The 141,796-nt window shown below is 40.1% G+C and overlaps 7 protein-coding genes across 15 annotated transcripts in view; 3 read left to right on the plus strand and 4 right to left on the minus strand.

Annotated features, from left to right (window-relative positions):
- Positions 1-33,111, minus strand: part of gpr158b (G protein-coupled receptor 158b) — a 71,940-nt gene extending 38,829 nt beyond the window's left edge. The window contains exons 1-3 of the mRNA XM_086098506.1: positions 31,912-33,111; positions 26,745-26,850; positions 4,298-4,400 (exon numbers count right to left, since the gene is read on the minus strand). Of these exons, the coding sequence (XP_085954632.1) occupies positions 4,298-4,400; positions 26,745-26,850; positions 31,912-32,741 (1,039 nt within the window). The 5' untranslated portion in view covers positions 32,742-33,111. The remainder of the gene's footprint in view (positions 1-4,297; positions 4,401-26,744; positions 26,851-31,911) is intronic.
- Positions 33,112-35,761: 2,650 nt separating this feature from the next.
- Positions 35,762-50,631, plus strand: dis3l2 (DIS3 like 3'-5' exoribonuclease 2). Of its 5 annotated transcripts, none has more exons than XM_086098526.1 (21): positions 35,762-35,833; positions 36,737-37,489; positions 37,573-37,703; positions 38,003-38,056; positions 38,172-38,273; positions 38,414-38,564; positions 39,712-39,773; positions 39,881-40,110; positions 40,186-40,359; positions 41,380-41,459; positions 41,532-41,644; positions 41,757-41,864; positions 42,003-42,236; positions 42,324-42,403; positions 42,569-42,752; positions 42,878-42,964; positions 43,721-43,868; positions 43,958-44,088; positions 44,346-44,450; positions 44,834-44,938; positions 45,150-46,298. In XM_086098526.1, exons 2-21 carry the CDS (start codon positions 36,754-36,756, stop codon positions 45,249-45,251), a joined length of 3,117 nt encoding a protein of 1,038 aa, XP_085954652.1. In that variant the 5' UTR covers positions 35,762-35,833; positions 36,737-36,753; the 3' UTR covers positions 45,252-46,298. The 5 variants fall into 5 exon arrangements, with proteins under 5 accessions (XP_085954652.1, XP_085954661.1, XP_085954667.1 ...); XM_086098535.1 differs by having other exon boundaries at positions 35,830-35,846; XM_086098541.1 differs by lacking the exon at positions 35,762-35,833 and adding an exon at positions 48,198-50,631 and having other exon boundaries at positions 35,853-37,489; positions 45,150-45,267.
- A 1,185-nt stretch (positions 50,632-51,816) lies between these two features.
- LOC147182020 (unconventional myosin-VIIa-like) lies at positions 51,817-76,858 on the plus strand. The gene is made up of 50 exons (XM_086098558.1): positions 51,817-51,950; positions 52,147-52,183; positions 52,309-52,410; positions 52,516-52,668; positions 53,436-53,504; positions 53,592-53,707; positions 53,797-53,924; positions 54,079-54,221; positions 55,759-55,872; positions 56,095-56,248; positions 56,623-56,699; positions 56,818-56,937; positions 57,817-57,959; positions 58,053-58,263; positions 58,356-58,491; positions 59,534-59,700; positions 59,795-59,935; positions 60,234-60,392; positions 60,756-60,848; positions 61,373-61,467; positions 61,743-61,827; positions 61,927-62,028; positions 62,576-62,692; positions 62,767-63,177; positions 63,271-63,489; positions 63,573-63,728; positions 64,431-64,493; positions 64,567-64,691; positions 64,875-65,001; positions 66,272-66,391; positions 66,519-66,692; positions 66,813-67,040; positions 67,319-67,486; positions 67,599-67,716; positions 69,092-69,218; positions 69,304-69,455; positions 69,526-69,698; positions 69,815-69,915; positions 71,553-71,668; positions 71,814-71,967; positions 72,034-72,189; positions 73,325-73,430; positions 73,604-73,717; positions 73,815-73,902; positions 73,985-74,082; positions 74,174-74,359; positions 74,457-74,573; positions 74,679-74,762; positions 76,347-76,466; positions 76,576-76,858. The coding sequence occupies exons 2-50, from the start codon at positions 52,172-52,174 to the stop codon at positions 76,666-76,668; spliced, it is 6,531 nt and encodes a 2,176-aa protein (XP_085954684.1). The 5' UTR covers positions 51,817-51,950; positions 52,147-52,171; the 3' UTR covers positions 76,669-76,858.
- A 2,386-nt stretch (positions 76,859-79,244) lies between these two features.
- On the plus strand, positions 79,245-90,649 carry LOC147182021 (serine/threonine-protein kinase tousled-like 1-B). 4 transcript variants are annotated; one of them, XM_086098580.1, is made up of 22 exons: positions 79,245-79,745; positions 81,071-81,192; positions 81,675-81,743; positions 82,539-82,577; positions 82,684-82,759; positions 82,832-82,875; positions 82,965-83,048; positions 83,138-83,212; positions 83,316-83,408; positions 83,529-83,639; positions 85,919-86,055; positions 86,137-86,328; positions 86,409-86,475; positions 86,590-86,687; positions 86,784-86,865; positions 86,954-87,045; positions 87,131-87,220; positions 87,732-87,901; positions 88,341-88,476; positions 88,578-88,689; positions 88,816-88,923; positions 89,191-90,649. In XM_086098580.1, the coding sequence occupies exons 1-22, from the start codon at positions 79,619-79,621 to the stop codon at positions 89,338-89,340; spliced, it is 2,274 nt and encodes a 757-aa protein (XP_085954706.1). In that variant the 5' UTR covers positions 79,245-79,618; the 3' UTR covers positions 89,341-90,649. The 4 variants fall into 4 exon arrangements, with proteins under 4 accessions (XP_085954706.1, XP_085954697.1, XP_085954715.1 ...); XM_086098571.1 differs by having other exon boundaries at positions 79,246-79,745; positions 82,959-83,048; XM_086098589.1 differs by lacking the exon at positions 82,539-82,577 and having other exon boundaries at positions 79,246-79,745; positions 82,959-83,048.
- Positions 90,650-91,140: 491 nt separating this feature from the next.
- gorasp2 (golgi reassembly stacking protein 2) lies at positions 91,141-101,357 on the minus strand. Its single transcript, XM_086098633.1, has 10 exons — positions 101,188-101,357; positions 100,503-100,583; positions 100,132-100,335; positions 99,975-100,061; positions 99,777-99,907; positions 96,470-96,602; positions 96,268-96,373; positions 96,081-96,185; positions 95,819-95,938; positions 91,141-92,421 (listed from the first exon to the last, which is right to left on the minus strand). Exons 1-10 carry the CDS (start codon positions 101,248-101,250, stop codon positions 92,186-92,188), a joined length of 1,266 nt encoding a protein of 421 aa, XP_085954759.1. The 5' UTR covers positions 101,251-101,357; the 3' UTR covers positions 91,141-92,185.
- A 2,748-nt stretch (positions 101,358-104,105) lies between these two features.
- Positions 104,106-121,796, minus strand: LOC147182023 (glutamate decarboxylase 1-like). Of its 2 annotated transcripts, XM_086098611.1 has the most exons (17): positions 121,593-121,796; positions 120,808-120,926; positions 119,594-119,650; positions 117,905-118,039; positions 117,046-117,288; positions 114,832-114,922; positions 111,040-111,152; positions 110,395-110,510; positions 109,413-109,492; positions 109,168-109,222; positions 108,980-109,096; positions 108,833-108,897; positions 108,684-108,762; positions 108,388-108,537; positions 107,231-107,338; positions 107,068-107,157; positions 104,106-105,631 (listed from the first exon to the last, which is right to left on the minus strand). In XM_086098611.1, the coding sequence occupies exons 2-17, from the start codon at positions 120,881-120,883 to the stop codon at positions 105,458-105,460; spliced, it is 1,749 nt and encodes a 582-aa protein (XP_085954737.1). In that variant the 5' UTR covers positions 120,884-120,926; positions 121,593-121,796; the 3' UTR covers positions 104,106-105,457. The 2 variants fall into 2 exon arrangements, with proteins under 2 accessions (XP_085954737.1, XP_085954746.1); XM_086098620.1 differs by lacking the exon at positions 119,594-119,650.
- A 6,584-nt stretch (positions 121,797-128,380) lies between these two features.
- erich2 (glutamate-rich 2) lies at positions 128,381-134,591 on the minus strand. Its single transcript, XM_086080371.1, has 6 exons — positions 134,451-134,591; positions 131,020-131,113; positions 130,832-130,941; positions 130,704-130,761; positions 130,567-130,638; positions 128,381-130,495 (listed from the first exon to the last, which is right to left on the minus strand). Exons 1-6 carry the CDS (start codon positions 134,565-134,567, stop codon positions 130,347-130,349), a joined length of 600 nt encoding a protein of 199 aa, XP_085936497.1. The 5' UTR covers positions 134,568-134,591; the 3' UTR covers positions 128,381-130,346.
- Between the last annotated feature and the right edge of the window lie 7,205 nt (positions 134,592-141,796).

Genomic DNA, 141,796 nt, shown 5'->3' on the forward strand with positions numbered 1-141,796 from the left:
GACACCCGAGCAGCAACGTTTTCCCACGCCGCCTTCCTCTAAAGCACAGGTGGGCATCGAGGGCCGCAGTCCTGCAGGTTTTGCATGTTGCCCTTCTTCAACACAGCTGATATATGATCAGCTCATCAGCAAGCTCTGTATAAGCCTGATAACGATCCTGTTGATTGGAATCAGCTTGTGTTGGAAGTGAGAAACCTCCAAAACCTGCAGGACTCCGGCCCTCGAGGACCGAGATTGCCCACCTCTGCTCTAAAGGGACCCGCTGCTGTGTTTTTTCTAAAGACATGTTCAAATTCGCCATATGATCGCATTAAGATTTCCAGTTGAGAGGGGTAAAAAACGCGGAAGCAGAGGGCGGTGCCGCGCTCTGCTTCCCTGTTGCCATGGTGACTCCACGAATCGGGGCTCCATTGATGTGGTCTTTTTAGTGTAGCGGTAATTCCAGGTGAAACTACTCTGCGTTGGTATAATTACCTCAAATCAGCTGTTCTGGAACAGAAAATGCAGAGTTTCCTCTCTCAGTGTATGTCAACTCGCTGTTCAGGGTTAGTCTGGTTGTATGTTGAACATGCTTTGTGAAATGGACCCCTGATGAAGCCTGCTAGGATGAGAGGCAAAACTTCTTGTAAGACATCCAGAATGAATCCTTTGTGGTATGTGCCCTTTTGGCCTGTTGCTATGGAGCAATGCATAATCACTTACCTGCTCAATCTTGTCTGTCTGAACTTAAGGTGTGTACAAACTAGAATATGGCAGAGAGTCTCCAGGATCTGTGAGCCAGACTGAACCACTGTGATCCTCTTCATAGCACGCTGCATTACAATAAAGCTGCGGCTTAGCATATCATGGCCTCGGGGACACGGTATTGCTGGTGTCAGGAATGAGAACCCCTTGATTATTTCACTCATCAGAGCCAAGCTTCTTGCCTGAGGACACTGCGGCGCTCTCAGTCAAAAGTGTCAAACTGGATGCACTCATTTGAATCCAGCCCATGATCAGGAAAGTTAATGATACATTGTCCGTTCATCTATTTGCTTATTCTGTTCAGGGAGTGTTGGCTAACATCAGGGGAAAGGAAGACAACCTTACATTCGCACCATCACTGAGTGGAAATTGAATCCCAGCTAGACGGAAGTCCGGCGAATAAACCATTACACCATGATACATTACAAAATTGTGTGATGAAGATCGGTTGTCAATTTTGATTTTGTGTTTAAATTGTAGTCCAAACAATTCATAACATCGGTAACCTAACCTAAGCTTATGAAGCAGATGGGCGTATTCTTTTTGAGGAGTAACCAGTATGAAAATGATAGAATGCACGTGGCAGTTTTTGTGAATTATGACTGCTGAAGCAACATGCCTATTATTCAGATGCCACCTGTGGCATATTTTTGTGAACAAAGAATTCTGCATTGATTTTATATATTTAAAATTGGGTAAATTGGGTTCGTTTTGGCAGTGAGATGTCACAATCAAATATGTTTAATATAGTCTTTATGTTGTGTTTCTGCAAAGGGCTTTGTGACAGCTAAGGCTATTTGAAAGCACTATTTAAATAAAGATGACTTGACTTTTGATTTTAGGATTTGAATCAATATTTAGAAATGTCACACCGCGGTGAGGTTGTCTCGTCTGGGGTTGAAGATCCTGACTCTCCTTTCATTACAGGTCTCTTGCCCTTCCTCATGTGGCGTCAATAAATCCTGATTTCTGATTGTGTCTACCTGTTTCCCATTATCCTCATGTGTTAAATAGTCTGCGTTTCCCCTGTCTTGTGCCAAAGTGTTTTGTTGTGATCACTCAAGCCCATTCTCTGTCTCGGTCCATTGCCTTGCTATCATTTGTCTCGTGAGAACATAGCCACCGTTTAGGAGTGCCTTTTGTTGTTTTGTTTATAGCTTAGATATCCTCCCTTTTGGAGCGTCTTTAGTTTTACATTTTCATAGCCTTTGTTTTGTTTCCCCTCAGAGCGAGGAGCTTTTTGTTGAATAAACATCTGCCTTGACGCCCAACACTTCTTTGCACCTGAGTCCTGAATTGCCACAGAGTGTAAAGACCATATAAACATGCCTTATGTCTTGCCCTCCATGTTGCACAATAGATATCTTCACCACACACAGCAACTGTACTGCAGTCATGGCATTTGAAAAGCTAAAGTTTACAGTGGATAACCAAAAACGACCTAACATTTCATTAATAACCCACAAAGAATTTGAGATTTAATATAAAACTAAAAACATTAATTTTACCAAGGAAAACTTCTGCCCGGACTGGACTACATGGCAACGGCTCTGGGTTAGGATGGCTCGCAAAACACAGACATTCTTTCGTCTTCTGTACTTTCGGCTTTTATTGGTTGCTATGCGCATTTATTACTTGTGGATTTGAGGTGAAGAATCTCGGGTTATTTTTAAACCGAGTCAGCTAGTTCCTCGACTGCGCTATCTACTAGTGCTAGCATGTTACAACAAAAACAACATTGTCATCATTTTCGTACACTTTAACAACAATTTCAACTTTTGGGCTGCTGGGAAGGAAAATAAGAGACCTTAAGGAGGGTATTATTTTCAAAATAAAACATCTTGACCATCAGATCTAGCCACGGCTAGCGGCTCACATTTAGCCTATAATGATCACATTATGGTAAAAGCATTTTTACCATCTTACAGTGACACTTACCTTAATCAAAATAGTAAGACTCAGAACACACTTTGGTAGACAATTAAGAAAATTGATATCCAAGAGCACATTATGAGGGCACAAAGTGACAAATTAGTTGTGAATGGAAGTCAAATTTGTCTTTTCATGATGTGATGTCAAGGACGTTTACAACAAAGTTCAGTGGGTGCTAGAGATGGATGTGCTGTGGTTAAACAGTTTTCAGTAGGGGTGCACCGAAATAAATTTTTTGGGCTGAAACCGAAAACTGAAAATGAGAAACGCTTGGCCGAAAACCGAAACGCCGGAAATTATTATTTTTTTATTATCATTGCATTTATTATAATTAATTAAAATTATACTATTATTATAAAATATTTAGGCCTATTTAGCAAGGGCATTTTAACAAAGCACAATATAAATTGAAATGCGTCCACACCACAGACATCAGAGACATGTTGGCGAATGGTACATTAAACAGCAAACGCGGGGTGAGCAACTGAGCATTTTCTGGCGGTGAAATTGCACATTATAGTCAATGTACAGTACTTCGGTGCGGTGCAGATGGCGCATTCACATATTCACCAACGTTTAAAAATTAAAAAAAATCTTCGCACCAGCCAATCGGCTTTGGGAAGTCCCACACGCCGTCCTGTACAGATCTGTAGTCAACCGGAGAGATAGTGGTAAGTGTTTACTTGTTTAAAACTGTTGATAGCAATAGTGCTAACATTAACTAAGGTATTTAGCACGGCCAGGGCTCCAGGTGGCGGAGTGGAACGGTCACTCACCTACGATGCAGGTTGGCGTGGGTTTGCTTCCCTGCCTGGGAGACCATGTTTGTATGTGTGCATGTTTGTGTGAGTGAGTGCAAAAAAATAAAAACTTTTTTTTTTAGCACGGCCACCAGAATGCAAGTGAAAAAGTGCAAGCGCTCGAGGGGCTCTCATCAAAGAAAAAAAGGAAGGCCCTGCAGGAGAAAGCGTGGCCTGTAGTGCAGTACTCAGCAGCGCTCTTTTTTTCAACAGCTCTTTTACCAAGCGACCCTCTCCTTCTCCAGTGTGCACAATGAAGCTGCCGGTACTCAAAAAACGGCAGTGAGCAACAAGGCGGATACTCACTCCCGTTTTAATTCAGACGCTTGCAGCGTTTTGTTTTTTTGCTTGCGTCACCACAACATCTTCTTTCGGCCATATTCTTTCGGCTTGATTTTTACTTCGTCCGAATGCCGAAAATGCAAATTTTTGCCATTTTCGGCCGAAAATTTTCGGTGGCCGAATATTCGGTTCATCACTAGTGTTCAGCGTCATTCCATTGATAGTTATTTCAGCTGTTTGCAATGCCCTCACCAATTCTGCAATTAATATTTATATTCCTTCAGGTTCCTATACAGGTGTGGCTGGGGATACTGCACACCAAGCTTAACATTTCCGCAGCAGCAAAAAAATGAATAAATACATCCTGAATTTTGCAAATTCACAACCACCAGGTTTTCCCTTCGAAGTCAGAACAAAAATGCATGACTGACAACCATTAAAAGAGCTGTTTTGCCATGCATAAAGCATGTATTAGAATATAAACGTTGTGATGTGACATTGAGCTGCAATATGTATTGAAAAAAGGATTTGTAACCTACTTTTAAATCCATTGAGTGCCACACGGCTTGGATGGTAAAATCCTCTCTTGCATTGGCACTTGTATTTGTCCAACACAAATCCGTGACCAGCGATGGGCATGCACTGCAAGAAAAGAAAACAGGTACAAATGATCACACTTTCAAGCAAAATTCTCCTCTTTAGTTAAGTTAAGAAACACATGAAGATGCTGTTGTGTTATATATAAGGGCAATAAAGGCAATTATGATTCTGAAGAACAAGAAGGAGCTTGTGGCTTTCTCGGGTACACAACATGGAGAGTTGTGTACAATGTGTTGTAATAGGCTCCATTTAAATGAGTTTGAGAAACTATACACTTGTATCTGCGTTCAGCATAACCTGTGCTCATACAATTCTTCTCTTTGGCTTTCCCAGTGCGGTTTGTTTAACGAACTTGTTAAAGTTGTGTTATTGAGTCTTCAATATTATCCACATGCTCCTCTGCAGAAGGAGACAGCAGCAGGCCCAGCTAAAAACACGCCTGGTGTCAAGGGAAATCACAGAGCTTTGCCAAGTAACAAGGACACTAATTCATATCTAAATTAAGAATTAAGGGTTGTTTGCAGAATTCAAGCTTCTGCATAATTGCAGCTCAGTTTATACCTCTGCAAGTTTACACACCATCTGGAGCTGAAACACTCACATTGGTTTGAATACACATGTGGATGCAAGCTGCAAACATGCACGAAAATTAAAGACGCAATAAATTTGGCATGAATGCTCATAAATACTGCAATACGTCTCCGCGGGGAGGATGATGCGGGCAGCTAAATTTATAGGTGAAGTCTTGGCCACAAAACAGCTCAACATATCACTTCGTTGTGTGTCCAGATTTGTCCTTTGCTGATTCTTGTTTTGCTGGACAATTTGAAAAGGTTCAGTGGTTGTGTGCTTGGGTGAACACTACACATATTGCAATACCCGCACTGATTCCATCCAAAGGATCAATTGGATTGACGTTAAACAGTTGCAGTTGGCTTGCAAGGTGCTATACAAATAAAGATTTGATTGATTGATTGATTGATTGATTGATTGATTGATTGATAAATGATGGATGGAAGGATGTTAAATACATCAACAGTTATTCATAGTGTTAAAATGGAGGATAACTTTATGCATATCAAGAGTCAATGGAAGAAAGATGTTAGAGCCTTACTGTGAATAATTGAAATAAGGCCTGGTGTCGGCCCTATACGATGCTTGGTATCGGTACTAGCCCATCCCATCCTTTTTTTTTTTTTTTTTTTTTTTTTAAAGAGAGCTCAGTATTGTTCATTCGGTAATATTACCGATTCAACATGTCAGCATCATTGCTCTCTCTCTTTGTGTGTGTGCGTGTGCGCGTGTGTGTGTGCGCGTGTGTGGGTGTGTGTGTGTGCGTGTGTGATGCTTTTACAGCCTGATAACAGCAAAATTGTTGTGTAGTGTTTGTACAAAGATATTAAATATTTTTTAAACACAATGCGAAAAGATGACATGTTTTGAGGCTTAATGAAACAAAAACATTATACACAGTGGGGCCCGACCAATATGGATTTAAAGCTGCTGCTGATATTTGGCAGAATAAAATTCCCAAATCTAATTAATCGGACAATTAATTTAAAACATAATGAACAACAAATTATTTTTTGGTACCTTTACACTATAAAGATAAAAATTACAGGTGGAACATTTGACTGGTTTATGTTGTCCTTGTGCTTATTGAACTTTACAAATGTTTCAATGTATGTTAATGTTTAAAAAAAACAACAATCACTTTTAAAATAATTATAATTAGCCAATTAAATCAGCCGGACGATTAATCGGTCTAGCGGGCCCTAATAGACCGCTGCATAGCTTCACATCACTGTTATGCTGCTGGTCTTTAGACAACAAACTAGCTGGTTACAGTCAAAACTGTGCACTCTATTTTGCCTCAATTGTGACGTAATTAATCAATTCCACACAATTCAACAGAATTTTTCACAAGCAATTTGTTGTTTTAGCGATTATTACATTGCATTACAAATTCAGCACATTCAGTCTGTCACCACATTTAATAAAACGTGTTTCACATCACCATGCTTTTGCACCATTTGTGTATACAATACAGCCTTAGACCGTGCGTGCTAAGAGTGCTAGAGTTAATGATTAAACACCCCTCTGCATCCAAAGTGCAATGATTAAATAACGTCTCACTTTCAGAGTGCGACCTGATTAAGGGGATCCATCAAATGGAACCACCTAAAACGACCGTTTTATAGCTTTTTCATTGCGCCTGAAGAAAAATGAGGCGAGCTTTGCTAAACTTACATGCTTGCCTTCAGATGTTTGTATGTGTGCATTGTGCATAGTTTTGAAAGGAAGAGTGACTTGCCTGGTAAAAAAAATAATTTTAACGGCACTTTAAAAGCTTTGTAACATTAATATTAGTTCAAACAAGGCCTCTTATCTGCCTCCCCCAAGAACTGTCCTGACTTACTGTATTTGTGGAGTATCTGATGATGTTTTACTTTGTCAGAGCGTATTGTTTTTTGTTCTTTTTTTTTTGCTGCTTTTTAAGTTTCTGGGATCCCTTGAAAGGTACTGCAAAAAGCTGTGTGGTTATTATCATTCTTATTTTTATTATACTGCATTCTGTTTGTCAATTTTGAAGAGAACATTTCTAAATATGGGCCGGGGGGCTGCGGGGGGTGGCGGGTGTGGGTGGGACGCGGGGGGTCATGGAGGGAGCGGGGGCTGTGGGCCGGTGGGGTGCCTGGTGAGCCTGCCGTGCCCCGTTCTGCTCCGTTGGGCTTGGGGCGCGGGCCGTGTTGGGGTGGGGGTCGCTCTGGGCTCCTGGGTTTGCTCACCCTGGGGGGTTGTGCTTGCCCTGTGCTGGCCAGGGTCAACGGCTCCCTTCTTTGGTGGAGGTTTTTATGCATGTCGGATCCACCACACCAGCATCTACCGAAATTCAAACACAATCTGATTCTTGCTCTTGTCGCTGAATCGGTGGAGGCTGATCTGTGAATCTCACTCTGCTTCATCTACCCTTCCTTCCTTTCTTCAGTCTTTCCTTTGGTCTCTTTAGGTCTCCCGAATTTGTTGGAATTTAGATGTTTCTGGGGTTGGTGAAAGATTCTGGTTTGTAACCCTGTGGGTAGTAGGTGGTGTCTGGTCGGTGCTGGATTTCACTTTTCTTTTCTTTTTCATCCTTCCTCGGGCCACCTGACAACTTCACAACTCTAGCGGTCTTCGACTCGGAAGTCTTCGGTTTAGGTGAAGGGTATGGGATTTTTAATAGGTTTCAGGTGAATTAATGAGCACAAACTCACAGGCACCCAAAAAATTTTTACCGCCCAGTAATGTGAACACGATGCCAAGATGGGAGCTAGCAAGAGAATGAGACAGCAATGAGTCCCTCGGAAATCTATAAATACACTTAAAGCATTAAACCCTAGAAGCATTACAATCGCTGCGTCCCTTGGGTAAAACAACCTTCCCGCTGCTGTTTCGCAAGAAAACCAACCATTGGAACAGAGCATCTTTGAGAGACAATGGCGTGTTTTCATATGAAAAGGTTTGATGGGGGACTGACTTTTAGGTAGCCTACACACCAGGAAATATAAATAACCACAAGGACATTAAACACAATAAAATAATGATATTGTAGACAGCAATAATTTGTGCAGACATAAGGAAATGGCTACAAAATCATAATCAGTTTATTCATTCTTGCATTTTGCACTTTTAATCAGTGGTCCCCAACCACCGGGCCACAGACCGGACCCGGGCCGTGGGCCATTTTGGACCGGGCCGCACAGTTGAAAGAATAAAAAAACTTACTGTACTTCCGGTTAATTGGTTAGCCGAGGCTTAAAAAAAAAATTATTTTGAAAAGTGACCGGATTCTCTCTGTTTAAGTTGGTTGGTTGAGAAGGTTACTTTTAAAATGTATTCCGTTACAGTTACAAGTTACCTGCAAATGTTTTTTGTTAGTAACGTAATCCAAGTACCAGACTATTAAAAGTAATGTAACTATTACTTTGGATTACTCCAATACCAAGCATTCTCATGAAGTCAAAATAAAACAAAAATATCACCACAATTTATATTTCTATACAGTGCGCCCCTGCTATTTGCAGGTGATAAGGACCCGGGCAGCCTACTAATAGCAAAAATCCTTGTATAATTGACAACCATTTAAATGCATGTACAGTATAGATATATTGATTGATGGATTAATTGATTGATGGCCACAGACAGATAGATAGGGAGAAAGGGGACAAATTATGCTTTTAAAAGCACATTTCCATGGTCATTTCACCCACACGCACGCATGCACTAATCATGCTATGAAGATGACCATGCGAGACATTAACTGCAAAATGAACTTTTATCCTAGTCGCGAGTTTAGCCATATTGTGTATGGTGAATTGGTGGGAGGGATATCTGTTCGGAAGATGTAACTCACATTATGTTGTAGCGGCACCTAGCAAGAAGTTCAGCGTAGCATGCCGCAGGATCGACACTCAGCTGCAACTTTTTCTTTGTTAAAGATACATCGGACCTTCAGCAAGCCAAGTATGTTCCAAACCTTAAATACCGGTCGCCACTTACTTCCTCCTTTCGTTCGTAAACCCTTTTAAACAGGCCGCGTGCCCGACACGACGTCAACAAGTCTTGTCTGCTCTCTCTCAGTCTCTCTCAGTCTCTCGCTCTTAAATGTACCTGTAATTTGATTACATGTTTTTTCCTGTAACTGTAACGGAATACAGTTTAAAATTGTTTTTAATATGATTACGTAACGGCGGTACATGTATTTCGTTACTCACCAAGTCTACACATGTCCACGTATCAAAATTCACCAAAGTCATGTAAAACGAGCTGTCTACCCTGTGCTAGCACTTAGGCGTGGTCTGAGCAGGTGTATCATTTGATTGACTTTCTCCCACCAAATTGTCCCTCCGCCAAGCGCATCTCGAACGGCACTCCTGTGATGTGTTGGCTTGACCGGTCTGCCAAATTGGCACATACACTCAATGAGCCTTGTGCTTGCACAGAATTCAGGATCTACAAAAATAGAGCTCAGTGAGTCACTCACTTCTCTGCTATCTGGAAGTATCCTGGCACCTATTGTTTACAAACATCATGAAATGGTTCGTTTATCATGTAGTTATGAAATGTCGCACATGGGCAGCAAGACTGGTTAGCACATCTCGTTCATAGTTTGGAGGTCGTAGGTCCAAACGCGGCCTTTCTGTGTGGAGGGAGGTTGCATGTTGTACATGTGACTGCGTAGGTTTCCATGCATGGAAGATTAAGTTGAAGACTTCAAATGGCTTGTAGGTGTGACTGTGAGTGCCAACAGTTGTTTGCTCTTATGTGACCTTGGCTGGTGACCAGTTCAAGGTGTACCCTGCCTCTCACCCAAAGTCATCAAGTACTGTATGGCAAATGCTACCTTTGGTTGACTACTCAACTTTAGGGATCATTAATGATGTTCTTATTTGAGATTTATTTTTGTCTGGACTTTTCCGCCTTAAACTGCTACATTTGTGCTTTTTTCTGGTCTTTTTTTGCCTCCAGCGATTTTAATAATAGTAATAAAAACGTGTCTGTCTTTTGTTGCCATTTTTGTTAACCTTCCTCTGCCTCCAAAAATGGAATGTAGAACCCGATCAAATAGAGTAAATGTAGACAGACTAATGATGTAGAAAGGCATAGCAGGAAGGTCATGAGCGGATAGAAGGAGCTGATTAGATGAAACACTAGGAGCATGACAGACAGGGGTGAATTAGCAACAGGTACAACTAATGGATACATGAGTGGCACCAAAAGAAAGGCTATAAATGGGCATGTTATAGAAAATTGGCTTTTGTCTTCCTGTAATGACCTTAACTTGAGGTTATGAAAGTGTTCTCTAGAATTGGGTTGGCGGTCCCAAGTCCTCCTCTTGGACTCGAGCGGGTCCCCACTCGATTATGAACGCGAACGCGTCGCAGTTTCGACACATTTTGCCGCAGCAATCTTGAGCTGCAGGGGAACAGATTAGCGAGTGATTGGTGGCTCCCGATGGAGAATGAATCCTTGACGATTGGCCCTCTCTGCTGTCACGTCTTATCTCTCCTTGTCTCGTCTTCTATACATCCTCACCCTTGCATACTTTGTGCTATAATGCATGAGTCATCAGCAGAATTAAAGATTAAAGAACGGATATGTACATCCTGCAAGCTTGGCAGTAATTCTTTGATGGGTACTACAGTACCTTCTTGGTTGGGATTTTGTAGTTTGTCACCAGAATTAATGGAGTGCAGCATCTCGGAAACACCTGATTAGTTCTTAATTGTACACTTAACAGAAAGTATTAGAACGCTTGTCATGAAGGAGTGGGCGCTCTTAATTTCAGTGAGTGTTCAACGTTTTATGTTCATTTTGAACAGTAATGAGGAATTTCCAACTGAATTCCCCTTTTCATACCCAAATTTGAGGCTCATTGTGCTTTCATGAGAATTAAGCATGACTATCCAGGTAGCTCATCAAGAAATAATGTGATTTACTATTTTTCTCCTTGTACAACAATTCCTTTTAAATTTCATACAACAATAAATATGTTTTAGGATTAAGAAATATAATTTTGGTGAATAATCATTTACATATTGCTGCTGTAGCATAAAACTTGCATTGGATGGTACATTACATTTGTCAAGCAATGTAGATGATACCTGTAATTTCTTCTAACATTGCAACATGCTGCTTTTGATTGATGGCACATTCAGCAGAAGTCCAGTAGGTGCAGCACACTCAGTAGGAGGTGTTGAATGACTCCGTAGATATTTTTTAGCCAGGCTCTGGGACAAAATGTATTTTTTATGCAACATAAAAATATCTATCAACCATTTCTTGACACAAGTAACAGCGATTCTCGTGTCACTTGAACAATTCCACTGGATATCTACAGTATCAACATTTTAAAGAACTCTCCAAACTTGAACAGTTTGGTGGGCATGACAATAGGATCCTTTGTGTTTACTTTGTGTTGAGGGAAGTTTGTTTCTCAGCTGGACCCTTGTCACACTCAGGAAATGCGAAGCAGTTGACGTTGCCATAAAAACCTCATGCAGTTGAAAAGTACAGTGATTCACACCAATGCTTTTCTGACGTCTGTGGCAGTTCCTATCGCTTGAGTGATATTTTTCATTTCTCATCAGAAAAGCATAGTGAGAAAAACACCTTCTATAAAACACTTTATAAGTATTGCTTACTTAGGTCTTCTTGGATTCATCTCAAAGCAGATTTACCCTAAGAACACAATGGGAACATTTATCTATAGACATAAAACTGATGTGGTAGTGATAGATTGTGCTGTACTATGTACGTAAATGTGTCACTGACTCACTGTTCAAGGCATTGAATAATATGTTGCCTTCCATACAATGCATTTAATAGTATAAGACCTGATCTTATACCGTTTTTTTGTTTTTGTTTTAATTATTTTAGGTAACTACTCTTATTTCTTTAAATGTTACTTCATTTTATATAGCACCACCTTACATTCGACTACACACAATGGCATGGGATCAAACCCACAACCTCTGGGTTGTGAGACGACGCGCCGCCCCATTTACTCTGAAATGTTTTTAAGGTTTTCTGTGAATGCATTTTAATGTATGCAATTTTTTTTTCTTTGCTTTGCTTCTGTTTGTAGGTTTTGTGTCAAGCACATTGAGTTGCTTTGTGTATGAAATGTACTATAGAAATAAAACTGCCTTACAAAATGTGGGTTTGGGTGATGTATTTGACAAGTAAGTTTGCACTGTGTTTTGTATGCTTCTTGGAATAAATGTGTATATTAAATACAGTAAGTATAGACATACAACTACAGAGAAATTTTCCAGAAGGTTCACAGCTCTGTGCATTAAACTGAGGTCTTATTAACCTTGAATCAAACTCTTAGAAAAAAATTGCCGCTTAAAGAGCATAATAAATGATCTCTTTGATGATGAAAAAGATGCACACACATTCAGTATAGGCTGCTAGGAAATATACTCTAAAGCCATTTTTTTCACGTTAAATATAATGAATAGATATACTGTATGTACAATATGGTCTTCATCTGAAGACATGTTTCCCAGTTTTCCATCACAGCAGCTTTTGAGTCACCTTGCTGCTATTCAGATTCAACTATAACTTGATTAACCAGTGAATGGCGTCTTATTTGAGCCTGAAAAGTCAGCCTTAGACTTGCTAAACTTTAAGCTCCAAAAATAATCCTCATTAGGGTTGTGGGTGAGCTAGTGCCTATCCCAGGTGATTTTAAGTAAGAGGCAGGATATAATATGGACTGGTCACCAGTCAATTGCAAGGCAACTATATTCATAAGAAATAAAACACACACACATATTCATATTCATATTCATTAATGAGATCATTTGTCAACTGCCCTAAACTAAACATGTTTTTGGAATGCCGAATGAAGTCAGAGTACCTAGATCATAGGTGTTAAACTCGGGTCCTTGAGGGCCGCACTCCTGCATGTTTTAGAGATTGCCCTCCTCCAACACACCTGAATCCAATTATCAGGATCATTAGCAGCTTGCTGATAAGCTGATCCATTGAATCAGGTGTATTGGAGTTAAAGTACCACTAATTGTTATACCTATCTAAGTGGGGTGAAATTCGTTCTCCACATTTGACCCATCCCCCAAGGGAACGGTGAGCAGCAGCAGGGGCCACGCTCGCGGATCTAACCCCCCAATTCCAACCCAGAATGCTGAGTGACAGGAAGGCAAATGGGTCCCATTTTTAATAGTCTTTGGTATGACCCAACCAGGGATTGAACTCACGACCTCCCAGTCTTAGGGTGGACACTACCACTAGGCCACTGAGAAATCTCTAAAACATGCAGGAATGTGGTCCTCGAAGACTGTAATTTGAGACCTATGACCTAGAGAAAACCCACACAAAACCGGGCCGACACTCCAACCCAGACCCTCTGAACTGTGAGGCTATAAACTCCAGCATGCAAACATTTAATAGACTAATTCTAAATTTTAAAAAAAAATGTCTACAATTAAGCAAGGTTCTGCCAAAGATAAATAAATAAAAAACATTCCTGATTCCAATTAAACTTTATGTGTCAGTGGCTAAGCAAGAATTAATTCCATTTCGGTAGACATCAGAATAAAAATATGGATAGAGGAATTCTTGCTTGTCTTATTTGCTCTCAATGGAACCGCCAAGCCCCGCAAGCTAATTGGTACTTGTTGGTGGTTGGTCTTGTTTACAGTCTACTAATCTATACAACAAATGAAATGAGTGTGGGGAATATTTTATTATTATTGAATTTTTGTGAGAATCCTTATGAAGGTGAGGATTGGCTACATTACTGTACTTTGCACAATTTCATTTACAATAGAAAGCCAACAATAATGTCACATCAGTTCTTTCCTTCGCGCTTGTGAATATTGTTTGCTTATTTCGTAAGCCTCATTGACACATCCAGAACACATCATATCATTATTTTAGGCTTTTATTTTTTTTATACATGATGTAACAATGTGACTATAACATCTGTTCTGAACTGCTCTTTCCCATAAATCCTTTGTGTTGATATGCAGAACAGGATCTTTCAACCATGATGCAGTGTTGCATTCTATTTTTTCTTTTCGTGTTCACCTGTTCAAGCAGGTTAACAGTAAATAGATAATGTGTCAGATGTTGTTAAATAATTGCTTCTTATTTTCTCTCCTTTACCTTTATACTTTTCATTCCAGTGACTGATCATTGTTTTATATAGATTACTGCAATTCTTCTCGCACTCTTTTTCTAAATGGGATCCAGAGGAGCAATTCAAGGTTCTTGCAGCAGTGCAGGAAACAGCCATATATGTACAGGTGATACATTTTTTCAGATGCAAGCAACTCGCATCACTAAAAATACCTGCTGAGCTATTGCCAGAATTAATAGCGTTGCAGTCCGCAACAGCGTTGCGGGTCTTTATTGGAAATAGGTGTGCTAAGAAGGGAAGAAGTTATTGGAGGGATATTGATATTAGCTATTACTTTCAGCATTAGACATTTGAAGGAGAAGTCAATTATTGACAATAATATGTTCTATGCAGCCCCACTAGTCTAAATATGGTTTTCTGGTTAATATTGTGTTAGTGGAGTATGAGTTAAGCAGCAAAATCCAGCAGTTTTTAATAATATCAAATGGCCATTTGCCACTTGCTGTCGAGTGAAAATGACATCACTGTTGTTCAGGACTGTGGTATCAACCAATCACAGCTCAGCTTCAGAAAACAGGTGAGATGTAATTGGTTGTTGCTTGAGCCCTGAGCAACTGTGATGTCATCTTCAGTCGACATCAAGTGGCAAAATGGCCACCTCCTCAGATGGATAAAAACAGCTGGATTTTGCTACATTACTAATATTCTACAAATATAATATTAATCAGAATGTCATGTTTACTAGTGAGGTCACATATAACATATTATTGTCAAGAAATGTTTAAGGTCTATCTTCTCTTTTCTAAGGAGTTAATTGGCTTCAAGAAAATGGAGTTGGACTATTGACGAAAGGCCACATGGAAAGCAAGAGTGTGATAACAAGAGACAAAAACAAGCCAAGGAAATTGGTGCATAAATAGTCATGGAAACACAAAATGAGGCAGAGAGCAGGAAAAGGAGGTAGTGTAAGGTTTAGAGTGGGTAACCCTCTTTGGCTGTCAGTGCAATTTACAGTCATTAGCGGAGCTCCGCTTGTGAAGCCCTTTATCTCCAACGACACATTTCCTAGAATGAGACAACAAATGCACACACATGCATATGCAAACATACTCAGCACCTTTTGAAGTTTACTACGCTTACACACTATAGAAACCTCATATTCATATACTCATATGCATCCTATCCTAATCACCATAACGAATCATGTAGAAGCTCTTGTATAATTATGCGAGTAATCATGTAAGAGACCACCCTTATGACTGCTCATCCATAAATGCATGAATGCGTGTTTAGATCATGGTGACAGATCCCATTTTCTCCGCCACCTTTGCAGGAACATACTGTATAAGACGAGAAAAAAAAAGAAGATGTGGATCCATGGAAGCATATTGCATTCACGTGAAAACTAAACTAAACTTTTGTTTTTTCCCTTTGTTTTTTATTTCTGTTTTTCTGAATATTTGTTTCCCTGTTTTACTGCATATTTGTTTCAGTCATAAAAAAAAATAAAAATAAAAAGGGGGAGGAAGGGGGATTATTCCAAAAAAATAGGAGGAAAAATTACTCAGAAAAACAGGGGAAAATATTCAGAAAAACAGGGGGAAAAGTTATTTTTCAAAAAAAGACAAATATATTCAGAAAAAAAGAGCACCAGCTTCTGTTTTTCTGAGTTTTTTTTTTTTAAACCTCTGAACTCCAAGTGACAAGTGCTAATGGCGGACACTTTCCCGCATGCAATACGCTTCCATAGAAACTTAACTGTTAGCTTACTAAAATCATGTCGATCGATTGACATGTTTGTATACTTACCAGTAAGTGATAGAGTTGAAGGTACGTTGGAGGCATGCAGAAAAGTGTCCACCATTAGGGAGTTTGCAGCAAGTCACTTGGAGTTCAGAGGTATAAAAACAAAACAAAACAAAAACTCAGAAAAACAAAGCACCATCTTCTGATTTTTGAGTCATTTATTTCTCTGTTTTTTTTTTTTTCCGTTTTTTTATTCTGTGTTTTTCTGAATATTTATTTTCTGTTTTTTGAGTCATTTTACCTCCTCAATATTCAGAAAAACTGAAAATTTTAAAAACAAAAAACAAAGCTCCCACCAAAAAAGCTTCTTTTTTTTTCAAGTGAACAGGAAAACTAAATCACATATGCTGCAAAGATCCAACTATATGTCAATCAATAGCAACATCGCAATGTGATGGCAACTGCAGGTCATTTCATATAGTTCTGATATTGGTGGAACAGCTTGTCCTGCATGTTTTTGGTATCTCCTGCCTCCAACCCAGGTGTTCAAATCATCAGCTCATAATTACGTTCTGCAGAACCCTCTCAGCTGTGTTCAAGGAGGGAGACATCAAAAACATGCAGGACTGCGGCTCTCTAGGACCGAACTTGGCTACCCCTGCACTAGTGTCAGTGTTACTCTGCAAAGTTGTATATCAATGCTTCCAGCCTTTAATGAGCAAAGGCACCCATTTTACATTAGAAAGATCTCATGGTGCGTGATAGGGATGTAACGATAACGGCAATATCGTGATATCGCGATATTAAAACTGCCACAATATCGTTGTTGTCATGTCACGACATTAAAGCTGCACATCTGTTTAGTCAAGTTGATTTCCATTTGTGCAGTTCTAGCACCCTCTGGTGGTGATTTTTTTGTGTGCACTTTAGTTATCATACAGCATGTTTTGGCCCTTTTATGTTTAAAATGGTCAAGTCAATATGTGGAGGAACTCAATGTGTGCCTGCATTAGCACAGTGTTCCTCAGCCTTTTTTGAGCCACGGCACACTTTTTTCATTGACAAAATCTCGAGGCACAACACCCATAGAAAAAAAAAAAAACCTGACTAAACTAAAAAGGCTGTAGTGTTTCATTTTTAACGCTTATATTATATTTATTGTATATCATTGAGCAACAAGTTCACATAACTTGGAAAAGCGCAAATAATATCTTGAAATCAAAAGAGCAAATATTATTACAGGTGCATTTTGCACATTATAGTCAAAACTATATAAAAGAAATTGCCAATGCTAAGAAATATGCAGTGCTTAATTCTATTATGGCCAACATTGCTATAACTACTACTCCATTTACTCCTCAAAATCATCAGCTTCCACTTGATCTCTCTGAAAAACATACTTTTGTACACTTTCAATATGGTGATATATCTTGAGTTTATAATTCTACACATTTAAAGACATGTTTAATGATTGATTTGCATCAGAAAATTGCCTAACTCTCGGCTTAAAATGTATCATTCACATACAAATGTTATGTAACTGCACATCGTTTCTCACCTTAATTAGTCACCTTAATCGACTCCATCTCCTCCGTGAGTGTGATTTGCCGAGACTGCATATTTCTTTCAACACTTTTCACGTGGTTAGCACTCGTGAAACGCTTGTCGAAGGACGACTTATAGTTCACCACCGCTTTTGAGCAGAAGGTCCAAATATTGGTTTGCACATTCATTTAATTTGCCGTGATTCCATCCATCCATTTTCCAAACCGTTTATCCTCACGAGGGTCCCAGCTTTTAGGTGGTAAACCAGCACATCCTTTTAATAAGGACAGCCTAAAAAGGATGCTGCATGGAACGTCATAGCGAAAGCTATGGGAGTGGACGGTGAGTTCAATCAGAGGAAGTCCACCTCTCTTTCTGCTTCTCTGTTGAGCACAGACTTTCTGTATGTTTTATCACTGTTTATAATGCCACATTATCGCGCACGATCATGCGAGACACGGCGGGAATTTGTCGGCGACGGAGCTGCCGGTGTCGGTACCAGATGTGATCGGGCTGCCAGATTAAGGGGTACGGGTCGCCTACTGATGACGTCACGATACAGGATTGGCTGGAAATTATCGGTTTACAATTGTTCAATAAAATTATTTAGAAAAAAATTTCGGTTGACGTCAAAACATTGGAAAGAAAATATTAAAGATGTCATTTAAATAACAAAATTGTAAATTGTCAAAACGTAAACAAACCTAAAAATATAAAAGCAGGATACTTTAAGATTAAAGAAATAAAAAAAATTAAGATTGACGTGCTGTCGAGCTTGTCGATGACGGCAACGAAATGCGCGTGTTCACTTTGGCTTGGTTTCTTTTTTAGCTGTTCACAAATCACAATACATCACAAAAAGTGATGATCATAGGAACACATTAGCAATCTAAACTGACTATTTGTCACATCTCAGGGAATTAATTTGTTTATTTGTCATTTATTCAGTCTATTTTATTATTTATTCAATATATCTTTCTTTTATATTATTAAGTTTATTTACGTTTTAACAATTTCAGTCCGTACATTTTGTTATTTAAATTGCATTTTTTATATTTTCTTTCCAATGTTTGACGTCAACTGGATAATTTCGAGCCAATCCTGTAGCGTGAAGTGCTCGTTAGGTGACCCCGATACAATCTGGTAGCCCGATCATATCTGGTACCGACACCAGACCGCAGCTGCGCGCAGCCGGTGAGTTTTGTCCATAAAATTGACGTGTCCGGAGCACGCAGTCAAGATGGAGCGGATCGGATCTGCAACGCACATGCTTACGATTACGTCTATCGCCCGCGGAGTCATTTCTAGTGAAATAACCCAAAACTGAAGTGAAACGTGCATTTTAAAAATGTATTTGTTGCGGGAAAATTTAGCTACTTGACAGCAACACACTATTTGCGGAAAATAATTGATTTGTTGTTACAAATGAGGTGGAATTGGACAATTTCCCACGGCACACCAGACAGTATCTCGCGCGGCACGCACAGTGGTTGAGAAATAATGCATTAACAAGTAAGTGCCTAAATAGTGAGTGTTATTAGAGATTGTATGTTGTTCACGTGCATTGCTGTTATGTACAAAAGCACAATATTATACTTTTTTAAGTATGAGCTTCTTCTTTTTTTTGTACAATATCATGACCTTTTTTTAATATTGCCATCCTCCCCACAATATTTTGATAATTATCGTATCCTGAGGTTCATATCGTGATAATATTGTATCGTGATGTTTGGATATCGTTACATCCCTACTGCGTGACCAAAAAAAAGTATGAGTAGTGAACGAATGATGATCATGTCTGACAAATACCCTTTGCGCAAAATGTCACCGATGGTCACGAGCTGTAGTTCTGAAAGAGCAAGATACCGAATACAAGGGGGCTCAGACGAGAGCCGCTAGTCCTACGCATCGAGAGGAGCCAGATGAGATGGCTCAGGCATCTGGTTAGCATACCTCCTGGACTCTTCCCTTGTGAGGTGTTCCGGCCACTTCCCACCAGAAGGGAGCCCCGGGGATGACCGAGGACCAAGGCCGCTTTAATGCACGGGCTTACCTGGCCTGCAGCCCAGGGGCCTAAAGTTGTCAGGGGCTTTTCAGAATAATTATTTAAAAAAAAAATTTTTAAAAGACAATTTGTTGATTTTTCTGTCAATCATGCATGAGATGACCAACCTGCGGCCGCAGATGATTCTCTGCATCGCTGTGGTCGTAATAGGGTGTGTCCCAAGAGAGGGCCTATCAGAGGTCTTAACAGTTCCATATACTATTGTGCCACTTGTTCAACTTCCTGTCAGTCACTTCGCCGCTGTACCAATTTACAAACCACGCCCACTCCGCCAGGAGGGGATATCAATACAGTTAATGGCGAGCAAAGACAGACAGCTATGTCACCGGAAAAAAAAGTTTTAGAGTAGTGCTCAAAAAAAGGATAAAAAGGAAAAAGAGCGCCGTGACAAAGAGCTAATGGGCCAAATCCCCAAGCTCACTGGGTTTTTAAGACGCAAAAACGCAGACTTTGGCGAAGAAGGAGCAGGGGAAGTGGGAGGTGAGATGGGACTAATCGGCAAACGGGTCGCCACGACTACACCTGAGGCCGCCGCCGTCGCCATGGCCACCACCACCACCACCAGCTGCAGCGACAGCGCCCAGCCAGTCCGGGGGAGGAGAGCCCAGGGCATTTGACGGAGGAACAAAGATGAAGCCACTCCTCAAGAGGATCCGGTTCGTCCTGCTGCTGCTGTAGGAGGGGACACGGACTCGGACGACCCTTATGACACACATCCTGCTCGATGGGGACACCCTTTAGTTGTTGAAGACAAGGTGCGTGCATACTTGGCTAGAATTTTAAACACCAGAGATGTTTTTTCTCCAGAACGCACTTTACACGAACACTTCTTGTGGGGTTGATATTGCAAATTGCAGAAGTGCTATGATAATGCCAGCAATATGTTTGGAGGCTACAAAGGGGTACAAGCACGCTTGAGGAAAATCAACCCCCAAACTGAGTGGGTGCCATGTGCAGCCCACACACTTAATATGTGCGCTGATTTGTTTGTCACTGGTGGAAAAATAAGCATCGCATCTCGGTTAGGGTTTGGGAGGGGGGCCTACATTTGATGGTTAGGTGATAAGAAGGTAAAGGCGGCCCTGCCAAGGACACGCTGGAGAGACCATTTCTACATTCACCTGGCTGGCATGGAAATATGCCAGGGGCGACACATTGACATTTATTATTTGCATCTTCTCTTTAACTTATCAGAAGTGTGGTAATTGATCATGTTTTCAAAAAGATTATGTACTAAGATCTGTTCTCTTTAAGCGTATACCCTCATCGTGCTGAAAGCGCAATGAAATGCCTACGATGCAGTCTTCAAGTTGAAGCTGATCGATCTGGCCATTGAAAAAGGTAATTGAAGTTGCACATGAACTTGCCGCAAACTAATAAATGATACAACATTGGCGGAAGTAGCTTTGAGAAGTAGCTTGCTGCTTTTAAAGCTTGTGTGTACTTTGCAAAAAAAATGAAAAAAAACTACGCCTTTAGGAGACATTCCTTTTACACTCCAGGGTAACACTCACTCGTTTTTAATTACCTGTTCAAGAGGTGTTTTTTGATCATTCCTCAAATTTCACAGTCTTGTTGCCCTTGTCTCAGCTTTTTTGGAACGTATTGCAGGCATCATATTCAAAATGGGACAATACAGCATTTGCAAAACAAACAATAACGTGCATCGGTTTGAACATTACATATTTTGTCTTTTGTCTTTCATATATTTTGCAAATATATTTTAAACATTGCCATGGTCCCAAAAAGATTTATGTTTTTTATGGGGGGGGGGGGTTGTACAGAAGACTTTGATGCAGCCTCTGACTTGAAGAGGTCACTTAAAGCAATGGTAATTATTACACACACACAAAAACGGCCAGAAGGTGGCAGCAGAGCAAAAGAGATCAACCATGGCCATGTTGAAAAAAAGCTAATTTACTCACAGTTCTAAATAGATTTTTGAATGATGAAACTTAGCTATATTTTAATGCAAAGTGACTTTCATCTTTCTTTTGGTAAGTGCCATGTTTTTATAGCAATAGAACACAATATTCTGTGGGCCTTGCAAAATCTGTCAAAATCCAGTAAAACAGCCAGGAGCGAAGGGGGTCGCTTCAGTGAAAATGGCTGGGAGTGAATTAATTAATTGGATTTGGCGTTTGTAAACAGCATGCTGTATTTGTGTGCAGTACACTGGTTGTGCAATAAGCGAAGTGCGCATCTCGGCAGCACGGTGCATTATGGGTAGGCCGGCTGGTAGCCTGCTACCAACTTGTCATTGAAAACTAATGGAATCTAACGGGGGAAGCGCTGATTTGGACCATTTCAACCGTTGGAAAGTTGATGTTTGTTATTGAATCTATTTTAAACATATGTCGTTACTGACTATCCTCTGCCGGGACACGACAGTTAAGCCGATTTAAGTGCTTATTATTTGATTGAATGTGTGCTCTTTGCCGGGAGTTGGACCCAGGACACAACACCGGGAGGCGTTCAAGAGATGGGTAAGAGCTTTCTTCCCTTAAGGGGTCAATTGGGGCTAAAAGCAGGTTCTTAAATAACTGTCACTCCATTAGCTTGGTTACACGTACGTCCACTAGCAAGCTTTGTGATGCTTCCGTCTGTTCCCTCGCTTTCAGGATATTGACAAAATTAATGTATTAAAGAAATGTTCTATTTTAGCCTCTTTTACATCCGTTTGGATCTTTCTTTTCTGTCTGGAAATTGGGAAGAGTGAACGGAGGTTTACAAGCGTACACTTCTGTATTCTCGAGCATTGCAATGGTGTTCTTTTGCCGATAAACTCCGTTAGGACAGTTAAGAATGGTACCAAGTGCACCTGTCGTTTTGTCACTTAAGGCTGAAAGTCGTTTAAACAATGCTTGCAAGCTTTAAGGTGTGCAGTTACGCAAATACTTTCAGCACTCCATTCGCCGGCATTCAAATGACGGCTTTGTTTGGTAGCAAGGCTTTTTTGTCTACTTGATTTTCACGCATGCGCAAACGTAATGCGCACTTCTCTTATTTGTGATACACATCCTATATCGAACAATGAGACTGGTAAAATGCCCTACCCCTAAAAAAACAAAGAAGAAAGGCAGGAATACACCTAGGCTATTTCACAAGTGCCAAATTTAGAGCAGTGCGAGGGCTGGTAGAAAAGGTCAGGTAACGCTTCTGTGATCTTCTTCTCAAATGCCCAACCCTAACGACTCATACAACCCTTGTTCAAGGTTGCTATGGAAAAGAAGAAAAGGAAGCTTTGGGATCCACAACACACCATATGACCAAATAGAATGTCACCCTGGAAGCTTGTTGGGTCAAACTGTTTTATAGGGCATAATGGTGCGTTTATGGCTTGTTATGTTGCCCTAACATTGCCATGCAGAACAATTCCCACAGCTCTCAGTTCAATGAGACATAAAGTTTGATGGATGAGGCAAAATCACAGCACCTCTGCTGCATCCTCTGAACACATCCATGAGGTGTTAATGTTGTTGAGCTGCACTGCAGCGACACGTCACAAATACAACTTGAGTGAGAACTGCACTCTGCAGAGCACATGATGCTCCATCACATTAAGAAAGACTTCCTTGTTATGGGAGCCTGAACTTCAGGGTTTGTTTGAAGAAATGAGCATTGAATTGACTTCCCGCAAGCCATTTTTTCAAACATTGTATTTTCTGAAAAATATCGTTTTTTGTTATTTTGCTTGGCTCAAGAAGCTGCTTCAACCAACTGAAGTTTGACCTGCATGTTTCCCTGTTCACTCGGGTGAGCAACGTGTCTCCTCTATGCCTCACTTTCGTTCCAGACTTTAAACATCATCCACTTTCTGGGTAGCCAGCAGGCTGTTGAACTGTAAAGATCATTTGACCGTATCACGGAACAAGCGGTGAAGTGAAAAGCAAGAGAGACCAGAACCCACAAGATATTGAGCTAATCCACACGTTAGGAACAGCACTGTACAGCTGATCTGAAGTCTGAAACTGAACATGCATTGGGGCTTTATGATGAGGATTAATTATTTTTAGTAGTTCGCCTAGGGTGACCATTTCACAGTGTCTTTGCATTTATAACTGGTAAAGAAAAATAATCACGGCTTTGAAACAGGGAGGCTCATGTCTCATTTGTTTTCAATACCACCTTCCACTTGTACTTCCACTTTCCACTTATCATTCTGAACATGACAAACTGTTTGTTTTTGTCTATTCCTTTCATGTGATATTCCAATTGAGACACTTCTTTATTTCATTCCCATCTCCTCTCCTTATATAATTGACAGATATTAGAAGACAGTCACAGCACAGTCCGCAATAATGAAAATATGATCTGATCTGTTTTCAGAGCCTAACCTCTTTTGGGCTGCCCTGAGTGATGAGACTCCAGATGCAGTGGACAGTTGCGATACATCTTAGTTAACCCCGTCTGAAAAGAAAAATCTGCCTGTTTGGATTACATTACATTATTAAATGATCCCTGGCAAAGTAGAATTGAATGATTTTGTCAATACAAGTCTACTCTAACAAAACATCTTTGGCTATGCATAGTATTTGAATCAAGCACTGCGTGGTAAAGTCTTGGATCTCGCCTCCCACACATCTACTCAAAAAAGATTAACAACAGTGATGACTAAGTTGCCAATGAATCACCGCCTCACTGCGAAATGTGGTGTGTGTTAGGAGAATCATCATCAGAGGAGAGCAAGAGGTGTTAAAATGTTGTCATCAGTTCTTCCGAATCCACTCACGCCCCCAAGAACCCAACAAACACAAACATTACAAAACCATCAGCTATATACCATGGGCAAATTCACCAGGATATATTTTAGATTTAAGAGTTGTTTTTCCATTTGCGTGACATACTGTCCCTGACATCAAGCAGACTCCAATTTGCCTCTTGTCCCAATCACAATCGAGAGGACACCCCTTTCAATGAGTCTTTAAACGGTGGGTACTTTTTGAGCTGCTGTTTGGTGTGTTAAAACTAACAATAGTCAGACGCAGATTAATCACACTATTAATTTTGACTGCAGATGATCCTTTAGCTTGTCAGTGGATGGTTACGTTACATAGCACAGATAGTGTTTGACAAAGAACATAAATACATGCATTAAAGTAAAGCATTTAACAAATGTTTGCGTATGACATTCAGAATATTTATTAATGTCAAACTGTCTGGGTCATTTTTTTTTCATTTTAAATTATGCAAGTAATTAACTGATTTGAAAAAAAGGAGGATGAGATTGTGCAGTGGATAAATTTTTTTTTGAACATGTCCTCATAACATTAAATGTAGAAAGAATTAACACATAACTGGTGCTCTCCAAATTTGGCAAGCAAAAATTAATGATGATTAATCAAAATTCTAAGATGTGACTGTACTGTACTATATATATATATATATATATATATATATATATATATATATATATATATATATATATATATATATATATATATATAAACACAGGGTTGGGAGTTACAAGTTACCTGCTAAAAAATGTAGTTAGTAATGTAATCCAAGTACCATAATATTAAAGTAATGTAACTGGATTACTTTTGGATTACTCCATTATTGAGTATGTTAATGAAGACAAAATAAAAATAAATATCACCACAATATATATTCTATACAATGTGCCCCTGCTATTTGCGGGTGATAGGGACCCTGGCAGCCTACAAATAGCAAAAATCCTTGTGTGATTAAAAAGCATGTAGGCTATTGATTGATTGATTGATTGATTGATTGATTGATTGATTGAGTGAGTGGTTGATTGATTGATTGATTGGTTGATTGATTGATTGATTGATTGATTGATTGATTGAGTGATTGATTGATTGATTGATTGATTGATTGATTGATTGATTGATTGATTGATTGATTGATTGATTGATTGATTGATTGATTGATTGATTGAAGGCCATATGATGTTTTCAAACTGTCACTGAAAGCAACCACACCTCACAGATAGATAGATAGATAGATAGATAGATAGATAGATAGATAGATAGATAGATAGATAGATAGATAGATAGATAGATAGATAGATAGATAGATAGATAGATAGATAGATAGATAGATAGATAGATAGATAGATAGATAGATAGATAGATAGATAGATAGATAGATAGATAGATAGATAGATAGATAGATAGATAGATAGATTATTCATTCGATACAGTCAAACGATGAGGATGACGATGCATGACATCAACTTTTATCCCAGTCACAAGTTTAGCGGTTTATATGTTGTGTATGATGTTTAAATAGTGAATTGGTGGGAGGAAGATTTGTTTACAAGGTGCAACTCACATTATGGTTGTAAGCTAGCGGGCTAGCTAGCAAGAAGCTACAGCACGTAGCATGCTGCTGGACTCTCAGCTCAAACTTTCGCTCCGAGTAAGTTTAAGTGAATACCGGTCGCCATTTCCTCCTCCCGTCCGTGAAGCTTTTTCAAACTGCCCGCGTGTGGAGGACACGACATCAGTTCGTTCGTTCCCGCCTCCCCCGATATGTAGCAACGGTCCCACTCGCGCGGGCGTGCACGCGCTCTCTCACGCTCTGTCCTTCTCTCTCTCTCTCTCTCTCTCTCTCTCTCTCTCTCTCTCTCTCTCTCTCTCTCTCTCTCTCTCTCTCCCTCCCTCCCTCTCTCTCTCTCTCTCGCATTCTAATTGTAGAAATTGTAATCCCCATTTTTAATAAATAATGTGCCTGTAATCTTTTGTTTCAAGCACATACGAACAAAGTTATCACATATGCAATGAAGACAGCAGAGCAAATCAAAACATAAACCCCACAACCCGAATGTTGAGACCAATAAAAAAGAACGAAAGGTGGGCCCACAGACAAAGAGCATGGTCAATTATTCAAACCATCTTGATACAATCCATTACACTGCATTTATTATACATCATATGACCAGCGACATGCCATGCACACATGAACAGCTATACAGTCCTCCTCCCTGCTGGGGTCAAAGATGTTTCCCACAATACATCACATGAAACTCATTGGGACTGACATGAAAGTGGAAGTTAACCCGCAAGAGCCCTTCCACACTGACACAAGTAGACAGTACAGGGATCATCGCTGTCTCTTCATCCAGCTGAAACACGATAAAACATGATGTATGACAGTGGTCCCCAACCAACGACCCGCGCCGTTTGCATTAAAAAAGAAGAAGAACATTTTTTAAAGTTTTGTTTTTTTATTGTAGCAGAGCTCACAACTATAAGCCCATATCAGAAATGTACGTCATCGAAGAAATGTTCCACACATCCTCCCATCGACAAATGAGTTGGTTTACACGTATAAACCAGGTGACTTTTGTAAACACACTCTTCTTCATCGGGGCAAAAAAGCATGAAACAGGGTCTTTAAAGTGAACAGCACTTACTTCCATACTGGTTGGATCGCAGCGATGTGTCCTAGCAAACCAGCCACTGTCGGAACACTGGTCAATATCCACATCCTGCAAGTTCACATCCACACGAACAACACCCCTGTGTCAGGGAAATAGAGCAATAAACAGATTAGGAAAAGAAAATGGATAATGCTAGAATAATTGATGGCACCAACCCCGTGTAAGTGACTCAATGCAGAGAATTCAAGTGTGACATACATTGTAGTAAAATTAGTGTGACGAATGAAGTCTGTGGAAAAAAATCATTAGAAAATAGAAAAAGAAAAAGAGTGTGAGACGAAAGTAAAGGAAGCATAGAAATTAAGACCGAGGGAGGCAACAAAGGGAACAATAGAAGCACTTGTGCAGGCTGAAATCTTTTTTAGAATTAAAATCCATCTTCCCACACATGGGGGCTGGGCTGTCTTGTCAGTAACAGACTACAGTAGTATAAAGACTTCATTTAATTGAATAATGGTATCATATGGGTGTGACACTTTTGACACTGTCAGCGGTGACAGTTTCTAATATGTGAAAGGTTATAGTTGTCAATAAACTATGACATATTTGTTGTCCCAATAACTCTGTGTTTGTGGGAGGAGCTAATGTCAAGCTACAACTAGAATGTGACAAACTGACAAAGTTCCAAGCGTCGTATATGTTCTTGCTTTGCTGAGTGTCATCATTGCTTGACAGGTGATGACTGCAAGTGGTTATTCTTTACTTTTTTTTGTTTCAACAAAGTAAGAATGAGCTACTGTATTCTTAGATAATTGGTATGTGGGTCAACGGAAATTTTAACTGTAAAAGTATTTAATGTGCATTTAAATGTGTCTTTGCTTTAGTATTAGTTGGTACTACTGTATTCCTGCATTGATAGATTAACTAAATTAATATAACATATTAATTTACATGTTCTATCCATGTGTGTGTTATGCCCAAATTATATTGTATTTGTATGCAACATCAGGACTACTGCAGTTAACAGTTTCGAATGAGAGTCAAAATAATAGCAACAGCTGTCAATATGATGCCACAATTATAATCATACTGTTAAATTCATTACTGTGACAGGGTCACTAAAAACAGCATTATTATTATTATTATTATTATTATTATTATTATTAATGTATTTTTTATCTAGCTCTTGCATTATGACATGATGGTGTAGCAGTATATAAAGTTGTAGTCAGTGTATGACATTTTAATTTTTTTTATTGAATTATTGACAATAGTAATATGTTCTATGCAGCCCCATTAGTCTAAACAAGGTATTTTGGTTAATACTGCATTAGTGGAATATGAGTTAAGACACAAAATCCAGCAGTTATTATCAATATCAGAAGGCGGCCATTTTGCAACTTGCTGTCGAGTGAAAATGACATCACAGTTGCTCAGCTCCTAGGTAACAACCAATCACAGCTCAGCTTCAGAAAACAGGTGAGCTGTGATTAGTCGTTGCCTGAGCCCTGAGCAACGGTGATGTCATCTTCAGTCGACCTCAAGAAGCAAAATGGCCTCCCCCTGAGTTGGATAAAAACATCAGGATTTTGCTGCATAACTCATATTCCACGAATGTAATATTAATCAGAATGTTGTGTTTAGGCTAGTGAGGTCACATATAACATATTATTGTCAAGAAATATTTAAGGTTGACTTCCACTTTTAAAAAAAAGCCATTAAAGGACAAACAATACAGATAAAACATAAATCATTTATGCCATACTGTAGATATCTATGATGACCTTGAAATTCTGTTGAATGCGCAGCAGCAGTAACATAAGATAGAAACACTTGCCTTAAACACTTACTGTATCTAATGGTCACATTGCAATTTTGTCCATACCATAAACCAAATTATTGCAGGCAATGACTGCAGTACTTTTTTTTTTTTAGGAAAAAGTTTTAAAATATCTAGTGAATCACAAAATAAATATAAGCATGGTCCTGAACCTAAACTATGAAACTTAAGTCTTAACCATTGCACCATTCAAAATAACTCCCTAGTGTCACACTTTGAAATGTCCCCTTCTCCTTTTCTCTTTTGTGTTTCTGTGGATCATCGTGACACCCGCCGTCTCCATCTGCCTGCAGGGAAGTGGAACAAACAACCATGGAGAGAGGATTTCACCACCACCTCTCCTCCATACTACACAACCAGACAGAATGAGAGAGGGAAATAGTCTGTGTGTGCGTGAGACAGTCAAAGCTTCAGTGAGACAGAAAGCAGTGAGATGTGACAGCTACTTCGACATCTCTCACTCTCACAAGGTCTTAATGTATTTTGAATTTTTGAATTAAAAATGGGATGTGCAGACAGTAAAAAAAAAAAAAAAACGGAAATTTCACAAGAATATGAAGAAAGGCTGAGGCTTTCTGTCCAGACGTTCTATTTTTAGAAACATCATCACAGCACAGAGATAACTGGAGGAAGCAGCTAAACATTTCCGGCTCACATGAAAATGAGAATGAAATTTTATATTAACCAACACTTCTCCACAATAATTTACAAATAAGGGTTTGATATACATGCTGTATTAAAGCACCATTTTAATTGTCTAACCATTAGACAATTAAAATGGTGCTTCTAACGGGTCGGCAACCCGCAGCTTCAGAGCCACATGAGCCTCTTTGATCCATTTGCCGTGGCTCTCAGCAACTTTAGAAAATAAATAGTCGCCATCGCACACTAAACAATGCGGCGGAACTCACAGAACACTCATGCAGTGTGTGAGGTTCTGCTACAAGATTTCACAAGTGGCTAAGTCACAATTACTGGTTTTGCTGTGCTTCAAAATTTTGAATCACAGTTGCATGATGATGTGGTAATAGCCCATCAAAATGCACAATGATATGCTGTCACAAAGTGGAAATTATTAGTGGATGTCAACCCCATTTTTTTTTTTTACAATAATATGTTCAATGCAACCCCCACTAGTTTAAACACGGTATGCTGATTAATATTGCTTTTAGTGGAGTATGAGTTTAAGCAGCAAAATCCACCCCTTTTTATCCATCAGCTGTTGACTGAAATTGACATCACAGTTGTTGTTTGTTTTTTGTTTTTTGTTTTGTTTGTTTTGTGTGTTTTCTTTTTTTCTTGTGTCTTGTTTGACAGCACCGTTCTGGTTTGTGTGCTCAGTTTGAATTGGATGCTGGAGTTTGAATTAATACAGAAAGCAAAAATATATATATTTGACATCACAGTTGCTCACTGCTCAAACAACCACTCTTGAGTCACTTGTTTTCTGAAGCAGAGCCATGATTTATTGTTACCTGAGCCCAGAGCAACTATGATGTCATTTTCATTCGACAGCATGTGGCAAAATGGCCGCCCCTGAGACAGATAAAAACGAATGGATTTTACTTAGGCTAACTCATATTCCACAAACACAACATTAATTATTAATAATTAATTATATTGTTTAGACTAGTAGAAGGACATACAACATATTGTGAAAAATTTGGGGGGTTGACTTCCGCTTTAACAAGGTAAAGATTTTGTTTGGCTATTGTTTTGCAAATATCTTGTCATTGTTCAATGCAATAGTCCTTTCTAATTGAAATTGGCAAAAAAAATCACTATAAATTTTTAATTTTAGGATTTTTTTTTTTAAACTGAAATCAAAGTCCAACTTGCATAAGTGACAGCTGAATGACTATATGCCACATAGGGGCATAAATAATCACAAGTATCAAGAAATAACCTACTGCCTTTCCTCCAGGCTTTCTTTAGGATCAGACGAAACCTGCTGTTTGAGACGCCTTAATTCATCTTGGCAACAGTGTCCAAATGCCACTCTTTATACATCCATTATTGTTTACTCATAGTAATATTGATTGTTGCGCCTCTCTTTGCCATACGAGAACCCTGGGTGTTTAAACGTGCATAATTGCAGCCCACTCACACTAACGGCACACTGGAGAGATGCATATAAGCCTTTAGTGCTCCTCAGAAAGTAAACACATGAAGAAGACATGCCCAGCTGTGCTTTGACAGGAGAGCATTTTAAATTGGAAAGGTCTACTGCTTCTACACCATCTGTTTTCTTACATCAATGAGTATTTGCACTCAGCTCACATAATAATCTTCATGCAATGTAAAAAGTGACACAGTATATTTTTATAACTGAATATTAATTTTGAAGGCACCCTTAACACAACTAAATTCTCAACTTTAACCCCATACTGTTATTGTACTACATTATAAGACTTAACTTAAGCGACTTTTTCAAATCGTGATATACCAAGAGGCACCGTGATGTATGTAGTTGACACGTGCCCAGAGGTTTGAATGTTGAGTGTAAATGCTTGTTTATCTATATGCCTTGTGATTGATTGTTGACCAAACCTTGCCTCTCATCCAATGTCAGCGCTGATATGCTCTATCTAATTCATGACCCAGAACACAATTAGGGGATGGTGACGGTACTGCCGTTGTGCCAAGTGTGTGTGTGTGTGTGGAGGGGATTATAGTGTTGGTTTGTTTTTCAGGAACATGGGTTTGGGCCCTTTAGTTCTAGTGAAAGTAACTCTGACTCCCATGCTCCCAACTTTTGTGTGAACAGTTTGGAACTGGCCATTTCCTCTTGCAACAGTACACCAAGAAAAGTCCCTAAAGACATGGATGACAGTCTGGTGTGGATAAACTTGACTGGCCTGCGCAGAGTCCGTCAGTGTGTGACCTCACAAATGTGGAAAGATGTGAAAGGATGGTCAAAAATTCCCATAATCACACTGAAGATTTGAAGCTGTTATAACTGTTATAGAAGTGTGGACCTATTGAATCATATGGATTAAGAGTGGGATGTCATTTAATGAATTATATTTTTTGTCTAAGTCCAAGGTCCATTTGTTTTTATTTTTAGAAGGTTACTCACTGTTTTTCTCCAGAAGATAATTTATATTGTTTGTGTGTATAAAGGTGCTACTAAATCAAAATGAGTTATCTCCATAAATATTATTACAACATGGTTGTTTGAAAATCCAATCCATTCCTCTTTTGCCGTGGCTCAACATTAAAATAACTTTTATCAGATTTGACAGTTTACACATACTTATCCAAAAAGTGTTATGCTTCTCCTAAAAAGTTTGTTAAAGTTTAAGTTGGTTAGCTCTAACTAGCTCTCTGTTGCCTGATCCCACAACAATTTTCTCTCACCTGAACTCAAGTGCAGAGTCTCTCTTGAGTCCATAGAAGCCGGCTGACAAGGTAAGACGCCAATAGGGCACGAAAGCCCCGTGTTCGCATTCCAGATAAGGTGCAGACCACTTGATCTGATTCTTGTCCAGAAGGTAAACTCCAGTCTTGGGATCCGACCCCCTTCTGTGCGTATGTGATCTCTTTCCGTCCCTGAACTCGTTCAACCACTCGGACTCGGGACTCCTGCTCCTCAGCAGCCTATCCTGCAGCACCACCTCCTTCTGGCTCCTGGTCGCCTCCAGAAAGACGTGCGGGCTCGGCGCAGGTGCGTCCCTGTGGAAGCTTACCACGGCTCTGTGGATTTTAGGGTCCCCTTCGAGCATGCTTCGAACCAGTGCGTGATACCAGTGAAGGTCCCGCTGCAAGGTGTCCTCTCGGGACTTGTTGGCCTGCAGGATCATGTTCAAAAAGTTGGTGGCGTGCGCCATGGTATCCAGGATGCCGTGCAGCGAGTAGTGGGAGGCGACGTGCAGGCCGCCTCGCAGACTGCTCAGCTCGTACCTCCGTGAGCAGCTGACCTGGCTCAGCGCCGATGAGTTGCCACTGTGGAGGAAAGCGGTCACCACCCTCGGCAGGTCCTCTTCGATTTTGTGCGCCACTATCGTGCGCTCGGTAGCCGGCGGCGAGTGATAATAGGTCGGGTGGTGGCGGGGCGGCTCTCTGTTGATGCCTTGGGTGCTGAACACCGAAGGGTTCTCGTCTCTGTCGTTTTCCGACCACTCCACATAGCCGTAGTTCGAACCCAAAACAAGCCCCGTCTGCAGAAGCACGACCACGAGGAGAGCCATCCTCCTTCGTCTTCTTCTTCAGGGACAGCGAGGAGAAAGCGCTTGGAAAAGTATTGCGGGCATAACAAACAGCCGCTCAGATTTAAGCAGCACTGTCAAGTGGACGTGTTCTGCGCAGTGAAGATAAAGCCGACAGTAATTGCCCACTGATCATTAAACACAGGATCTCCTCAAACCTCGCATGCAAAACAAGCTTCGTAACTCAATGGAAATCAACGTGATTCCTCCCTAAACTGGAAGCGGCCACTCCATGTGAAAAGTGGAGGACGAAAAGAGGGAAGGAACTAATTATTCTTGAAGTTCCCCTCTACAAGAAGAAGAAAAAACGAAACGACCACCTGAGGTGTCGTCGCCCAAACCCACGACTGTGTGTGGTCTTTTCTCACCGCCAGTCTGCCGGAGGTGGGCGGGGCGTGGGAACTGACTGGAGCTGTCCGGTTCTGAAAGTAGCGCCCGTGGGAAGAAAAATGAAGGTTCTATATGCATAACAATACGATGCATTGTGGTGTATGAATTGTATTGCTCAGGCTGACGTTGTAAACCCTGATGTTATGATGAAATATTGGATATTTCTGGTGCTACATTGAAGTATGTTTAGAGAGCACACTCAGAATTCATCACTGTGTTTAATATTATTTTTTATAATACTTTACTTATATAGCACCTTTAGAAGTATAGTTACAAGGGTTTTCACATTAAAACGTTTTTTTTTAACACAATAAAAATTGCATCATTGTTTTTCCCAACTGACTTTGAGCGAGAGTATAGGTGAGGACAGCCTGGATTGTAACCAGCCAATGGTAGGGCACTTAAAAAAAAAAAAGCTATAAAAACATTTACAGTCAACTATGGACAGTTTAAACTAGTCTTCACTAGTCTCCATCTATTTGGAATGAAGGGAGAGTGCCCCCAAAAAAACCATACGGAAGTACAGAGAGAACATTCAAAAGGGAAGCTCAGATCAGATATTGCAGCCATGAAGCTTTTTTTGCGGAAGTAAGATAAAGCATTAATTTTAAGTGCAATGAACCTTTTACGATTTATTTCCTGCAAACATTGCTTACAGATAAATCAGATATTTTCTCATTTTATTTCTGCCAAGTGCTTGTGTGACTCTTCTTTGCTGAGTTATGTCATCTGTTGACAAGAACACTATGGGGGCATTGCTTGCAGTGTTGTATGAAAGCATGTATGGTCTTCTCTAGCACTTTGCAGCAATGGTCACGACTGAAGATGGGCGTTGCACTGGACCGGGGTGACTCAGAGGCCGTTGTCATGGCAGTAGAAAGTGCAGATTGCAGAGCCCTCCTTTACAAGTTGCCCAATACAACCGATAATGAAGACGGCAACCTGTTTGGCCCAGCAGCACTGACAATGGCTCTAGAGCTCAATTTTATGATGACATAAAACCAAGGTAAAGATGCATGGTGAGTACATGCGCGCAAAAAGCAGAGAGGTGTTTATCAAGATGATGCATAAGAGGGAGAAAGATGACACTCTGCGTGAGATGAGTGCTCCTGACCCTTCTATTTCATCCTCTTTTACAAGCTGCACTGCCTCTCCTAACTCAATGAATATTTCATAGTCATTTGCTTCTTCATCTGCATGCTTTACAACTTGGGTTTGTGCAACCGCAATCATGGCAGAGATGGCACCAGCCTTCTTCTCTTTCTTTCTTTTTTTGTTTAACATACTCTGCTCTCTCAGGGGTTTCTTAGGGTTTGATGAAGGGAATTGAGTTTGACGAGCAAAATGTTTTACAAGCAGGCTGCATATATTTTAAATACACATATATTAGAAAATATGACGTTGAAAGATTAACTAAATATTTGACTAATTAGTTTTGACTTGTGTTTTGGAGTGTTGTTTGTCTGTGTATAACAATCATGACTCACAAGCATGATAGTCTATCTTTTCTGGATCAGCTATATATTATGCTGGGAATTATGTATACTCTATCGTCAAATACAACTAAAGCTATATAGCATATTCATATCCATTGCTTTCGGTAGAATAATTTCGCATACATTATATGCACATGCAGTCACTGATGGTAATTCACTTGCCCGTTTTTGTGTGTGCAGGTAGTGTGTTCAGTCAGTTCCCAATGAATGTGAAGTGTGTCTCTGTCTCTGTATGTGTCTGTCTGGTGATTGAGTGACAATCCATCCAGGGTTTAGTTTGCATTTTGCTCCAAAACAGCTTAATGGATGGATTAGATCCACATCTTGATGTCTTACATGGAACATGTGCAAGCAATTATAAAGGAAAGTATGATATTAGTCTGCAGATCTTTAATTTGGTACTGCTCTTGCTTAAAAATCTATTGTTTTACTATGAGTTGAAAGACGATAAGTGAGGCAAGATGCAAAATCAGAATACAGCCTACAATGCTTTCTCATTTTCCATCACCGAGTTTGCTCATCACTCACTAAGTACGTATACTGTACATTTAAATATTTGCTGCCCTCTAGAGGTATTTTCTTGTTAAAAATGTAAGCGTGTTCATTTGAAATCAGATGCAGTTAATCTTTGGCATTTTTAAATAAAGCATGATTTTTTTGTAATATAGATAAATATAGGTGAATATTATACTTTGATTTGCAGTGTGGGACATTTTGTGGATTGAAAAAACCGATTTCAATATTTCCCACAGCCGAAAGGCATCATGAATTCAATTACTGTACTTTTTTACGACACCGGAAGTGATAAAGTGGGAGTTTGCGTCCATGTGAACAACAACAAATAGTGGAGTATAATAATAATAATAATAATAATAATAATAATAATAATAATAATAATAATAATAATAATAATAATAATAATAATAATAATAATAATAATGCTCAGACGAGCTTTGACAGAGAAAGAAGACAGCTCATTTGAGACAGTGGTAGATAAAATAATTGTTTTATTATTGTAGAGAAAAACAGAAAGACTATAGTGTTTATTTTATTTATTTTCATTCATTTAATACATGTTGTTAGCGCTTCTGTTCTAAACTCCTAACCAGTAGATGGCGGAAATGTAGCATTACGTTGTTTGCCAATGCCAACCGCGAAAATTTCTCAAGAGAAGAAGATCACTGCCTGGTACGTAATCGATGTAAGGTAGTGAGTTAGTTATTGTTCACGTTTCGTTGATACTGTATAATGTTCTTGATTAAATTGGTATAGAGCAGAAGTTGTACAAATGTACATGTGCGTTAAAACCAGTCCTTGCCGTCTCAAAATAACGCTAGCACTCAATTTTAGCGGCTAAGGTTAGCTGGTAACGTTCACTTCTAACTGTCACGTTTAGTTTACTGGCACAGTAAATTCCTGCTTGTCTGAAACAGAATTATCCCGATCGGTTTAACTTATAACCGGAGTTTAGTGCTGTGTGTATGTGACGTTTATTTAACAAATACGTTCAAAAGAGAACTGCTGGATGGCGATTCATCGTTTACGAAGTGGACAATTTACCGTGACGCTATTTTGCCGTGAATCGCGCGAGAACTACAAGTACAGGACACATCCGACGCTAGAGAATATGTACTAGCACGTAGCAGAATGGTTAGGGCGGCCACCCAGAAATTGGAGGGGCACGGGTTCCTATCACGCTATGTACATAAAAAATCAATGCTACAATTTTTGACAACGGCCTATATGCTCGGAGGTCCATTATTATGTTAGAGTTAAGATGGTAATGTTGACAACAGCCTGAGGGTTATGGTTAGGGGCGGGCTAAGCTTGGGAATGCTCTGACGATTAGGGTTAGGCTGGTAATGCCGATATCAGCCTATCTTTAGTGGCAAAACGAAATGAAAATTTAGTGAAAAGACACATAAGGGGATGAAGCAGGCAGGAACCATACCCAGTGTATGACTGAGTCCGGCGATTGACCAATCAGAGCAGTTCATGGCAAAATAACACTAGTAGGAGAGTTGCCGGTTACTACAAAAATATCTGCTGCCCATCGTTTATTTGTCACATCACTTTCTCATTTACCCTCAGAGTGTTTTATATTGCACATGGATTCTTCTCTGCAACCTAAGAGAGCCAACCCCAAACGAGAGGCGCAAGGCAGTCAAAGTGAGTCTAAAGCTCCCTGTCGCAAAGATGCCTATGCCAAACTTCTGAGCCAGCACCGCAGCAGCACCTTCACGAAGTTTCTGGAGCAATATGCCAAGGAGTCATCTCTTCCTAGGGAAGACAATGGGCCGAGCACAGTGCTTCAAGCTCAGAGTGACAAGATGAGCATACCCCAAGAAAAAAAAGACCCGATGCCAAATAATCTCTCTGATTCAAGTGACAAAGACAAAGGAGACGAGAGCTCTCTGTCATTGTATGTGATGAAATTGAGCATTCAAAATGCACAGCATGACAATGAGAGAAAGCCAGGTGTGACTGAAAAGCATAGGAAGGCACAGAGAAGGGATACTGCCACTAGCCAAGATGGGGACATTGAGTCAGGAGAGGAGCTTAGTTCTTCATCGCCAAATGACTCCAAGAAGCACCATCGTCAGCGGAAGAAAACTAAAGACACCAGCAAGGAAATGTCTAAGGACGGCAGCCGGATTGTTGACAGTGTCCAACAGAAAGACAGTTTAAACAAACTGGAACAAGAGAGCACAAAGATGACAAAGAAAAAGAATCCGCCCATGCAGCTGGAGGAGTGCAAGCCAAAAGCTGCAAGCGCTAAATGTTCAGGTGACAGTCCCAGTTCCAAGTCCCCTCATGATTTTAGCAAACTACAAAAACCCACAGGTACATTTAGTAAATTCTGATTATGCTAATGAATGTATTAGGAATATTTTGACTGCTATAAATTGCATTTAAATTTGTTTCAGCTTCCAGTGCTAACTCGCCCGCAGACAAGAATAAGAACAAAGGAGGCAGAGGGTCAAGGAAACAAGTGTTTGAACCCTATATGACATTTGAGGATGTTTCTCATGGCCTTAAAAGAGGAGATCTTATTCAGGTACACTGGTTCAGAGGTGCAACTTGGATTGTGACAAATTTGTGAGCAGGGATAAAACTGAAAGTATATTGTATGCACATAAATATGAGTTGCTTACATAAAAATATATTTGCTTTTATTAAAAACAACATTTTTGAGGTAGTCATTTTAATTTGTACAAAACCATTTGACCCTGTGTGTGTAGTGTGTACTACTGTTTTCTTTTACGTATGCGTACGTAGTGCTACAATGGGAGTAACTGAACCATGTAGCTTCTACTGCAAGACTATTGCATGATCCAAATTTGTTTTTTTCCTCAGGGACAATTGCGAATAAACCCCAAGAAGTACCATGACGCTTTCATTCCATCTCCTGTGAGTGAATCTTGCTGTGATAATGTCATCTTAAAAATAATTTGATACATTTTTTTGTAATAATATAATCTCATTACTGGTTGAAATGTACAAAGAAACTTTTTTTTATTTACAGGATAATACAAGAGATATATTTTTGGATGGCATAATTGCTCGTAACAGGGCATTAAATGGAGACATAGTCGTGGTGCAAATCTTACCACGGGAACAATGGAAGGTATTCTTATATTGATCCATCCATGTAATGGTTTCAATCCCCCTACACACTACAGTATAAACCACAAAAAGTAATTCTCAAAAGCTGATTTAAGTGACATTGCCATTGATTCAACTGATCTAAACGTTTTCCCCATGTAGGTTGTGAGGTCTGACGCTGACTGTGAGGGAGTCAGTGAGTCAGAAACCCCTAAGGGAAACCTGGTCCAAACTACCCGCAAGAAGATGGTGCAAGTGCAACACGTTTCTGTGAAAGGTCAGCGTAGTGACCAGGGTGAGCTCGCAAGCAAAGGTCAGAACACGCCCCCGTTGGTCACTTGATTAGGTACACCTGCGCGATATAATGAAGTGAATGACGAGAGCTTAGTCCAAAAAATGCTAGTAGTATTGCTCAGGTTGCATGATCGGGGTTTGTCTCTATAAAACGGTAATATTTGACAATATCAGTATTATAGTATTTAGGCTGCACCAAACACATGCTCTAATATTTTGCTTAATTTGTTTTGCCACCTAAGAGAGACTCCGTACAACATATTTGGATATTATACCCCACTTCAAACTACAACCACAATATTACATGTATTCTTAAATTAATATCTCTGATGGTGTCAAAACTAGGCATAATCTCTTTATAAAAGCATAACTGTTGATATTGCCCTCATTCTGGATAATATTAAATATCATTGTGCATATGTATCCAATGGAGTTGATTGTGAGTGCACATTGCAGATACAGAAAGGACTGCGCAAACTTGCACTCCCCCAAAATGTTTATAATTGCCTATATAAATAGTATAACATTTAAATATACCACAAACTGTGATCCCAAAACAGGCAATTATCATTCCAAACTCATCTTACAATATAACTCTTAAAAATACATTTCTTCCAAGGCCCAGTTGTTCAATTCTCGGTTATTTTAACCACTGTTTAACCCCTAACCTGCGGTTATTAACCCGCCGTTAAGTAACCGGCCTTTAAATGTAATGTAAAAGTTAACGGAGTTCTGAACAACAAGGTAACAGTGCCGTTAAAGTTAACCTTTGGTTAAATCTACTTAACCAGTGGTTAAAGATATAACTGAGTTTTGAACAACTAGACACAGATTGTTTTTATTTTTGAAAAATGCACTAAAAGTGTGCACGTACATGCATTCTCGCGCATATACAACTCAGGCTATTACTTGCTCATCCCTTATATACAAATAAGCTTAACTCTCAGATATCTTACATGCTCTCTTGATGCTAATTATTGCACTACTTCCCGATTTAGATATAGCTTTGGCAGCAGCTTGTTCGGGCATTTCAGAAATGGCACCCCCAAAAAATGTGAAAAGAAGTATTCATGACGAACCTCAAATACGCAGGAGATTCCTGTACTGTGATTTAGTTAGAATCCACCACTTAAATGAAGTAAAGCAGCTGTTTTTTTCCTTTCTAGACCCTCTGGATAACACCTATACAACAAAGTCCAATGGCGAAGTACTTCAAATGACTGCTAAAGTGAGCTTTCTACTTCTATAATTATGATTTATTTTTAAGCAGATATCAGCTCTGGCCTTAATTCGTCCCAATTTCTTATGACAACTTTCTCATCATCCATGTACCAGGTGGTGTACATTGTTGAAAAGCAGCACTCAAGGGCTGTGACTGGTTTCCTAAAATTTCTACCTGACAAGCCTTTTGCCATGTTCTCCCCTGTGGACCACCGCGTGCCAAGGATTAATGTTCCTCTATCAGATTGTCCAGAAGATTTTATCTTCCGCCCTGATGATTACGCCAACACACTTTTCATCTGCCGCATCACCAACTGTCCGGCTGACAGCAACTTTGCAGAAGGGTGAATATTGAATATTGTCTGGACTGCTAGTTGATTAGTATGTTAATGACTCTCGCTTGCTTTGTGTTCCATCAGTCGATTAGCGAAGACGCTGGGCCAGGCTGGGGAAATCGAGCCAGAAACGGAGGGCGTTCTGATAGAGTATGATGTCGATTTTTCTGAGTTCTCAGATGAAGTGATTGATTGCTTACCCAGGAATGTGCCTTGGAACATCCCACCTGAGGAAATGGCCAAGAGAAAAGACTTAAGGTGGGATTTGTGCAGTCGGCTTATGTTTATTGAGGGTTCTCTTCACAACAGTTACCTGAATTTGCAAGTTTGAACACACGTAATCAGTCACTATGTTAACACAGTCGCAAAGTCATATTTGCAGTAAATGTTTGTATGAAAAACACACTAGGCAATAAACATACATTGGTGCCCTCCTGCATGTTCACAATTGCCTACTAGCCGATTTACCTATTTGCTGATGCGTTTTTCTCCGTTATTCACTGAAAAATTCACCTACTCACTGTTTATGTGCTCAAGCCAAAGCAATTCAGGTATTTCTTTGGTGCAATCTTGTGGCATCTTGGTGCCAAGGAACTATGTTGATGTGAGTTGAGGAGCCTTACTTAGACAAAAAGTAATAATAATGTATCGTATTTATATAGCACTTTTCTAGACACTCAAAGATGCTTTACAATGGAATGGATACATTATTCGTGCACTCACTCATTCAAACCGTGGTGGCGGTAAGCTACTTAATTTACTTAACTTAGCTGACGGAAGCTTGGCCACCAGTGTGTGCCTACGGCCCCCTCCGACCACCACCAAACATTCAGGCAGTAGTGTTTTGCCACCATATTGTTGTGCCTATAGGCAGTTGGGGTGCCTCAATTACTTGCAGATTTTCCCTATGCATGGCAGGTCTCAAATCGTATCCGCCACGAATAATGGGAACACTGTAAAAAAAGAAAGAAAAAGGATCCATTAACTTTACTCCTGTGGATGATTGCGCACTGGCAGGGGCACAAACTAGTTGATTTTCTGCTGAAGCTCAAAATCGTCAGAAATTCCCATGCAAATATCTATTGTAAAGGCAGCGTGGCATTGGTGTTTGGGTTTACGGCGTTTTCCTCTAACATCGTCTTTTGGATGTTAGAGGAAGTGAATGTGTTGTCTTAAGCGTATGTGCTCTGCGATTGACTGGCAGTCACTCAAAGGGTGCATTTAGTTAGTTGATACATTTGTTTACCTCATGAGGAATTATTGTACATTCATGTTTAGGAAGGAGTGCATCTTCACAATTGACCCAGCGACCGCCAGGGATCTGGATGATGCCTTGTCATGTAAAAAGCTTCCAGATGGTAATTTATACACTTGAACTGTAATACCTGGAAAATGATGGCTACTCATAAGTATGTTTGCATTTAATACAGGCAACTATGAGCTGGGGGTCCACATTGCTGATGTCAGTTATTTTGTGGAGGAGGGCAATGCTTTGGATAAGATTGCCAGCCGGCGAGCCACAAGTGTGTATCTTGTACAAAAAGTGAGTAACCTTATATTATTGTTCACTTAAATGGTCTAGATAATTCTCATAGTTTGATAGTTGATGGATGCAACTGTTACTTGATCACCGTGATGTTGTTCCTTGTTACTAGGTCATCCCTATGTTGCCAAGGCTGCTTTGCGAGGAGCTATGTAGTTTGAACCCTCTCGCTGACAGGCTTACCTTCTCTGTCATTTGGAAAATCACACCTGAGGGAAAGGTATTTTCATAGGAGAATTTTTGTAGCGCTGATGAGGTGCATGGAAACATATGGTCAATAACTCAAATGAAAATCCAAACTATTTGTCCGTAGTCTTGCAATCAGTATTGTATTTCTTGTTCCTCTTTCTGTGGACAGATTCTGAGTGAGTGGTTTGGCCGCTCCGTGATCCGCTCGTGTGTCAAGTTGAGTTATGAGCATGCTCAGAGTATGATTGAGGCCCCTGAGAAGACATTTTCTGCTGAAGAGCTGCCTCCTGTGGACCCAGACCACCACATTAACGTGATCCACCAGGCGGTGCTGAACCTGCATTCCATTGCAAAGAATCTCAGAGCTCAGCGCTTCTCTGGAGGAGCGGTCCGACTGGACCAGGTATGTGAAGATCAGGGATATAGACTGTTGGACTGTGTGTTTCCCTCATTTAACTTAAGCACTTACATTTTGTTGTCCTTGTTTCAGCTGAAACTCTCTTTCATGTTGGACAAAGAGACCATGATGCCCCAAGGCTGCTACATTTACCAGTACAGAGATAGTAACAAGTTGGTATTTGTGCTACTATACTGTTATCTCTGAATCTCAAAGCGTAATTTCTATATTGATGAATATTTATTATATCACATATTTACATTATACTCTAAGACCGTATATATATTTGATCTACATGGGACCTATTGTTAGCTGCCTTTTTTTCCTTTGTTTTCTAGGTTGGTTGAAGAATTCATGTTACTAGCTAACATTGCCACAGCCCACCATATTTACAAACACTTCCCTGAGTTAGCATTGCTCAGACGCCACCCTCCACCCAAGATTAAGATGGTGGATGAGCTACAAGAGCTGTGTGACCAGCTGGGCATTGACATTGACCTTTCCTCTGCTGGCGCTTTGCATGTTGGTATTCAGTACAACAATACAGATTTAACCATTTGATGATTACCATTCAGTCTCTATCAACTGTTACGGTAAAATTAGGTAATTGAATCATTTTTGCTTTTTTTTTTTTTTTAAACATTTAGAAGAGTCTACTTTCCACTCTTGGTAATGATGAATATTCCATTGCCCGGAAAGAAGTTCTCACCCACATGTGCTCCAGAACAATGCAGGTTAGCTTGATTGTTTCACTCTATGGTTGCTGTTTGTCGAAGTGAAAAAAAAAAAGCACGCACACGAGCACCCCCCACATCCACACTGAACTGTCTTTGTGGGGCCATCTCATTGACATAATGCATTTCCTAGCCCCTTCCCTTAACCCCAACCATCAAAAATGATTGCCTACCCCTATTCCTTATCCTTACCTCAACCATAACCCATTTCAAACCTAAACTCTAAAACCAAGTCTTGACCCTCAAGAAGAGGTCTAAACTTGTTGGGCCCAGTAAAATGGCCCCACAAGGATGAGTGGGCCCCACAACTCTGTGAAATCCTGCTATATTGGCCCCACCATGTAACAAAAGGTACCTACACACACATCTTTTGAGTTTTTTTTTTTTTTTACCTATTGGGTAATCCTGCTTCCGTCTGCTCCTTTGAACTTTTTATCTTGTACCGTCCCAATTCCCTTGATTAACGGTAAAGTTAACTTTCATCTTGAGGGAATCCTGCGAGATTCATGAAAAACAAAAAAACTAAACATCAGCCTCTAATCAAAATTCATTTCAGAGCTTAGTATCAGTAACTACTCAAAAGTTGCATACTCATACTGGTATCAGTCTGATCAAATGTAGTATCGAACATCCTTAATATTGACGTCACGTAACAAAAACATGTTATTTGCTGTAATGCACCAGCCAAGTATCTACTGTATCTGTATATGAAGTTAATAATTCCGATCTTTTTCTCTGGACTATTGTGTTTTCTAGATGGCATTATACTTCTGTACAGGTGTACTCCAAGAGGAAACGCTTTTTAAGCATTACGCCTTGAATGTTCCTCTTTACACTCACTTCACGTCACCCATCAGGCGCTATGCTGACATCATTGTGCACAGATTGCTGGCATCTTCACTGAGTATGGGTTCTAAACATAATGCAAGTGCAGATTTCATGAAAACTTTTTTCTTTAAAAAAAAAAAAATTCTGCTCTATATTTTCCTTCAGACCGTGGCCCCAAGTTAGGACTGTCAACAGAGGAAGTCCATAAACAGACTTCACGCTGCAATGAGAAAAAGACTGCATCCAAAAGAGTACAAGAACTGAGCTCCGAGCTCTTCTTTGGAGTTTTTGTAAAGGTTGGTAACAATATTTTACCAGTCATTTAACAATATGTTTATTATTGTGGTTGTAGTTTGCTGCACATATACTGAGTGTATGTATCTAATACAGTATTTTGGGTCCCTTATTTGGCTACATGTGAAAGGCAAATGGTTAATTCATGGAATTATTGTCCCATGCTGTCTAATATAAAGGATAATCCGTGCATGTGAAGGAAGGCGTTTTTCATTATTGTTTGCAAGCATCACATTCATTTTAAGTCTTTGTTCAACAGGACTGTGGTCCCCTGGATTCTGAGGCCATGGTGATGGCCGTGTTGGATCAGTCCTTCGATGTTCTGGTTCTGCGTTACGGAGTGCAGAAGCGCATCTACTGCAAGGTTGTCCATTGTGTACTTTCTAATGTAAAAATGATTCAGCATTTACATTCTGTGCATCTATCTTAAAGCCAATTAACAAGCGCCATCTTTCACCTTTAATGAGGGAAAGCATTGTCAATCAATGTACTGCCAGCTGCTCACAGCAACTACTCTGACTAACAACCAAATGTTCTGTGACCTTGTAAGTGTTGATAAATGGAGCAGATCTGACAGTTCTTATCCACCTGGAGGCCACACTTTCAGAAAGCAGGGATATGACAGCTTAGCTGAACATTGACTACCAGAATATTGTGGGCATTTGATAAAAAGAGGAGAGAGCAGTGCACAGCAGCTTGGAGCTTGATTGATTTCAACAAAGCATTTTGTTTTTCTGTGACCATCAGTCTGTCGCCGGACTGGTCACATTCCACCATCACAAGGTGGGGAAGAAATCTGAGATGACTCTCTTGTGGACAGCAGAGGACCCACAGAAACCTCCATTTGAGCAGGTGAATCTCTTTCGTTAATGATAGTCTTCCACTGGGATATTGACAACACATTTGTTCTTTTAATCTTTATTTTTTTAGAGCAGTAGCAAATACAAAAGTATCCTTATGCACATGATACTAAGTACAGCATTAAGATGTGGACAGGACAATAATATTTGGTTGTAGTGTAGTGCGTTTATTAAGGTTTTGTGAATTGTTGATTTCTTCACAGGTCATTTCCATCTTCACACTAGTGGAGGTGCAGCTCAAAGCAGACGGCATGCCCATGAAATGCAACGCATCACTGAAGAGGCCCAATGCGATTTCACCATAAATACTTGACACGTAATGTAAGCAAGCAGTATTTATTTTTTTTTTAACACATGGACACTACCATTAGCTGCAAAACACTCGGAGATGCAGTCTGACATTGTGACTTGAAGAAAGAAAATTGTAACACGCTGTGAACTCGCCAATTAATCATGCTTTGTATTAAAAATGTAGCACAGTATACCGGTAGTCCATAAAGTAGACAAGATTGATTATAGGTCATTGTATTTATTCGGATAGATTTTACAGAGTCTTAAGATACACAAGTTCTTTAGGTAAAATATCAACAATTGTTTGAGTTTGTAAAGTGGAAGTTTTGATGGCTTTGTTTTGGTACATGGGAATACGAACTTGAGTTTCTTTTACTCATTTAGATCAGTAGTAAGTACCGCAGATAGCAATTCCACACATCGAGTGTTATTTCTTAATTTTCATTATTTATTTAAATTCTTCATTTTACATGGTGAAACCTGTATTTTTCACACAGGGCAATTTATGTTCTCACATTTGAATATATATTATTTTCTGAAAAGGTGTTCCACAACTGAAACTAAGCACTTGTTTGCTTGTCAGACTTGGCTTAAGATGAATAATTTATTCACTCTTTGTTTTTATTTTAAGGTTTGGGATAGACTTGAATTTAAATCGCTGATGAACATAATTATTGGCTAATGTAACTGAAAGCTGTTTTTTTTATTGAGTCTCTTAAAAAAATGTTTAGATTTTACTTTTGAACAAGCCTCTGTTATGTTTTATATGTACCGTACCTCAATATAGTACCTGTGCATGTTGAATATAATTTAACTGTGCCATCTTATTTTAAACCGTAAGTCTTGTTTCTTCTCAGTTAAAGATGTATGCATTCTTTTTGTTTTGCTGCAGCCTGAGCTTTAAATGTATTTTAAAGGTCCCATGCCACCCAAATTATAATTTTTCCCATTGATTTATATATAATATAGGTTAGAGTGAGTTTGTGACATAAGTGTGACATCAATGCAGTTTGAAGATTGTTTGCAATAGACGATAAAAGGTGAAAGGCTTTCAAAACGAACGGTTCAGGTTTTTTTATTGCTACTCATTATTCAAGCACATATATGGTTCCTACGCTGCCACTCAACAAGGAAAATGCCTGAACAGCTCCGCATCTGTTGAAACCTTGCATCACCTGCTAAACTCGGCGAAGTTAAGGAACGTTCACCGAAATTCGTTCTCTGCATTTGACCCATCCCCTGTGGGAGCGGTGAGCAGCAGCTGGGTCCACGCTCGGGAATCATTTGGTGATCTAATCCCCCAATTCCAACCCTTAATGCTGAGTGACAAGCAGGGTGGCAGTTGGTCCCATTTTTTTATAGTCTTTGGTATGACCCAACAACCTTACAATCTTGGGCGGACACTCTACCACTAGGCCACTGAGCTGGTATTTGATTGAATGCCCAACATGGCTACCAAAGATGCAGAGTTATCGGCAACTACCAAGAGGATAGTTGATTCCCATATACAGTTTGAGGAAAACTGTGACCCAATCACAGTAAAATTTACAGTATTTACCAATTGAAAATAATGAGAAATTGGCCCATTGTTAGCTAGTTAGTTTATTTGGTCAAAACAATCAGTGGTCAAGAACAAAAATATACTTAAAAAAAAAAAGACCAAAAGGTGTCGACTACCCTTTTCACGTACTACATCAAAGTAACAAAATTGTCTCGATTTCATATAACTACAGTTATTTCTATATGTTATTATTTCTGACACACACATAAAGCCTGTGTCCAAATTCACAAAGCTGGGTCCTCCGAAGGCTGAATTTGTCGGCTGCATGACGTCACTCTCGGCGCGACTCGACAGCACACATGGACACTGTCGGTCAATGCGCTACCGACAAGCAGCATTGACAATCCATTCATATGTAAGTCCGTGCGTGCTGTCGAGTCGCGCCGGGAGTGACGTCATGCAGCCGACAAATTCGACCTTTGGAGAGGACCCAGCCTTGTGGACACGGGGATAGAAAAATACCTTCCATCCACATTTTTGCAATAATTGTAAACTACACTGCCATTTCATAAGCATTTATAACCTTGCATTTATTTTGTGCTTGAAAATGGCATCCTGGGTGTTTCCAACCCAAATTAACTTGCAAATGTGAAAAAAAAGGCATAAAATATTATTTCAAAACAAAACTAGGGATGCAATGAGCTATAAAGGGCCCTCAGACATCCAGGACAAACTTTTGAAGAGTGTGCTAAATTCACCAACAGGTGGTGCTATGACTACAAGTAAGTAATTGTAGACGTCTTCAGGCCTAGACTCTCATCAATTGTGTGACATTTTGAAAACATATGAGCATCTGATAACGTTTAAACAGCTTTTGTTGTCATGACAAAACATCCAAGTTCGCCATATAGCCATGGCAAAAACAATGGACAAAATAAAAAGCCAACGGGATCAAATAATGAGTTATTTTAAAATATGTCTCTATGAAAGTGCATAAATGGGGCAAAAATTCAAAAGACTTTTGCAGGTTTTGGGCTGTTACCTGTGTCTTCCAATTTTTGGAGATGTAGTTAAATGTACAACCGGGCCTACTTTGTCAAAAATTTGTAGGGGGTGCTACTGAGCCATTTATTGAAAATGGCACAATAAACCTTTAAAACAGGAGTTCTTAACCTTTTTTACCTTGAAGCCCTGGGCCCATTCAGAAATTATGATTTATGTTGACGTATTATTGTTTGTATTTAATAACTAAATTAAATCTGGTTTAGGTTTATAAAATCATTATAAAATAACATGATACAATGTGGTCATCATTGACATTTATTTATGTGTAAAGACTGACACCCAATAGATTTGCCCAACTTCTCAGTTTCTGTGTGCGTTTATGTGGATTAAAAATAATAATAATTAAACAAACGAGGCAGTGTAACCTGATTGATAATTGTGATTCACTCCACAGAGTTCTTCACATTATCAATCTCTGGGACTGCTCCGTGGTGATTTACTCGGGAAAGGCGGGACATACTGTACAATACTTCGAGCTGATTGGACGATGTGGCATCTTGTGCACTTTTGTTTTGACCAATCACGCCAACGGATGAAAATGTTGTCTTCGGTCTAGTCTTAGAGGAAACGAAAAAGCACGAACATCTTAACCAGCTAAAAATGCACGAAGCGCCTCTCGCTGTTCAACATTCAACAAGGAAACGGTGAGTAATTCTTCGAGAACAGAATTAACTGCAGTGTGGGTGTATGTATTCAGACCAGAAAAGTCCTCTTGTTTGGTCCAGACCAAAAGCTGACTTTTTTCCCGCGTGACGATCTGTGCTCCCATTGGACAACAATGACGAGAGGCTGAACGTATAATGAAACCCTGAAATAGAAGAAAACATGAAATTTCGACAGGCTGCATTTCTATCCTGCATATTTTTGCCGTTATTAGATGCAAGATATTTGTAATTTTGGAACAGTGTCGTTGATTGCGTTGCCATTGCATTCTGTGCACCCAGACCCACTACATGCTGACAGCAGCGTGGCTAAACAGACTATTTAGGATTATGAATGAATTTAGCACAAAACTACCGGGCAATATTACAGATTGTTTTTTCTAGGAGGGGGAGAAATATTCGGTTTTAAAAAATACCCTGCTCCATTTGTCAATTGAAAGCTGCCTGCGGCTGTCGCGGCCCAAAATGACAAAACTGAAATTAGTTTGCGGCCCAAGGTTAGGCCACAGCACAGCGGTTACAAATCACTGCTCTAAAATACAGTTTGTTTGGTTTTTTTGCTAGGCCGAATGTGTGTTTGCAAAGATTCATGTGTTTTCATGAATGTTTAGACTCTCAAAAACAGTATTGTTTTCCTAGCAGAAAGTATTTGTCCTAAACTCACAGCCATGCAGATCAATTTGATGCAGTGTATGACGGGCTCACCCTTTGCAAAAATGCATGAGTTTTCAAGCATGTTTAAGCTCTCAAAAATGCAATTAGTTTGGTGAACTAATAATTATTGAAAAGATGAATGCCACAGTGTGTAAATTTTAGCAGTGAATTTGCTGTTATCTTCCTGCTACGGATACCCAAAGGACAACTTGTTAGACCTGATGGTGCTTGCATCTATTCAGACCCAATGGGTTGACCACCGCTTACCTCTCACAGCAGGGGCTTGCAGGTGCTTCTCACTGAGTCCCGTGATTCGGGTTCCCGTCGCTCGTCACCTTTCTGCTTTGCTCTCGCAAGCTTTTACTAGCTTTTTATTTTTATTTTTTATTACTAGCTTTTCCCATTAGCCGCACTTGTTAGTAGAGGTGTGTCAAAAAAATCGAGTCTCATAAGAATCGTGATTCTCATTTACTACGATTCAGAATCAATTTTAAATGTCCCAAAATCGATTTTATTTGCCTTGTCTGTGTGTGCCTTTATTTGGAGCGCTGTTCATGTTGTACCCGGTTTGGCCACTGAGGGGCAGTGTGGTTCCACACGGTCTAATACACTGTTAAATTGTAGCCACATTAGAGAGTAGAAGGAAAAAGTCACGATCAAGTTATTCCACTAAAAAAAAAAATTGCAGTGTGGAGCCGTTCTTTTGAGTGATAAAAGTGCCACGAGTAGCGTGCTAATTAGCATTAGCGAGTCAGACTGGAGTAGATCATTAAAAATTCCTTGCACATCTATAGATTGAAGCAAAAATCATTGTCAATCAAATCATTTTGAATCAAAAATCTTTCTTAATCGAAAATCGATTCTGAATGGAATCGCAAACCAAAAAATCGGAATTGATTCGAATCGTGAGATATTCAAAGATTCCCACCCTTACTTGTTAGCTGCTGCGGCTAAATCCAGCTCACTCTGTATTTCGGTGTTGCTCGCCGGGCTTTACTCCGGCTGCCAAGTCGCCGTGGCTCGCCGAGATGCTCGTTTGCTCACACATAAAGAATTGGTGGAGTGGTTGCTCTGAGCCACCGTAGTGCGGTGCTTCTAACTCCATTCTATGCTATAACAACATCTAGTGGTCACTTATCACACAATGTGCCTTTAATTCCATGCAGAAGAATAGGGTCCTAGCAGCGGTAGTAATGTGGCATGGGGCCTTAAAAAAAACTGTTTACTTAACAAATAACTGGACTCGGTTTATTTTTTATGATTTTTGTCATACCACGCAAATGAAGTACTTAGTTGTGTCACTGTCATGTGTAACTTTGTCCTTGCCAGTATTCAAAGTGCATCTGTGTTCCTCTGCCATCATACTGTTTGGCTCTTTTCACAGCAGCCATTTTTACATGCATATTTGAATCATCATTGAATGTGTCATGACAAAAGTAGCAATAAAGAGAGTGGTAGAGAAACAGGCTGATATTTTATCTCTGGAGAAATAAACATGAATGTACTTGGAAATGCATTGCCCGTATGTTTTTACAAAGAGAAAACTTTGTCATTTTTATAAATGAGTGTCTGTAGTGCAGATGTGGTATTCAACAGTGATACTGATATACTCATACCTTAATAAATGTACTGTATACCCTGTTATAATCAAAGGGTGTGTTCAAGTAGTTTAATTACCTTTCATTTTGTGGTTTCTTTCCGCATTATTGTTTTTTGTTTTAAAGAAACACATCTGTGTTGCGTAGACATTTTATACCACGTGAACCTCAGAAACATTATGAAAGATATATTCTGGCATGATAAAGGTGAGTGAGCAAAACATTAATCCAACGTCATAGTGATTCAACAAGGCATGTTATTGTTACCACACCTATGCACCACAAGCAATAAATCCATCAATCTTTGGTTTGCCAACTACCATTGCCCAGTATCACAAGTAACAGGACGACTTTTATTTTATGATTATCTTGGGTCACAAGCAGTTGTGTCGCATTCCTATGTAGGGCTCATCGGAGTTGTGACGTCCACACTTGAAAGGTAAACCCCAAAGACAGATACATTGTGTTGATTCGTATTGTATTGTAAATTAGCAACATGTACTTGAGGGTGTGAAGTATATGAAGTACATTCAACTGTCTTGCTTCTGGAAATTGACAGTAACCGTAAACAAACAAAATAAATTCAATCTCTAGTGGTTACCAAACAGATATGACCTCGCTGAAAACCACCACCAGGATGCTCCCAGAAAAGAGCAGCTATTCCCTTACTGTTGATTAGTTTTATCTCACGTTTACATCTTTATTGCCTAGACAAGCTGGAAGATGCCTGACGGTCACACCTCATCTTTGCCGATGCCCGTCAGGGTCCAAAGTCTGCATATAAATTCACTACAACACTCAGTTTGAACCCACTAAATACACAATGCCACAAGATTGTTGAAATAAGCTACTGTATTATTACAAATGGCATGTGTTGATGCCACTGCTTTTGTCCAATTATATCAAACGTTTTAGCTGATCAGATAAGTAGTTTTTTGAATATTGAAGGACATCAGTGCAATACAGTAATAATCAGATAACTGTATTAAGAGCACCAAATGCTGTAAGCCACCTCCTTATTATAAAATGCATGATCATTCCTGTGTAATGTATCTACCCACCTTCTACCCTATTTCCTTCTTGGCCTGTCAGTACAAAGTCAAAGTGCCATAAAGTCTATCTGCCCGAGTGTTTCCTCCCTTTCCACAGTGTGACAGCGTTAACATAGAGAGCCACTCTACAGGAGGCGAAAATAAGGGATTTCATGAAGAAAACTTAGACAAGAATCGAAAGGTACGTATCTGGTTACATTCTAATTTAATTTGGGAGTGTGAACAGACAGAACGGAACTCAGTTGATGATCATTTCATCTTGTATCGATTCCAATGTGAACTGTGAACTGCCGGCTTCATTGTGTTATGTATACGGTTTGTGTTAAAGCTTTACTCTTAAAATGAAACAAGTTAATTATGTTTGTTCTATGTTTCAGATACGAGGAACATTGCGAATTGGTGATGCTGAGAAAGGTGAGATTGGAAAACCAGAAGTTATGGTTATCTTTTATTCCAATATATGCTGTTAAAAAAAAAAAGTAGTCCATTCTTAAATGATGTTGCGATATATTGTGTGAATCTTTGCTTGCTGATTTCAGGGGGAGTGGGTTTGGCTGGACTCGGATTCTGCAGTGCCAATCGGAGCTAAGGTGAAAGTAACACCAAGCGGTCAGCGTTTACTGGTGGACGATGTGGGAAAGGTGAACCATTTTCAAGCAACTTGAAACTCTCTGGTGACGTTTGGTTGACGTTTGAACAGCTGTGCCACTGATTTCCTTACTTTTGGTTCTGTTTCTTTTGTTCAGGAGCACAGTCTGTCCCCGGAGCAGGAAGCCTCCCTTAAGGTCATGCACCCGACATCAGTGGAGGGGGTGGACGACATGATCAAACTGGGTGACATGACAGAGGCTGGCCTACTGCGGAACCTGCTGCTGCGCCACAAACATGGAATCATTTATGTAAGTTACAAAAACTTAGAGAACTGCTTAGGAGAATGAAACCAAGTTTCTTTTTGTTGGGATGTTTTACAAGTGTTAATATTTTTGATTAACATTTTGATATGCTTGCTATATTTTCCCCTTTTCTCTGGTGTACAACCCTTCACTGTCTTGACTGGAATGATCTTAAATCTGAGATAGATCATATTCACCAACATTGCTCCAGGAAAAAAACAAACATTCTTGTGTATTGTATTCAAAAAGTCCTCATAACAGCCAAAATTTTAAATTGAGTAGGGGTGTGAATTGCCTAGTACCTTGTGATTCAATCGGTATCACAATTTGATTCAATACCGATTCATCTTCAATAGTCAATTATTGCGATTTTTTTTTTTAAACAAAAGTTTAGAAAATACTAATCAGTAAACTTGTACATGTACACTGTAAGATTTGTATGAAAATGTTCTTCAGGCTTATAACTGTGAGCCACTATTTCACGTTTGAACAGCATTGAAATCAAATATTAAGGCTTAATGTTCCATTAATATAATATTCTTCCATGCTTAAAGTGTGAAACCTAACCCTAAGTAAGACATTTTGTTGAATATTTCCATCAAAAATTGATCTTTAAAAATCGATTCGGCTGCATATGAATCGATACGAGAATTGTGTGCTGTAATATCGCGATATATTGCCGAATCGATCATTTTTAACAACACCCCTAAAATTGAGTACATAGTATTGTAACACGTTTATTTCTGCCATACTTAAGATCACTTATTCCCCAGACTTACACAGGCTCCGTTCTGGTGGCAGTGAACCCATACCAAGTTTTCCCCATATACTCAAATGAGAAGGTGAGCTGTCAGTACCTTAATATTTATGTTGGTTGTGATTGAATTTTATTGCTACATATTTAATCTCTTCATCATGTTGTCCTTCAGGTAAAACTTTACCGTGGTAAAAAGCTTGGGGAACTCCCTCCACATATCTTTGCCATTGCTGAATCCTGCCACTTCAACATGAAACGCCATCTTAGGAACCAGTGCTGCATCATCAGGTCGGATTATTTCACCTTTAAAGAAGCCTGATGGGCAGGATCGCTGAAAACAGGCAATGAGAATTTCAAGTGTCGTTTCTCTCTCAAAGTGGAGAATCTGGAGCGGGCAAAACTGAAAGCTCCAAGTTGATCTTGCAGTACTTGGCAGCAATCAGCGGTGAGCTCTCCGAACAGCAGATTGAAAAACAGATCTTGGAGTCTAACCCAATATTGGAAGGTACTGCAATACTCATTAAGTCCAATGTCCTTCTCAAGAATCTTGCTTTTTACGTTAAATCCTGCAGAGATGTTCCAATTACATCACCATGAAAAGTTGATAAATGATCAACAGTTGCCTGTGCTGAAACCTGTTTTAATCTCAACTTTGCAAGCTTTTGGAAATGCTAAGACCATCCGGAATGACAACTCCAGTCGTTTTGGAAAATATCTGGAGATCTTCTTCAATGAGGGTGGAGTGATTGAGGGCGCTCGCGTGGTGCAATACCTGTTGGAGAAATCTCGCGTCTGTCATCAGGTGAGGCAACTATCTTAACAAAGCCACATACACACAAACTCTCACTGGTACAAGAGAAAACACATTGCTGAAGAGAATGTTGATAGCGGACAGATAATGTCACCTGTAAATGGGCAATCATAAACCCTCCATATGTATCAGCTGACATCAGGCCAAAATCTCTTGGTTTCTTATTTATATTGTTGGTCCATCTTCACGTCGGTATGTTTTTATTTATTTGCAAATAATTGACAAATATTGTTTTTTTAATGCCTTGTTTTCTTTGATGATGCAGTGTTAATGGGTGAACAAACATGCCATTTATTTTTTCTTGTAAAAGTGATGGCCAGCAAAATATCTCACAAAAGTGGGTACACTTTGCTACAATGTAAAGTAGTCACTGTACAGCTTGTATATACCTGTGAATGTACTGCCACCCTCAAAATGAGCATGTCCAAATTGAACCCTATTAGCCATTTCCCTCCCCGGTTTTATCAAACTTGTTAGGGAACATGTGTGTTAAATTTGGTGTTTGCGCTAAGTTTAACTCATTCACTGCCATTGACGGCTATAGACGTGAAAAAATCCTTTAAACTATTCATATTAGCTTAAAACTTTTTCCCACTTTTGTTAACAAAGAGTATGAAAACCTAGAAAAAAAATGTATAGTACATTTAGAACAGATATAAAATTTGTGATTAATCGTGAGTTAACTATTGAAGTCATGTAATTAATTACAATTGAAAATTTTAATCACCTGACGACCCTAATTTTTTATCTTTTCTTTTCTTAAAAAAAAAGAAAATATTATTAAAAAAATGTCTAGGTTTTCATACTCTTGTTAACAAAAGTGGGAAAAAAATATATAGAAATAGTTTAACAGAATTTTTTACGTTTATAGGCGTCAATGGCAGTGAATGAGTTAATTCGGCAAGCCATGGCAATGAACTCCGAGGATCTGAAAAAAAAATTTGTTACTCTACAAAAGATGATTTATCATAACTGCACTATTGAGCAAATTGTTAGCATCCTCAAACAGGAGGTGTAGGTGCACAACGTCTCTTAAAACATCCACCAACACCATGATGTCATAATTGTGGAGTTGAGGAGGATTCTGGTGGCAATGTGTGTGACTTACCGGTAGGTGAACTCCAAACCTGAGAGTGTTAAGGAAGTGCTACACATTAATGGTGGCCCTACAAAAAAAACGGACACTTTTGGGCACAATTTGGACTTTCCACTTACAGGTGTACTCACTTTTACAAATGTTTACTGCTATACCAGCTCTAAAGACACTATTTTACAGTTGTAGCAAAATCTCCTTTCAGTGTTATAAAAATACAAATAGAATACAATATTTACAAAAATATGAGTATTTGACTCAATTTCTTTAAAAAAATAAAATAAAATAAATCCACATTTGTCTAAAAGCAATATCGAATCAAATACATTTTGTTCTTGGGGGCCGAAACATGCCCAGAGACTCAGGACACTTAGCACACATATAAAGCCTAGCAAAAAAAAAATATATATACTGTATATATTTTCTTCACCTCAGGCCCAGGAAGAGCGAAACTATCATATCTTCTACTGCATGCTGGCAGGAATCACAGCAGAGGAGAGGAAGAATCTGCATCTAAAAAACGCACAAGACTACATATTCCTAACCAAGGTATGATCATGTCAACAGACAACTTATTTTATTTTTTTTTTTAAATACTTTTGCCTTCTAAGGTGCATATTTTTTCCATGTGCAGTCATTGGCAATTTCCTCATGAAATAATTTTTTCCCATTGAGATTCATAATATTTGGAATCATTTATTACACAGTCAGAACTTTCACCACGTGCTGACCATTAGTAACTTAGTTAACTGCCATACTACTATATTACAGGGGGACTGTATCACATGTGAAGGAAGGGAAGATGCAGAGGACTTCAGGCGTATTCGATCAGCTATGAAAATTCTGATGTTCTCCGATCAGCAGTGTTTTGAAATTCTCAAGCTGCTTGCAGCTATATTACACATGGGAAACGTCTACTTTGAAGGCAAGTGCCATTTTACATATGTTGTTGTCATAATTATCAAACGGGGACAAAATAAATTCATGAACCTGTCATTAGTGTGTAACCTATTACAGCTGCTGAAACTTATAAATGGATGAAAATAAGTGCACAAAATTTATTTAGCAAGGTAAATGTAAAAAAAAAAAAAAAAAAGCAATATTTTAAAGCATTCCATTAAAAAAATGTCTGTGCCATTTTAATCCAAAATACTTAGGCCTCTAAATTTGACCCAACAGTGCTCATAGTAATGAACATACGCTACGACCACCTTGGTAGGATTTTGGAAAAGGCCACCGATGACCCATTGTAAAAGTTGAACTAACATTGATGCCATCGTGTTCTGTAATTTTCTGCAGCAAACACGCAAAATAACTTGGAAACCAGTGATGTCAGCAAATCGGACCATTTTAGCATTGCAGCGTCACTGCTAGAGGTTTGTCTTGTCTTATCACCATCCAGAGCTGGGGCCACATAAGTGCTGCATCAACAAAGATTTATCTTTTTTTTTTCCTTTTTTTTATTCCTTATTTTCTTGTGCATGTTTCCTACAGGTCCAGAATTCTATGCTGGCGAACAGCTTGACCCATCGTTCCTTTATGACCAACAGAGAGAGGGTGACCAAACCTCTTGACTGTGAGCAGGCCTCTGCATCTAGGGACGCATTTGTCAAGGTCTGATTTGCTAACTTAGAGTCACATCTTTTTTTTTTTCTTCCCCATTTTCTTCAACTGAGTTGATGAGCTCCATTAAATAGTGCTTTGTCACCCTCTTGTGTTATCTACATGCAATTGTAAACCTTTTGGTCAAGGCTTCATTTACTAGTAAAATAATTATATTAATTTATAATCAATAAAAAAAATTATAGTGAGAAACACAATGTGAGTTTGGACCCATTCTAGACTCCAACTTTGTGCGACCAGTTTGAGAAGGCAAGTTTCAGTTGCAGCATGCCCATGCCCCAGTACGCAGAATAGGAGGTGTGTTAGAAAATATATATTTCAAACGCAAAACATATTTCAAACGCAAAACATATTTCAAACATCTACAAGCTTTCCCCTTCAACACGGGTTGGCTTATCGACCAGCACATCTAACGAGAGAATCATGTGGCATTTGCTTCGTTCAGTGCACGAGACGAGGCAAGAGTTGTGAGATGATAACTTGTGGTTACTTCACCATGACAATATGCCTGCGGAAGTGGGTTAGACTACATGGGGATTACTTGGAAAAGGAAAATCTTATATTTATTTTGGTGACGCCTGCCCTGGAACTTTTCTGATATGTCTCTTATGGACTCTAGAGGCATGGTTGGACAAGTTTGGCTTGGCAGAACTTGAGATCCTATAGACCTCAACAACACAATCACATTTGTGACAGTGTAGAACATAAAGAATGAGCCAGATCTTCTCATCCTACATCTTAGTCCTCAGACATGCAGTAAATGTTCTTGCAGACGAGAAAATTCCCTTTTAGCATGTGTGAACAGGTGTCATAATTGTACATTACTGATGACTGACTAATTGAATGTGATGTGTGTGTCTCATCTCTCAGGCAATCTACAATAAACTCTTCATCTGGATTGTTGGGAAAATCAATGGTGTCATCCACAAACGTATCGCTGACAAGCCCAAATCATTCTATTTGTCAATCGGCCTGCTTGACATATTTGGCTTTGAGAACTTCCAGATCAACAGGTCTTAAGACTTTACACCACTACTTTGCATGCACAATAATATCATTTCATAAAATTCACCTCCAGAACTGAACAAAAGTCACTTTCTCTCCAGTTTTGAACAGTTGTGCATAAACTTTGCAAATGAGAAGCTGCAGCAGTTCTTTGTGGGTCACATCTTCAAGCTGGAGCAGAAAGAATATCTGAAAGAAAATATTGTGTGGAATCACATCAACTTTGGTGACAATCAGAAGATCCTGGATCTTCTGGCCGGGAAACCCTGTAACCTGCTTGCTCTGATCGATGAAGAGAGCCATTTTCCAAAGGTGATGTTGTCCCGTATCAGCAGGATGATTCCACTGTAATATTTTCGGTCATGTTAAACATTTGTGCCTGTTATTATTGTGCTATATGGCAGGGTTCAGATCTGACGATGGTTGGCAAAATGAATCAGCAGCATCACGGCGACAAGACCTTTATCCCTTCTAAGAGGGAACATGACACTGACTTTGGGATTCACCATTTTGCAGGCGTTGTTTATTATGACTCCAAAGGTAGGCAAACATATTTCCAGTCTAAATCCAACGAATAAATGAAGGCTGTGTCTTGTGCCAGCAGTGAGTACAAATACTGTACTCATTCGTAAAGGTTTTTGTGAAACATTAGATTTAAAAATTAATAGATCTCCATAGTAATTATGTTTTAGCTTTGGAAAATACTGCGATTGGCTAGCAACCAGTTCAGGGTGTACCCCGCCTACTGCCCGAAGCCAGCTTGGATAGGCTCCAGCGCCCCCCGCAGCCCTTGTGAGGATAAGCGGTTAAGAAAATGGATGGATGGATGGATGGATGGATGGATGGATGGATGGATGGATGGATAGCATTGAAAATAGTTTCCCTGTTAGACCTTCTACATACGGGGATTTTAACCATTTTAGAAATACACAAAAAGATTTTGATGACTGCCTCTGTTAATTTAAATATAACAGTCTTTTAGTCATTGTGTTGAGTTTTTCCCAACCAGCCAAGGCACATATGTTAAATTACAAAAATAGCACGGCACACAATCTCACAAATGTCATAAAAGCATTTATAGTATTTTGAAATGATAATGATCTTTAATCAATTTTTCATAAATATACTGAGAAATCTGGATCTGTTTAGTTGTACAATGACACTGACAAGAAGACTGGGCGAGTACTGATACCAGGTATTGGTATTGGGCCGATACCAGGCCTTGTTTCACGATATTGTATTAGCAACAGATACCAGTATCGGTCACAGTCTTGGGGCCGTTTAACGATCAAGAACTACAAATTAGAAGAATACTAAATTGCAATTAATTTAATTCAATTTTAAGGAAAAATGCTATATTGGAATGTAGAGGTCTTCCTTCAAAATTATCTACCTTTTTTTTGTATCAAAAGCACTAGTAGTGTCTACGCTTGGTATTGGTGATTACTTGAGTTGCGTGTTCGTACTGGTATCGATCTGAAAAAAGTTATTACTGATTTATTAAAACATACCAAAGAGTGCCTACTCGGACCAGTTAACAAATTAATAAATAGAGCCCACAATTGTTTTTCTTACTTTGAAGGGTTCCTTGAGAAAAATAGAGACGCTGTAAGCTCTGACATATTCAAGATGGTTGACACGTCCACCAACAAGCTGCTTCAACAGATTTTCATGGCAGAGCTTCCATTGAATGGACTGAGAGTGACAAATAACAAGAAGGTCATGATCACACCCAGGAATTCCATGCGGGTATGAAAGCATCCTTGATTTGGAATGAAAAGTAGATATTTGACAACACTTCCCTCTTCACTGTCCCATTTACGCTGCGTTATTGTTCCTACAGTCCGTTACTGACAGCCGCAAGCAAGTGCCAACCCTCAGCGGTCAGTTCCGGCAGTCTCTGGACGCCCTCATGAAGGCTCTCACTGTCTGCCAGCCATACTTTATCCGCTGCTTCAAACCTAACAACAACAAGAAGTCTGAGGTGCATTTCTGCTTTCATTCATTTAAAGTCTTTTCAATGGAAATGATCATCTTTGCATAAGTGGGAATAGTAGATAGATTCCTCCCTGTGCCATCTCTTTGCATTTCTTTTGTAAGTGTGACTTTAATCACTTTTTTTTCCATCTGCTGTTACACTAAAACAACGTCGTCATACTGTGTTGTATGAAAAAGCAGTTCAGTTCATTTCTTGTAATTTTGTGCTTAATTGTTCTCAAGATGTTTTGCAGTTACTGATGCAAAATGCTGTACTAAAGACCTTTTTGTTCTGCCACTCCAAGGAATTTGACCGAGAACTTTGTATGCGTCAGCTGAGATACTCCGGCATGATGGATACTATCCGCGTCAGGAAACTGGGGTATCCCGTTCGCCACACCTTTGAGGAATTCTTGTCTCGCTACAGAGTGCTCTTGAAGACAACCATCTGTGACCCCAAAACTGTTAGTCATGTTATGGTCCAGGGAATAATTACATGGAACACATTTTACTGCTAATCTATAATCAGGATCAGCATGATTGTTTAACCTGTAGTATACACCTACTTACAACTTCATCATTAGGCTCATCTGCTCTGCTCAGATCCAATGTAAGAATTCTGCCAAAATTGCAGTCTTTACATCGATACTAAATTCTCACTTTTGAAATTTCTTTACAGCTTTTGTTTTGAATGTAATTAGATTGAGCAAGTTTACCTAATGGAGTGGCCAGTGAGTGTATGTTTGTACTTGATGTAACATTTGCCATGGATGAATGGAAGCATCGGCTTCTTGTCAGTATTCATTAATTAAATATTCTCTTCACAGAACACAGCTGCTGCCTGTTGTGACGCCATCTGCCAGACGGCGTTTGTATCACCTGACGAGTGGAAAATTGGGAAGACCAAGATTTTTCTGAAGGTTCTAAAAAAAATTCATTTAAAGCTGCTCTATGTAGCAATTTGACCAAAAATATATTTACAATAGCCTTTTTGTTTGACCATTTACAACTCCAACATTTTCTAATTAGCAGATTAACACCTTAGCTCTTCACAATGTGTGTTCCTGCAAGCCTCTGGCCAATAGTTTTCAGGCTGGATTTGGGTTTGAATTTCCCACCCTCTAGTGTGTAGTGACTAAGGGAGTGTGAAATTTCATTTTTCGGTCACACGTGGCAGTAGTGATTCGAAATTCAATATCCTGCATTGAGCATCTTCATTAACACGTTTTGTATTGATTAGTTATGGCAATGATTTGACAGTATTTTCTCTCACTGGTAAAATTGTTTGCTCCAAAAATATATTCATCTACATCTGAGGCATTTTTTGCTTTTCAGTTATTCAGACCCCACTCATAGCTATTTTTTTTTTAAACCTGGCAATCTATTGCAGTGATTTCCTGGACAGACCCAGAGACTGGAAATAGTTTTTTTTTTTATCTTCCAGGATGCTCATGATGCTATCCTAGAACGCCTGAGGGAAGAAGAACTCAGCATGAAAGCTCTTGTGATCCAGCGATTCATGCTGGGATACAAGCACAGGTGCAATTTAATTCTAAATATAGCTCATAAATGATAATGTGAACTGAGGCAGCTTTGACTGACAATACCAGGTACAAACAATATGGTTATTCGTGCAGATTGAAATTTACTAATGTAATATTTTGTCCCGCTCAGGTTAAAAAATCGTGTTAAAAAAAAAAGAAAAGAAGCCTGCTACAGTGATATGTATTGGATCTCATTGGCTTGTTATCTAAAAGTTGTGGCCAGTGAGCTTACATTACAGTTGCAGCATTATTGCTCTGCCTCTTTTATAGAAAGTATTTTCTGAAGAAGCGGAGGGCGGCTGTGGTGTTGCAGAAAAACTGGAGAGCTTACTGGGAAAACAAGGCAGGAAAAAAAGTACGATTTTGAACATAGCATCTGACATTCTGCTTTTATTTAGGCACCGGCAGTAAAACTGTTTCAAATCATTTTTCCTCCCACTCTTGCTCTGAATAGCTCCTGCAAGGTTTTGAACGCCTGGTGTCAAAAATACGTGGTCGGAAGCTTCAGTCCCTGTATCAAAGGCAACGAGCAGCACTACTCACTTTACAGGCACACGTATGTAATCAAGATAATGTTTGGCCAGATTATGTAGCAATTTGCTGAAGTTTACGTTTGTGATGGCACCATGACATCACATTTTCAAGAGACTTAATGTTTTCGATAGTTTGGCACTTGAACACAATTTGGGGAAATTGCGCTTTACTCATAGAACAGACAATTTTAACAGTATGTTTTTACCTCTACCAAACATACAAGGCAGGAATTAATCTTGCTACCAGCATAACTCAAAAAATGACAAACAGTTTTCCTCAAAAGGTTTTTGTATGTGTCTGGAATGGGCCAAAGCAGAACCCTTTGTAGTTTTCTGTGGATTCAGATTGACATTTTTTTTTTACCGGTAAGTTATTATTTACCATCTTTAAACCTACGATCTATGGAAGATAACGGGTATTATCGAGACCTTCAGGATACAGATGTCTTAACATCTTGCAAAATTTAAAAGTAATGTGTTTTGTTTTGATCTAAAGCAGCATAAAACATAATGTACTCAATGTTCATACATTAGTATGAATTGATAAGTAATCACTGAGACAATGTGTAGGTCCGAGGTTACCAGGCAAGGAAGAGTTGGAAGCAGAAGAGAGAAGCAGTCATAATTCTGCAAGCTTACACCAGAGGACTCCTGGCAAGACAATTATTTACAGGAATGAGGGTTGTGGTAAGTACTGAAAATCTTGATGTAAAAATAATAGGCATTGTATGTTTTCAATGCTCCATGTACCACTTATACAGGGTCTCCGGGGCATGCATGCACCGGATGCACCGCACACACCGGATGCACCGCACACACCGGATGCACCGCACACACCGGATGCACCGCACACACCGGATGCACCGCACACACCGGATGCACCGCACACACCGGATGCACCGCACACACCGGATGCACCGCACACACCGGATGAACCGCACACACCGGATGCACCGCACACACCGGTTCAACCAGAAGAGCATGACACTGAAGATTATATTGGCTTGGAGCTTCAGCGCCGACTAGAAGAAGTCATCATACAGGCTCAGCAAGATAATGAGGAGCTTGAGCCAATCACTGAGATGGATTTGGCCGAGAAGAAAAGAAATGTCCTGCCCATACCTATTGTGACAGTTACAACATGTGAAGAATTGGAATCAAAGGAAATGGAGGTTTGATAATAGCTTTGAAGAAAATTGTCATATTGATCAAGCAAATATGCTTAAAACTGTTCAACCTAACATCTGTTTATTTGAACTCTATAGAAAGCAGAGACCACGTCTGAGATAAGCATTACAGCTTCAGACAGAACAACCCCGACTCTATCGCTCTACGAAGAGGAAGATGATTTTGAAGATTTCAATGAAGAGTTTTCATTCTACAGGTTCAGCATTCTTCACTTCCAGAGTGATGTGAGCCACACACATATAAATCACAGACTCAGGAAGCCTCTTCTGCAACACGACGACGAGAGCGACTCATTGGTGAGTAGTAAAACATGTGGGCATGCGTACTTCATTTTCCAGGACATGTCTCTATTTGGACATCACCTGTCATTTCTATACAGGCCTGTCTGACCGTATGGTGGATTATATTACGATTCATGGGGGACTTACCAGAGCCCAGATCTCAGGATGCGACTTCTCAGGCCTCTATCAGCATTTCTCGCAATCTGCCTCACAGGCAGGGCAGGAGGCTGAGCAGCCTGGTGGGACTTGACCAGGTAAGTAAGGAAGAACGGGAAACTTTTATTTTTAACTTTTGTAGTGAGTTTAACCGCAATTGTGGGGTGTTCATTTAAAGGGGAAGTCAAATTGTCTTTACAATAATGTTCTATGCAGCCCCACTAGTCTAAACATGATATTCTGATTAATATTGTGTTTGTGGAATATGAATTAAACAGCAAAATCCAGCCGTTTTTATCCATCTGAGCGGGCGGCCATTTTACTACTTATTGTCGACTGAAATGGTATCACAGTTGCTCAGGTCTCAGGTAGCGATCAATCAGGGCTTACCTGTTTTCTGGGTGTGGTCTTGTGGCGTTCATAAGGTAAGCCGCGATTGGGGCCTGGGGCACTGTGATGTGCAAAATGGTCGTTCCCCCTAGGATGGATGAAAACAGGTGGATTTTCCTGGTTAGGTCATATTCCACAAACACAATATTAATCAGAAGGCCGTGTTCTAACTAGTGGGGGCTGCAAGAACATATAGGTTTGTTTTGTTTTGAGTTCCCCTTAAAAAAAAAGTATCTTTAATGCTGAGCATTATTAATTATACTCCAGACTGAATGTAAAACCCTCTGAAGCGTTTTAAATCACTGGACACTAAATCTGTCCAAAAAAGAAAAGGATATCATATTCTGGCTATAATCGTATTACAAATGTCCATCATTGCTGTATTAATACAATTTGGTATTTTTTTTTAGAAAATACTCAGGAAGAACAAGAAAAAGCAAGGAAACAGGAAACCCTCTGCTATTATTGAGGAGGTTAGTCTTCATGCTCCCACATTTATTGTGTTTTTGTTTCAAATTTAATCATTTCCATTGTCTCCCAAACCAGCCGGACAGCTTCACAGAAGATGAGGGTGTTTTGATTGGAGAGGGGCCTACATTGGACAGGCAACTTTCTCCTCTGGAAAAACTGCACATTATTGTTGGATTTGCACTATCCAAACGAGACATAAGGTGAGAATATAACCTATCTACATATTAGCTTCAACAGGACAAGATGTGGATTAGACAAATTTAATTTAGCCCTCCAAACCAGACAGGCACAAAAAAAAATCCTGAATGCCTTTATTGTTTATTATTTCCAAATGTATATATGAGTCCTCACTTGAGCATTTTGATTCACTGTGTTTCTCCCAGAGATGAGATTTACTGTCAGATCTGTAAGCAGCTGATTGACAATAAAAACAGAACAAGCCGTATGCAAGGATGGACCTTACTCTCCATCTGTCTGGGGATCTTTCCCCCGACAGACCTCTTCATCAAGGTCAGCTTCTGCCAATTTAGTTTTTGAAATTGCAGTGCGTGTGAACTCTGAGATTTACTGCCGGAAAAGGCCATATTTTATCAACTGGAGGCGAAAGCTGGATTTATACTGCAGGTACAATCCCACCAAAAATTCACGAGTAACAAGTATCAACACTGAGCAGTGGCAACGTGGAAATAAACAGCAATACATTCATAATGTAATATTTTATTGGTCTGCACACTTGTCCCAGGTCAGTGATTGAGTATTTCAGTGATGTTAAAGGCAAAGTCAACCCAAAAATGTTCATTACAATAAACAATGTTCTATGCAGCCCCACTAGTCTAAACACAGTATTCTGATTAATACCGTATTACGTGAGTGGAATGTGAAGTAAGCAGTAAAATTGACATGTTTTCATCCCTCTCGGGGGCCATTTTGCCTTGTACAGCCACTTGCTTTCGACTGAAAATGAGCTCACAGTGACTCAGAGCTCAGGTAAAAAACAGTCACAGCTCACCTGTTTTCTGAGTTTGGTCATGTGACATTTTCTAGTTGAGCCACAGTTAGTCGTTACCTTAACTCAACTGTGAGCAACTGTGATGTAATTTTCAGTTGACAGCAAGTGGCAAAATGGCGGCCCCCTGAGATGGGTAAAAATGGGTGGATATTGCTGCTAATTCACATTCCACAAACACAATATTAATCAAAATACCATGTTTTAAATAGTGGGGCTGCATAGAACATATTATCGTAATTTAAAAAAATTGAGGTGACTTCCCTATTTGGGAAATGGCCTGATTTCGGTGTGAAGGCACGTAACTTATTTGGGGGGTTATATTTACGTTGCCACAATGCATATCCAGCTTGTGTCACTTGAACCATGAAGTGTAAATCCAGCTTCATGTGCAAATGTTGCTCAAGGCACGAGCAGAATAGTGATGGCATCAAAGCACTGTGATGATTACTGATATCAGAACTGGTAATTTGGCATTTGGGATGAAACTGCCAACTCCATGACTGTTGGTTAAAATGTGTGGAAGAATAGGGAAACATATTTGATGCACAATGGTGTGTCTCTATTACTTAGTGAAGGATGAAGAGCATAACACTTGGACTCTCAATCAAAATGATTCAGAAGTCAAATTAAAGTTTAATTATCCCTGTTCATGTACGACTTGAGTAAAACATTCTTTAACTACCGGTAGCTTCCCTACTGCAGGTTTAGACTCTTTTTTTTCTTCTCTTAACTGATTACTTTATTTGTGTGTTATTTCACTTTTACACACAGTATTTGGAGACCTTTATCCACAGGGGGCCAAATGGCTACGCAGAATATTGTAGTGAGCGCCTGCGTCGCATTAAAGCCAATGGAGAGCGAAAAGAGCTGCCCTGTTGGCTCGAATTACAGGTACATATACTGGCTTGTGTTGAGCTGTTTAATTGTGGAGGTTGGCAAAAGTCTTCATTCATTAACAGGTTACGAAAAGAGAATCCGTAAAGAGTCATTAAAGTTGTATCCTTTTCCCTGTTGACAGGCTGTCAAAGCTTTGGAGCCTATAGAAATGACGGTGACTCTGACAGATGGCAGTAATGTCAGCCTGCAGCTGGACTCAGCCTCCACCTCTGCAGAGGCCTGTCAAGCTGTGGCTGACAAGATTAATCTGCGAGACACATATGGATTCTCCCTCTACATTCGTCTCTTTGATAAAGTGAGCTTTACTTCCCCTGGTAAATAGGAGAGGGATTTTACTGAAGGCAGGCTTTGCTAAATCTCATATCAACCTTAAGAGGGACAGCACACACTAAGCATTTTGACCTTTTGACTCCAGATGTGGTCTCTGGGCAGCTGTGGGAAGCATGTGTTGGATGCTGTGTCTCAGTGCGAGCAGGAGAGGAGGCGACAGGGCAAGCAGGAGAAGGACACGCCTGTGCAGTTCACAGTCCGCAAAGAGCTCTTCACGCCCTGGCACAACTGCTCTGAAGACTCCATCAGTACCGACCTCATCTACAAGCAGGTCATTCAGTGCATCAAGTCAGGAGAGTACATTAGTGAGAAGGTGAGACTTTATACACAGTACATTATAAAACAGTATTACTGTATAAAAACTACAACCGCAATAAACATATTTTAGATTAATTAACAACTCAGGCTATGTGAACCATAACAGAGCGTTATATGATGTCTGTCAAGTGTATATGTGAACACTTTTAACATGTTTAACAAGCTAATACTAGCAAATTGTTTCCTGTGTATGTTTCATATTGTGACCATCAAACCCAAAACAAATCTTTATATACTATACAGTAGTCACTAAAATGGCATTGCACCCTTCAGGAGGATGAATATATCCAGTTGGCAACAAAACACTATTATATCCAGTTTGGCTCATCATACAGCAAAGAGAATGTGCAGAGGGTGGTTGAGGACTGCATTGCTATACCTTTGATTGAAAACAAATCTATGGCCAAATGGATCCAACTCATCAGCTCAGCATACTTACAGGTAAGAGACGAATGTACTTCCTGCAGGGGAAATCCCTAGGGGATTTGGTGCCCTAGGCGAAAGTGTAAATTGTAGCAGACCTTTGTTGAAATTTTGTGTCTTAACTTGACAGGGTGCTTACATAAAGGGGACCATGAGCACAGAGAGCGTGAAAGGAGAACTTGTTGATTGTGCTCGAGTGGAATGGCCAGTCCACTTCTCCAAGCTTTATGATGTTACAATGGTGTCAGGTTAGTCAACATGCAGACCATTTTACACAATTATTGCCGCTACCAGTTGAAGTTTACTGTCGAGTAAGGCTGCAAGTTATGATTATTTCAAAAATCGATTAATCTGTTGATTATTTTTGTCTATCAATCAGATTAAAAACATTTAATTTCCATTCTTTAATTAAAAAATATGACACTATTTCAAATTGACAGTGCAGAAATTGCACAAGCATAAAGTGTAATGATTCAGTTGCTGATTCGGTCTCTGTCAGAGTAATACGCAACGCAAATTTGAGTTTGACTGTATTTTGATTCAACACAGAGAATCAGTCCACATTCATGGAGGACTACAGAAATCAGACTGTTTCTTGTTGAGAAGCAGAAATTACGAGCATTTGTACCAATTAAAAAATGTATATAAATGATTCATGTATTGATTCATTTGATAATCAAATAGTTGTTGAGTTATTAATGCACATTTACTACCAAGATAAACATCAAAGATAATTCTACATCTGCATTTAAAACAACCTCATAAGTGTGCTTTAAGTATGCCATCTTAACGCTAACACACAATGCAAATGACCAGTTTGGCTACCAAATAACATCCATGTCTAGGGGTGTTTGAAAAAAACGATTTGGCAATATATCACCATATTACAGCGCGCAATTCTCGAATTGATTCGATATGCGGCCGAATCGATTTTTAAACATAATTTTTTTATGGGAATATTCAGCAAATCGTCTTACTTAGGGTTAGGATTCACACATTAAGCATAGAAGAATGTTATAGTAATGGAACATTAGGCCTTAATATTTTATTTCGGTGCTGTTCAAACATGAAACAGACACCTGTTTGTTAAACGCAGTGGCTCAGTTATAAGCCTGAATTTTCAGATAAATACATTTCCATACAAATCTTGCAGTGTACATGTACAAATTTACTGATTAGTATTTTCTAAATTTGAGTTTAAAAAAATCGCAATAATCAATTTATAAATTTGTATTGGGATTAATCGGTATTGAATCAGGTTGTGACCTATGAGTCGTGATACGAATTGAATCGCCAGGTACTTGGCAATTCACACCCCTATCCACGTCGCAGTTATAACCCTTTTAAACAATGTATTTTTTTTAACACATAACAGTGCAGCAACACATGTAGGTTACCGGTAATATTACTGCAGCTTACTGAGTCAGTTACGAAACACTTCATTGTGGTTGTCGTCTGTAATATACTGCACCCTGATAGCGGAAGCACATACAGCAGGAGGTACAATGCGGGGATGGAACGGATGAATGTTTTTTTCATTCATTTCAGTGAGAAAAGATGATTTAGTGTTTGAGTTGTGAGTGTAGTCATCCTGATGAATAAAACACCACTGTATGTCCACAGGGCCTACTTTGCCCAAAAGTAGGTTTGTTGTGGCTGTAAACTGGAGTGGCATCTTCTTCATGGATGGAAGAGACAAGAAACTCCTTGAGCTGCCTTACCTGGAAGTAAAAGAAGTCCAAAAATTGAGGTATGGTTCATGTTTTCCACCTTTGGGGCTTGCGTTATCAATTTTGGTCAATCAAACTGACTTATTCTAATGATGGCCTTTTAAGTGACCGGTCGGTGAGTGTAGCCACAATTAGAGGTGAATATGTCCTAATGTGTGGCGAAGCTGATGACATGGCTGCACTTGTAGAGCAAAACTTGAGTGGACTACGAGCCCGCTCGGTGTTTGCACTCGCTAAGCAGGATTCCAATAAATCAGGTAGGAGTCGACGGCATTTTTAGTAACCTACAAACATGAATAACTTCCTATGTGCTACTCCCTTCAACAGATGACCCCATGTTCTTGGTCTGTAAAGAAGGCGACCTTTTGTTGATAGAAAAGGATTCCTCTGGCAAGAATGTGTTCAATGCTACAAATCAGAAGACAAATATCAGTGGTGCTGTCTATAAAGATGGAGTGCAGTTCCTCCCAACTCTCAGCAAACCCACTGATGACATGCTGGTATTGTAAAATGACGGATATCTTATTTGGCCAAGAAGATGGCAAACAGTACGAAGCATTGGTGTAGAAAGTGGTCTACAAATGAATCCTCATTTTTGTTTCATTGACCCTATCAGGAGCTGCTCACTCCGGGCCAGAGGAAAACACAAAGTGGGCCCCAAAGAGAGGAAACAGTTGCTCCTGTCTCTTTAAAAGAGTTTGCGCTCGACAATTTTCGGTGATATGTCTTTTATTTTTTAATTACTATACAGACACTATACACTGTTCTTCAACTGCTGGATAAATATGTTCAGATTTATTTACAGTGTGTTTAAGCGAGTACAGCTTAAAGTCATAATTAGAGTGCATATTTGAATGAAAAACTTCTCGGGCACAAATATAATATAAAGAAAAGGGGGGGAAAAGTATGTTGGTAACTGAGTGTGCTTTCTTGTGGCGCGTAATGACATTCTTAAACCCACTACACAAACTAGGCCATTGGGCATTGCAATTTAAAGGGGAAGTCAACTTAAAAACGAATTCTTGACAATAATATGTTCAATGCAGACCCACGAGTCTAAATACGGTATATTGGTTAACCCATTCACTGCCATTGACGCCTATAAACGTCAAAAATGTAAGTATGACAACCTAGACATTTTTTTAAATAATCTTTGGGGGAGAAAAGATTACTAAAAATTAGAGGTGTTAGGCACTAATTTTTTTAATTGTAATTAATCGCATTACTTCAATAGTTAACTCACGATTAATCACAAATGTTATATCTGTTCTAAATGTACAATAAAAAAAATTCTAGGTTTCCATACTCTTGTTAACAAAAGTGGAAAAAAATGTTAAACTAATAGAAACAGTTCAAATTATTTTTTTACGTCTATAGCCGTCAATGGCAGTGAATGAGTTAATATTGCGTTAGTGGAGTATGAGTTAACCTTTATCAGTATCAGAAGGCGGACGTTTTGTCACTTGCTGTCGAGTGAAAATAACATCACAGTTGCTCAGGTCTCAGGTAACAACCAATTACAGCTCAGCTTCAGAAAACAGGTGAACTGTGATTGGCCGCTATCTGAGCCCTGAGCAACTGTGATGTCATCTTCAGTCGACAGCAAGTGGCAAAATAGCCGTCCCCTTAGATGGATAAAAATGGCTCGATTTTGCCACATAACTCATATTCCACAAATGTAATATTGATCAGAATGTCCTGTTTACAGTGAGGTCACCTATAATATATTATTGTCAAGAAATGTTTAAGGTTGACTTCCCCTTTAAACACACACAAATATAATTGGGAACATGTACACATGATATTTCACAGCAAAACATGCTGTTTAAAAAAGATATGCAGCTTTCCTGTTGAAAAAAAAATCTGTTGTATAACCACTGTTTCTGAGAACTGCTTCATATTTGTGTTGCCTTTAGTTGACCAACTTTAATTTAGTAACTAGTACAATACGCAGTCTGTTTGTATTTCTTGGTATTGCCTCAGTGTTTTTGAATGTCACTCCACAAGTTCCTTTCGCCCTCTCACAAGGCAATAATGACCTCCTCAGATGGTCTGATGTATTCAAAATGATCCCAGAAATGTGGTGAATAGCTCCACAGGGGGCCAGAAACATCCCCACGTCACGATACTCGGCTACCATGTTTTAATGTCTTGACAGTGTACTGTAGCCTGAATTCAACGTTTGTGGGTGATTTTGCTCAGTTGCCCTGTGCTGGTATGTCAGTTCCAGAAGTTGGTCGACTCCATGCAACACAGTTGTGAAGCACTTCTAAGATTTACTCGATTATATTGGTGTCTGCCTGTACCCAAAATGAATGTTTAAATGTCTGTGTAACCCCTCCTCACTGTGACAGACCTCTAGGTAAAGAAAGGCTGTGGGTGTGTTCAAGAGAACCGCTGAAGCAGCCACTAATGAAGAGTCTGGTCCGCAACTCTGAGCTGAACTACCTCGCCTGCAACGCCTTCACTGATATCCTCTTAACCAACTGCTGTTGCAACATCTGTTTTAATGACAGCACAAGTATCTTACACTGCAGATTGTGTTGCAAACATTCATTTTCAATATTTTGGTAATTCTGACTACAATATGAGCGAGTCCTTGACGTGGTTGCTACCCATTTTGAAGTACATGGGCGACTACCCCATCAAACAGGTTCGCAGTCCGTTAGAATTGACAGACCAGATATTTGGCCCCGCTACGCAGCACGAGCCTCTGCAGGATGAGATCTACTGCCAGATCATGAGGCAGATGACCAATAACAGCAGCAGGTAGATGCGCCTGGGTGTTGTATTGCAACAATGTCACCAAATTCACCATTACATTGCTCTCTGCAGGCTGAGCATGGAGCGCGGGTGGCAGCTGATGTGGTTGTGTTCAGGCTTGTTCGTGCCCAGTCCGTATCTGATGAGACACACTCAGCGGTTCCTACAGTCACGACCCAGAGAACCCCTGGCTGCAGGATGTCTCCAGAGGCTGCAGCGGATGTGCAGGTCAGCCTGCAGTTGAAGATATCTGATTATATAGGGACATTTACATCTAATAAGATCCAATAGAAGAGAAGTATTTAAAATGTTCAAAGTTTTCAAATACTGTGGACCAGCAGTGTAATTTGGTATAGGTAAAGCAGGTGCAAATTAATATGTGGTAGATTGATGTAACGATAACGGCAATATCGTGATACCGCAATATTAAAACTGCCGCAATATCTGCGTCGCCATGTCACGATAGTAAGCAGCATATCTGTTAAAAAAAAAGTCAGGTTGGTTTCCATTTGTGCAGTTCTAGCACACTCTGGTGGGGTTTTTTTTGTGCAGTTAAATTTTCGCAAGGCATGTTTTGGCCCTTCTATATTTAAAATCCACACTAATGGTCAGATGGAGGGGAACGTAATATGCTTGTGAACTGAGTCAATTTGTGGAGGAACTCAATGTGTGCGTGCATTGGCAAGTAAGTGCCTCAATAATAAGTGTTATTAGAGATTGTATGTTGTTTATGTGCATTGCTGTTGTGTACAAAAGCACAATGTTGTGTGTTTTTAAGTATGAGCGCTTTTTTTTTTTTTTACAATATTGTCACTTTTTTTTTAACATCGCCAACCTCCCAACAATATCATGATAAATATTGTATCGTGATAATATCGTATGTTTGGATATCGTTTACATCCCTATTAATTATACAAACAATAACTGTTGACACTCTTTCATATTTTGGTTTCACGTTTACATTATAGGAGCTAGCGACTTAGCATGGTAGCCTACATGAAAACCAGAGAGGTGTCTATGGGTGAAAACAAGCGATTGTAAAGCTGAGAAAAGTTTGAAAATCAAACAAATATCTTGATAAAGCCACAGGTGTACAATCAGCATTCTGAACAGAAATGTTTTGATAACTGCAAAAACGGCCATCAGCAACCTGCAAAGGGCAGTAGCGAATGTATCACTATTTATGGTTTGCAGACACCTTTATAAACACAGGTAGAAAGTCTACACTGGATGATGCCAGTTATAAGCAAAAAGAATTGCATGACCAGACCAGAATTTGCCAATTCTGTACTGAGGGCTAGAAAGTTTCAAGTTGGCAATGTCGTCTTTAAACATTTGTCTCCTGTATGCTTTATTTGCTCAGTAAGGATCCCAGGAAACGTCCTCCACCTCTGGTTGAAGTAGATGCCATCCAGCAGAACAGCACCCTCATTTTCCATAAAATTCACTTCCCAAATGACACAAATGATGTAAGTGGCAAAACTCTCCCGTATATTTTGAGATTATCCTGGTTTTCACATTGAACTTCTATTGTTCTGATAGATTCCATATCCTTCTAGGCAATTTAAAGAAGAAAACACATTTTCTTTATTCCTTTGCATTTCGACTGAGATATGGTCTCTTCCTCCTCATGCTTTTACAGTTATTTGAGGTGACATCTACGACTACAATCCAAGAGCTGTGCTGCAGTATTGCTTCCCAGCTAAAGCTGAGCTCGCCAGATGGATATGGCCTCTATTTGAAAACAACTAATAAGGTATGCATTTCTTGATTTCCATGCAAGTTTGTTTATAACTGGACAAAGGAGTGCGAAGTACTTTCTAAAATGTTATGTAATCTTCTTTTAACTTCAGATGCTGAGCTTGACTGAGCAGACATATTTCTTTGACAGTTTACGGGAGGCATCGGAAATTTCAAAGAAAGGGAAAAAAGTGAGAGAAGGTAACGTAATAATTTCTATTTTATTAATTAATATGTTATTTCTCATCTTCTCTGTATTTCTAATTGACATTTTTCTTACCAGTCAATTTAGCCTACGCTCTGATTTTTAAGAGGAAGCTCTGGTTCAATGTTATGCCGGGAAAAGACTTGGTTGCGGACCTCACCTTCTATTTCCCACAGGTACCAAAACTTAACACCTGATTGCACTCTAAGTTGTAAGAAATTATTTTCAGCATGTGTAACTTACATGTTCTTAAACTCTGCCATAAAGGAGCTGCCAAAATACCTTCTGGGTTATCACAACTGCAGCAAAGAGGACATGATCAAGCTTGGCGGGCTGCTTTTCAGAGCCAAAGTGGATTCTGACAGATCACAGTTTGTCATGATCCCCAAAATGCTGACAGGCTTGGTCCCTGCTGACCAGATTAAAAGCGCGTCCCCTGAGGAATGGAAGAAGGTAAATGAGGATGGAAAGGGAGTGAAGACATACTCTTCACCTGGCGGTTTTCCATCCCATGAAAATGAGTCGTGTGTAATTTGGGTTCGTCTTGCAGCACATCATGACATCCTACAACAAGCAGAGTGGCATCACAGTGGAGGAATGTAAAATTGCCTTCCTGCAAGCCATATCAAGCTGGCCAACCTTTGGCTGTACCTTCTTTGAAGTGAAAGTAAGTTAGAAGGATGAAAGACAGATCCACAGGCAATTATAGTGGATATGCAAATTGCCTTGGCACACGTGGAGACTATTCATGATGACATTTCCGTTTTTGCAGCAAACATGTGAGTCGAGCTACCCAAGTATAATTTGGATTGCCATCAGCAAGCAAGGTGTAAGCTTAATCGACCCAAAGTCAAAGGTATGCACGCTAACTACCAGCAGTCACTGATGTTAGACAACTGGGACTTGCTCACACAATTAAAAAAAATTGTTTTTACTCAAAGCTATTTGACGGGGTTTATGTCAGGACGTTCACGTTTGTTTTGAATGGCAAACCTATCCAGTGATGCACTTATGGATCTTTTAGTCATGCTGGACTAGAAAAGGGTCCTCCCAACCTATTCCCACAAAGTCGAAAGAATAGAATTGTGCAATTTGTGTTGGATCTTATTATTTAGTGTGTTTGTACATGATTTCGTGACCACCTATTTCATTTGTCATATTTTTTTCATCCTCATAAAGGTACAGTGTTGCCTCAGTTACCTTGAAAAAGTAACTTAGTTACTTATTATTTGATTCTAAAAGTAACATAGTTACTTTACTGATTACTTGAGTTTAGAAGTAATAAGTCAGTTACTTTCAGTTGACGCTGGCAACCCCGTTTAACATAAAAATGGCAACTGGTTTTGCCAATACTTTATTGGAAGTGAATTTTTAACAGTAATGTTTAAGGATGAAGTTTTTTTGAAAAATAAAATGGCCGTTTTGACTCCACACAAGTCTTTCTGGATTTCACTGAACATAAATGGTCTATTTGTTTGTTTGTTTTTAAATAGTCTTTCTTGACTTAACATAAATACATTTTATATAATATAAAATGAAGGCGGTCTTTTTTCCTGTGTATTTAACTCTTACTACTGTAATAGTAAAACTTTTACATGTACAAATGTAAATCAATGTACAATTGTACATTTAGGGACCTCCTAAATTAGTCGCAGCTCTGCTTCACACAACCTGTTGGGACTATGTACCATGCTTTGACTCCAAATGTTTCTTCAAAATTGATGTAGTTTTTTTTTTTTTTTTAGCTAGATAATACTTTTTGTCAACAGTACCAACTTAAAAAAAAAATTCTCTACCTGAAACAAACTGAACATAGGGACTGTCATTAGTATGTACATATGACTTGGCCCATAAGTGGCATCACTCCCCAAGATCAGTTGTTCTCAACCCTGGTCCTCAAGTACCCCTATCCAGTCTGTTTTCCATGTCGCCCACAGCCAACAAAGGTGTTTCAAACAATGAGCTAATAGGGGTACTCGAGGACCGAGGCTGAGAACCAGTGCCCTAGATGGTAGGGCTTAGATGACCTCATCCCGTAATGTTCCTAGTGTTTCCTGTACATTCATTCAGGAGGGGCTCCTAAATCGTAGCTGCCACTCTTTCAAATGTATTTTTGTTTTTTCTCAACAATAGCATTTTTTTGTATTTTATTGTTGAACACTAAACCGCATATGACAATCTTACTCAGTATGGAAATACACTTGCACGAATTACCGACAAGAGAAGAGGTAAACGTGAGTTGTTAGCTTGAGATAACTCGACATAGATTTTACAAGTTAAACAGAAAAGCTGCCCCTGCTGCTGAGAAAAAAAAATTCCTAGAGGAAACACAAGATACCTTGAAATATACGATACCTGGTATCCGAATTTTATTACATTGTCACACTTTTGCTTTTTGTCATTGCTGACCAAATATTTGATTATAATATGAACCTTGCAGGAGTTGCTGGTCATGCATCCATTCAGCCGCATCACAGAGTGCCACAGCATTGGGAGCTACTTCCAGATGACAATCGGCACCGTGGTCCGAGGGAACGTCTTTGTCTGTGAAACCTCACAGGTGAGCATCCCGCATCCCAACCAATCCTGCCATGTTGGTTTATTGCCGTATTTAAGGTTATCGTTTTCCAAATAGAACAGTTGCTGATCTTTTCTATGCCATGTTTCAGGGTCACACAATGGAGGACCTTCTCAGATCTTATGTCAGGATGTATGAAAGGCAAAGGCAGGCCTTTCAATCCAAAAACCATATGTTTACTTGAGCTCCTGCGATTAATATAAGCTCAGCTAAGTATGCAGACTTCACAACAAGCCAATAATATGAGTTTTTTTTTGTTTTCTTCATCATAATTCCAATTCAGTGGTGTCATTTTGAAAAAAATATATGTATGCTCCTGTATAGACTAAGCGACACCATAAATTATACAACCAATAAATATGTCTCTTAAATTGTCTATGTTCAGTGGTCATTTTCTTACCTCTGTTTGCGTATTTTTATTTTTATTTGCATAGTTTATTAATATAAAATAAGCACTTTTTGCTTTCAGCTGCTCATTACACATTTTTATGTAACATTAAAAACTCACTACATACCACTATAGATCATATATCCTTACCCTTTTCATTTAGCTAAATAAGCTTACCAAAAATAGTAAACGCCTCTCAGTGCGTTGACCTGCACGTCTACTAACCACAATAAGAAACATGGTTACACTCTGGCAGTGTCCATCAAAATTGAGCCTAATCCTTTTAAGGCAGATTTCTTCTTCTTTTTTTAAATACAGTCTTGGTATTGAATCATAACTTTGTGGCCACATATTTTTTGGTTCAAACAAGATGGCGGTTTTGCAGCAATTTACGAAATGTCAGACGGAATGTCCTGAAATGCCCTGCCTGCAGCTTTAGAGGACATCCAAAAGTGTGTGCGGTTATGTTGCTGTGGATTATAGTGCAACATAGTTCTGTAGTCAGTTCATAAAATCCTCCTTATAGCTTTTAAGACTATTGCTCTGTTACCATGGAAACCATGCCCCCCCCCCCAAAAAAAATCTGGTTACCACAGGCAGGTGCCTATGAGGTGCAGTATGATTGTTTGTGCCACTGTCTCTTCCCTGACATCGAATGACAAGTGTGATTATGAAGTGACTGCTACACTGGTTTGACATAGGAGTTGCATATTAATAATGAGCAACATGAATGTACAGTACAAACAATTGTATACACTGGGTTAGTTACTGTACCAATTGTATTTACATGAAAACATTGACTGGACCTTAGTGTTACACAGGTAAAAGGACAAATTGTAGTTCAAATACATGATTGCTGAAAGATATTTTGGTATGCTTGTGTATACTGAACTACAAGGAGGCAACGGCGTTTTTGATGCACTGCACCAAATTTGGAACAAAAGACCTTTTGTTTCCCAAGACGAATCACTATAGCATCTCACCTGCACACCCCTCCCTGCAACCACAACCCTACACTAGTTTAAGATTTCCCCCATGACCATTCAAACACCAACTTGTTTCTGCAGGAACCTGTGCAAATGTAGTGGATAGGCAGACAGTTCTCTGGAATGTTTCAAGCTCTCCCATGAAGACCATCCCCACTGTCTCATAAAAATACACATGCATGTGACTTTGACACTCCTGAGCGAATGTTGATCATTAACTCACATCCTACAAATGCAATATTAATCAAAATGTAATGTTTAGAATAGTGGGGGCACATACAACATATTGTAAAGATTTTTTTTGGGTTGACTTGCCCTTTAACACAGCAAGGATAAGCAGTCAGGAGAGGCAGGGCCTCACTTGCACCATAAATGGTAGAAAAGCAACAATGATTACATGGAATTATTTTCAATTTAGGTTCCCTGGTCTTTGCTTTTTAATTATTTTTCTTCCGTTCTTTCTTTCTTTCTTTCCTCCTTTCTTTCTATCCCAATAATGTCAGTGAGTTCATTGTCAAAATTGTTGAATCTGCATTAGGGCTATCAAAGTTAAAGCTTTAACACCTGCTTTAACTCAATAGTTTAAAGCTTTAACTTTGACAGCACTAATATTTTGCATATAAAAAATAAACATGTCAAGTCTAAGACCAAGTTAGCTGCAGTTCATTCCTTCTAAAAATTTCTCAAAACTGGACTACCAATGAAAGCAGGATCTAATAAATAAAGGAAGAACAACACAGCACGTTTGCATTTAATCTTTAAGAACTGTTTATTTAAAATAATAATAAAAATTTATTTAGATTGTTTTTTTTATTTCATCACAGTTCTAATGTTAAAGGTAGGCATGTTTCAGAGGCTTATTTTGATTGTTTTGATGCGCACACGGGACTAATGTGCTATTTCATTCTAAAGTTACTCAATGTTATCGTACTTGCGCGCTGTTTTTTTCTTTTTGTAATTTCACTTTGTTAAAAAAGAAGAGAGAAGAAACCACAATTTTAGACGATTAGCCTCAAAATTCAGTGTTCAGTTAACCTATGGTTAACCTAGAACTGAGGCATGATGTGCTAACCACTTAGACACCATGCCACCTTTTGTAGCGCTGTACAAAATTGATTGTTGTCAATATAAGGGTTCTATCTCGCTATCCATCTATCTATCTTGTGCGCGCACCGCACCGTACAGTACAGTACAGTACAGTATAGTACTCGTGCGCGTGATAGTGTCACCTCGAGAAGTTTCAGCCATTTTTTTCCCGGGGTGTTTGTTGTTTTCGTCCAAGTGAGAGGGAGAGAGGCTGTTCTCAAGTCAACGCGGAGCGGCGCCTTCCGGTGAAAGTAGGGTTGGTGTCAAAGCGAAAGAAACGATCCCAGATCAGTGTGTCGTTCGTGTCACGTCCCCTCCCTCCTCATTCTCGCTCATCTCGCTGCTAGGTGAGCGCTGGCCTCGCGATAGCCGCCTACTGGAATCAAAGCCCCGTTCGAGAAGTGGATGCTGACAGGCGCGCGGTGCAGTCGGTCGGTCATCATGCAAAGGTTATTACGCTGGATCCGCTCCATCGAGCCTCCGAGGAAGCCGCTCCTCTACGACTGCAACATTGGAGACGTCTAGCGAAAAACGGCGAAGCCAACTAAAGTCACCGGCCGTTTTTCGGGGAGGGCTTAGAGCAGGTGTGAACCGTGTGAATCGATGGAAGGCAGCTCGGCGTTTCCTCGACCGACAATGTGCGGGCTGGCTCCACTCGGCGGCAAAGTGGCTTGATGAGTGTCCAAAGTAACAGTGGAAGTGGTGGTGGAAGTTTGGAGGCGACGCCATCTTGGTCGCAGCTCTCCTCCTCCCCAACGATTTCTCAACAACATATAACGGCGACCGCAAAGCTCAAGGAAGGTACATGGAGCTCGACAAGTGCTCGGACGGCTGTCTTTCTCCGCCAAATGTGTGTTTTAGGGAGAGGGGCGATGTGTGTTCTTCGAGCAATGACATTTGTTGGAGTGAAAATGGATGTCAAGTTCACTGACGTTACCGTGTATTGGAAGCCAAACGTCAGCTGTCACTGGTTTTGACGGCTAGTCGAAGTAGCTTCGAGCTATCATGTCTGCACAAAGGCAGCGCTATCTTCAATTTGGCCTGTCGTGTTTGACTGTCGAGCGTCTTAATGACTAGTTTGTTGTCATTAGTGGCATACTTGTCGACGTTTGGAACTGTTAGTTGACCATCTGTAGTTTAATTAAAACAACTCTGAATGTGCGCTGCAATGCTTGTAATGTTGTAAACGTATACTGTATATAGATATGACATTTGTCTAAATGTATTACAGTTTTCGACATGCCCGTCGAAATAAGTCATGGTATTAGTCGGTTGTATTCTACTAGTACAGTAGTTATAACATTTAAAGATGACATTTTTTTAATTCCAGCTGTGAGGTTCACAATTAATTCAATCATTTTAATTATACATGATGTAACCCCTAAAACATATCTACATAATGTATATATGGCATATTTATTATCTGAAGTAGTCCAAATCACACACAGTCCTTTGTCCTCAAATAACCTCGCAAAGACCTTGTGTGTGTGTGGTTGGTTGCTGCTCGAGGGTTTCATAATGTCCATTATTCCTTTTAGGGCATGCCCTGGTGCCAAAAGCTATGTAATGTTGACAGCCAGATAATATCCAATAAGGAATTCTGCAGCATCAATAGGCAGTTCAGTACAGAATACCTGAGCTTCTCTCCCTGGTAAGAGAATGTCATAAGTCAAGGCCCAGGCAGGATGTTTATTTACTGTAGTGGCTGTGCAGCCTGTGACAGGTTTACAAATGTAGTCACGGTGAAGATGTTTTTATTTAAACTTGATTGTTGCCCAATCTGAACTGCCTTACATGTGTCATGCTAGTTTCGCATAGTGCAGTAAGATAACTAATGAGATACAGGTGTTTGAATAATATTTGTTATCGTTTTATGTCGTTAAAATTATCCTCCTCCTCCTGCTATTTCATGGAGTCTGCTGGCGCCTGTTAGAATAGCAGTGTCACATCCCAATGTCAAAGTTGCATGACAGTGCAACTTTTAATGAGCCACCTACTGCCTTTATTTCATCCTCTGTCTCCAAATTCCTTTCCAGCCACTTTCTCCTTTAACTCCTTCTATTTGCCGCACAGTGTCGATTTGTTTTTACAAGTGTAACCTTACTCTGCTGTTGCCTTTGCACCAGGCCCCATGGATGAGCTGCATAGCTTGGACCCCCGGAGACAGGAGCTTCTAGAGGCCAGGTTCACGGGAGCTGTCAGTGGCAACACGGGAGGCAGCACTGGGAGCATGAGTGGAGGTGCCAAGGTAACAGCACACCAGAGAAAGTCTTGTTTTCCTGCGTCACATTGCGGACACAAAGCAAGTAGACACAGGTACAATGGCGGCCAAGCCAGCTACGCAGACTTTTTGTGCAACCTATTTACATTTGAACCTGAGGACTGATAAAGAAATACATTAATTGTCAAATAGCTTAAGTCAGTGATGTTCAAGCAGAAACGTGTTCAAACTCAAACTGAGGCTACACCAAAGTTATCCGGAAGCGAGGTTCACAAAACCTACAAGCTTTCTTCATCTTATTAGGAAGAATGTCTTGCATTAAAAGACAAAAGTGAAATAGGAGAGTGGATTTCAGTTTTGTGCTGGAAAACAGCCAAGTCACACAATAAATAATTGAAGAGTTAATTTGCTGTCAGACATCTTGAGGATGATCTTTGTTTTGCGGTTTACTCACCATGTGGTCATATGTTCACTTATTTTTCTGAATGGTCCTTTGTGCTTGCGTTCAGGGTCTCGCCAACGAGTCGTCCAACCACAGCTACGGAAGTCTTGGCTCGTCCAGCGACAAGGAGTCTGAGGTAACTGACATGCATCATCTATTCTACAGTCACTGTAATATTTCCAATACCAATGTGCAGACCTCCACTAAAGGTGAACCATTTGTCACTTTTGAAACCACTTGGTGTCAGCTTGTGACGATCCCGACGTCATGCTCATTTATTTACCGATTTTCATTTGATTGTTTTATACTTATGTGCTACAAGTATTTGTCTTGTACTGTAATTCTGAATTTTCTACAGCATAGCATACATTTTGTGATAGATTATGGCATTCAAATTCTGGTCCTGCCGCCACCGTCGGAAAGTAACTCCACTGTTAAGCAAGAAAACCGCTTGTTCCGGTTTAGTTTTTTTCCATTTCATTCCCTTGGATCTGCATGATTTGTACCTACATTTTAGGATCACAGATCAGCACAAATACGATTATATATACATACAATTTGACCCTCCATTTATATTACAAATAATTACAGATAGTGGTTTGTAATACACGGTATGTTCAGATCCGACGGTAAGTATTTCTTCTACTTCCCCCTTTTTCTTTTTTCTTTTTTAAATCATCCATGTGTCACTTGTCACCACAATTGATAGGAACCTCCTTGGGCTGCAGTCCCACGTATACAAAATTATAAAACAAATGGTCCCACAAAACTCTGTCTTACCTGAGATAATTAACCACAGAAGTACAAAAAACAGTGGAAGTGGCGCTGATTATAGGGGACTACATGGTCTTTCTTTCAGTTATTCTTCTGCTCGACCCACTTGTTTCTGTCTCTCCCACTACCTACGCGTTTCCCTCTCTTCTCTACATAGAACTCTGATATGAAAAGAGGGAGCTCCCCTGCCTACTCAGTATGTACTCTCTCTTCCTGTTGAAAGCCACCACAGGACTTCTGTTAGGTAAAACTCCGGGGACCTAAGCATTTTCTCTCCTCCTCTGCTCCGTGTCCACTTACAGACCCCAGAGAAGAAGCACTCCGAATCATCCAGAGGGAGGAAAAGGAAAGCTGACACCTATTCAGAGAGCAGTCAAGGTTAGGAAACCTGAAGTGATTTTTAAGCCGTTTTATGTTTGTGATCATCTGTTCTTCTAATTCATCATGCAGGGAAATCTTCTACACGCGGGCCCAAGATCAGCGACTACTTTGATGTGAGGCTTACTTTAGCTTTCGTCACTCTAAAATATTCTCGTTCACTTCAATTTCAAATATAATTCATGATTTTCTTGCGAAGTTCCAGGGTGGAAATGGCTCGAGTCCGGTTCGAGGCTTGCCATCAGCTCGCCGCTCTCCACAGAGTTCACACTCGGCGCCTGGCTCAATTGTACGTGTGTTACATGAGTACTCATTATATACAGAAGCTGAGACTATATGTCATAGCACAGTTTAATACCAGAAGTGCCGTCTTTGCAGATCCGCCAGAACAGCTCCTCCCCCACCAGTTTGTGTTTTGGAGAACACAATCCCAGATCCAGTAAATTTGTCCAGGTACGCACACACACACACACATATGTTTGTTCCCTAAGTCTGGCATATTGTTTGTACTATGTAGTCATTCAACCAAATTGTCCTTTTGTGCTGCATTTTTTAGACAGAGTTAACAGGACTTAAACTCGCTGCTCTTGAGAGTAACAAGAGTCTGGATCTGGAGAAAAAAGAGGGACGAATAGATGATCTTCTCAGGGTGGGTTGAATTTCCACACCCTCGGAGTTACCTTATAACGTATTTGACAGTGTTTTATTTTTGTACTGTATAATCAACCATGCAGATGAACTCTTATCACAATCCTTTGATCCCACACAGGCTAACTGTGACCTGCGAAGGCAGATCGATGAACAACAAAAACTCCTGGAAAAATACAAGGAGAGGCTCAACAAGTGTATCACTATGAGCAAGAAACTTCTCATAGAGAAGGTGTGTATCTTTGCATACGTGCACAGCCACTTCCTCCTCTTGCCTTTTAGGTTTCTCTTGAGATGTGTGCTGACGCTGCACAATGGAGCTATTTGATTAGATTTAGCACATTAGCAGACTCTCAGGCTGGTGCTAATAAAAGACTGAAATAGCAGCAATATATCTTGAATGTTTAAAAAAAAAAAAAGTATTTAGAATTTAATTATAAGTATGGCTATGTTGTTAATAATAATAATAATAATGCATCTGATTGATATAGCGCTTTTCTGTACACTCAAAGACGCTTTTCAGTGGAATGGATACATATTCATGCACTGACACATTCACACTGTGGTGGCGGTAAGCTACTTAAGTAGCCATAGCTGCCCTGTGGCAGGCTGACGGAAGCGTGGCTGCCAGTGTGCGCCTACGGCCCTTTCGCCAACCACCAAACATTCGCACCTTCCATACACCAGTGTGAGTAGCACTGGAGGCAATGTGTGTGAAGTGCCTTGCCCAAGGACACAACGACACATGACTTGGGGAGAGCGGGGATCAAACATCCGAACTTCTGGTTACTGAACGACCGTCTCTACACCCTGAGCCACGGCCGCCACATGTTCACACTGGTCAATTCAGATTTTTTTGCCCATATGCGACATGTATCTGATTTTTATTTGTTATTTTTTATGCAATGTCCTATACACTGGTACGGAGGGGGGGAAAAAACAAAACAACTTTTTACGGTTGATGGGGGGGGGGTGGTATGGATTTTTGGTAATTGGACATCAAATACAAAATAATTTGGACCAATAGCACATATACAGTATAAAACATCCATCCATTTTCCTAACCGCTTATTTTTCACAAGGGTCGCAGGGGTGCTGGAGCCTATCCCAGCTGGCTTCAGACAGTAGGCGAGGTACACCCTGAACTGGTTGCCAGCCAATCACAGGGCACACACAGACGAACAACCATCCACACTCAACAATCACAGGGACAATTCAGAGCGCTCCAGTATAAAACAATGCAGTAAAAAATATTAGTTGAACAGTCCTGTAAGCAACCAGGAGAAATATTTGTTCAGTGTACCCACTCATTTGTGGTTAAAACCAAATGTAGCACTTAACTTAGCTAGAGCAAGGGATAGTAATCAAACATTGCTCTAGCAGGGGTAGGGAACCCTGGTCCTCAAGAGCCGCTGTCCTGCCTGTTTTCCATGTCTCTCTCCATCAACACACCTGATTGATGAACAAGATTGTTATCAGGCTTCTACAGAGCTTGCTGATGTCAGCTGTGTTTGAGGAGAGAGACATGGAAAACAGGCAGGGCAGTGGCCCTCAAGGACCAGGGTTCCCTATCCCTGCTCTACAGGATCAGATGATAGACATAACCCTCCTGAAGGCAGTAATAGCCGCGTTTTCACTGCAGGAACTTCGGGGTAAATTTACGGGGCTAGCCCCGTATGTGCGCGTCTCCACCGCAGGAGCCTTCCCAACCGTCTCCTCTCACTCAAACCATCCATCCACGCCAAGTACATAAAAAAAGCAGATCAAAACGGCAACCGCCACAAGTGTTTCTCTTTCCTCATTGTTCAGATTTTTGTGGCGCCGTGCTTGGGTGACGTCACAGAAACCGCCGCAAGGCGATTACATGTCGATTGAAACTCGTGACTTGCGAGTCAGCCTTTTCAAATTCTTCATCTGAAAGCCTTCTCCTCTCACTCAAACCATCCATTCACGCCAAGTACATAAAATAAAAAGCAGAGAAAAACAGCAACCACCTAAAGTTTTTCTCTTTCCTCGTTGTTGTGATTTTCGTCGCACGGTGCTTGGGTGACGTCACGGGAGAAACCGCCGCACAGTGTTTACGTGTCGATCGGAACTCGTGACGTCGCGAAATGGGTCGTCCTCCGCAGTGGAGACACAGCCAGAAGCGGGCCGGCTGAGAGGACGGTTCCTGTGAAAGTCACTACCCCCCCCCCCCCCCCCCCCCCATACCCGAACGTCCTGTGGCGGAAACGCGGCTATTGTAACCAACAGTCATATTATGTAAATATGATTTACATGTTACAGTAAATAAGTCCCTGATAACGTTGTAACTACTTTGAATGTAATAAAATCTCATTTGTTTGAGTACATCATTTCCATCAAACGCATGGACGTCATAGATAAGCACACAAAGGTATCCAGCTCCGAAATCATAATAGACATGTGTATTGTTGAGCAAACTGCTTTAAAAGAAAATTGAAGTTGCTGTTAAGATCATGATTTCTAATTGCCTGCTTACTTTTTGGACAGAGCACCCAGGAGAAACAGTCATGTCGGGAGAAGAGCATGCAGGACCGCCTCCGTCTGGGCCACTTCACCACCGTGAGGCACGGCGCGTCCTACACAGAGCAGTGGACTGACGGATATGCATTCCAAAACCTCATCAAGTAAGAATCTGTTACCAACTGCATCAAGGTTAACATTTCATGCATTTGGTAGCACAAAATGAATGCATTGGCTGTATGCAGGCAGCAAGAAGGTATCAACCAGCAGAGGGAGGATATCGAGCGACAGCGCAAGCTGCTCGCCAAGAGGAAGCCTCCAAACCCCGCGTCTCCCTCCCTCTCCGTGGCCTCAACCTCTGAACCCAAGCAGAGAAAAACCAAGGTGGTCAACGGCAACGATTCCGACCCCTTCCTCAAGCCATCCCTGCCCCAGCTGTGAGTTGTGCGGGCAGGAGAGTTGGAAGCGACATTTACCCGAACTATTTGGCATGAGCTTTTTGAATTTTCTGTTTTAGATTGACGCTTGCAGAGTATCATGAGCAGGAAGAGATATTCAAGCTTCGCCTTGGGCATCTGAAGAAGGTCAGTAGCATTTTGTCCCCCTTCTGCACACAAAGCTCGCTAATTATGGACAAAAAGGCACGTGTGCAGACGGAAGGCTGAGACGGTTAGAATTAATTGGTGTGCTGTGTGCAGGAGGAGGCCGAGATCCAAGCGGAGCTGGAGCGGTTGGAGCGTGTGAGGAACCTCCACATCAGAGAGCTGAAGAGGATAAACAATGAGGACAGCTCGGCGTAAGTGCAACCAAAATGTCCAAAGAAATTTGCATCATCATGTACGTGGGTACGAGCACAACTTGGCTTACAAAGTTTGGCTCCCACCTCCCACAGGTTTAAAGACCATCCCACGCTGAACGAAAGGTACCTGTTGCTGCACTTGCTGGGCCGAGGCGGCTTCAGTGAAGTCTACAAGGTAACGTCTTAATGGCTGCACCCCGCGCGTCTTTTTGCTACGCGCACTGCAAATTATACAAATGCGTGTTTGCCTTGTTACCCGACAGGCTTTTGACTTGTTTGAGCAGCGCTATGCAGCTGTTAAAATCCACCAGCTCAACAAGAACTGGAGGGAGGAGAAAAAAGAGAACTACCACAAGTAGGCTCTGACTACTTTTTAAATTCCACGACACACACACACTTGTAGACAAACAAAATGATGTTTGCCATGTTTGCCCTTCCAGGCATGCATGCAGAGAGTACCGGATACACAAACAGCTGGACCATCCCAGAATAGTCAAACTGTATGACTATTTCTCCCTGGATACTGACACGTGAGTCACCTTTGACCTCTGGCTGGCTCCTTACCACACTGTGGTTGTTTATACTACAAGTGCTACTGGACATGGCTTTTATTACCGTATGTCGTGATTGCAGATTTAAAGATGACAGTGCACATGGCAACGAAAAGCCATCGTAAAAATCCATTATTAGCGCTTACAGCATGAAGACGGTGGCCGTCACAGAAAACAATACACATGTTGTAGCACTTTTGGAATGAGTAAATAGAACATTCACAGAAAAGTCTGACTCATGTCTGTAAGTAAAACATAAAACCTCAATGCCAGAGTCACACGTACTCAAAATATGACTAATTGCTGATTTTTTTTTTTTAAGTGCATCTGCTTGAAATCTTCTTTTTTTTCCTTACCACTAACCCGCTTCCACCACTTCTCTCTCTCTCTCTCTCTCTCTCTCTCTCTCTCTCTCTCTCTCTCTCTCTCTCTCTCTCTCTCTCTCTCTCTCTCTCTCTCTCTCTCCCTCTCCTCCCCCTCCCTCCATCAGGTTCTGTACAGTTCTGGAGTTCTGCGAAGGCAATGATCTGGACTTCTACTTGAAACAAAACAAGCTGATGTCAGAAAAGGAGGCCCGCTCCATCGTCATGCAGATTGTTAGCGCCCTGCGCTATCTTAATGAGATTAAACCTCCCATCATTCACTATGACCTCAAACCCGGTGAGTGTCTTTTGAAACATCAGTTGACCGAAAGAAAGCATATTAGAATTTTTTCACAGGTTAAAACAGTTCACAGATGCCTTAATAACACGTCAATTACGCGTTTTGGTCGAAATATTCCAAGGATCAAGAATTACAGCGTACTTTAGGCACTTTTTTTCCTAAAATTTACAGTAATTGGTTGTTTAATTTCATGCTCGATGGGAATGCAGGCCTCCAGAGACAGAATTATTTGCATGCACGTGCTTTAAGAGCAAATTTTGCATAAAATGTATTCTTTTAAAGCTTCATTTAGAAAACCTGAAATACTTTGATTTACAACTTTAGCAAACATATCCATGAGATTGCTGAATATGTACAGTATACATATTTGAGGGTAATGTTATTTGTTTTTCATCCCAATCACTATTTGTCCTGTAAATTGTGCCAAATGCTGCAGGTAACATATTATTAGTGGATGGAACTGCATGCGGTGAAATCAAAATCACAGACTTCGGCCTGTCGAAGATCATGGATGATGATAATTATGGCGTAGACGGGATGGACCTCACGTCTCAGGGAGCAGGCACCTACTGGTAAAACATACAAACTCCAGTACCAGCACTATAGTATCAGTTCAATCTCATCAGGGCTTTGGACTCTGTCACCACCATAATATGTGTGTGTATGTGTCCAGGTACCTCCCTCCAGAATGTTTTGTGGTGGGCAAGGAGCCGCCCAAAATTTCCAACAAGGTAGATGTCTGGTCGGTGGGCGTTATCTTCTTCCAGTGCCTCTATGGTCGCAAGGTAAAGATCACGCACAAGCAAATAAACACATCCGTGTCACAATTGTTGCACTGTGTCGCCATGCGGAACTAGAATATTCTTGTGACCTGCGCATATCCTTTTTTCTTTTTTTTTCTTTTAAACCAGCCGTTTGGTCACAACCAGTCCCAGCAGGACATCCTCCAAGAAAACACCATCCTCAAAGCCACTGAGGTCCAGTTTCCCGCTAAACCACAGGCCAGCACAGAGGCCAAGGTGACGCACTCACTGCTTTACATGCACCCAGTACAAGAAATGACATTATTTATGAAGATAACTCATGTATTATTATGGTTGTAGTTTGCAGTGGTGTAGAACAACTGCTTTTCTGCAGTTCTATCATGAGTAGACTGGACACTTCATTAGGTACACAGCCTGATCTATATCATGATACATAGAACTGCGTGGAACAGAAGTATTTTGGTAGTAATCGAAATGTGCCATGTAAATGAAAGGTGCGCTCATCCCCCATTTGCTCGGCAGGCGTTTATCCGCCGCTGTCTGGCCTACCGCAAGGAGGACAGGTTTGACGTGCACCAGCTGTGCTCCGATTCCTATCTTCTCCCTCACATGAGACGCTCCAACTCGTCCGGCTTGCTGCAGCCCACCGCCTCGTCGCTCCCCACGTACTGATTGGCTCTCCTCGGGACCGACTGCACCATCTGGCCACTTCTGGAGCAGTATTGATGGCAATAGATCATCGTTTGTGGATATTTATTTTTAACCCAAGAGCTTCCAGAATGGGTCAATTAGCTAAAGAGTCTAATTAAAGGGAAATAATAGCAAGAAGATGAGGACATGGTGTGATGTTGTGCACTGGCTCTAACGACAAAAGAGGGAAATCAACTCTAATAGAGACACGTAAAGGGAGGAAGAGAAACAAGATGCGGCTTTTGTGGTCTATTTTCAGTAGCTCCTTGTGAGACTTGAACAGTTTGCAGACACGCTGTTCATGCACGCCGCTCAACATGACTGAGTGTAGCTTCATCACAAACACTGGGGCCTCCACGGACAATGACCAAGAGAAGTTAAGATTATGCATCTCATTTTGGGGGGGCCCAAATACAAAATCCAGATAACAAAAAGGAAAAAAAAAATCTGGTGTTGATTTGCACTTGCCATCCAGATAGTTTATCTTCTGGTGCCGTAGGTTTGTTGAAGTACAACAGTCCGCATTTTACAAAGGAAAAGTCAGAATCCGATGTTGCTGCCTTGGAAAAATCCTGCACCCGCCTGAGGTTAGCTGAACAGAACTGAGGACTGGAGCTGCTGGTCTTTGGGTTAAATTCCCACTCACAAGTACAGGAGGCGGCATTCCCCGCTTCCCATCGTCTCACATTGTTTTCCTTCAGGAAGCTCAACTCTTTGCTGCTACAAGTGTTGCTCTTAGTTTGTAATGCGTGAATGGCTTTGGCCTCAGTTAAGTACAAACTTGAATCGTTTTCCCCTTTTGGGCCGTGTGGGTTATTGTTTAGCTTCCATGTAGAGTCTGACATGTTGAGCGTCCATGTCCAGGCCAAAACACGTGACGGGCCATTAATAGAATTCAAGCTCGAAGGGTCGTTGCAGAGTGGTAAAGACTTGATTAGTCTGTTCAACCCGGAGGGCGCTATCATTAATTTTGTGACATTTTAAGTCGTGACTACTCAAAGCCACCAAGGCCAGAAAAAGTCTTATTTATATATATTTTTTTTAAAAAAGAGTATGTTTGACTGAAACACCCCCCCCCCCCCCCCAATTTGTAAAGTATGCCCCTTGGGAGCTGGGAGGAACCTGGGAGGAACCTGGAAGCATGACGTGCATACCTTGTTTAATAACATTTATTGTGTGTAGACAGACGTCAAGCGCAGTCGTGAGTAAGCAACGTGTCGGACCATATTAGCAGGAAGGGGTCAACGCTTGGCCATGCCATTCAAATGCAATAAAGATTGCCTTCAATGTCTACATTCCTGCTGTCTTTGCTCTGTGGGCATTTGAGCTTTATACAACACTGATTTGTCGATAGGTGCGAATAGTTGCTTACATTCCATGCAACTGGCTCTTGACTAATGCGGGCCAAAGGTCTGCTGGGTTACACTAGAGTTCAGTTGCAACCCTAATTTTCATGAATTCATATTTAAATAAGATAAACGATCACACTAGTAGTACTAGAATGGCAGTGTTCTACTAGTACACTGAATTGCCTTACTAGTGAGCACAAAGCGCATACTCATACATTGATGGACTAACTACTCAAACAACTTTGGCTCTCAGTACATTATTTACATTTTATGGTCATAGGACAAGCTCCAGTTGATGCGCAATTGTGAACTCCTGGACTAAAGGCCCAAGGGTCAACTGGACATTGTCTTATCAACTTGTATGTAGTGACTGACGCAAGACCGCCAGCTTTTTCAACATACAACACTGTTGCATAAGAAAGCAGATGCCGCGTTGAAATGTGTTTGGCTTTATTGCTTGCACTTTACATACTGGAGTTTCTTCAGTTTCATTGTTTACAGTGACATCTTGTGGCTGTTCTGTGTAACCCAACTCAATAGAATGATTATTGCCACAGAAGTTGGAACATGTTAACGCTCCCTTTGTCCCCAGCTAGTTACGCCTGGAATGCATGTGATGTGACTTTTCAGCTTGCCTCCGTTTTGTAGTGTACATAAACAACTAGTCAAAGAAAAATAAAACGGGTGGGTGGGCACACTAGTTAACCCAATCAAAGCAATCATTAAAATTTCTTTCAGCAGTTCAATTAAAAAATGAAACGCATAATATACTGTAGCGGTAGATTCTTTAAAAATAGTCTACTCCATTCTAAATTATATTTTAAAATCATTTAGTTATGCCACATTCTAATTTCCTGAATCGTTATATTTTAGGATGAACATTTCCACGCTGTCCTGACAACACATTTTCAACAATTTCACATTTTGAACTGAACTACAGAAATGTTTTTCACAATATTCTACTTTATTGTGATTCACTGATAAATGCCAAGAATACAAGGCTCGACAGAGTTTCTTAATTATGAGCATTTTATATATTCACCTTATACAATGAATGTACCAAGATTAGTACAACAGCGCAGATTCTCTTTTCTGTTAGACCACATGATTGATGATAATGCAAGGCGTGTTTTCTCATACAGTATATAAAAAAGGATTGAATGATTATTTCAGTCAATTCTGGTACACTGATCATTCTCAAACAGAAGGGTGAATAAAAGGAACACGCAGACGTAAATTGCAAAGTGAAGAGTTATTGAAGGCAAGCTGCAGTGTGACCTGTTCCACTGCAATAGAACAATCTGTTTATGAAGACGTGTTCTTCATACACCTCACTCACGCCTGGAATCTCTGACTGGGTGCAGCCTGTCCCTCTTGGCTAAATAAATAGAAAACTAAACAGGAGAGGAAAGGGAAATCGCGCACGTGTGTGTATGTGTGTGTTTTGGTTCGACAGTTGAGAGCGATACATTCCCAGGTTATGACGACGTTAGCGTTGTCTCCTTAGGAGGCTGCAGGTCCGTGGTGTTTGTGACGTCGCCGGCAGACGCCGTGGCAGGTGTCACGGTGACAGAGGCTGGAGGGGCGATGGAAGTGGGCATGAGAGGGGCCACGCCCTGAGGCAGGAGGGGAGTCAGCTGGGAGGGCAGCATGGCGGGCAAAGGGGGCAGAGACGCCAGGCCAGGTATGTTCAGGGGAGCCGGCAAGATGGGGACTGCAATGGGAAAAAGAGGAGTCACGTGATAACACGACTTTTGCATTTTTTTTACAAATCCAAGTACAGTGAGGTTTTTGTTTTTTTGCAGGGCTTGCGAACGAGTCATCATGATGCCGCACTGCATCACAGGCAGGCAGGTCAGCATTTTTCAGCCCGGTTTGCTCTGCCACAGTTTTCCCTCATTAAAAAAAAACATAATAATAATAAATAAAATAAAAACGGATATAATTTTTTTTTAAATAATAAAACAAATAATATATACACAAATAAATAAAAATGAGATTCAAAACAAAAAATTTGGAAATAAACAAATATATAAGAAATACGGGTACAGCAGCACTTTCAATGAAGCTTTGCACTGCTGACTTGGGTACAGTATCAAGTTTTAACCAATAGAGGGTGCTAAGAGACTAACATGGACACAGACCAAGCCTAGCTTTAATGTGTGCATTACATTCACAGGTAAAGGTGATGTTTTAAGTGGCGGTGAGTATTAAGTGACCACTCGATGTCGCCATATCATAGAATGCAGCCGAAGCACATGCATTTCGAAGCACTCACACTAGGGTGGCTCAGAGAGACCACATTTCGCAAGCCTACCACCAATTATTTTGCGTCGGCCGGCAAACGAGCATCTCGGTGAGTGACGGCGAAAGTTGAAAGAGTGAACCAGATTTAGCCGGAGCAGCTAACAAGAGCGGTTAGCGGGAGAAGCCATTAAAAAAAAAATAATAATAATAATAATCTAGTAAAAGCTTGCGAGAGCAAAGCATAAGGTGACAAACGACAGAAGCCCAAATCATGGGACTCAGCGACGACCACCTGCAGGCCCCAGCTGTGGAAGTAAGCGGCGGTCCACCCATTGGGTCCGACACTCGATGCAAGCACCAACAGGTCTAACTACGTTCGCAAAGTTGTCGGACATTTTTTGAGTGCTAGATTTCACTTTTCTTTGATCATTCCTTGAGTCTCCTGACAACCTCACGACTCTAGCTGAATTCTGAAGTATTCGGTTTAGGATTTTCAATAGGTTTTAGGTGAATTAACTCTTTGACTGCCAGACGTTTTCAGAAAAGGGATGCCGTCAGTGCCAGCCGATTTAAGCATTTTGACTGATATTTCAAGGTCCACAGAAAATGTTGTTTGGACTATGGAAACACACGTACTACCAAATGAAAGATTGGACTTTCATCTTTCATCAGAAAAAAAAAGTTTGTTTCTACCTTATTCCGTTCTTTAGTAATCAACAATAGAAAATGGTTAGTTTGACCCAATTTCGCCTGTTTTGGACCAAAATACGGAGAAATCAAGCTTTTAGTGAAACGATATTATTTCATGCATTCTAGTGAATTTTACACTTCTTTTTGTCCATGAATGATGCCACAAACACCTAAATAGTGCTTTACTTCTATAAAACACTACCACCAAGAATGAAAAAGTGTTTTTTGATAGCAAAATACATTTATTTACATTCAACAGTGTAACAATTTGACAACAATTTGGCAAACTATTTACAAATGTGTGCAACTGTGGTACTATTTACAATTATGTGGATGTTTCAACGACAGTTTTCCTTTTTGTAACACTCTCCTGCGTGCAAGGAGACGCAACAGCATTTGCACAACAGATTGCCTCTTCGCGTGCTCCACTTTCTTGCAGGCCGTTTTTTCCGGGGAATAGCAAGTATATACTGCAGTGTGTGTTGCCATCAAGTCTAATATCAGGATCATGCTACGGTTACGTTACGGTGGTGTTACGTTGTGGCTTCCTCATGTCCTTCAGTTGCTACACCGGGTTGTAAGAGATGTTTTGATCCATTTTATCCACTCCATTCATGGTGGCATCGTAGTCCAGAAACAGTGTCTTCTCCGTGATCAGACTGTACCCGCTCCTCCGATGAATATGCATTGGACTCGGGGTACTCTTCATTGTCCGATCGAATGTCCGGTCGGTTATTGTGCGCGTTTTCCGGCCTTAGCAGCGGTAGCCGCGGTAGCCGCGCTTAGCCGGTGAGGCTTACTACGTGATCATAACAGTCGCGTCAAGGCTTCCAACTTTGGCGTCAAGCTCGGAGTCATCATCATCATCATCATCAATCTGCATTGGTCGATGCCAACTCTCCATCGCCCGATCGAATGTCCGATTGTGTAGAAGTACCCGGTCGGTTATTGTGCGCGTTTTCTGGCCTTAGCAGCGCTAGCCGCGCTTAGCCGGTGAGGCTTACTACGTGATCATAACAGTCGCGTCAAGGCTTCCAACTTTGGCGTCAAGCTCGGAGTCATCATCATCGTCGACATCAATGCGCTTTTTAGTATTGATTGATGCTTTCCGTCTTTGAAAAAAATGCTCAAGCGTGAGCTGCTTGCAACCGGTTGCTTGGTCAGCCATTGTGGCTTCATCAGTCATTGTCTCCTCAACACTCTAGCTCCGCCTAACGTCTTCTACTGACGCCCACGGTGGGCGGCCCATCCAACCTTGTGCAAAGAGAGTCATCGCTGCCCTCTAGGGGCCAAAACGAGTCTTTTACTAATCAGATCTGCCTGATACTTTCAGCACAGCTGCCCAAGGCTTTCCTGCACCCGTTTTCAAAAAAAAACAAAAAAAAAAAAACATAGGGGACGTCTTTTAACGTCCTCGGCGCCCTTCCCTAGGTTTATGCTAAACGTTTTATATTGTTTATGGCGGTCAAAGAGTTAATGAGCACACACTCACACAAAAAAAAGAGAGCAATGATGATGACATGTCCAATCGGTAAGAACAATACTGAGCTCTCTTGCTAAAAACAATTTAATAAAAAAGGACATTTTTTTGCATATTATTAAAATATATAGGTTTAAAAAAAATAATTACATTAATTAATTGTTCATCACGAGATGGCGCTAAATATTACACACTGTCAGTTTAATACTTGTTTAGTCATTTAAATGTATTTTTCTTCTTTACATTAAACCACAGTTATTCTCTTTGTAAAGTGCCTTAGTTACCATTTTTTCTGGAACGGCTTAATTATTGTAATATTGTTTTGTTTTCAAGTCATACTTTTTGGAATAGATAAAAGGTTCTAATTTTGTTGCTCGGGATCAAGATGCCACTAATTGTGCGAATGCAACAATTTTATATTTGCTCATTTTGCTGTAGCTTTAGCCTAAACAGCAATAGAAGAATCTGTCAGCTAATAACTGAGAATAGTGCTGTTAATATGCAAATCTGCAAAAGCCGAACCCCTAATAAGTGAGGAATGACTATACATTGTAAAAAAAACAAAACTGCTGTATAGCTGGGGTGCGAACGATGAAGGGAAATATTGCAGTGGAACACTGTACATGAATAGCCGAAACCTCCCTGCAAGTATCGACTTTGCTGTGTCAGGATGCCGACAGGATGTCACATGTACCTGTGCTTCCGGCTGACATTAGTGTGCCCGCTAGTGAGATGGCGCCAAGGTTCGGAAGCGGCAGGTTGAGATTAGGAAGGTTGGGCAGCGGTGGTAAGCCACTCGGGAGGGGCATCAAACCTAAAGACAAAAAAAATAAATCATGTCATCGTTATTCAGCCTGTTCCTTCCACTCAACATCTGCAAAATTGCTGAAAAAAAAAAAAAAAAAAAAAAGACTTGATACTGTCGAGTGAAAAACAAAACAACAAAAATGACCCACCTGGTAGCGTGGTGGCGGGGTTGAAGCTGGCCGTGGCGGGATTCAGGGGTGCGAGGGGGCTGAGAGACGGATTACAGGTGGGCAACAGAGGGACCGTGGGCAATCCTGGTGAGGGAGGGACGAGTCAAATTCACTTTCCACATCAGATTCAATGTTGTTGTGATGTCATGAATAAGGCAGTACTCACCTGTCTGCAGTTCGCTGGGCATGGTGGGCGGGGCTGTACTGATTGACAGGCCTGACAGTGAGTCTTCAAGGCCGGTATGAGGCGGGGTCACGGCTGACAACTGGACCTGAGCAATTATGGGTTGATTCTTACAGCTGCTAAAAGACATGATGCCCCCCCCCCCCCCCCCCGCTTGTAGAAGTTGAACGTTCATATTATTGACCTCAGTGAATCCATCCTTCAGCGGACTGACGGCCTCGCCAGAAGCGTTCCCGGGGAAGCTGATCTTCTTCCCCTCCTCAAAAGGCCGCGTGGGAATCCTGTGCAGGTATCCGTAGCCAATCCCGCATCCCAGGCTGTGGCGATGGGAGCAAAATGAGCCAAACAAGGATAACTTTTGAAGTCAAACTTATCGGAGATGAGCCGGATTTCAGGAGAAGATCATGACAGACGACGGGTAATTATAATAGTAAGGGATGCTTTCTGCACTCAATAGCATTTACTTGACTTCATTTGGCTTTGGCCATCAGCGCCTTTTGTAGTCGAATTACACTTTACGATGTAAGTGAGGCCCTTAAGCAAAAAGAACAATCGTGTTTTACCGCCGCTACTGCTTTAATTAAATGACTGTGAAAGGGTTTACCCAAAGCATCCTCTTGATTTGTCTACAAGTCCAAAACTACAAATGAGATGGAATGTTTTGCGTTACTGCTTGGAAAAGCCGCTTGAACTAACAACATAAGCTATAAACAGACTAATTACCTCCTCGGTTTGTTTGTTACTAGCCTAGTTCAAGATGTTTTTTCTAATTGGAACCTTCATCCGTACAGTGTTGTCATGCTCCAAACACCAGACTAGACTTACTCCAAGTAAAAAAAAAATATATATATATTACACACATACAATACAGAGTGACGAGACTGTGTGGCGTTGATAGGTGGGATTTGAATATTCACATGTAAACAACATGACAAATGAGATGTGTATTTTGATGGGAATATCTACGGCTGAGCAATTCATTAAAATTGACATCGCAATGTGCACCGCAATCTAAATGATTATGCAAATTGTGTTTTGGTCTAATTGTTATGAACAGTCTACTACGCAAATGGAAGTCAGGATAATTTTCAAGTCATAATTTGATTATTTTTAAACCAACCTCCCAACCCTAATAGCTATATTTCAAGACGTTTTATAGATTGTAAAGAACTGAACATAGTCAGTTGTTGAATTTGCAGTAATAGGAGGTGGTATCAAATTCTATTTAAATCAAGAACATCTTAAATCAAGCTACATTTGAGCATAGAACAAATTATTTGATAAAAAAAAAAAAAATCACAATTAGATTATATTTTCAACACAGTCTTGCCGTATTCATGTAAGACATTTTTATTTTCTAAATATTTGAGCATGGATGAAAACCGTGATGACATTTTAAACGTTGTATACTGTAATTATCATTAGTGTGTGGGGGGAGTAAACTTCTTTGAATTTTGTGGCGCAGCGCGTTATTAGCGATCGCATCGGCAGAAAATTGGATGAAAGTCTGTGTTATTGATAAGCGCCCCACCTTGCTGGAAAATCATGACGTAACTACAGGTGGCACCATGTAAACAGATAAGACCCTTTGTTGGAAAGCCTTCGTCTTCATCAAGCAATGATACGCGGGGCTTCAGTGGCCTGCTCGATGATTCAGTTCATTAGTTGCCCACAAATGCATATTTTGCAGTATTTTGTTTATTTGTGCTGCACGTGCTTTTTTTTTTTTGAGCTGTCAAACGATTCCATTTTTTTTATCAGATTAACTCATTCACTTCCATTGTCAAAAAATCATTTGAATTATTTTTATTAGTTTAACATTTTTTCCCCACTTATGTTAACAAGAGTATGAAAACCTAGAAAAAAAATATTGTACATTTAGAACAGATATTGAGTTAACTATTGAAGTCATGCTATTAATTTTAATCGCCTGACGCCCCTAATTTTTTAATAATCTTTAAAAATTAAAAAGAAATGTCTAGGTTTTCATACTCGTGTTAACAAAAGTGTGTGTGTGTGTGTGGGGGGGGGTTAAAACTAATAGAAATAGTTTAAATGATTTTTTGACGTTTATAGGCGTCAATGGCAGTGAATGCGATTTTTTTAATCACCATTTTTCCCACCAAATTTGAAGAGCACCGGTTATGTGTTAATTCTTTCGACATTTAATGTTATGAGGACGTCTTCACCATTGTTTGACCCACTGCGCACGCTCATCCTCCTCTATTTCTAATCAGTTAATTACTTGCATCATTTAAAATGGGAAAAAAATGACCCCAATATTTTGACATGAACAAATATTCTCAATGTGATACACGTACATTTATTAAATGCACGTAATTATCTTTATTGCTAAAACACAACCTGTGCTACCTTAAACGTAGCCATCCGCCGTCACGCTAAAGGATAACCTATGGTCAAAATTAATAGTGCGATTAATCTGCGTTATTTCATGATCAATGCGATAATTTTTTGTGAATAATTAATCAGTTAACACTTGAACTTTGACAGCACTAATTTTTTGTATACATACAAGTATGTATTTTTTGTAATCAGTATTTTTCAACTGAACATTGTTACCTTGTAGATACACAAAAGTAAGGCAATGTTTTTGGTGTAACTTGTTTGTATTTCTTTTGGCAATACTGTACCACGAGACCAACAATAACCGTGATAATTGTCACTATAGTCTAGTGGTGCAACGCATCACAAAAGCCACGGTTCGGATCAGCCACAAAAAACAAAAAAAAGATAAATATTACTTTGTAAAGCACTTTTTCCATTAAATTAACAACAACAAAAATATATTCAAAATGTCTCATATAGCAGTGTAGGATTTAGTGTCTTCATTTATTTTGTAAAACACCTTTACCCATTAAATAAATAATAAATCTATACAAAATGTCTAATATAGCCATTTAGGATCTCAACTTTTAAGTGCAATATGCAATATTTTACATGGTTATGTGTAAAATAAGGTATTAATGGCTTTAAGTTGTGTTCGTATAATCTAAACAGCTAAGTTTGACATTTTGCGTTGAATGTTTTAGGTTATAGCATGGCTGGCCAAGTTGGGTCCTCGGGAGCCGCTATCCAGCCCGTTTTCCATGTCTCCCTCTTCCAGCGCAGCCGAATGTAATGATCAGCTCATCAGCAAGCTGTGCAGAAGCCTGATGACAATCTTGATCACAAATCAGGTGTGTTAGTGGAGAGAAACATGGAAAACGGGCTCTCGAGGACCCAACTTAGCCACCCCTGGGTTATGCAGAGCCAGAAAAAAGGCCAAAGTGACACAACAACCTAGCTCATGGGTGCTAAATCAATGACGCGGCCCACCTTTCGCATTTTCGCCAAATGCTTTATGAGACAAAGCCTCGCGAAAACACACAGAACGAGAGGGCCTGCCTGTGGGCGTCGTCATTGACAGGAAGTGACAATTAACGCCATCTACTTCTGCGCCAAAAAGGCTTAATCAAACAAGTGCGTATTACCTTCCATCTCCTCCCCAGGCACTGTTGGGCGTGATGACCACCTCTCTGCAGTTGTCTGTGTCGGTGTTGTATACGTAGAGCTTCAGGCCCTTCCCCTCATGGCTCTCGATCAGGGAGAACAGGTCCTCGGACTGCACAGAAAAACAACAACACATTATAACCATGCGGGAAAAAACCCATAATGACTCGATAGCCCACCTCGTTCATAACTGTATCAGCTCCAATGATGTAGTCGGTGTGTGGCCTCAAACCGGCGAGGGCTGCGGGTGAATTCGGCTCCACTTCCTATTAAGCGCGCAGCAAGTGAGCGTTAGGCGACATTAACAAGTCAGCCGGGATAGCGAGGTTAACGTACCAGAACGTGCCAAACGTTCTCATTGGCTCCTTCAAAGCTGCAGAAGCGAATGGAGACCCCGAGCAAGCCCTGGCCCCCCCACAGGTTGCTGGGGGTGACTGTGGACTCCCGCAGCTCCAGAGTTTTGGAGGAGTACACCAACATCTTGACTGGTTTCTCCACACTGGCTTTCAGGAGGTCCTTCAGGGTGTCGTTGTCTTTGTTCTGTGGACCGATAGGGATATACAATATATTGAGTATTTGTAAACAATGAGTTTTTATTTCACCTCTCGCGAGAGGGTCTGAAATGAGTCCCCTGCCATTCATGGGTGTTCATTGTCGGTTTGTTTAGCAGCTTGAGTCTTCTCTTGCACGTTCCACTGTTGACTTACCAGTCGGGTGTTATTGATGGAGACAATGAAGTCAAAAAACGGTTCTAGTCCTGCTCGGTGACCCGGGGAGTTCTCCTGTACCTGCAAGACAAAAAGTAGGGATGCGCAGAAAAGTCACTCAGCACTTGGACCACCGGATTGCGTAAATGTTTATCTCAGTCAGAAAGTACGAAATCTCGCGTTTGAAAGGAACACTTAAGATGACAAATTGATTGTAAATGTAAAAGCGAATGTCAATGATGGCATACAACGGACAAGATTAGCATTTAGCACCACGACGCTAAAACTAAAATAAGCATGGAGAATCAAACAACTAACTAAGAATATCCATATTTATATGCACATTTTAAATATTCTGCATTACATGAATAAAGCGTCCACACACTAAATGATGAGAGCATTCCGTAAACCAGCCTGGCAGGTGTCATTCACTGTAGCCGCGTAGCATGTAGCTTTTAGCATACTGCAATGCCTTCAGACAGGCACATTTTACAAGTTGCCACTTGTAAGCTCAAGAAGCAAACACATAATACACGACTACAACACTCCATGAGAGATTTGTGCTTCTCCGCCACATAGGCCCGACGTGACATCCAGCTTCCGTGTCAAGTGCTGGTAAATGAGCAATGCTAGGCTAAATGCTAGAAGCAGGATATCCCTCAGGATACGCACGCAAGGAACTCACCCGGAGGACGTGGTAGCCCTCTGAGCCACCGCCCGGTATCTCCACGCTTTGCGTTCCTCCCATGATGTCGCTGTCTTAAGGCTTTTGCAGGTTTTGTGGCAAACTGATACCGAGGAACGATCAAGTACCCGACTACTTGTACTCACCGGGTACACGTCGTCAAATGGGTAGTCACCTGCTGCGCATGCGCCGTTACGTGGCAGGAAGTGCAGACGCCACTGTCGGCATAGATGTAATGCATTGTACAGTACAGAACAATAGGTTTGAACACGTCTTATTTTTCTAACTTGTTTTAGCTTCTTTCTTTTTCTTTTTTAAAGTGTTTTAACCTCACGACAAAGAATATTAGTTGTCAACTATCCCTTGGGTTGTCTACACTAACACATTATTATTTTATCATTGTAATATGTTTGCAATGGTTTCAATATTGTTAACATCTAATTTTCTTTCATATAGTAATATGTTTTATACACGAGGCACTATTTAAGCTTTATTTAAGTCTTGTGAAGATCTATTTTTTTAATGTAAATTCCATAAAATTGAAAAAAGTGGTAGAGAAAAAAAAAATTCACCAAAGCATATCATCGTTCATTGTGCCAATTAACAAAAATGTATATTAAAGGTATTTTATTAGATATTCATTATATTTTATTAGATATTTATTTTAGAAATATTCCGATTATTCTGACTGATCTAGTTGTGGCCATCAAGTTGGAGGAGCCCTCAATGAATCACACACACACACCAAATGAGAGAAAAAAGGGAAAAAAATCCACACAAAATGATGCTTACAACAAACTTTATTACCGTTTCTTAAATGTTTTTGTAACTTTGCACATCTTTCACATGCTTTAATTAACACTAACTACTGAATGTTAGTTTCCTGAAGAGGTTCCTTTGCCAAGTCTACGCTTCTCAACTCATGAGCAGCATGCAGTTGCTGGCTAGGGTTTAGTAGTCGTAGTACAGTTTTATTACTACGGTTTAATGAATTGGAGTCTTAATTAACAATTAAATGAACAGTTTAACAGTTAATTTACAGTTACAGTCATCTGGAGGGATTTCGTTAACCCCAGGCACTTTCGAACTTTGTCCATGTCGCGTCTGGGCTACTCAATTTCGACCAGATTGATCTTACTGACTCAGATTCTGCAATAAAAAAAAAATATTTTATTCTACATAAACAGAACATATTTCCTGTAATCGTAAATGATATGTGTTTGTCGCCACATAAGCAAGTTCTTTTCACCTAACTGCCGCATGGAGCAAACCTGAATTTCCTCTAACAACTTGAGGGACCTGGCCCACAATGACAGCCCATCATAGGTCACAATGACAAGCTAGCTGATCAGGTCTTGAAGAGGCTGCTACTTTGTTGGTTCAGGGGTCTCAATGGATCCTTAATGGCGCCTCAAGGCTACTTTTTTATTATATATATATATATATTATTATTATTTTTGTATCACTCCTGGCTCTAAGACCATTGAATAAGAGTTTGGGAAAATTGCATCACATTTGTTTTTGTTAAGTAATAAGTACTTAAAGGATTTTTGTATGATGCGTGACCACATCGTGATTATAATAATTATAATTGATGTATTTATTTATACATTTTAAAAAAAAGTAGTCATTGAGGAGATGTAAGGATCTGTTACTTTTTGCAAGATATGCTTTCATGCTGTTGCTGGATCATTGTTAATGCATGCCCTGCGTCGTGCAGATTTTTATTTATCTTTAATTCAGAGTACGATCTAAAATGTACAACAAATGATCATTTAAAATGTTTTAAAGTGTGTACTGTAATATTTTTAAATTTAAAACTAGTAAACGTTTTAGAAGGTTCATGGATAATGGTAGAGCTTTGAATAGTAGCATTGTTATGGTGACATTCCTTGACAGGCTTATAAGAAAAAAAACACTTTAAAAAATAAAATTACATAGCATTTTTCTAATTTTAGTTGTACCACTTGATATATATATATATATATATATATATATATATATATATATATACACACACACGCACACACACACAAATGTATATACACACACACACATTCTGTTTACATGTTTACGGTTACAATGTTTATGGTTGTGCTACCGGCCTTGACATTTATTAAATAATTGTTGGACAAAAGTTTTGTAGTTATTTTAACAGCTTTAAAACTAAATTAGAGAGAGAGAGAGAGAGAGAGAGAGAGAGAGAGAGAGAGAGAGAGAGAACATTATCCAAAAGACTTAAAAACATAAAGTAATAATATTATATCATACTGCTACAGGGAACACAACATTTAATTTGAGCATAAAACAAAATCATTGAGTAAAAAAATGGCTTGTGCTTCACAAGCCATTTGCCCAGAGGATATTCTTCACCACTAGAGAGCGCTAGCATTCCCTTCCACCGCCCCTCAATGCCTCCCTGTTCCATATTTAAATGAGGTCGTTGTAAATGTTATGAAACTGCAATCTTTCTTTTTCTGTCTTTAAGGGCACAGAGATGCTGAATCCTATTATGTTCTCCATTTCTCTCCCTACTAAAATCCGTGACGCTTTCCCGGGCATAAAAAACAAACGCAAAAACAAATAAAAACTCTTCGAGCGCCATCGATTCGCCAAAGCATTAGGATATTGATGAAGAAGATGATGATGATTATTATTATTATTATCTGAAAAGAGAATAGAGAATATATTTACGGAAACTCAAGAAAATGTGATAGTGAAAGGTGACATGCTGGGCAAAGAGAATGAAAACCTTGACTTGAGGGGTTTAATCATTATAATAGAAATAAAAATGCAGGACAATCTGGCACGCAGCTAAAAAACAAACAAACAACAAAAACACGTGTGAGTGCGTTCATGTGTGTAGAATTAGGGCACCAAAAAAAATGTAAGACAAAAACTGAAGAATCAACAACTCATAAGTTTAATAGACTTTAATAGACTTTAATAGACTTTATTAAACATTTTATAGAGACGCTGTTTTTTGTTAAAGTGCCTCCAGATAATCTCCTGGCCTGGGTAACATTCCTTACAGCTATATTCATCTCAAAACCATTCTTCACAAGAGTTTCAATATAATTTATGTGGTTATCCTATTAATATAATGGTCCCTGGTTACCCCCCATGTTTAATTAAATAGGTCATAATACTGCCATTATACACGTCCATTTACAATGGAGGAAAGAAAGGTGAACCTAGTGCAAAGACACAAAGAGGAACTCCTGAAACACGATATTCCGTTGAGCTCCCATAATACTGGAAATACATTGAATATGTATCACAATAAATATCGTATATTACAGTAAATGCCTCAGAATTCCGATACATACCACAATCCTTGCAACGCCTTCTCACGAAGAGAACATTCTCACATTCCTTTTTCTACACGCTCAGCCGAAGGAGCATATCATACACACTGCAGGTTTCGCTCTCCTTCACCTCGTCACAAGTCCGCCACCTCAGACATTCAAAGACTCACAATCACAGAAATAAACGCACAATAGAAATTGCATTGCGGTCGAGGGTCACGTGTTACAAACATCTACAAGTTATACACTATATGAGGAATAATGACTTGCACTATTTCCGCCCTCGTCTTTCTTTGGCCGACAGTCACTATCATTTCAAATTCAAATGTACAAATTATCACCATGAAGATACATTTACATTAAAATACCTGAATCTGTATACAACGAAAATGCAATATTTTCTATATAATCATATATGAATAAAGACTTTTTTAAGAGCACATACAATTATCACATGATTGCATGAAACAGACAATGAGTCAGCATTTTTTAAATCATAACTGCAGAGGTTGTCTCATTGTCATGACCTGTCCAACTTGGAGAAGATGGCAGATCGAAGCAGCCGGAGGTTCCTTTCGTCAGCATATTTCATTTTGTAAATATGCTGTAAACATAATATTCATTAGCTTATCTTGAATAAATAGCTCTAAAATACTTTTATATACACACGGTGTGCCACCAGCACTCTTGTGCACACAAGAATAATTTTGTGATACTTGTCAGGTTTTGAGCTGTGCTTTTCTGCTTTTCTCTCGCGCGAGCGCATCCACGCGCGCGCACACGCAGAACAATAATCTACATGAAATGACACTAGATAGAACACACGCAGTACAAGACTTCCCACCAGCACACATCCATCAGTTACCTGAAACTATGTGTGTGTGTGTGGGGGGGGGGGGAGATGGGGGGGGGGGGGTCTTGCAGTCTTAATGTTGGGTTCTCTCCTCAAATGATGTGCCGATCTACAGGTCATGACCCAGCCTCTCGATCTCATCGATGAGGAAGTCGATGTCGGATTGGGTGGCCGCGTGGTTGGAGACCACCATGCGGAAGAAGTTGACTTTATTGCCCTGAGGCTGGTAGCCCACCATGGTGGTCCCTGTCTCCATCATCATGGCCTTGATCTTTGGCGCCACCTGGCAATGAAAAAAAAGAAGAAGAAGAAACAATCAAATCATTAGGGCATCTCACCATGATGTCATATTTTTATCTGGGTGGGAAAAGCCCGTCTGATCTTCCGATGGCGCAGTAAATCCTTAACGCAAACAAAGTAAGTGATAATTAATTATGATGATTTTAGTCTTCTTCTCTACCACCCTCGTTTAAATATGTGACGTTACATGAGGCAAATTGCTTAACATGTCGAGAGGAAAGCGGATTCCAAAATAGACGTGGTGGAAATTCACACATAGGATTACGCCGTTGGAGAGCTGGCGTTAGATAGCAGGCTCAACATTACGTTTTGCTACATTTTGCAAAGACAACCCAACCAAACATTTACCAAACAAGTCTACACACCCCAGTTCAAATACACGGTTTTTTTTTGTGATATGAAAAAATGATAAACATCCATCAAGTCTAAACTTTGAAAGAAAGAAAGAAAGAAAGAAAGAAGGAAGGAATAAAAGAAAGAAAGAAAAATAATCTGTTCGAGAGTAGAAATATTAAGTAAACAACTGTGATAATGTGGTTGCACAAGTGAGCACACCCTTACGAAACTAGGGATGTGGCTGTGATCAGAACTAACCAATCACATTCAACCTCATGTTAAATGGAGCCCACTCTTAGTGCCTCTGATTATCCCCAAATACATTTTTGATGTTCAAGTAGGCTTTTCCTGACGTTGTTTTTATTTATTTACTTATTTATTTACTCGTACGCCTGAAAGTTTTGTGTTAAAACCCGGAACTAGGGCTGGGTACATAACACAAAACAAATAATAGATATCAAATTGATTTTGCTTTTCGAGCCTGATAGCGATTGAATTTAATTTGTTTCCTTACATTTATGAAAGACCTGACGCTTTTCTGCTTGAAAGACAAAAAAAGGCAGCTACTAAATAGCTGAATGTAATGTTTGCTTATTTCCATCAATATGAGTTTGAATGCGATTGGTTCATTCTTAACACAGCCACATCATCAATTACAAGAGGGTGGGCACAATTGTGCAACCACTTTATTGGCAGTTGTTCATTTATTTATGTTTTACTTCCCCTCTTGAAAAGAGTATTTTTAAATTTCAATTTTCAGATTTTAGGTCACATTATTAGTGAAAAAAAGTCTTGAAGTTATGTATTTATTTATTATTTATCTGAGGCTAAGACATGATAGGCAGTCTTGTGATCGCTGCTCAACTATTTACGAAATCCACTCATTTTTATTAACTTCAAATGTTCCGCTGGATTAATTTGGATTTTTGGGAAGGAAATTTCAAAAGAAAACCTCAACCATTTGGGGTACATCTGTTTTTGTCATGGTTAAACCTCAGGCCACTGTATCCTGGCACCTGTTGTTTACCAACATTATGCAATGCTCGACTATCTCTATGGTCCGAGTGTTGCCAGGCGTCTCACCCTATGGAGCTTTTCCCGCCTCTCCTCACTGTCTGGCATTCCCCTCAGGCTGGGTGGGATGTACCAAAAGCAAACGTTGGTGTGCTGAGGCTGCGGACGGAACGTACAGTGAAGACAACATAGAGGCATGTAGCTCAATTAAAACCACATTAGGACGGCTTACCACTCCATCAAACACCATCTCGTACCCCTCCCTGTTCTTGATCTTGTTATACAGATACTGAGACAGATCCAAGCACCTGTCAATGTGCTGCTCAAACCCAATGGTGCCCTGTGAGGGGAAACGCAGCATTAAAGCGGAAGTCAAACTTAAACATTTCTTGACAATAATATGTTATCTGTGACCTCACTAGTCTAAACATAACATTCTGATTAATATTACATTTGTGGAATAGGAGTTATGCAGCAAAATCCGGCCGTTTTTATCCATCTCATTTTGCCACTTGCTGTCGACTAAAGATGACATCACTGTTGCTCAGGCAACGACCAATCACAGCTCACCTGTGTTCTGAAGTTGAGCTGTGATTGGTTGTAACTTGTTACCTGAGACCTGAGCAACTGTGATGTCATTTTCCCTCGACAGCAAGTGGCAAAATGGCCGCCTTCTGATATTGATAAAGACTGCTGGATTTTGCTGCTTAACTCATATTCCACTAACACAATATTAACCAGAATACCGTATTTAGACTAGTGGGGCTGCATAGAAAATATTAGGGGTGGAAATCTTTGAATGTCTCACGATTCGATCCGATTCTGATTTTTGAGTCTGGGGTTCGATTCAGAATCGATTTTCGGTTAAGAATGATATCTGATTCAAAAATGATTTGATTGACAATGATTTTTGCTTCCTTTTATAAATGTGCGAAGAATCGTAATGATCTACTCCAGTCTGACTCGCTAATGCTAATTAGCGCGCTACCCGCAGCACTTTTATCTCTCAAAAGAACGACTCCACGCTGCAAAAAAACAACTTTTATTGTAATAACTTGATCGTGACTTTTTCCTTCTACTCTCTAATGTGGCTACAACTTAACAGTGTGTCAGAATGCGTGGACCCACACTGCCCCTAAGTGGCCAAATCGAGTACAACATGAACAATGGTCTCAATAAAGGCACACACAAACAAAGGCAAGACAGTATAAAATAATTTAAATAAAATCGTTTTTGGGACATTTAAAATCGATTCTGAATCGTACTAAATGAGAATCAATTTTTTTGGCACACCTCTAGAAAATATTGTTACCAAGAAATTTGTTTTGGGTTGACTTCTCCTTTAAAAAAAAATATGAAATGATTTTAAAGGCAATGCAAGTCTTTTACCTTGGCCTTCCACATGAGCCAGAACTTAAATATGTCGACATGCCGACCGCACTGGATGGCTTGGTCCCCAGTGTCATACGAGACGTCGTACTGCTTGTCTTGTTGGAACAAATAACCAGCACACATGGAGTTACAGCCTCCCATCAGTCCCTGCAAACACACATGCATCGCAACCTCTGATCATCTTTTCCTGTATTCGGGACACGCTCGGAAAATATTCAGATCAATGAGCTCTCGTGACAATGACCGCTGCTATGAACGTGACCATGCGGAATGCTTCTTATACAGCTGCGTACCTTCTCCCTAACAAGGATCGCTGAGCACTGCAGGGGCACGCCCATCATCTTGTGAGGGTTCCATGTAACAGAGTTGGCTCTGCAAAGTTGAAACACGATATTCCACTGAACTGACTGACAGGCAACGTATTGCAGTTCTCGATAACTACCTCTCGATTCCATTGAGTTTATGGCGGTGCTTCCTGGACATCAGCAGACCGCCACCCCACGCCCCCTACAAGACAACAGTTAGCAAAAGGCATCACATTAATAACATGAATATGAACTATGATGATCAAATAATGTTTGAAACTCACATCCACGTGCAGCCACAGGTTGTACTTCTCGCAAATGTCAGCAATCTCATTGATGGGGTCAAAGGCGCCATACACAGTGGAGCCACCTGTGGCGTTGACAAATAACGGCACGTAACCCTGTGAAATGGACACACGTTTAACACTCGGAGATCGTGAACAGTTGGCACAAAGCAAAATCAAGAGCCCACCTTCTGTTTGGCGTCAATGATCTTGGCCTCCAGATCGGCAGGAATGACCCTCCCCCTGAAAGAGCGGAACATAACATAAGACAGGAGTGTCCTGAAAGTCAACTAAACTGAAACTAAATAAGAAAAAAAAAATATATATATATATCATTAAGACCTTTGGTCCACTGTTTTGTTACAGAATAGATGTGCAGCTGTAAACACTTGTTTATTTATTTATTTATTTTAAGATGGAATGTATGCATTACCTTTCATCTGTTCTCAGCAGAATCACATTCTCACTGCCAAAGCCCAGAGCGGCTCCCGCTTTCTTTATGGAGTAGTGGCTCTGCAGGAACAACACACATCAGGTAAACAATGACTCGCTTAGTGACACAATTGCTCAATAAGCCATCAAGGGCAATGGAGTTTTGGTGGCCCAATCACAGCTATGCAATTCTCTAAGGCGGGTGGGGGGCGAAGCATTCCGAAACGCTGTGTCCTTTGATCTCATCCACCAAGCATCAATATAGCGCAAATGTTTTAGATTCTAATGGATTGATTTAATTCATTCATCTGATTAAAGCCGCTGAACGTAGAAAATTTAATTTCGAATCGCTACTGCCACCTGTGGCCGGAAAATGAAACTACACACACATGAAGTCACATCCGCAGAGAGAGGGTGGTAAATTCAAACCGGAATCCAGTCTAAAAACTATTGGCCAGAGGCTTGCAGGTGTACCCATTGTGAACAGCGAAGCCTTTAATATGCCAATTAGAAGACGTTTTATCATAAATGGTCAAATAAAAAGGCTATTATAAATATATTTCTGGGTAAATTGTTACATTGAGAAACTTTCATGAAAACATTACGAATAAACGCATTAAAAAAAAAACAATTGTATAACATTTAAAAATATTATTTTATTAAATAATTTGTTGAATAATTATAACAATAAAAATAATCATATAAATGAAATGAAAATAAATATAATATATAAAAACAATTTAATGACTTTTTTTATCATAAAAAAAACTTAAACGAACATCTTTTTTAACATCTTTTTTTTTCTCCGAATGACGTTGACGATCTATCTTATTACAAAATGAAAGTTGTCCCACCCGCACGCTAAGGAAATGTACTTAAGGCAAACTGTGTGTGTGTGTGTGTGTGTGTGTGTGCGTGCGTGCGTGCGTGCGTGTGTGTGCGTGGGCGCACGCGCGTGTGTCCAGTGGTCTCATTCAACATACATGTTCCGACGTGAAGAGAACCAGGCGAGGAGCAGCGGACATGCCCTTGGTCTTGACCTCAGGAAAATACTTGTAACGAGCGATCATCACACTGTACATGTTGGAAATAGCGCCCCCTGTTGAGTAGAAACAGTTAAACTTTTTAAGAAAATCTGGCATAATAAACTAACACAAACCTGAGTTCGCAAACGACTATGTTTACCAACAAATTGGTTTACAAACACGATTTTTTTTTTTAAATGTTGCTTTGATTCTCAAAGTATGCAGTCACAGCATCCAAGCCAAACGCCGTTATGCTTTCTCTCGCACAGCGTAAATATTGTTCACGCTTGGTGGCTTCGCTCATGTTTTTTTGGGGTTTTTTTTGCTCTAAATTAATCAGTGTGGCTACTTAGAAGGTGAAAAGTACAAGATTCTGTTGTGTCAAAAACAATCCAATTTGGACCAACCCACTAACTTGAGTTAATTTGACTAAACCTTTTGAATAGTTTTTTGTCAAATTGACCGGTCCAATTTTTGACCCAGCATTTTTAAGTGTGTGTAATAGCTTTGTTTTCCATTAACTACTGGGGTTTTTTTTTTTTACATTTTTTTTTTTTAATAAAAGACAAAAGTCTCCATATTTACTATTGTTTGGTTGCTAACCTGGCGAGAAGAGGCCGTCTCCCTCACCACCGGGCCAGCCAATCATCTCTCTCATCTTCTTCAGGGTCAGCTGCTCCATTAAAACAAACACTGGAGCTATCTCGTAGGTGAACCTGCCAATCAAAAAGGATAAAATGTACGCATCAGCACATCAAGGAGCATCAAAGCAACAACTACGTGTACAGGAAGGAGAGACCATTTTGTATGCATGCACACAAAGAGTGATTGGTTTTCCATGAGCTCCTCCAACAATTCCATCCGCAGAGCGCAAATTGGAGCCTGCGCTGACTGAGCTAATTAAAGTGTGTGATATAGGCAGCAAACATTCATATTCAAATGCCTTGTGAAATCCTTCAGTAGTTTAATTAAAGCGCACAATGCTGTGATGGCTATCTGTCAATCCTGCCAACCTCAGTCACAATTGTGAAAGGGGCTGATTTGACAGCTGAGAGGGCTTCAGCGTGTGTTTGGGCAAGATAACAGGACGTGTGTCTGCGTGTGTGGATATTGACCACAAAGTTAAAAAAAAAAAAAGGAGAAAAAAATCATATAATTAATTCCCCCCATAGTGCGGTTAAATGAAAGAAAAAGATTAGAAGTCACAGGGATGCACAATAAAAAAAAAAAGTCCAGTCAGGAGAAGTGAAAGTTAAATGTGCCACATACGTCTTTACATCCACTCTACACCTCCCACACTGGCTGATCCCTCTTTGTAATGAGGCCACTTAGTGCACCACTATTACCATCGAAAACATCTTGTCCGCAATTATGCTCTGCGGCGCAGGAAAAGCTTTTTTGTTTTGTGTGCAAAGAGGAGGCGAGATAAAGACTTGTGAGGAGGAAACAAAGAAAGAGGAGGTGCACGAGAGGACGGCGAAAGGACATTAGGGTGGGGGGTGGGGGGTGGGGGGGGTCTTAAAAACGGGATGAAAAAAGAAAATTACATGATGATGAATTGAATTACACTGACATGGTTAACAAAGAACAATATAAGGTGTTCTTTTAAAATTAAGAGCGGAAAAAAGTGTCTCTCTTTTTATGTATTCCAACCACAGCCAAAAAGAAACAAAACCTCTTTAAAATTGCGAGTCATTTCACGCCATCATGACAATAATGGCGATGATTATCACAATCAGAGCCAATCATTGGTCTTTTGAGGGTGAAAATTACCCCTCAGTCACCTGCCTGTCCCCAGGGAAAGCCCCTAAATGCCCTTATTACCATCATCAAGGGCGCCCCTTGTGTGTGCGAGTCTCTTCCAGCGCGCATCTTTTATGTGACTAACCCCGTGACACGCAGCGCGAGTCGGACCGTGTCCGCGGGGGACAATGCAACGAGGACTTGGCGGGGAGCCGCCGCAGCCACTTTCCACAGTGTGGCTGGGTTTTGTGCGGCGCCCGAGGACATTGTGTGACAGTGTGGGGCCCAGCTGGCCTATATCTGCTCAGACCAGCTCACAATGAGCATGCAGTCAATGGACTGGAAATCCTTGCTGCTGTATCTGGGACAGCCGAGCTGGTGTGTGCGTGTGTGTGTCAAAACTGGTGTCATTATGGAAGTGGGCGCAAGCGCACGGATGGATGTGTGTGTGTGTGTGTGTGTGTGTTTGTGTGTGTATCCTCCAAGTGGGATGTGCTGATATAGAGGAGGTGGTGGCTTTATGACTAATGTTTTGAGAAATTGCATGTGTCTCAATCTCTGTTGAATATCTCTACATTGAGCTTCTATTCTTGTGCCAAGTAATAACAGCTGAAATATGACCTAATATTGTGCTGCACCTGGTAAAGAATCAGCATTTTATGGGGCCAATATGGTGCTATTTAATCATTATTTTTCCTCCATTTTACCCCAAGAGACCAGCCTAGAATTTAATGCGAGCAGTCCATTAATCCATTCACAAGATAGACAGCAAACTGAACCAATCAACATCAGTGGCAGAGCTAACTTTATAGAAGGTTTGATTCTTGCAGTCAATGTCAATTATATCAATTATTTTCACAACATTGCAAGCAAACAACATAGCTGAGAAGTATTTTTCCCCCCACAACCATTGGTTTCAAAAAATAAAATGCACCCGTGTCCAAGACATTGCTCAACACATTTATAAGACAAGCGGGAACACACAGAAATAAAAAAGCAGTGTTTAGAATTGTGAAGGAATAAGAAATTGTTGTGTCATTGTGGTTTTTAGACGATTTGAACGACTATAGTAGCTAGCAAGTGCATACACGGAAAGCAACGTTAAGCAAGTTTAAGTAAAGCTATGGCAAATAAAATGTCAATTTCTATTATAGTAAGTATGTAACAGAGAAAAATAGTAACAATCACAATTATTATTATTTGTTATTAATACTGAACGTTCAAAATATACTATTTATTCAACCACTAAAAATCTTCTTCAAATATAACTTTAAAGACCAACCACAACTTAGATTTATATCAAAGTAAAAATAATAATATGAAAATAATAGCAATGAAATATAATCGCTAAAAAATAAATACAGTACTGGCTGCCTTGGCCTCTTAGGGGCAGTGTGGTGCCGTAAATGCACAGTGCTACACACTTAGCTACACTCAAAAGGTGTAGAAGAAGACATTCACAATTGAACATCATCAATTTAACATGTTTTTTTCACAGATTAGGAAGACTATATATCTTTGAGTATTGTTATATTATGTATGTGTATGAATATTTAGAACTCGATGCAAATTTTCAATTAGCCTGTCAATGTCATTTCACATTAATGGCCAGCATTAGCATTAGCATTGGATATGTTTCTTAAACAAAGTATGCTTTGGATTTAATATACAATGTAACTTATTTTGTTGTGTTTTTAGTTTTACAGTTAACTTCAACTGGGGTCATATTAAACAACGCAAAGTACACTAAGACAGGGCAAAATAATGTTTGTATGATTGTGAGAAGACAAAATCAAAATTCAACTTGGATGAATTGCACACACACATATGATGCAATATGGATTTCGAAATGATGCGGTAATTTAAAGCAACATTTTTTTCTCATCAACTATAAATAATCACTCCTCATGTAATTGATATATTGATCCAGACAAATTAGATCTCTAGTGAATTTCTTAGCATTGTGGAAGCTTAATTAAAAATAGATTATCCTCTAAGTGTCAATTCAATCCATCATGGATAAAAGGTCATGTGGACCAAACATTCTATTGTTAGCTATATCTGATTCAACCTCATTGTTATTTAAGTATCAATTGTATTGCAGTGTAGCCTGCTGTTTCTTCTTTTGTCAATCAATCATTTCTTCATTCTCGTTTGTAATTTTATTAGATTCTCAATTTTACAACTCTTAATATTTCTAATTGTTTAACCCTTATATTATCCATGCAAAACAAAACAGAATAAGCTTCTCACCTTTAGCAACATGTGAGTGGTCTATAATTCTAACCTAATGAATGTTTTTTTTTATTGGGAGTTAGTACATGTTTGGTTGTGCTTGTGTTGTGAAAAGGTGTGAAGCTGATGTGGTTCATGCCCTCCATCGGACTGGGCCTCAATGTAGCTGTGACCTGAGATCAATATGCAATCTAACCACCCCTGGGGCGGGCCAGACTGTGATACACGAAGCAGCTCGACAGCTGCCAACACTCTATCAACTCACAAGTCTTCACAGGAGAAAAAACTAAAAACATTTACAATGACAACGGTGCTGCAGAGAGCCAAGTGGCCTACAAACGGCAAATTCTGTCATGCCAAATTATTCATCCCATAAATGATTAATGGTGTCAATTGCAACAAGTGTGTATGACTTACATGTTAGTGTTGGCAGTGGAGGTGAGCCACTCTCCTGCCAGGCCGATGATGTCCAAACCCGAGGACAACTGGTTGAAGAAGCGAGGGTGACCTGAGAGAGAAACATACACAAAACATAAAGTTGTTGTACGACAAGCAGTTTAATTGTGTGGGGAAACGCTGCTGTTGCAGCAATCGCCTACTTAACTCGAATGTGTGCCTTTTGTAAGTCAACGAAACCCGAAATAGATTGTTGTACTGCTCTGGTAACAAGGTTATAATGTGACAGCCATTTAGATTCAAGGTGCTCGCACACATAGTCAGCCTCAAGAATGCCTGCAGCCTAAATGCAGTCATGGATATAAATAGCATGTAAATGTGGTGTTAGCAGGCCCACATGATAAGTATGTTTTATATTTAAAATGCACTTGGTCACAGCATTAGGTACACCGCTGCTGTTGAAGGAGATACAAAAATTACAATGACAAACTGACAGGAGGCAATCGTTTTATATTGCGACTGCAGTACAGTTAGACTGGTGTAAAACTGCACTGTATCATACTTAGACAGTGGTGCCTTGAGAGATGAGTTGAATTCCTCCCATGAAAATGCTCAAGCCTCAAATCATTACAATATTCCTTGTTTCCTTTTTCTTCTGTTATGATCTGTTTTGTAATGTTTTCCTTGTGTTCCCCTTTGTCATGTCAAGTCTTATGTGCCACGGAGGAGGCGGGACTTCCGACTTCCTGGTTTCCACATATCCGCTTTGTTTCCGTTTCCTTTTTGCGACGTGTGGGCCGCATCCCAGTCCTTGCGCTTCCGCCTTTGTGCCCCTCGGTTGCGCATTCCGGTCGACGAGTGCGAGTCTGTAGTGTGTCTGTCTCAGTTGTCCGAAGCATTTCAGAGAGTTGAGATGCCCTGCGCGCTCCCGCCGATGGGCGGTTGGGGGGCGCAGGGGTGCGAGTGTTGAAACGCAAACGCGGAAGTCGAAAGTCCGTGGCATCTACCCCATTACGTCCACCTCTGCTTGTCATCCCACCCCCCTTGTGTTAGCCAATCAGTTCCCTCAGCCACGTTGCCTTAATTAGTGAGTGTGGGTTTTGTTTACTGCTTTCGTTCAGTTTGGGCCTGTGTCCAAAAACACGAATTTGTCGGCTGCATGACGTCACTCCCGGCACGACTCGACAGCACGCACGGATTTATAACTGATTTACACATGAATGGATTGCCGGCCAATGCGCCACCGACAAGCAGCATTGATTATCCCTTCATATAGAAATCCGTGTGTGCTGTTTGAGTCGCGCCGGGAGTGACGTCATGCAGCCGACAAATTCAGCCTTCGGAGGACCAGGCTTTGTGATTTTGGACACAAACTGTGTTGGTCCATTGTCGTCCCCCCAAGTTCTGTCGTTGCCACGTCCTGTCCCCCGTTTAGTTTATCAAGTTGATTCTAGACTTTGTTGTTTTTGTGTTTGTCTCTCAGTTCCATGTTCACCTCCTCGTTTTTGTTCATAAAAAAAAAAACACTGGACAGAAAGGATAAAAAGTCATCGGATCTCAAGTTTTTGTTCACAAGTCAAAGGGGATTTTTTTTTTGGTCAGAATGATGGTTTGCGTGGCATTAAAAAAAAATCCGAATGTCACTTGTATTTCATGCCAGTCATGTTTACAAATAGAGCGACAAAATGTTAGAACCAGTTTTACACCACTGCAACTACAATAGCCTACTAAACATTAAGAGTGAGATAATTGTTATATTTGTATTAGAACTTATGATACTGATCTATTATGATTTCATTATAGGCTATTGTGCAAGCTGTAACGTTCAGTACCACGGCCAGCTCCTAGTCCCACCGGTATTTCTCAGGAAAACAATCACGGATCTCAGGGTTCAAAATGAAGTAGACGCAGAATGATATACTGTATGAAACCCAAGGGACAGTTTGAGCGCTGTCGTTTTAACAGCTGCAAACAGGCCACGTTAGGACGCCTTCAGGCGACACTTACTTTAATAAGTCAGACGGCAGCGCACAGGGACGTCAAGTGAATTAATGCCATGGGGGCAATAAATAAGACAGCAGATTATTTTTAAACGGTGGGAGGGGTGGCGGGGTCTGTTGAATTATACGTTAGCATTGTTGTCATTAATTCAACTTTCCTCCGCCTTTAATTGGCCAAAATTCAAGATAATGTATATATTTTTTTGTTTTGTTTTTTTACATTTCTTTCTCATACCTGTCCGGACACCATATTTGAGTGTGTCCCTGCAGTCCACCAGGATCTGCTCCAGAGACTCGGGCTGGTCGGAGAGCTCTAGGTTAAAGCCCTCCATGCCCTCCAGGAGCTGGTGAGGGTGGTGAAAGTCCAGCACCTTGGTGGAGCGCTCGAACGTCTTCTTCACGTAGTTGGTCAGGATGTCAACCACCTCCAGTAAAAACTGCATGGTTGGTTCCTCTCCATTCTTTGCGGGCAACAAGTCTAGAAGATGCCAGGGGAAATTATTTCTGATTAAAGCTTGTGAAAATGCAGTACTATAGGGTGGTAGTGGGGAGGGAGGGGGAAGGGGTATTTCATTTCATGCATTAGGTTACATGTAACTTAAGCAAAGGTGCATATATTGTTCATCTAACTCCCCCTCCCCCCCAAGTAAAATGTTAGCTTCACTGTATTAAATGATGATGAGTGGCTCTGCAATCACAAAATATGCAGTCTTTTCATTGGAAATTTAGCAGAAGTAGTTGTGATATATTTTTTAAAATGATTAATTTAATTAATTAATTATATTGAATTACTGTATACAATTTTAATTTTTGCTATTTTGTTCTTTTTCTCCATCTAATTGTCTGATAGAAATCCCCTGCATGTTCTTATGCAAGTTTGGTTTCCAAATAGTGTTCATTGCAATGGCCTCTTCTTCTTTTATTCATTTGTATTTAATTATATATTTATATATTTTAGCATGGTTAAATAAAGGTAAAAAAAAAAGTAAGAAAAAAAGAATGATAAACTTGAAAGATTTTTTTTTGATTTCCTTTTTTGGATTTGGCTTGCTCATTAACGTAATATTTCTTAAATGCAGGCTATATTTGCTTACCTCTGGCAAACAAATTTGAGAAGTCGGTCTCGGTGCGTCGGAACCGGGCGTCCCTGTCACTGTTGTCACAGGAGAGCAGATTCTTCTGACCCAGACGGCCTTTTTCCTCCAGGCTGTTGTTCTTCTGCAGGAACCCTAGCGTGTTGCACGGGGAAGTGCACGAGTTATCGCCAAACATCTCCATCATGCAATATTTATATCAGTATACAAATGTATTTTCATGTAAGAAAAAGCAATAACGTTCCTCTAGTTGTTCTTCGGTATCATTTAAAAACAATGTATTTCTGGTGGAGGCCAAATCATACCAAACCTAGGCTATATATAGAATAAACCACACCCCCGACACACACACACAAACACCCTCACACACTGATCGGCTCAGTGATCCGCGGACAGCTTTCGGCTATGGCCCCGTGCCAACAGTAGCCTACTAAGCCCCCGCCCCACCATAAAAAGGGTTAATGAAGGATGCCAGAGCGGCACCGTGTCTGCCTTCACTATATGGGCCTGCACGGTGATTGATCCGGTCCCCGTGAAGGTCCATAAGGCCTGCTAAATAAATAAATATATAAAGTAATTAATTAATGGACTAATTAATAATAATAATAATAATAATAATAATAATAATAATTAAAAAATGCCAAATTATTGCTTGCATTTCATTTGGATTTTTTTTTTAAATTCAGTTCATATAATTTTACATTTCGAAAAATGATATCATACATTCAGAGTTACACATTCAAACCCAATACGATAATCCATTCAAATGTAGGGTAGATTAATCATCGTCGGAAACCCATTTGTTATATACAATTATAGTTATTTGTTGAAAGACTAGAGGCCAGTTCTGTCATTTCGCTCACTGAATTTTGACCTATACGTGACTGTAAAATTTTCAAAACAAATGTAGGCCTATTACAATTTATCTGACCGTGGGTGCTTTGCAGCATATTTTTCTGTGCTGTCTGAAGTAGGTTTGTCCCCTTGTTTGTAGAATGGAAAAGACATTGGGAGGATCCGGGGGCGGTCAGAGTGGGTGAGAGGAGCTCTCATCATCAGACCCACGGGGTAATGTCCACTGACCTTTCCAAGATGGTAACGCAGTGTGACAGTTTCGTTCTCACAGCCTCTATACAGTGGCCTATTTTACAAGCCAGGAAATGGCTGTGAACGCAAGAATAATAAAACACAGCCCTCTGCTGACACGGTGGAGTTTTTGTAAACACTCACCTGACATTATAGGCGACGTAATGACCTCCAATACAAGAGCTGTATGAAATAGACTTCATAAAGTAATGTTTATTTGATCGAACTCTTGCTGTAGTGACTGCATTATAATGAGCTGTTTTTACTCTACAGAGCATTTTCTACTAATAATGATCTATATTATATTAAAATTAAAACATCTTGTTGGATCTCATCAGCTTTATTTATTTATATATTTATTTATTTATTTACAACAGTGGCACACTGAGTTCGCACAATACTGTTTATTATTATTATTATTCGCACAATACTGTTTATTATTATTATTATTATTATTATTATTATTATTCTGAAACGTGTTTTCTTACAAATATTGACGGCCCGTTCCGACTTGCACATTCGTTCGAACGGAATTCCGTCGCAAAGCGAGGACCACGTAAAGGCCACGCTCACAATACTTGCAGGATGCAGGAGACAACTTACCACAAATCCTCATGCCCAGTTTCCGTGTACAGCCATGCATCCACGCATATTCGTAGGCTAAAACAGAATAGACCTTTAAGTTTGTGATGTATACGGCGGCGGGAGATTGATGCAAAGGCGGCCAAGCACAGAAGCGTGAAGCGTGAGGCGGGCGGCAATTTGGCCGGGTGTGTGACAACCAGAATATATCCTTGGAAAAAATAGATTCGAAAGTTCTGCTTGTATCCGTTCATTTGGGAACATGATTGTAGCATATTTGTTTCTTGAATTTTTTTATTTATTTTTTACAAAATTGACATATTCATTTAGTGTAAACTGTAGGCCTATACTTTGTTTCTAGGCTGTGATTAGCCGATATTTCTTTAGACATAAGGAGATAAGTCATAACATTTCCGACCTACAAGGCCAAATCAATAGGGACACACTGGCTCACACACTCGCACACACACATGCAGCCAAAGGGGCCGGGTGGAAATTAACACCCGTGAAATGAGCTCACGGAGGAGGGTGGGAATTAATTGAGTACAACAGCGTGTGTGACTGGAGCTGGCTGGTGATGGTCCTGGAAATAGGTTCGAGCAGACACTTCGAGGCACGCAGTCTCACTCATACACACAAAAGCGTGGACATGCGTGAGCCGAGATGGCGTCCATTAGGACCCAATGCAAAGCGACGTAGCCACAGCGTGGACAAATAAAATGCCAGAAACTTCCACAACAATAACAAACATTTTTTTTCAAGCTTTTCAAAAGCGATTAGACCGAAGAGTGCACAGACACGCGCACGCGCACAAGCCCACGCGCGACCACATAGGCCACAAGCCATGGGGAGTGAAATGAAGCATATAGCAGAGAAAATGGCATCATACTGCTTCACCCAGACAGGCAGACAGACAGACAACCAACCCGAGAGACAGACAGGCAGCTGTGATGGCTCTGTTTTTAACCGCAGTGATTAACGACGGAGCCTACACAGCAAATGACCCGGGCAAGAGTCGCTCCCCCCCCAGACAGAGAAGGAGGGGTGACGGCAGAGAGGAGAGAGCCAGACGAACGGAGGGAGGGCGTTTAAGTGAGTGCATGTGAGCACTTTGAGCAAGGCACCCGCGCTTAGGCTACGGCCAGCCATGCACAGCATCTCAGTGAAGGACGGCCTTTTAACTAGATGTGACTGACCCTCGGGGGTCGATGCAGCAAGGTGTTATATGCACATACTTGTGGACGAGGGTCTTAAATTGGCGGTGTTGGGGTCCTGTTCCCCGCTGGTGTCTCTCGGCTCTGACGTGGCCATCACTCTCTTCTCTTATCTGATCTCCAAGAAGGCTATTATTCAACTGTAAACAAAGCAGACCAGTTAGAATGATACATCGGCCACTTTGCCGCATTTAATGTAGGACATGTCAATTGAATGATATGAAATAATAATACTAATTTTAAATACAGGATTGCAGGAAAGCCAGCGGAGTATTGGGTGCGCAATTTGGAAGCACAATTGCGCACTGACAGAACTGACACAATAAAGGATAAACGCTGGCGGAGATAAGACGCAGCCGACATCCATTTCGGAAACGCGCTGCAATATTTCTTGAACTCAATTAGCCGTTAAATTCTGTCAGAGCCGCAGTAAATATCAGTCGATTAAATACTGACACGTTAAGAAGAAAAATAGATGATATCATGGAAATGACAATAAGAACTCACTGGAGAAAATATGATGATTATTATTTTTTGTTTTCGTCTACAAGTGTTTGGAGAAATAGATTTTCAATCTATGGACACATTAAATGCACGGAAACATAGTACAACGAATATTGCTAAATATTCAACACCGTGCTATAAAAAAACAACAAAGCAAAAATGGACAATTCATTCCTGTCATCAGCAAAATATGCGCAAGATGCTTTTCAAACAAAATCCCTCTTGCTTGAAATAAGGCGCCATAAATACATTTTACGCACAAGATGCCGTGCAGTGTGAGGGATGAAAGCCAGACGTCTTACCGGCGCGCAGGAGCGTCCACAGGTAGCGGAATCCACAAACGTAGACGCTGTAAAGGCTCAGAGGTGCAGATGTCTGGAGTCTATTGCAAAGCGCGCCAATAACATCCTACCCAGCGGTGCACAAGTGAGCACTGTCTCCCTCAAGAACATTTTTATGCCTTATTTATATGAGGAGCTGCGACTGCCCATTGGTCTGTTCACATTCACACACAAGACACACACAGTCGTGAGTCACACGCACCCCCCCCCCCCCCCCCCATGACTCAGAGGGCTTGTCAAGGGACACGCACAATCGATTAAGAAGCCCAAAAAGAAAAAGTTAATAGGAACAAATAATAAAATTACAAATCTCCCCCCAGATTGTGCAATTTGTGCCCAGTATGGGTTATGTTTGCAAATGCGTGACCTTGGGAGGACAATTTTTTGGGGTCACTTTTGAGACCCAATGTCTTTGGAGTCACAGCTCAATCTGGATGATTGATTTTCAGACGCTTCCTTCAAAATACAGTACATTGCACTTTGTAAATTCCACTCCAAAAGGTAAAACACTTCGAGGGGCGAATCTGGACATTTTGGCAATTTCCCGGTGGGCCGACCTGCGGATCCCTTTCTGTTTTGAAATGATAGGAAATAAAGTGTATTTGCAACATGTAAACCAGTTGACTTCTCACACACATTTAATAATAACATTCACAATGCAGACACAGACAGGCCGTTACTGTATATTATAAATCAACAATTCCAAACATACAAAGCAGGCAGATTGTCGTAGTAGTCAAACGATTATTCATCACATTTTCTAATTAAAAGAATCCTCACAAATCAAATTACAACAATCCAAAGTCCTACGCTTTTCAATGAGTGGAGAACTTCCTTTCACCAAGTTAATGCTGCATTCGAGGAAGGTGGGAAGTCGGGACGATCCCATTCCGATTGACCCACTCCGACCCCAAAGCGTTGGAGGCCAATGTGAACAACAAAGATGGCTGATTACACAAAATTGCTTGTTGCTCTCAAATAACTAAATTCATGTCATAATAAATAAAGAAATAAATACAGTATGTTTATAATTGTGTAAATTATATTTTGCCATTTAAGATCTGTGTCTCTATTGGTGAGTGACATCAGATTGAAACCGGTGATGTCGGGGTCTTTTTTTTCTCCCCACTTTGCAACTTTCCCGTGCACACTTTCTGTTGTAAAGTCAGAAAAATCCAACTTCCCACCTTCCTACTGTGCTTGAATGCAGCATTTTTATTTGTCACCTAAGCTTGGAATTGTCACGAGTACTGGCTGCGCTAATACATTATTTACTTGTTGACACCTTCAAGTCATTTAATACCTAAAGTAGCAGGACGCAATAATTCCTCATGAGTCACTCTGTAGTCATTGGCAGCCATGTTATTCTTTGCTTAATGCACCCGATACGTCACGGTGATCATGTGGCTGTCCAAAGTAGCCGATATGGTACTTAATGCAAACATATTCATAAAAAGTACTATAAAATCATAATCGCTCAACATAAATTTAATTTTTTTTAATTTTGTCTTATCCCACGATATGGAATCAAAACCGGTGGTCCCCAACCTTTTTGGCGCCACTGGCGTAAATATTGGGGGTGCTACAAAAAAAAAAAACGTGATCCTTATCACGACTGTTCTCAGACTGTATGTCACGTGACTTCTTTTTAAGTCCATTTATCTCAGGGGATACATTTTATAACCACCTGTGATGTGTGAAAAACTGCAATAGAGAGGTTATATTCTATGCACTTTAAACTCTTGCAATATGTTTTATCTTTTCACTGTTTTTCTGGAGTAAGAAGATTTATTTATTTAAACTCATTCACAAATTTTTTTTGAAATATTTGTATTAGTTTAACATTTTTTTCCACTTAAGAGTATGAAAACCTATTTTTTTATTGTACATTTAAAACAGATATAACATTTGTGATTGCTTGTGAGTTAACTAGTGAAGTCATGCGATTCAATTACGATTAAAAAATGTAATCGCCCCTAATTTTTAATAAGCTTTTCTTTTTTTTAAATCGCATCAGTAAAATTTTTTTTTAAATTGTTATTAATTGCATGACTTCAATAGTTAACTCACGATTAATCACAAATGTTATATCTGTTCTAAATGTACAATATTTTTTTTGCAGGTTTTCATACTCTTGTTAAGAAATGTGGGGAAAAAATGTTAAACTAATAGAAATAGTTCAAATAAATTTTGGACATCTATAGCCGTCAATGGAAGTGAATGAGTTAATTACAATTGCTTGAAATCAAAGAAAACTTTATTAATACAGTTTGTTGTTTTGTGGTTAACTCATCTCCTTCCCAGTCGAGAGGTCTTTGGTTCAAATCTCAGCTCTGTGTGGAATTTGCATGTTCTCCTCAAGCTTGTCGTTTTATTTTTTTCCAGGTTCTTAACATTCCAACTTGCATGTTTGGTGAAATGAAAGCTCTAAATTGTCTCCATGAGAAGTCACCAACCTTTTTGGAACCGAGAGCTGCTTCTTGGCTACTCATTAGATATATACATAAGAAATTGTTCAAATGACCCTTTCTAACAAAAATATCTTAGTAGAGATGTAACAATATCTAAATATTCATCGATGACAATTATACTAATATGTAGAGAGCTGAAGCTAAAATAATCAACACAGTAATATTGTCAAACAGAATTGGCAAACATTTGCAAAGTGGCACTATGGCATTTTGAACATCAAGTGATTTGTCATGTTGTTCAGCACCAGATGCAGCATTCAGGTTCGTACTCATATGGCAGAGTCGTTTGGCCTGCTGGAAGTCTTTGTCCATCAGAGCTGCGAGGAACTGCACGCAAAGATTCTCTTCATGTACATTCAGCTTGAAGTTTTTCCACGCTGATGTTTCTCTGCGGGTGTCAGAGGGGCCTCTGTTGGTGGAGTCGTGTCTCCTGGAAACCACCGTCGTCATTGTCATCTCTCCGCTTTCCTTTCTTTGCACAGTGTTGTGTAATTTGCCTTAGAGCAACCTGCTGCTGAGCCTGGGGTGTGTGCAAACGAGCATGTCAAATAGGAAAATACTTGTTTGGCTGACATACAATCAAGTAAACATTTTCAATGCTGCATTTTCAAAGAAAATACTGTCATTACAGCGTTTGACTAGTTTTAAACCTTTAACTAGTTTCTCTGGGAGATAGAGGGATAATGTGCTTCTCTTCCAGCATCTGAATTAATTTGCATGATTTGAGAATTGAAGTAATTCATTAATGACCTTTGTTTCCATGATTTAATTTGACAATGTCAGTGTTACTTGCATCATTCTCAAACACAATGTTTTGCTTACCTGTTTATGGTTTAGAAGGAAGTCAGTGCACCTTTACGTCGTTACTCTATTAAAATTCCAATATTAGCAGAATATGGTTGCATAGTTAAATAAACTTACCTAAGGCTTGCCTATTTTGTATAAAAGGTTGCCACGCAACAAGATAATGACGCAGCGAGGTTACCATAACAACGAAACAACGAACCAAAATTTTGTTTGACTAAATACTGCCCCCTCTGTTGAAAAGAATACTGCAACTAAGAAAACATTGAGGAAGCGCTGCAGCTCATGATACGTTATCAAATTGCTTACCGTCAACTCTTAATGGCGAAGGGTTTGGTGGGCCGAGTTTAATAGTGCCTATGAGGGAAGGAGCTGGAAAAAAGGTAGTGACTCGGGTGTGGATGGTCCGAGAGGATTTTGTGGGTCGTCATGCAAAAAGATGAAGTTCATCTTCAGCTTCCGAGCAGAAGCCCGAAGGTTGCGCGCTAACATTGACTGCTATTTAGAACAGTTCATTCGTTACCTTCACCTTGACAATGGGAATGGCCCCGGGTCCTGCAGAATCAAAACAGCCCAAAGCATGATGCTGCCGCAACCATTCTTCACTTATGACATATTTTTTTTAGTGACGAGCAGGAATCATGGCCAAAAAGTCAAACCTTGGTTTCATCAGTGCACAACATTTCTCCATATGTGTTTTGAAGAGCTTGGATGTTTTTCTTTCGGAGATAAACCTTTCACCCCAGCCCAGTCATACAGTATGAAGAAGTCGGGAGATTGTTGTCAATTGGACTAAACAGCCAGTACTTGACACAAATTCCTGCAAACCCTTCAAATGTTGCCGTTTCTCTTGGTTATCTTGGCTGACCGGTTTTCTATTCATTCATTTCAAAGAGACATTGCCAATGTCACTGTTGTGTCAAATTCTTGATGATGGCAGCCTTCAATGTGTTCCTTATCGTATTTAATGCCTTGGAAATTTCCCTTTTCCTGACTGATGCCGTTGAAGAATGAGATCCCTCTGATGCTGCAAAATCTCTCTGAAGACCATATCTTGTGCCGTAAGATGCGACTATAATTGTCAGCAAAAGCCTACTAGAACACTTGAACTTTATTTGGGGTTCCTCAGAACCACTTTAAATGGCGGCAGGTGTGTGCAGAATATCACTGGTTGGTTCATAGTGAGCAGTTTTTTGGTTTTGTTTTCACCAGTTCTAAGAGGGCGTGAACTCATCACATTCTTTTACACGTTATTGGTGGCACACATTAAAAGTGCACTTTAAAAAAAAAAAAAAATTTGTATACTCAACAAAACGCAACACTTTTGTTTGTGCTCCCATTTTTTAATGAGATAAACTCAAAGATCTAAAACTTCTTCCACATACTTCACAGACTCGTCTAAATCTGTGATAGTCCGGAAGAGGAGTAGGGCTAGTGAAGAGAGAGAAAAAAAGCTTGGTAGGATTCTCACTTTATTCTCAGAATTCTCACTTTAAAGTGAGAATTTTCACTTTATTCTCAGAATTCAGTGTGCCATATCAAAATGTTGATTAGACACCAAAATGAGTGCATTTTGTATGCAGACAAGACGCATGAATCGAACTCCTAACACGCCCACGAAAACCAGTCCACCTTTCTACCAATGTGTAGCGTGCGTTGGCACAGCTAAATTAGCATATGACACTCATAAAAGTCGCTTGGCTGGAGTTGAAACGTTGCGAACCGGCTTACTTCCGTAAATGCTGCAACGTGACGCTTTGGGTGTACGTCACTTGACGTGTGCTCATTGCGCATGCGAGTCGCATCGCGGGCGCGTTGCGTTCACATTAGATGTCGCATTTGTTTTTGTACATAAAAAGATCGGATTTAACACCCAAAAAAAATCTGAATTGGGCATCACGCCCTGCAGTGTGAACGTAGCCTTAGACTGCCCACAATAAAAAGCACACTCTGAAAGGTGCAACTGGTTTGAGTCCCCTGACACCCCCCCCCCCCCCCCATAAAACAAAACTGCATGCAAAAAAGTGGCCTATCACAGAATTAGACTGGTTTGTGAACAATATTTGAGAGAAACGGTGATATTGTGTATATGGAGGAAGTTTTAGATATTTGAGTTCATATCATAAAAAACGGGAGCAAAAACAAAAGTGTTGCGTTTATATTTTTGTTGAGTACATATTACCAGGTGGCAATGTAATAGCGTTAACAAGCTTTTCCACTTTTCTTGTTTCTAAATTGAACATAACTGTGAATGCCAGTCCGCCTCTCGGCTCAAGCTCACCTGTCACCCAAATAAGCACAAGTCGTCTAGAAAATTGATAATTATATTATACAGCATTACTGCATTCCCTTATTAATGTTTTTTTTTACAGTAATGTCAGCCATTATGTCAGCACAAATGCATGTGCCCAAAAGGGCAAGCAATACTCTTATATAAGTCTGGATTCAGAAATTCGATTTTCCTTGTCACACTGTTTTCTAGTCAGCCATCTTTATGAGTGTAATGGTTCTGTCGAATTTGTCATTTGTATCCTTTGCGTTGCTTACGTTAAGACTCTCAATCGCGTTACTCTCCCTGCAACACATATCTTCATATATTTGTGCGTTGAGGTCACATTGGATCCACTGCTTGTGCTTTTCGTGGTCTATCAGCTTATGCAGCCATTTCATTTCTTCTCCGTTCTCTCCCTCCGCCATACCAGTACAATAACATTCACCTTCATGAGTTGACAACACTGCACGCATCTGTTTTTTTTTTTTCCTCCCTATGACCTAAACTCCTCTTTATAACCTTGACATGGACAATAACACTGAGATATCACAGCGTATCGCAGCTTTCGAGGGATGACTTAGTGTCCTCACACTGCCAGCCTCACGCCTGTGTACCGGTCCACTGGATAGGCTGAGAGCGGCCATTATGCTCATTCAGCCGTCACAAATGATACAGCCTGTATCATATTTTCTCTTACCACATGTTGCGTGAGCAGACAACTCATAAAGATAAGCACTGCGCTGTTAAAATGACTTAAAATAGAATACCTGCTGATTGCCTTGCACATCATGAAAAGTCACCAGCCACAACTTTGGGACCACTTGGTAGTACGGTGTTATTACTTGCCATCATTTTGACCTTTTGACTTGGCATTTTCATGAGTTTTTCAAATGAATTCACATTCACATTTAAAGCCAATTTCTACTCGCTTCGGTACGGACAGCGGGGTCATGGTTAGCATAGCGGTTCACAGACAGTAGCTGACCTCTGTAAACTGACGTAGGATCAATTCCCTCAATGCGCTCTTCACAAACAATCAGTTTTGGTCCCAAGTTAGATGGATTAGGACCCCAGCTCCTGCTCTGACCCTGAACAGGATACACAAAATGGATGCATTGGCTGCAACCACTTTCGAGCTGGCTTGGGGCAAAAGGCATTGTGCCCCTCAGATATCTGAGACCATCAGTAACAGATACAACACAAACTGTCCCAATCTTTATTGATCCAAGGGAAATATTTTACATTTAAAAAAATAATAAAAAGTATGACTCCTGTCATAAACTGACCAGTTCACCAAGCTAATATTTAGCATGAGTGGTTAATTCTACCATCTGCCTTTTAGTAGAAAAAAAACCCCACCCGTCTTTATCCAGCCATTTTGCCACTTGCTGCCGACTGAAAATGACATCACAGTTGTTCCGGGCTAATGCTGCATTCAAGGAAGGTCGGATGTCGGATTTATCCCATTTGGCGTTTCCCAGTTCCCACCGAAAGCGTTCGAGGCGGGGCTGGACTGGCCATCTGGCATACAGTCCTTTTTGATTATTATTTTCTTCCATTTTACCCCAAGAGACTGGCCCACAATTTAGAGGGACTCGCCCATGAATCCATTTCCAATATAGACAGCAAACTGAATCAAAATAAGTCAATATCAGTGGCAGAACTTTGTGTTAGGAGAAGTGATTAGGAGTCGGGTCGAGCTGGGTTGGAGGGTTTAAGTCAAAATGTCAGGGCCAATTTTTTATGTGCCAGTCCAGCCCTGGTTCGAGGCAAAAGTAAACTACCAAAATGGCGGATAGTAATAAGAAGTTTTTTTTAAAAACACATTTTGTCAATTTTGCTTCAGTTATCTTATTTCATAAACATTCCATACAGCTCAGTAGTTCACTGTACAATTTCAGGCAGGGAGATAGCGGCGTACTGTCACGTACGTTGTGTTACGTGAAGTTATATGGAATATTTATGAATGAAGAAAGCTATCTCGTTTTATACTCGAGTAAATTGTGCTTTACCATTCACGGTACGTGTTTCCATAGTGGTCGCCATTGTAGAGGGAAAGTCAGTCGGTGAAGTCGGGGTACTTTTCTTCTCCAACTTCGCAAGTGGGATTTCCGAGTTCAGGGGGGCGTTCCTGTACACACTTCTTACTTTCCTCGAATGCAGCATAAGGCAATGACCAATTACGGATCAGCTTCAGAAAACGGGTGAGCCATGATTGGTCATTTCCTGAGCCCTTTTTAGTCGACAGTAAGTGACAAAATGGCCGCCACCTGAGATGACTAAAAATCTTATTTCACAAACACAAGTAGTCAGAATACTGTGTTTAGACTAGTGAGGCAGCATAAAATATATATTGTAAAGAAAATTTAACTCATTAACTGCCATAAATTCATTAAAAAAATGAAGATTATTAAAAATTAGGGGCAACAGGCGATTACATTTTTTTATTTTAATTAATCGCATGACTTCCTTCACTAGTTAACGCACGATTAATCACACATTTTATATCTGTTCTAAATGTACAATAAAAAAATATAGGTTTTCATACTCTTGTTAACAAAAGTGGAAAAAAATTTTAACTAATAGAAATAGTTTAAATTATTTTTTGATGTTTATAGCCATCAATGGCAGTGAATGAATTAAAAAATTAATTAATAAAAAAAAAAAAATTGGGGCGTCAGGCGATTAAAATTTGTAATTGTAACAGATATAACATTTGTGATGAATCGTGAGTTAACTATTGAAGTCATTCAATTAATTACAATAAAAAAAATGTATTGACTGACGCGATTTAAAAAAAGAGAAGCTTATTAAAAATTAGGGGCGTCAGGCGATTAAACTTTTTAATTGTAATTGAATCGCATGACTTCACTTGTTAACTCACGATTAATCACAAATTTGATATCTGTTCTAAATGTACAATAAAATGTTTTGGGGTTTTCATACTCTTGTTAACAAAAGTGGGAAAAAAATGTTAAACTAATAGAAATAGTTCAAATGAATTTTTGACGTCTATAGCAGTCAATGGCAGTGAATGAGTTAATGAACAGTGTGATTTGAAATCCAGCCCTTTGAATGTATCAACCTATTCATCCAGTCAAATGTTGCTGCCTCAGACTATATGAGTGGAATATATGAGCTGATCGACTGAGGTGTAATTATTATATGTCAGTTCGCTTGCTTTTCTTCCCCATTTCCGTCTTCATTTGACAGTGAGGAGAAGCAGTCTGAACTCAGAGATAATTCTTCATTACATCCCGAATCATCGTCCTCATCATCACCCTCACTCTCTTCGCTGTCCTGGTCTGCCTGTTGCTCTAAAAGGAATAGCAGCAGCGTGTGTATTTGCGAGCATCCCCTTTTGAGGTTTGTGTTTGGTCTTTTTTACCTTCTCGAAGCTTCCTCTGGATCAGAGGGAGGAACTCAGAAGCTTCTGGATGATGCGGTTCATAGATGAGAACTGAAAAGATAACATCAAGTGATTTTTCATGTCGGCAGCACCAGATGCAGCGTTCAGGTTCGTACTCATATGGCAGAGTCGTTTGGCCTGCTGGAAGTCTTTGTCCATCAGAGCTTTGAGGAACTGCACGCAAAGATTCTCTTCATGTACATTCGGCTTGAAGTTTCTCTACAACAACAACTGTCTCACTCACCTCAATCATCAGTTTCACTGGAACGTCTCTGAGCGTGTCTGCATCGTTTTTTCCACGCTGGGTTTTCTCTGCGGGTGTCAGAGGGACCTCTGTTGGTGGAGTCGTGTCTTCTGGAAACCACCATCGTCATTGTTATCTCTCCGCTTTCCTTTCTTTGCACAGTGTTGTGTAATTTGCCTTATAGCAACCTGCTGCTGAGCCTGGGGTGTGTGCAAACGTGACGTTTGGCATTTTAAGCTCCTTTGCAGGCTCTTTGCTGCGTGCTCGCTCAGCAAGGCAATCCTGAAAGCAGATTTGAAATTACATCCGTGTTTAAAAAATGTGAACATTTTCGGTAGGAGGAATCTGAATGCAAACTGCATACATGCATTCATTCACACTACCTAATCAATCTTTTAAAAAATATATATATATTTTTTATGTGTATATTACTTCACGGTACATGTTCATACAATAATGCATGTCAAATAGGAAAATACTTGTTTGGCTGACATACAATCAAGTAAACATTTAAAATGCTGCATTTGCAAAGCAAATACTGTCATTACAGCGTTTGACTAGTTTTAAACCTTTAACTAGTTTCTCTGGGCGATAGAGGGATAATGTGCTTCTCTTCCAGCATCTGAATTAATTTGCATGATTTGAGAATTGAAGTAATTCATTAATGACCTTTGTTACCATGATTTAATTTGACAATGTCAGTGTTACTTGCATAATTTTCAAACAAAATGTTTTGCTTACCTGTTTATGGGTTAAAAGGAAGTCAGTGCACCTTTACGTCGTTACTCTATTAAAATAAATTCCAATATTAGCAGAATATGGTTGCATAGTTAAATAAACTTACCTAAGGCCTGCCTAGTTTGTATAAAAGGTTGGCACGCAACAAGATAATGACGCAGTGAGGTTACCATAACAACGAAACAACGAACCAAAATTTTGTTTGACTAAATACTGCCCCCTCTGTTGAAAAGAATACTGCAACTAAGAAAACATTGAGGAAGCGCTGCAGCTCATGATACGTTATCAAATTGCTTACCGTACTAGTTACCATGATTTCGCACCACAATTTTTTTTCCTGATGGGTGTAAAATACTAATGAATTCTTAGACAAAGAGAGCAAAGATTTTGTTTTTAACAACCTAGTCCCATGTCTTTTATTTTGAAGATCTACATGCGCTCTATATTTTCGTGCCCGGCACAACTGTAGCGCGAGGTGCAGTCTAATTATTATTATTATTATTATTACATTTTTAGTATTATTATTATTATTATTACCACAGTCTTTGCTAGTGTTCCTTTTGTGCATCAGCCGGGAGCAAACCATGCACCTATAGTGCACTCAAGTCAATGATTCTGTTCACATACTAAGCACCGTTCTGAGGATTCGCTCATATCCCGGCATGCAGATCTTTTGAATCTCTGCCATAGCAGCTCTCTCTGATACTTTCATGATGGTTTCTACCATAACCTTCTTCACTGTATCAGAAGGGTATGGTAGAAAACTTTTATTACTATTACTTTTATAGTAATTATTATTATTATTATTATTTTAAAGAGTGGTTTGCGCCATTGTTGTCAATAGTTGAGGGTTTGTGTGATGATGGTGGCAAAAAGGTATAGAGACAGAGGAATGCAGAATATACTTAAAACAAAATGTAGCCTATTTATTCTCTGTATATAAAACAAAGACACTTCGAAACAATTAATGCTAAATTAATTAACAACAGTGCCAAAAAACAAGATACAAAGTAACAAAATAAACAGGAACATAAAAAAATAATGAGCTATAACAAACAGAGACAACGAGGAACACCTGGACAAGAAGAGCGGCAGAGGGAGCTGATTGGTCAATGCAAGGGAGAGTGCTGATGAAAACAGGTGGGAACAAAAAACAGGAACAAGGCAAAAACTTGACACAAAAAAACAAGACAAACCATGAAACAAAACGGAATATAATCTAAACAACAAAAGTACTTTCATTAGCTTAAGGCTAGCTATAGCCTACAGCACGTTGAAGCAAATGGATTGTTTTGTTATTGAGAAAATGTTTAGTTTGTTTGCCAGTGTCTGAAGAGCTCTTTGAAGTTACATGTTGCGAGGTGGAGGGTATATTTAAAAAAATATTTACTGTGCTGGTTTTTGGATGGTGTTTCTGCAACGAAGGATTACCGTCTTTTGTCAGTGCTAAAAATACATTCTGAAAAGATGAGAAAGACGAAGAAGCCCAGGTTCTCCTGTGACAACCAACAGGGTGATGATGACGGCTTTGTGAATTGCTTGTCGTAAGAGGGGAAGGGAGGGCTTCCGCTTCGGCGGTGTCGACACAGTGGGGGTAGCTTTAGCGATGCCATTTCTGTCATGGCAGCGGGAAAAGTGTGTGTGTTAACACACCCAAATCCCCAACGGGTGCTATGCCTCTGAGGACAGGCCATCTAACCACAAGGCAAACTTTTACGGGTGTGCTTTTGCATTTGTGTAAAAACAAATAGCACCAATAATGGATATTCAGAGAGAAAAAAATCGCAAATTTGCGACTTATTTGCGACTTTATAAACTCGTAAATTTGCGAGTTTATAAAGTGGCAAATTTGCGAGTTTATAAAGTGGCAAATTTGCGAGTTTATTAAGTGGCAAATTTGCGAGAACATTTTTGATTGTGGTTATTTGGACACTGTTTATAAAATGAAAAGACAGGATTTAAACAGATTCATTCTTAAATTTCAACTTTACTCGTCATTCACCGCAGCTCGAGCAACAACACTTCCTGATCCCCTATCAGCTGACTAACACTAACCAATCAGATGCTTGCATACTTTAGGTAAATGCTAGTGAATGACGGAGAGCAGCAGATTCGACACATCAACTTAGATACTTAAACTTAGGTACAAAAAAACCCACCAAAATGTATGAATGTGTAAATAATAATTCTGGAAACATAAATGTACATGTAAATATACATTTTAACAAATTAACTTAAATGTTTAATAGTATTGGTGTGGACCTTCGCAAAGTGAGGCGTCTTTGTTGCTGGCCAGTGGCCGTACACAACGGTTCAAATAGCGAATGCTTAACATGATATGGTTAATCTATGCTAAAGCAATGACTATCTCCTTATTTGGAAACCCGACTGAAAAGTATTGGCACAAACAGTCGAGTAGTACGTTACGTGTAGTTCTTGTAACTTTCTGAGTTTTTTTTCCCTCGCAAATCTGCCACTGTATAACGTCGCTAATGTATGAGTTTTTTTCTCGCAAATTAGCTCTTAATTTTTTTTCTCAGAGTATTGCCCCGCCCTATAACATTTTTTTATTTTTATAAGTGGCTCTAATACGCCGTCGTAGGAGAGAGAGAGAGAGAGAAGGTGTGACAGAAAGAAATGGTTTTTTTTGTCACAAATTTGTTTGTTATCATGACTTTCGTCTCTAAAACGGGCAACTTCTTCATGGTAGTTCTAGCGTCGATTCACAAGATTCACATTGCCCTGAAAATGCAAATAAGACAACTACCAAATAAGATGCTCTCATACTGTCATTTGGATTGCACAACAGCTGGTTAAAAACTACACACAAACACACACACACCCAATGACACACATATCCATCAGAGGCGAGCAGACCCACCTGCCATGGAAGTTGGATGGGAGAATATATTCCGCCCAGATGACGCGGTAACAGAATCATTTCATACTTCAGTGACCCTCCATAAATTCTACGTGTGTGTGTGCGCGAACATTCCATTCTGCAAGTCTATTAGTGTGCCAGTGGCATATTGTGTACTGCATGTGCCTTCAGAGACTGTTTCACACGCATTTCCATATGATGAACCCAGAGGCCATTTTGCCAAAAAAAAGAAAAAGCAAACACGGAAACAAAGGCAGGTTGACGCGTCGCAGTCTTGCGTGACCTTACCATGTCATATGTGAAACATTCTGCGATGAAGGGCACATTTTGCTTACAATGTGACATCATGAATAGAAAACATCCATTTGTATTGTAATGACATAGACGCGGCTTCTTTTGCTATACTTTGAGGCATATGTGGTGCAAGCTTACATTTCGACAAAGCATCTGTGCAGGTCTATCAGTGTGAGGCAATATATGACAATTCATCCTCATGCTCATAATAAAAATGCAAATTACAATCAGAACAGCCTGGAGAGGATAATTGCTCAATTATGTCTTCTGTGTGTTTGTGTGTGTGCGGTACAGAAAGGGAAAGGAGGGTGTTGGCCGCTTACGTCACGTTCAGGCTACATAACAGGACAAAGTGAGACGCTACAAGTATCGATCTGTTGTTGGACACTGTTCCAAATTTCCGCTATGAACGCCAAGTAAGGCTAATTAATTAAAGCATATGATGTAACTACTCGTCACAAATCCATATAAGCTAAATCACAGGCTGGGTTTGGACAGCAAAATTGAGGAGAAATGGCATGCCTTTATTTACTGATACTTTGTATTGTTGTATGTAAATTGGGATACATTAAAGACCCACGTGTCAAAGGTGAAAGTCTTAAAGTGGAAGTTAACCTTAAACATTTCTTGACAATAATATGTTACAATATATGTGACCTCACTAGTCTAAACATGACAATCTGATGAATATTACATTTGTGGAATATGAGTTATGAAGCAAAATCCAGCCGTTTATATCCATCTCAGGGGGCGGCCATTTGCTGTCGACTGAAGATGACATCACAGTTGCTCAGGGCTCCCGGTAACAACCAATCACAGCTCACCTGTTTTTTGAAGCTGAGCTGAGACCTGAACAAGTGCTGCTTTGAAGACGCCCTTTTTATTTTATCGCTCAGTTCCTTAAACCCCAATATTAGATTTGGAAGAGGCATCTTTTGTTGAATTACAGTTATAATTCTTTACAAAAAAAAAATTGTTTAATTAGTTTCCTCCTGTACTAAACATCATTAAGCATATAATTCATACACGTATTTAAGGCAAGTTGTAAAATGTCTGAAGTCCTCTTGTTTATGTTTAACAAATTGAAAACACCATAAATACTAGGTACTGTCTCAAATATTCTCCAATTTCGATACTGTAAATGTATAGGATCGTATGCCGAGGAAAAAGTTTCTTGGGAGGAGCAATACAAAAGTCTCGGCCTATCGGCTATCCAGTCATATCTATAGATCAGTGCCGTGCAGCCACCAGACCAAAGCAGCAATCAATCGTGTCACCTTTTGATAACCCCAACCCGTGTGAATTGTGAACGATTGCTGGTCTGCAAAAACTCGATTGAACCGTGGCGCACCAAAAGGTTGGGGTTGGGTCTTTAAGCCATGCAAACTATTATTGTTGCATGAGAAATGCCCACTAGCCATTAAAATTCGGGGGCACCATCATACTTTTAAGCTTAGGGCACCCAAAGGTGTAGCGGCGGCACTGGAAATGAGCATAGATGATACAATAATCATCACCCTTTAAACAACTGCTACTTTAAGCACCTACATAGCACACAATGTTTCTCGAGTCAAGTGTACCCTGTGGCAATGATGGCTACGGTATTCCTGAAGTTTAGTTGTGGACCTCCTCTGCCTCAGCTTGGAATTCTTTTATTACTCTGGCTGCACTGCCAAGGACTGTAATCCTCATTTTGGCACACATCATTTGCACAATTTTCTTGTATTTCCATTTGGCACGGTCCATACTAATAATTTGTGCTTATAAGGAAGCCTTTGCAATGAATCATCCGCCGATTAAGACATTAATAACTGTACATATGTTGTTGATACCTAGCAAGCAAGCTAATCAGCTGCCAGTTCACTTGTGCTATAGTTGTAATGACATAAGTATCATTTTAAAATAAAATGTTCCTCAATTGCACCTCACTGTATGCATTTTTTTTTTGACTGTGAACCTGCAACACGCAAAATGGCAATGAAGTTAACTCGTCTAATACCAAAGTGGGCTGCAGTGACGGCGCTAAACAGGCAGCTAAGTGAAATTTAGCTGGCACGCTTTCATCAGTCACTTAAAGAGTTACTATTAACCAATAACCACATACTTATTATTTGTCAAGATCTGCAGCTTCTTCCATTTCAAATCGCCTCGACAAGAAGTTATCCGCCACCGGACTCTTTGTAAACATGACGTTGGGCTCCGCTTCATAAGCCCCCTTTCACTTAACCGTTCCATTTCTCTGCCACACAACTTTGAAAATAATGGAGCTAGTCCATCCGTCTTTCCCTCGGCACATTCCTCATTTCCTCACTCATCATCTGTGAATTTCTTCATTCTTCATCTGTCCTCTCGCCAGCCCTGTCCCGCCCTCGGATCATCCTTCTTCGATGCTTTTTCATTTGGTTCCTTCCTTTCGCCCCATCCATCTGCCTCAACATCCTCGCCTGCAGCTGGGCTTTTGCTTGCTGCTCTCTCTGCCTCCATCTTCTCTTTTGTACAAGGCTATTGTGATTGGTTATTAGGTCTGTTAGTTCAGTAATTGTATATAATTATCCCATTACTTTCCAATTCTATAAGAGTATGAAGCATTGGTTGGTTGGTGAACACTTCTTCACAAACTGAAGAGTCTTTGTACAGGTGTGCCACACCAACCGAGGACGAGCCCAGTGAATTTTAATGAGGATCTGGTAACAGCAAGGGCAACAAGTACAGTGGAACCTCAGAGTTTGAATGTCTCGGAACTCGTATCATTCGTACTTCAACCAAAAACTCTGAGTAAAAAATGCCTCGGAGTCAGAACTCATTTTCGGAGTTCGAACACTCAAGAAAAAGCAAGCTAAGTCGAGTAAAGCCGAGTGAAGCCGAGCAATGCCGAATGCTCACGTTGCGGTAGTTGAGACGATGCACTGCTGAATTCCAGTCAGATCGTGAATACTCCCGGAGGTGCTCCATACTCGCGAGTGCATTTTGATTTTTCCACGACAATTTTCTTCGCCATGGGCCTAAAGAAAGACAACAGTGCCAGTGACTGCAAAGAAAAACATACAGTGCTACGAACTACAGTGGAAATAGGAAGGAGATTATCGCGCCTTTGCAACTACCGTGACTACTTCTGTAATTACTGGCACGAGGACCCCCTTTAGCTGTTCAACAACGTGCCTGACATTAAACAATGCACGCAAGGACCGCTTAGTAGTCTAACAATATGCCCAATGTAAAATACACAAACTCAGCACTGAACTAAAGCAAGCATTAACATAGCATTTATCATCCACTGATGCCATCACACCACAACAAAAAAGGTCAGATATTTTTATTGTTTAAATACTGTGCTGTACTGTAAATGTAAAAACATAAATAGAAATTAAAATATAAATTTTCTGTTTTTGGAGCTTGGGAACGGATTAATTGCATTTACATTATTTCCTATGGGAAAAAATGTTTTGGAGGTTGAGCAATTCGGACTTTGAACACTTCGCAGGAACGAATTATATTCAAACTCCGAGGTACCACTGTATTTACTTTTTTTTTTTTTATTGTCCAGTACAAATGTGTATCCTAAATATAATGTTAACATTACAGGGCAACCGTTACTCAGAGACGTTCATTGAATACTCTCAAGAGTCCATATTGTGAATGTGGGTGTGAATGGTTGCTTGACTATTATGTGCCCTTTGATTGGACAGTCCAGGCTGTGTCCCCGTGACCAAAATGAGGTAGTAGTAATACATAGGGCAGGGGGTGTCCAAACTTAGTCCTTCGAGGGCCACATAAAGACAAATTGAAGAATGCGAGGGCCACGTTGACATTGTCCAAGTTTATTAAACAACTAAAACCAATCAATCAAGCAATTATGTATTAGTTATTGAATGTTTTTGTTTTGTGTGTAGTTCCTGTTAAAGGTGATTAGGCAAACTGTTTGGAATTTTTCATGATTTTGGCGTGGCCCTTATCTATCCCACTAGAATAGATCCGCCCCTGTCCTGAGCAGATGTCCACACTCAAATTTAAAGCAAGAGTAATCAATAATAAGATTTACCTGAGGGTATTAGTTCATAAATCAGACCTTGACACAGACAGCAGAAAGTTGAGGAAAATATATTTTCTTCTGAAAGCAAAATATCTTAATTCATGAGGCAATGCAAAGAGATATATTGTTACTGTTTTAGTTGTAGTTGTAAATGGTTTATTGGCATATCTAGAAAAGCTCTATAAATCAAATGTATTTGTTGTCAGATATGTGGACCGCAATTGGCCCCCAGGCCGTAGTTTGAACACCTCTGATGTAAGGTTTTAATTACTTTATTCAAATTAAAGGGGAAGTCAACCCTGAAAAAAAATCTTGACAATAATATGTTATCTGTGACCTCACTAGTCTAAACATAACATTCTGATGAATATTACATTTGTGGAATATGAGTTATGCAGCTAAATTCAGCAGTTTTTATCAATACCAGAAGGCGACCATTTTGCCATTTGCTGTCGACTGAAGATGACATCACAGTTGCTCAGGGCTCAGGCAACAACCAATCACAGCGCACCTGTTTTTTGAAGCAGAGCTGTGATTGGTAACTTGTTACCTGCGACCTGAGCAACTGTGATGTCATTTTCACTCAACAGCAAGTGGCAAAACGGCCGTCTTCTGATATTGACAAAAACTGCTGGATTTTGCTGCTTAACTCATATTCCACTATTGCAATGTTAAACAAAATAGTGGGGCTGCATAATTTTTTATTAACTTCTATAATTTTGACTTCCCCTTTAAAATGTTACAACTCATTTTTTAAATCTTTTTTTATCACATAGTTTTTATCTTTACTTTTGCGCAAATCTTATGGGAATATTCATCACAAGCTGTTTTTACCACTAAGCTTCCATGGGCCCTAAACAGGGCTTGGGTTTTATTTTTAAACATTGGATCATAACAAAAGCATTATTGTTTCTTATTTACAGATCATGTCAGCTGTGCCAAGTAACATTTTTGTTTTTGTTGACTTCTTTTTGTGATATTGTATCATCCATTTTGGGAGAATTAGCTCTTCTAGATTGTACCCTGACAAGATGAACTGAACTTTACTGTTAGTCTTCCTCCCGTTCCCCTTGCTAAAAACAACAATGCCTTTCGAATGGCAGTTGAAACTGAAGGATGCAAGAGGGCCGAGAGAGCCGCAACTGCTTCTTCCGGTGTGTCACATGCTGCGTGGGGAGCAAATGATAAAGATTTATTCCCCAGGCGCGTGGCCGTGATTATGATACCATAACACAAGATGCCATAAAGAAAATGCTGTCAGCTGGAAGAAGAACACAGCGTGGCAACATGCTGGCCGTTGTGTAATCAATCAAATCCGTCAAGCAGGTAACCATCCATCATGAAAGCTGACACTTTTCTCCCTCATCTGTGACTTCAAGGCCAATGTTGTCGCCGTCTGAATTTGTGTGATTGCCCCTTTGCCATTTTGTCTCTTTTTTTCCTGGGCGGCCGCAAGTCACCAGCTTGAAATTGTGAGCGCTGATAAGAGGTGAGGAATAACCAAACATGTTGGCTGGGATCACACACACGGGCAAGACGCCTTTTAATATTTCACCGGGAAGAAGAAAGGAGCGCATACATCATTGTGACAGAGGCAGAATGGAGAGAGACATCCCTCTGTTATCTCCACACACACATGCGCTGTCAGAGATTTATAGTACAGGAATTTAATAGTGCCCTCACACGCACCCTCTCTCTCTCTCTCTCTCTCTCTCTCTCTCTCTCTCTCTCTCTCTCTCTCTCTCTCTCTCTCTCTCTCTCTCTCTCTCTCTCTCTCTCTCTCTCTCTCTCTCTCTCGTTCTGTATAGAACGAAGCTCCCTCAAACGCAAACACGTCCATACATCTTTCTCTTTCCTCTCCGTGTGACTTCACTTCCTCATCCTAACTGTCGACCTCCCATTTCTCCAAAAGGTAACCCTCTTTTGGGCTCCTTTGAAATTGACAGCTCCTGTTGTTTCCTTCTCGAGAAAAGTATAATAACAGATGTGACGTACCCACTTGGCAAGGTCCAAGTGGGTGAATTAGTTTGTATTAAACTGTGAAAGACAGTATATGCTGTCATGTGCATGTACATGCACTGTATATAAATAGTGTCGTGCCTTTAAGAAATAACTTGCTGACAGCCATACAAGACTCTCTAATGGGGAGTGGTTAAACCTTAAGCACAAACCATTTAAGAATGATTTATGGAGACTCTTGGCAAGACTCAACTCCTGTTTTTCCCCTATAGAAAAGCGCTGGCACCGTCTGCCCATGCATTCGTTTTCAGTACAGATTTATCCAGGATAAGCAAACTGCCTGGTCAGGGTTTACTTTTTAGGTGAGAACAGCAAATAATTGACACTAGGTTTCGGTTGATGGAGTCCAAAACTGACAAGGCCCCCAAAGGAGTCAGGACAGGATACTGGCTAACGAGATGTAATCCATTAATTTGATGTGAAGGAGATTTAACCAATGACAGAGCAGTGCAGTCATTTCAAAGAGTGTCCAGACTTTTCTTTAAACAGCTTTGGAGACAGATAAACATTAAGACTAAACTAAATAAGTGCCACTATAAGCCATAATAATCCAAAGAGAAAGCCTAGAACATGGGCAAAAATCATCCTTTAACGTGTTGATCTGAAGTCTCCCACAATATGCCGCCGAACACATTTATTAGCCTTGATGTAAGATTGATGTAAATTCACAGCACATGTTTATGCAACGCTCTTTAATCAATGTTATTTGAATTAGTTTGCTATTATCCAAACATGTTAAAAATGACATAACAAGATGGGTTAGAGTGCAATATGTAATAATAATAATAATAATAATAATAATAATAATAATATTAATAATATCAGTTAAAGCAGATTTATAAACAACCAAAAGTCTAATGTATGTGGCAAAGAGTAGACATTTTGTGCCAACGCGAAAATAGATTCACTCATCATTGGTTGATTGAACAATGGATCAACAACCACTTGACCCATGCAGAAGATTACGCAACATTTGAGGCGCAGGCTGGCTAACAACTGGGAA

Source organism: Leptonotus elevatus, chromosome 1, assembly GCF_054856555.1.
Source record: "Leptonotus elevatus isolate MCC_2025b chromosome 1, RoL_Lele_1.0, whole genome shotgun sequence".
In the NCBI taxonomy this organism is placed as follows: domain Eukaryota; kingdom Metazoa; phylum Chordata; class Actinopteri; order Syngnathiformes; family Syngnathidae; genus Leptonotus; species Leptonotus elevatus.

Coding starts and splice junctions, on each gene's coding strand:
- dis3l2 (XM_086098526.1), top strand. CDS start 36,754: ATGGATTCTTCTCTGCAACCTAAGAGAGCCAACCCCAAACGAGAGGCG. Junction 37,704..38,002: donor AAAGAGGAGATCTTATTCAG/GTACACTGGTTC, acceptor TTTTTTCCTCAG/GGACAATTGCGAATAAACCC. Junction 39,774..39,880: donor TACTTCAAATGACTGCTAAA/GTGAGCTTTCTA, acceptor TCCATGTACCAG/GTGGTGTACATTGTTGAAAA.
- LOC147182020 (XM_086098558.1), top strand. Junction 55,873..56,094: donor ACTACATATTCCTAACCAAG/GTATGATCATGT, acceptor ACTATATTACAG/GGGGACTGTATCACATGTGA. Junction 73,718..73,814: donor ATTTGAAAACAACTAATAAG/GTATGCATTTCT, acceptor TTTTAACTTCAG/ATGCTGAGCTTGACTGAGCA.
- LOC147182021 (XM_086098571.1), top strand. CDS start 79,619: ATGAGTGTCCAAAGTAACAGTGGAAGTGGTGGTGGAAGTTTGGAGGCG. Junction 82,760..82,831: donor CTATTCAGAGAGCAGTCAAG/GTTAGGAAACCT, acceptor TTCATCATGCAG/GGAAATCTTCTACACGCGGG. Junction 87,902..88,340: donor TCACTATGACCTCAAACCCG/GTGAGTGTCTTT, acceptor CAAATGCTGCAG/GTAACATATTATTAGTGGAT.
- gorasp2 (XM_086098633.1), bottom strand. CDS start 101,250: ATGGGAGGAACGCAAAGCGTGGAGATACCGGGCGGTGGCTCAGAGGGC. Junction 96,374..96,469: donor TGAAGGATGGATTCACTGAG/GTCAATAATATG, acceptor ATAATTGCTCAG/GTCCAGTTGTCAGCCGTGAC. Junction 92,422..95,818: donor AATGTCAGCCGGAAGCACAG/GTACATGTGACA, acceptor TTCCCATTGCAG/TCCCCATCTTGCCGGCTCCC.
- LOC147182023 (XM_086098611.1), bottom strand. CDS start 120,883: ATGGCCACGTCAGAGCCGAGAGACACCAGCGGGGAACAGGACCCCAAC. Junction 109,493..110,394: donor TTCTCTTCACGTCGGAACAT/GTATGTTGAATG, acceptor TTGTTCCTGCAG/AGCCACTACTCCATAAAGAA. Junction 108,538..108,683: donor CGATCCTTGTTAGGGAGAAG/GTACGCAGCTGT, acceptor GTGTGTTTGCAG/GGACTGATGGGAGGCTGTAA.
- erich2 (XM_086080371.1), bottom strand. CDS start 134,567: ATGGAATGTTCGCGCACACACACACGTAGAATTTATGGAGGGTCACTG. Junction 130,762..130,831: donor CAGTGAAACTGATGATTGAG/GTGAGTGAGACA, acceptor CTTTGCGTGCAG/TTCCTCAAAGCTCTGATGGA. Junction 130,639..130,703: donor CAAACGACTCTGCCATATGA/GTACGAACCTGA, acceptor TTATCTTTTCAG/TTCTCATCTATGAACCGCAT.